This window comes from Sciurus vulgaris (genome assembly GCF_902686455.1).
Source record: "Sciurus vulgaris genome assembly, chromosome: 3".
NCBI lineage: Eukaryota > Metazoa > Chordata > Mammalia > Rodentia > Sciuridae > Sciurus > Sciurus vulgaris.
Genome location: NC_136463.1, coordinates 180,931,796 through 181,075,974, shown reverse-complemented (window position 1 = coordinate 181,075,974; position 144,179 = coordinate 180,931,796). Strand labels below are relative to the sequence as shown.

General features: G+C 42.6%; 2 protein-coding genes across 3 annotated transcripts in view; both read right to left on the bottom strand.

The window, feature by feature from the left end:
* The window catches only part of ITM2C (integral membrane protein 2C), a 13,273-nt gene extending 7,354 nt beyond the window's left edge, over positions 1 to 5,919 (bottom strand). The window contains exon 1 of the mRNA XM_079133169.1: positions 5,682 to 5,919. Coding sequence (XP_078989295.1) covers positions 5,682 to 5,819 — 138 coding nt within the window. The 5' untranslated portion in view covers positions 5,820 to 5,919. The remainder of the gene's footprint in view (positions 1 to 5,681) is intronic.
* A 29,969-nt stretch (positions 5,920 to 35,888) lies between these two features.
* CAB39 (calcium binding protein 39) lies at positions 35,889 to 118,621 on the bottom strand. 2 transcript variants are annotated; one of them, XM_079132648.1, is made up of 9 exons: positions 118,261 to 118,621; positions 84,680 to 84,836; positions 60,305 to 60,469; positions 58,150 to 58,268; positions 52,814 to 52,982; positions 45,453 to 45,512; positions 41,387 to 41,452; positions 39,028 to 39,171; positions 35,889 to 38,467 (listed from the first exon to the last, which is right to left on the bottom strand). In XM_079132648.1, the coding sequence occupies exons 2-9, from the start codon at positions 84,791 to 84,793 to the stop codon at positions 38,279 to 38,281; spliced, it is 1,026 nt and encodes a 341-aa protein (XP_078988774.1). In that variant the 5' UTR covers positions 84,794 to 84,836; positions 118,261 to 118,621; the 3' UTR covers positions 35,889 to 38,278. The 2 variants fall into 2 exon arrangements, with proteins under 2 accessions (XP_078988774.1, XP_078988775.1); XM_079132649.1 differs by lacking the exon at positions 118,261 to 118,621 and adding an exon at positions 108,995 to 109,310.
* Between the last annotated feature and the right edge of the window lie 25,558 nt (positions 118,622 to 144,179).

The following is a 144,179-nucleotide window of genomic DNA, read 5'->3' as shown; positions in this document are numbered from 1 at the left end:
CGCTGAGCATGGGGTCCACCATCTTACCTGGACGCTGCAGGTGAACCCCTCTGTATTACCAGGGGCAATGAGGGAACTCAAAATATCCCACCCCACATACATTTCTCTGGCATATTTCTAGCTGGTTACTCAGAGAAACTGCCACCTTTGCAGACCCGGGCTGGCCTCTGAAGAGCTGCCCTTTGTAAGAAATGTCCATCTGGCCACGTTAGTAACGTCAGCCTGGGATGCGCGCGAGCTTTCTCTCTCAGACCCAGGGCTGCCTAGGAGTGGGGCAGGGTCTGACTCAGAGCTCCCCACAAGTGGTCTGAGGGCTGGTGCCTGGGGGGCTTTCTCTGCCTGCTAAGACCACATTGTCCCAGTGTCCCCCCTCCACCACCCTTCTGTAACTTCCCTGGCTACCTCCCCAGCAGCCTCCACAGCTCATAGTACTATTTAGGCTTCTGGCCCTTTCTCTGAGTCTTGTACTTTGAATATGGCTCCCATGCCTATAATAAATTCTGGTTTTCCTGTTACTCTGTCTACTGGCAGTTAATTCCATGGGCTAAAGTGATCAAACTCCTCAGAGGGGAAAAAAAAGAAGACATTAATAAGTGGCTCTTTTGCTCCTTGCAAGGGACACCCTCAGGCACCACCTGGGTCTCAGGACCCACCTGAGACCCTCCAGCCCACAGAGCCAGACCCTCAGAAGCACGGTGACTGAGCAGTACAGCTGAAGGTGAAGTCAGGACCAGAAAGCTCAGGATGTCCCTGCTGGGGAACAAAAGGCTCGGCACTGATATGTCCGCTGGATCCCAAACTGCACAATCAGGGTCAAGGCTCAAATTCCAAAGCCCTGGAACCCTCCCCAGTCTCCCTAGGCCCTCACTGGAGCCATGACCTTTGGGTTATCAGACCCTGTCTGAGGATGGCGAGGCAGTAGTGTGCTGGCCAGCAGCCAGCCTTCCTGAGAACCCCTCAGCTGCTCCACCTGTCATGCCAATGGCCCAGAGAAATGCTGCTACCCACACGGAGCAGTAACAGTAACGGACAGCGAGGCCCTGGGGGGCTTCCATTTAGAAAGCTGGAAAATATCGCATACTGTTTCCAAGGCAACATGCTCTCACAGCGTGTGAGCCAGACATCCAGGGACTTGTGAGGGGCCTGGGCCGCAGCCCCAGGCTGCATGGACCGCAATGGCGCTCCCTGGCTCTCCTAAATCGTTTCGATTTAGGAGAGCCAGGGAGAAAAGGACCGGAAACTACCTAATGGAGCATCAACTCAGCAGACCCCAAAGCTCGCAGGGAGCACTCCCCAGCTACTGTTCCTCCTTAACAATGTCCATTAGCCACAGCAGATTAAACTACTTGCAGACTACTTGTGGAGGCTGGAAAGGCAGCCTGTCTGCACAGACAGGGGGCAGGGTTGGGGTCTAGTCCCACTCTCCCCCCAGTCCCATCCTTAGCATCTTTTCCTTCCCAGGCTGCAGGCTCCGAGCCAGAGGCAAGTGTGCCAAAGGCAGATGAGATGGGCTAGCTGTGAGCGGCTGGAGGAGTCAATGTCCACTGTCCCCCTGGGCACACAGAGCCCTGGGTACAGGCCACGTGCTGACAGGGCTCAAGGACTGGCGTTAGTGGAATCCCGCTCCTGTGGGAGGTGTACGTAAGCTGTGCAGCTGGGCTGGGTCCATGGATCCTCTCTCCCACTCCATCCCTGACAGCTAAGGTGGCCGAGGGCAAAGCTAAGGAAGCTCCAGGCAGAAGGGCCCAGGAGAGACCCTGGAGCGATGGGCGGGGAGGGAGGGGTGGCTGCGAACACCGTTGTCACCGGGAGAAACTCCTGGATGGCAGTGTACTGACAGCCTGGACCAGATAGAGCCTGGCGGAGAAAACCAGAAGAGGGAAACCGGGAGGGAAAGAAGAGCTGCCACCACCGTGGTGCCTGCCCAAATGCCAAAGCCCCCTGGCAGACCAGGAATGGACAACGTCCCTGAAAGTCCTTGTTCCGCCATGGAAAAGGAGGTGGGGCTGGGCAGCCTTCTCTAGAAGGTCCTTCTGGCCCCGCCCTCCCAGCCAGCGGGCACTGGGGCCTAGGGTAGGGTTCCAAGCCGGCCAGACCTGCCCTCCTAGCTGGCAGGGGACCCTCCCCCACTGCTCTGCTTGCCAAGGGCCAGAGGCTGGGACACACACAGAAAGTGAAATCTGATCCGCAGGTATGCAGGCTGGGGGATGGGGGCGACAGAGGGGCCATTAATCAAAGGCAAATGTCAAGGAGAAAATTAACAGGGCTGAGATGACTGGGGTGAACATGTTTTTCTCCCTTGCGGGGGCGCCTTGAGCCTATACACGTCCACACCCCCGCGTGTGTGTGCACGTGCGTGTGCGTGTGCATAGGCACTGGCAGAGTGCGGGGGAGAGGGGCGCTGCTGAGAGAGGCCAGCGGGGGGTGGCTGATGGGGGTGTGGGACTGGAGTGGGGAGCTGCCCTCAGTCCAGCCACTTGCGGAGCTGGCTCCTCATTATCTCAGAGTCCAAACACCATGGAGAGACCAGCAGCTGGAGGCCCAGCCGGCCAACCCGCCCCTTCCCCAGCCCACTGGGGCACTTCCTTCCAGCCTCAGGTCTGGAGACAGATCCTCCTTGTTTCACTGTTTGTCTAGAAGCAGGGGGAAGTCTCTGTGGACAGTGCCTCGGACAGTGCCTCGTCCCCCTTCCTCCCTAGGACGTAGGTTGCCTACTGCCCCAAAGCCCTGGCTTGCTCATCTGTTCATAAGTGGTCCTCTCAGAAATCACCAGTTGAAACCTTGGTTTTGAGCCCAGTTCAGACACCAAGGAGGGCTGTGTGTGGGGTTCACAACCAGTCAAAAGAGACCTTCTAATAAACTGTCCTGTGCATTGCCATCAGTGTGGAACAAAATCCACATGCCATCTTGACAAACAGCTCCGGGGCCTCCAGGTCTGTGGGCTCTCAGAACCCCAACAAGGCTCATGCTCTGTCTTAAACTGCAGCTGCTAAATGGCCTCCTGCCTGCTCTCTCTGCCGGGGTGGGCGAGGCCAGGCTCTGCCAGGCACAGGGCAAGGGGGGAATGTGCCTGGTAGCCAGGTGGGGCAAGAAGAGGCCTGCAGCAGAGAATCCTCCCAGGGCTCCAGGTCCAGCCGCAAAGGCCAGAGCCAACATGCAGCAACCAAAGCCCCTGTGCAGCAGCTCAGGGCCTCCGCAAGCAGGGTGAGCTTGCTAACACCCAGTTTCTGTCCTAAAGGTGCTGGGATTTTAATTCCTTCTTCTGACTGCCTTGGCCTCCCAAGCTCCCTATTGCCAATTAGAGGGAGGGGAGGTCACCCGGCAGGCTGCAGACCATCACTAACAGCAAGCAGGAGGTTGTTGATATTTCCATTTCATGCTGGGAGAGGGCAAGAGGCTGCTCAGCTTCAGAGCCCAATAAAAGCCAGACGCTGGATATCCATTACTGCTTGGGCCATGCTGGCGAGGGAGGTCAAAATAGCCCACCACCAAATATGCTTCTTTTGCAAATTACTGAGATTGCTCTTTAGAGGGACTGCAGAAATGGGACTATCTTTTAAAAACTGTCCTTTTGTGTGTGGGGGATTTGCATCTGTAAAGAAAGTCAGTCAAATGAACAGTGGATGCAAAAAGGCTACATCTTGAAATCCACCTCCCCATGTCTAGGAAAGACGTTTTTCACAGGACTAAGTCACCTACGGGTCTGACCCCAGACCCAGAGATAACCACAGGAGGTCTGCCTGGGGAGCCTCACCTGTGTTAAGACCACCTTTGTCTGTAGTGTTCTTTCTTCACCTTACCCTTCCATAGCTTGTGACAACCCCCCCCCCGCCCCCGTTCCAAGTCTCTCTTCCTGACACTACATAAACTTCAGCCCCAGACCCCTCCTTTGAGCCTCATCTCTGTTTTGGCTTCCTGCTTACAGGTCAATAATTTGTATGCTTTTTTCCTGATCATCTGTGCACTGTCAGTTTATTTTATAGACTAAAATTATTTTGCCTTCAGAAGTTAATGAGAAATTTGAAACTTCACCACACTAGGCTCTGCCATCCTGCCCAACACGGTCACCAAGGCTGCCATGAGAGATGTGCCACTCCTATAGAATTTGGTGGGCCTTGCTATGGAGCTGGAATTATATTGATGGAGCTGGAATTATACCCTCCCACTCAGTGTTTTCAGCAGGGTCCTGGTTCTTGGTCTTGGCTGGGGGTCTGTCCTTGGGATGTACATCTGGGAACAGATAAACTGCCCCTCCCCTGTTGCCAGGAGGGGCTGGCTCCCTCTGGTAAAAAAGGAGGCTTGCAAAGCCCTTGGCAAACTTTTAAAACTGAAGACCACCGTCTTCAAAGTTGGGACACTCCATCTGAGCTTCAGGAGGATGGCACTGCTCCCGTGGGGGTGCCCAGCAACCCCTCAACCTCGCCTGGGTGGGTGGACCTCCACACTAGGGCAGGGGGGTCAGCCAGGCCCCTGGCGTTCCTCACTCTGGGTCTCTGCTCAGGCTGACACCCACACCCACCTCTGAGGCTCCTCTCCAAGATTAACCTTCGCAGGTCCCCAAATACCAAGGGTAAGACTAAATGAGAGTCACAAAACTTGACTTGGAGAGGAGGAGGGAGTAGACAGGGGCTTTTTTCGTCCTTCCTAGATGATGGAGCTGGGGCTAAGTGCGCCGCCCTAAGACCGCTGAGGCCAGAGGCCGCGAAGACACCTTTGCTGGGTCACAATGAAGCCTGACAGGCCAGCTTCCCCTCTCTTCTCCTCCCTGCCCGCCACGCGACCTGCCCCCTCTGGCCCTTCCCCGGACACACTCCACGCAGCGCAGTTTTCCACGGCGGAAATGCCTTCTTCCCCCTAGGCCAGTGGGAAGGCGGGACGCACCGAGGCCCGCCCCCACAAAGCGGGCCAGAGACCCGGGATGCCGAGGGCACTGGGGCAGTGGGGGAGCCCTCCCGCCGCGGCGGGGTTGGGGGCAGCCCCGCAGGAGGGCGGAGAGGGGACAGGAAGACCCTGACCCAAGGGGTGAGGTGGAACCAGGGCGCTGCGCTCGGACCCGGTGTCCTCGGAGGCGCGGCGGGTCGGTTCTGGTTTTTTGCCATTTCACCACTTTCTGGTCCGCCAGTTCCAGTGCGGACTAGCAGCACATTCTGCAACCCCACCAGGCCGGCCTGTACTTGGGGACGAAATCAGGGGCCCCTCCTCCTCCGCTGGCACCAGACTTTCCCCCTCCACCAATTTCCCATCCAATCGGGTCCCACCGCCCTACTTTGGGGCAACTGCGTCCAGCCCTCGTCCCATCCCCCACCTGGGGACTTGGTTCGCGGCCCCTCCCCCTTGATTGGAAACAGACGCGAAGCCCCCGCCAACATTCCTCGAGCTTTGATGGAGCAGACCCCTTCCCCTATTCTGGAGTAAGGCGCAAGGCTCCCCTCCCTCCGGGGAGAGATCTGGAGCGCTTCCTCACTTCGAGTCCGGAGATTCCGACCACCTCTTCTGCTTTAGGCTGTCACTTGAGTGCAACACCCAAGCCCCTTCCCCAATTTGGGATGGAGCACCCATTCGAGAGCCCTATTCCCGCTCCGCTCGCAGCACCCGAGTCCCGCTGCGCCTCGGGCAGTCTCGGGGGCCAGCGGGGCGCGTCGGGATCCCACGCCCTCGCCGGAGCCCCTGGTCCCTCTCACCCTGGCCGGCGTCAGCAGGATCTCAGCGGCCGGCGCCGGCGCCGGGGCCGGGGCCGACGCCGACACCGATGCCGAAGCCTTATCGGCCTTGTCGCCCTTGATGCCGGCCACGGCGGGCTGGAAACTGATCTTCACCATGGCTGCGCCGGCCCGCGCGTCCGCCCTGCAACCTCCGCCCGGGCAGCCTCGGTCTGTGCAACCGCCGCTCGGTGCGCTGCAGGCACCGGAAGTTTGGATCCCGTTCGCGTCCGAGTCTCTAACCCCACCCCCCGCCCTCCCCGCCCCCCGCCCCCGCCCCCCGCGGGAGGGCCCGGGTGCGCGGCGCGCCTGCGCCCCCTGCCAGCCCGGGCCTGCCGCCGGGGACCCCGGCCCACTGGGGCGCTCTGCGTCGTGCTCCCTCGCTCTCCCGCATTCATTCATTCGACCATCACTCGCCGACCCGGTCCCCTTCCCACTCTCTCTCCACGATCAGCAGCCCGGCAGCACAAGTCTTTGTCAACTCGGCGTTGCCTGGCAAACCCAGCCTCTCCATAAGTTCCTCATCTCACATGCCACTTCATTTCCTTCTCTGGAGACGCCGAGCCTCCGCCGCCCCTGCTCGAACGGCCCCCTGCCTGGCGGGGAAGGGGACCGCAAGGCCAGGCGCACACCTGCCTGCTTCTATCCTGAGCTCTGAATGCACCCCACCTCCATTTTCCATCATGCTTCTTTCTGTATCCTTCATTTCTTCGAACCCTCCCGAGGACCCCTGGGGTGCACGCTGAAGCGGCCGGGAGTAGAGAAGTGAAGGGACGCCCTGCATTTTGACTCCCGGTGTAGCTGCGCCCTGTTATTGAGTGACGGGCCCTGTCCTGTCCTTTTCTCTCCATAAGGGAGGGTGGAGAAGAATGTAGTGGGAAGATGCTCAGGGCGGGGGAGTGGAGGCGGGTGTCCAAGTCGTGGGTTCCAGTCAAGACACTGCCCCTGCAAAGCATCATTGGTTTTGGGGAGGAGCCAGGACTTCTACTGCAGGGGCATCTCTTGGCACAGGGAGCCCTAGACCTTGCTTTCCCTGCTGTCCCTGGTCCAGGTATAGCAACTGGTAACCCCTGCTCAGTGTTGCTTCTGGAAGGCGGGGGGAGTCTGCCATCTTGTTGAAGACAGTCCACCTCCCTCTGCTAGTCTTTCCTCTACCTCTCAGGTCTTAGGCTGCTGCCTGGGATCCTTGTTGCCCATATCCAAGACTTGGATGTCTTGGTTCAGATCTTGGATGGACCCAGCAGCCTTGAGGACAGACAAGTCAAGCAGGAAAACTGTCTAACTGATGCTAAAGCCACCAGCTTGGGGAACTGTGAGAGGGAATGAATGGGGAAAGCGGAAGGAGATGTTTTGGAAGCGGAGGAGGAATTTGGTTTGGGCCAGAGCTGGAGAGGCTATTGTTAACCAGCAACTCAAACTCCAGTGCACACTTTCCTGTTCGGAGAAGCCAGGCTCCAGGCCTTGCTCGCACACGAGTAGTGTGCCTCAACGTTCATCCCTCCACTGGGTGTTTTCCAAGCACTCTGGTGTGTCCAACATTGTGTTCAACTCTGTAGAAGAAAACAGAAGTGCTCAGGACACAACCCAGCAACCAAGGATCTGATCATGTTAAACTTTCTATCTGCTGAATTCTTTGACATGTGTTAAATTATTTAATTTTCCATCACAACCTCTCGGACCTACCCATTAACCTCCCGTGATATAAGATAATATGGCTAAAACCTAGGGTTGCTGAGCTACTACAGGGCAGACGTCTGGTGGGCAAGTCAGGACCATCTGACTCAATCCTCTGTGGGCCTGAGATGGCAGTTGTATGCCCCATTCCTTCTGGAAGGCCTTCCCTGACTGGCCTGGGCTAAGCCCCTTTGCCTGAGCACCCTCAGCACTGTGTGCCTTTCCTCATGCCTTTCCTTATTCTGACCATGGGCCCTGCCAGCCAAGGGTTGGGCATAGTCCTAGTGCAGTGATTTCTAAAGGGTTTGGACTCACTACCCCCAAGAGATTTTGCTTATGTGGCTTATGTCTATCAGCATTTACTATTAGAAATTAAAAACTCAGAAATTTTAAAACATGAGACTCTACATATTCCATTGATCTTCAAAGCAATAGCACCACACATGTAGCCTAATGAGAGAATGAGAGTGCAAAGGGCAAATGGCATTTTAGTACTGCTGCAAAAATAGTTTTGACCATGAAACCCCCTGAATGGGACTTGGGGACCACTAGGGTCTTCAGATCACACTCAGGACTGATGCTCTGGTAGATGCTGAAGAATCCATATTTCATGGATTCTAAGCTATATTTTAACATCTCTGAAATTATCTTTTACCATTATAATGGGCAGTGTTTGTTCTTTTTAAATGTACCTAAAGAAAAGTTGTGTCTTACAAGTGACAGTATCTTAGATTTGATGGAATGCAGTATAACCAGTCAATTATCCCAGGGGCTCCAAGAGGAACCTGAGGTTCTTCGTGAAGCCTTGAACTTTGTGGGACAGGGTCTTGGTGAGCTGGGCTTGTGGTGCAGCTGAGGCTCCATGGAAGATCCCTCTGGGTGGGAACCAGATAGAGACAGGGCGTGGCTAGGGGGCAGGGAAGTGAGAAGGTTCACCGGGCAGGGAAGTGTGAAGCGGAGCCAGGAGCCCGAGTTCAGCATGACAGCTGCTCTCTCACCAGCTCTGTCCTTTCATCTCACCCAACAGGCAGAGCTTTTGCCACCTCTGCTTCCAGCGCCTGCTCAAGGGCTGCTGGAGAAAAAGACACCACCATGTTTACCATGGTTTGAATGACCATCTCGGAAAGGTGCGTGTGTCCAAGGCTTGGTCCCCAGGGCGATGCTGCTGGAAGGTGGTGGGACCTGTAGGAGGTGAGGCCTCATGGAGATCCTTAGGTCACTAGGGGCATGCCATTAAAGAGGATTGTGGGAACCCAGCCCTCCTTCCTTCCTCTCCTTTTTTGTGTCCTGGCTCCTGAGGTGAGCTGTTCTGCTCCACCGTGTACTCCCACCATGATGTGCTGCCTCAGCACAGCACCAAAGCAGTGGGGCCTGTGGATCATGGACTGGAACCATTTTTCTTAATAAATGAATTATCTCAGGTATTGCATTATAACAATGTAAAGATGACCATTTTGCCACATCACTGGCTAGGAATGGAATTTCTTTGGGACCATCATTCTTCCTCCTCTTTGGAGCCCCCATTACTGCTAAGCCATCCAATGGCGGCATGGGAAAGATGCTCCTGGGAGCTTTGCCTCCACCTCCCTCATCTCCAGTGCCCCTTCATTTACATTGAGGAGCCAGTTGGGAGCTGGGTGTTAGCGGTGAGGAGATTTTTAAAAATTAGGTAAAATTTAAAATAATTTTGATAAAGATATACATCTGTGTACCCAACATACCAGTCAAGATATGGAACATTCCCACAATCCTTGAAAGCTCCTTCCGAACTTTTTTAGTGAATCTATAGCTCTTCCTTCTATTGGCAACTGTGGTTCTGATTTCCATCGCTATGGATTAAGTTTTGTCTGTTCTTGAACTCGACATAAATAAAGCTGTACAATATGTACTCTTTTGTGTCTAGCTTCTTTTGCTCAACAGAATGCTTATGAGATTCACTTACAAGAGTTTGAATTTTTTTCTTGTTAGGTAATATATTTTGTTAATATATTACAATTTGTCTATGCCTTTTCCTAGTTGTGGACATTTGGGTTGCTTTCAGTCTTTGGCTATACAGAATAAAACAGTTGTGAACACTCCTGTACAGGTATTTTGGTTGACAGATTTTTTTTCTCTTGGGTAAAGAGCATCAGAGAATGAGGTGGAAATGGTTTATCCCAGAGTATAGGCATAGAATCCAAGGTGCGTGATGTAAAGTGAACAGTTTTTTAGTTGGTTTCCTCATTGTTTTTAAGTTATTTATGGAAATTCTGCCTGATCTGGCAGACCACCCACATGACTTCCAAAATGGCCCACTGCAGCCTAGGACTGGAATCCCTGATCACACAGTTCTCCAATGTGACTGGTGCACTCCCACCACCAATGAACGGGAGTTCTGTTTGCTCCACATCCTCACCGACATTCGGTGTTCTCAGTCATTCTGATTTGAGCAGTTCCAGTTGATAAAATGAGTTGTATTTTGTTGGAGCTTTAATTTGCACATCTCGGGTACCTAATGGGTCGAGTATCTTTTGATGTGTTGCTGGCCATTTGTGTATCTTCTTTGGTGAAGTGTCTGTTCATTTTGAAAATTGAATTATCTTTTCACATTTCATTTGTGGGAAATCATTGTATATTCTACATATAAGTCCTTTGATGGTGAACATTTCCTCCCAGACTGGCTAGCCTTTACATTTTCTTAATTTTGTCTTTTCATTAGAAGGTTATGATTCTATTAAGTTCAGTGTATACATTTAAAATTTTTAATTCATGATTATTGTTTTTAGTAACTTATCTAAAAAAAATCATTGCCCACCTACAAATTGGAGAAGATATTACCATTATCTTTTCTTCTAAAAGTATTGTAGTTTTAGATTTTATATACAGGTCTATGACCACCCCTGCTGGGTTATTAGTTTTTAAATTGATTTTTATTTATTTATTTATTTATTTATTTATTTATTTATTTATTTATTTATTTATTTATTTGTGCTGGGGATCAAACACAGGATCTTGCATTTGCTAGCAAGAGCTCTTTCTCTGAGACACCCCCTGTCAGCCCCTATGATACATTTTTAATTGATTTTTATGTGTGATGTGAGGTAAAGGTTGAAGTTTATTTCTTTACCTTATGTATTCCAGCAATGTTTGGGAAACTTCTCATTGAATGTTTTCACATTTTGGTCAAAATGTGGGTCAATTTTTGAATTCTTTTTTTTTTGCAGGGCAGAGATACAGGGAATTGAACTCAGGGGCACTCAACCACTGAGCCACATCCCCAGCCCTATTTTGTATTTTATTTAGAGACAGGGTCTCACTGAGTTGCTTAGCGCCTCGCTGTTACTGAGGCTGGCTTTGAACTTGTGATCTTCCTGCTTCAGCCTCTTGAGCTACTGGGATTACATGTGTGCGTCACTGTGCCGGCTTATTTCTAGATTCTTTGTTCTGTTATATTGATCTATTTTCTCTATCCTACCAATTTTACACTATCTCAATTACTGTAAAACTTACTTTTTCTTTTTCTTTCAACTATAAGATTTCTAGCAATTATTAAAATCAAGTAGTGTGAGTCCTGTGACTTTTTTCTTCTTTTTGAAGATTGTTTTGGTTTTCTAGATCCTTGGAATATCCAAATAACTTTTAGAATTGACTTGCCTGGGGGCTGGGGATATAGCTCAGTTGGTAGAGTGCCTCCCTCGCATGCACAAGGCCCTGGGTTCAATCCCCAGCACCAAAAAAAAAAAAAAAAAAAAAAAAAAAAAGAATTGACTTGCCAGTCTCTACAAAAGAAAACCTGTTGGATATTAATTGGGGTTGTATTAAATCTATACATCAATTTTGGGGAAAATGATAAGATTGATGTTCAAATCCACAAATGTGGTATATATTTCCATTTGATTAGATCACTATTTCCTCTCACTAATGTTTTGTAATTTTCAATGTAGAGGTCTTGAACATCTCCCCCCCACACACATTTTTTAATGGATGCATTATAGTACATAATGATGGGATTTTTACATATTTATCTTGTACACATTTTATTAAATTTGTGCCTAAGTGTTTTATGTTTTTGATGGTAGTTATATATTTATTTCATTTTCCAAGTCTTTACAGGTAATTTATAGAGATACACAGCTATTGGGAAAATTGACTTGTGTATTAGTCCATTTTATGTTGCCATAACATAATACCTAAGGCTGGGTACTATATAAAGAAAAGAGGTTATTTCACTGACAGTTCTGGATATTCAAGAGCATGGTGCTGTCATCTGCTCAGTTCTGGTGAGGGCCTTGTCGTGGCTGGCATTGCAATGACAGGAATGCATCTGAGAGAGATCCCACAGTGGAGAGAAGAAGCAGGAGACGGGAGGAGCAGCTTGCTCCCTTAACTGGCTTTCACCGTCTCTCGCATGAACTGATCCACTCCACAAGACCAGCATTAATCCCGTCCCAGCGTGGTGCTCCCATTCCCTCGTTAGCTGTACTATGCCCCGAATCTTTTCTTTTTTTCTCTTTCCTTTTTGTGGTACTGGGGATGGAACTCAGGACCTCAAACCACCTGACCCCTGGAATCAACCTTTCAGCACGTGACTCAGGGACAAACCGTATCCAAATCAAGGCACCTTCCCTGTATTCTGCAGTATTAATAATTCACGGGCTACTCATTCTCCTTTTATTAGACTCCCTTGGTTTTATACATAGATAATCGTGTCATCTGAGAACACAGTCTTTTCTTCTTTTTCTTCATCCTTGTGGTTTTCATTTCGTTTCCGGCTGGCTGGTTAGGGCTCCAGTATGTGGACCAGGGAGTGGAGACATGCGAACCTTGTTTCTGATGGTAGAAGTTCACCATTTCACCATGAATGTAATCAGTGGTAGGTCTTCACAGATGCCCTTCCTACAGGGTGTGCCATGGCAACAATGTTTCCGTCGATGACCAGCCAAATGTCACACTGCCCAGTGGCCGGCCATCGCCTTGATGAAGTGCACGTGCGGAGCTCGCTCACGGCTGAAATCCATCAAGTTGCATTCTCAGAATGAGAGGCTACATGGGTGACCTCGGGCTGATGCAGCCAGGTACCCAGGTGGAGAGGCCAAGTCAGCAGACCCCTGATGATCTCTTCTCTCCCGTCACTACTTCTGATCCGCGAGTGGCCGCTGCGCTCCTCTCCTGCGCGATGGAGAACTTCGCCTGTTTTTTCAAACCTGCCTGCGCGCGTCTCCTGCTGCATGCTGCGCTTGTGAGCGGCCCGGGGTGCGCATGGGCAGTGGGTTCCTTCTCACTCCATCCTCATCCATCCCGCTGCCAGGGGTATTTGGATCGCTTCCAGGATCGAGCTGTCACCCACAGTGCCGTTAGGGACATTCTGGTGCCGGTGCTCAGTGGCTGTGCACACAGCTTGCTGTGGGTCTGCACGTGGGAACCGGGTCTCACGTCTCAGTGTGTCACCTTCAGCTCACTGACAGGAGGTGAGACTTCTTAGCAGCAGGCTGTGTTCCTACAAAAGTCTCCCTGAGCTGATGGCTGAGGAACAAAGCCCCTGGTTTTCAGCCCAGAATCTTCTGCCAGCCCTTCGGTGGACCATCTTGTCGCTCAGCGGTCTCAGGTACCATCCACAGAGCTGGGTTAGTGCTGCTGGAAGATTTTGGGAGAAAGCGCTTTGGGGAGAGGGACTGTGGCGATTGGCTCTGGGATGTCTCCCTGGAGGTCAGTCTCCACCCCTGTCACTTCCTGACTCCAGGGACGAGGACGAGGAGGCGGCCTGCAGTCTGTACAATGAGGGCTGCTTGGCACAGTCGCTCCCACCCACCCCAGTCGAGTTGACGCAGACCATCGACAGTTTACAGTTGGAAATTCCGTGGGTGAAACCTGCCCTTCACAGTAGTGACCGCCAGGGTGGCATCCTGGGAGGAAATCTTATAAACTGTGTAAACGCAGCACCTGGGCGGGGATGCGGCTCCGTGGCAGAGCTTGTCCAGCCCGCTTGGGTGCCACCCCAGCACTGGAAAACGATCGCAAAAGAGGCACAGAATCCCCCCGAGGGCTGGAAGCGTGCGTGGAGCGAGACAAACCACGTCCTCGGAAGGGAAGCCTGAGAAAGTGTCAGTTTTAGCCCAAATCAAAGCAGATCCAACCTCAGCCCCAATGAGTGTTTGCAGATTGGAGAAAAGAATTCTAAAGTCTGTCTTGAAAAGCCAAGAAAGAGCTTTAAAAGGAGTAATGATGAGGAAAGCTTCGTGGGAACAGAAATGACAGGGCTGGAAGGCGGCGACGGGGATGGTGAGGTCTGAAGTGGGGACTTCGTAAGTGCACAGATGAGGAATACGGTGTATCTATGTGACTGCAAATACCTGGAAGGAAACAAAGATGGCACCCTGGAAAAAGTCCAGTGATTTCTGATGGAGACGGCAAAGACCGAGAAACGCAGTCTCTTTAACTAGGCAGTGATGAGCTTAGTTAAATGGTTTCCATTACTAAAGAAGAAAGGGAAATGGAAATGGGGAATCAGTTAGTGGTCCCCAGTCCCTGCAGTAAGAATCCATCATTTAAAAAATAAACATTTATAATTAAAACATAAAAGTAAATGACAAGTTTTGACACCAAGAACCTAGGGAGGAAAGAACAGGGCAAATCTGAAGAAAGCAGAATCAAGAAAATAAATCCATGAGAAAATGGATGCTGTGATTGGATATGGTTTAAGTGTGTCCCCCAGAGGTTCATGTGTTGGAAGCTTGGTCCTGCGTGTGGCCATGTTGGGAGGAGGGACCTTTAAGAGTGGAGCCTAGTGGGAGGCGTTTGGTCATGGGGACATGGCATTCAGAAGGAATTAAGGTACTTCTTGTAGGACCTTGGTTCGTTCTCAGGAGAAGGCAGTTGTAAGACCCGAGTCTGGTCCCACCCGTGATCTACTCCCATGATGATGTTGTACAGCCAAGCGAGCCATCGCCAGAGCTGAGCCAATGTCAGCACCAGGTCCTTGAGCCTCCAAAACTGACTCAAATAAACCTCTTCTACTTATAAAGTGAGCTTGCCTCAGGTATTTCATTATAGCAATGAAAATCAGATTAATACAGGTGAACAGTGGAGAACTGATTACTGTATTGAAGAGGTCGTTCTTTTGAAAGCAGTAAACAAAAAGAGAAAAATCTCTGGAAAATATAATTTACAAACAAAATACTGATACAATGAGAAAGGTAATATAGATACAGCAGATAGTACAAATTGTAAAATCTTTTTTTCACAAAATCCTAAGAAATATAAATATTCTGAAGTGGAAGATTTTATAGAACAGTACCAAATGGCCAAACTGGATTTGAGAAGTAGAAAATCATAATAGTCTATAATCAAGGAAACTATTGAAAAAAGTTTTCAGGCAATTGTCTCAAAAAGAAAAAAAAAAAGTTCTGAACAGCCAGACCATTTAACTGAATGGTTCTTTCATACGAAAGGAACAGCTAATTCTATTGATGCATCAATTAATTTTAGGCATAGATTACATATTCTGACACAAAAATCTGACAAATAAAAGAGAAAAACATCACTTTAGCTATGAATAGAGACCCAGAAAATCAATAGTACATCAGAAGAACAGTGACGTGCCATTCGGTAGAATGTCTCTGGAAAAAAGGACGTACATTGCTTTAGAAAATCTATTTGGGGAGAAATAACGCTTCAAAGTAATTGCTATTCAACTTGAAAGGCATAGAAAAGTAGAAAGGAAAAAAACACAACTATTATGACAAAACCCACGATAACCACTATTAATGCTTATTTTCCCTCCATATCTACATATATATGAGCATGTGTGTGTGTGTGTGTGTGTGCGCGTGTGTGTGCGTGTGTGTGTGTGTGTGTGTGTGTGCACGCATGCACTCACATGCCTCCAGCTAGGGACAATTTTGACCTCCCCCAAATAGGACGTTCAGTAGTGGTTAGAGCTAGGAGTGATGGAGGAGCCCGTGTTATACGACACCTTGATTTTGACCTTGAGAGGCCAGGGAGCAGAGCCCACCTGTACTGCGGACCTCCTGAACTCTGAAATAGTAAATCTGTGGTGTTTTAAGCCACTGAATTTGTGGTAACACGTTATAGCAGCAACAAAAATCTAGTATTTCTGGCATGATTAAAACTTCTCTTATACTCATGAATATCTCTGTGTTCCATCTCAAAGTCTCTTTAAAAACATCACCACGCTCCCCTCTAGAAAATCCTCTTTCCGGTTTATCATCACATTTGAGAGAACTGGCTACCACGTGCCCTCATCCACACGTCGTGAAGTCATTTAAAACACATTCTTTAATTTGATAAGTAAAAGCATATGCCTCATGCCGTAATATTTCATTAATTTTTTTATTGAAAAAATTAAAAGTGCCAGATATTTGCTAATTATATATATTTTTTTCCCAAAAAACGATTTATCGATTCTATTTTTTTCTACTTTCTAATTGCTTTGCTCCTGCCTTTAATATTTAATTTCCTTCTCTTTTGTAATGTTATTCTTTTCCTAAATTTAAAAAATTGCTAGTGAAGATGAACTTTTTAAAAAATCATGTTCATTATGTCTACAAATTGGAGGAAATATTACCTGTAGGCAATAACGATCAATAATATCAGGACCAAATGAGATAAGAAGCAGCATGGAACTTGGGAACACTATCACCCAAATGACCTTCTCCTGTGGGCAGGGGGCTTCTGGCTGCCAGTGTTGCAAGCCGCACGGCAGGGACACCCCCTATTCTTCACGGAGGACCCCCTCCGCCCTGCTAGCACTTACTTCTACTACTGCCAGGTCCTTTCTGCAGACTCCCCAGCAAGAGTGTGAAAAAAAAAAAACTTTTTTTCAAAATAAACATTTTTTTAAAAAAAAAAAGAATAATATTGTTTGATCTGAATTTTTCGGAATCCTGTTCAGAAAATCAAAATGCCATGATTAGGAATGTAAATTTGAATGACATTTTGAGGTGAGTTATTTTTGACTAGTGGAGTGATACCAGAAAATTGAACTTTGAATTGAAATGAAATACTTTGTTTTTCTGCAGATAGATTTCAGACACTGCAGAAAGCCAGCCCGAGTAGCTCACTGGGGCTCATACAACTAAGGGCCACACACGGAGTGGCTCAGACAGCAGGAATTTGCTGCCTCCCTGTTCTGGAGCCCTTCGGCCCTGTGGGTTCCTCCTGGGCCGAGAGGCAGGATGGTTCCAGGCCTTCGCCCAGCTTCTGGGCTGTATGGCAGGTTTCTGGGCTCCTTGGTGTAGTTTATATCTTGAATGTCCCCCAGAGACTCCTCAGTGTGGAAGGCCTGGTCCCCGGCTGGTGGCGCTGTTGAAAAGTGGTGGAAACTTTAGGAGGCACCTAGGAGGCTTGTCCTTGAAGGTCCTTTCTTGTCACTGGCCCTGCCCTCTCTCTGCCTCTCCTCTTTCTCTGCTTCCTGCTCTCATGAGGTGAGCAGCTGAGCTCCACCATGTTCTCCTGGCCATGGTGTTCTGTCTCACTAGGCCTGAAGCAGCGGCTAAGTGACCATAGACTGAACTCTGAAACCTTGAGCCAAACTAATTCTTCCCTCCTTAAAGTTGATTTTCTCAGGTATTTTGTCACAGTGACAGAAAGCTGACCAACTAACACACTTGGCTTATAGAAATATCACCTAACCTTGGTTTCATTTTTCCATAGTATTCTTCCTCTCTGTGTATCTATAGCCTCATTTCCCCTTTTCATAGGGACACTGGTGATATTGGATTAGGGCCCATTCTGGTGACCTCATCCAAGAACCCCATTTCCAGTATACACTGAGGTACTGGGTTTAGGACTTCAACATGAGAACTGGCAGGGAGGTGGGCAGGCAACATAATATCAGTTTTCTCTGGAATTACACTCCCCAGGACAACTGCTATTGTTAATCACAACATGCGGTTCCCCGTTGGTGTCCATTGTCCTGTACTTTCTTTACATGCACATGAACACCTACAGGGTGCATTGTTGTACAGAATGGGATTATGTAGTTCCTTGATCTGCTTTTTTAGTCAAAATGTTCTGAACGTCTTTCCATGTCATCAAACCCAGATTATATTTCAATTGGTGTATAGGCGTTTATCTTTTGATGCACGGCATTTTATGCTATTGAAGAATACTTAAGGTTTTTCCAAATGTTTGCTCTGAAAAGCCCAGCAACGGGGAAGAGTTTGTATGGCCAGGGTGCTTCCTTGTTTCCTGACTCACTGTTTCCCTAAGGCATCCAAATTGCTGTAAGTGGGTCAGCTGGTTGAGGTGGTCTGTGTTTTAATGGAGGAACCCTAAGATGAGAACAGTCCTTCGATACTAGAAGTGAACAAGGCGGACATGAAGATTTTATTTCTCACAGTTCCTGGGTGTCCACTGCCTACCGGAAGCCGCACACTGCTGAGGTGTTGGAGTCGTGGGGAATGGAGGCCGGACCGGAGGACATGCTTCGCTGGGGCCCAGGGTCGGTAACATCATGCGGGCAGTGACTGGGCAGTTTAAAGCAAGCAGGTGCAAAACCCTTTCCTGCAGGGAACTGAATGTAGAAGTCTGCTGGCGGCAGGCTGAGTGTGCAGCGAGAGCTCTGTGGCCTCCACCGCAGGCTGAAAACCGAGGGCATTCCAACTTCGAACACTGAGCAGGGGTCAAAGCAGGCTGTTCGTCACAGCCCGCACCTTGCACAATGTCTGTGGCCCTTTACACTCCCCAACTTGCTCCTGCGTTCTCGCTCTCTCCCAGCCTTCCCTGTTGCAGCCGCTGAGACCAAAACCTTGAGGTCATCCTTGTCGCCTCTTCGTCTCACATCCCCACCCCGCCAATCTCTCCGCATGTTCCCTGGGCTCTGCCTCCCAAGTCTGCCCAGGGCCGCCTGCTTCTCCCACCTGGGTCCGTCTCAGGCCTGGACCATCTCACCTGGTCTCGCCCGGTTCCTCGGAGACCTTCGCCCCCGCAACCGCCACCGTCGGGCGCACAGGAAGACGCAGATCCGCCGGGCCTCGCGGGTGCCTCACCCTCACTCCCCCAGCCCTGGCCGGGGCTCGGATGCGCCTCCGTCAGCCCCCGCCGGCCCGGGCCTCCGTTCCTGGCCTCGCGTCGGGGCACGCGGCCTGCGCCTGCGGGGCCTTCCCAGGCGTGGGCGACCCGGTCGCTGCTCCGGTGTCCCCTCGTCGTACCTGCCACTCCTGGCCGCCGAGTGGTCCCCGCCTCACTCTCTGGCGCCGAGGCGTGACTTGTCTTAGTGGTGCTCCTTGCTCCCGAGTGTGGCTGAGGCCCTCCTCCCGTCCCCGCTGTGCCCCGGGGTGTCTCGGCCTTGTCACCCCCGGAGCCCAGGGCGAGCCCGGTCTCCGCGGTGCTCAGCAGGCACCGGCCGGCTAGGGAGGCCCGGGGGGCGCTGGGCCATCACTTTTCTTTGGCATTTGCCTATCTGGGGGCAAAAGCAGCATATTCTACCTTGCAGTCCTCTGGACGTTGGGAGGTTGGGTGACTTATTTGCTGGTCGGTGTGTGTCTACGTCTCTGGTTCCTTCTGAGGAGCCTGCGGTGCCCAGATGTTCCATTTGTGCGCATAATCTCATAAAAAGCAGCAAGGACGCCTTCGTGTATTAGAACATTAGCTCTGTCCATCCCCGAGATCTTTCCACGTTGACGTCTGTTTCTTAATGCACCCATGGATTCTCTTGATATATAAACGTTTGCATTATTTTATTTCCACTGTGATTTCTTCCTAGAGTCTCTCTCTTTTATAAACTTAAAGTCAGATATTTTCTTCCGGCGCTACATATATCATACATATATAATCTACATACTGTATAATATATACTATTATATATATTATATACATATTGTAATGGCGACCAACAATTTCAAAAGCAGATTATTGGTCACCATTACCTTTAGTGTTTTAAAAACGTTCTTGACAATTGTAATGCATTGTCTTGTCAAGACAAGTTTAGATGGTTTTGCTCTTTGCCTGCAAACACCTGTTGGGATTTTAATTGGGTTTGATCTGAGTTGGGGAGAATCCATATTTTCAAAATCATCCCGGCCAGACAATGTGCACCTTTTATTTACTGTAGGCTCGATGCCCCCAGCATCGTCGTGCACCTTTGCTTACATAGGGCACCACCTAAGGCCGAGTCCTCCTCCTGCGGTCCCGGCTCCTAGAGGGCGCAGGCACGTTCGGGGACCGTGGACTGGGAGGAGGTGGCGGCAGCAGAGCGCTGGTCCAGCCTCTGGAAGCCCGTGGGTCGCGGCGCCTCTTTCGCCGGCTCCGGTGGCGCCCCTTGTGGCCACGTCTGGGGTCGCACGTCTGCTCAATTTGAATTCCACTGCTTTTGACATCACCTCCCCTGGATTTCCTCCAGCTAGACGTTGGAGTCACCTCCTGAGAAGGAAGGCTAACGGTTTTAAATATTTTAGTTTCAAAAAATAAAGCAAAAACAACTCGGAAGATGATGGACATGAAAAAAGTCACCTTGAAGCCAAATCTACTCTTTACTCATTCAATGCCTGTTGGTCGAGGGCGTCCCACGGGCTGGGCTGTCCGAGGCAGACGGACGAGAGCCCTCCTCCTCCCTGGCTTATGTTCTGCGAGAGGAGCCGGGAACAAACAAGTAAGGGGTGATTCTTAAGAGGGAAGGAAGTCGGGGAGGCCCTGGGACGGAGGGCGGCCGGGCTTGAGGACTTCTGCTGTCTTATTCTTCTCAGCACAGAAGAGCAAGTCCAGGACTTAGCAGCCTGTGGACTGAGTTGCACCCCCTCCACGCTTCACGTGTTGAAATCTCAACCCCCAGTACCTCAAATGGGGCTGTATTTGGAGATAGGGCCTTTGAAAGGGTAATTAAGTTAAAATGAAGTCGTCAGAGTAAGTCCCAATCCAACGCCACTGGTTCCTTAGAGGAAGAGGAGATTAGGACACAGACGCAGGCGGAGGGAGGCCCACCCAAGACACAGGGAGGGCTGCTGCTGTTTTCTTATCGTTCCCTCCTTTCTGCAGAGAGACACCCCCCCACCCCGGGGTGCAGAGCTTTTCAGCGTTTTCTTCCTATGCCTGAGCTGTTGCAACCTGCCACTCAGGAAAGTTGTTCAATACAACTGACTTAGAGAAGAGTTTTTAGTGCTTACTAGGGGCCTTCAAAGTGTTTGACATACATTGTTTCTCTTAATTTGCCCAAAGTGGTTGTGCAAAGACACCACCTTTATTTGGGTCTTACAGACAAAGAAACCAAGGTACAAAAAGGTGAAGGCCCTTGCTCAAGGTCACACATTTAGTAGATGCTAGGACCAGAGTTTGGATGGAGGTTGCCTAGATGTATAGCCTAGAGCACTTACCTGCTGTGCGATGAAGAGGAAGAGGCACCAGCTGTGGGAAAGGGGTCGGGAAAATCAGAGCCAAGGGCAAGTGCCAAGTTGGGCAGAGATGACTAAAAATCAAATATGAACCAGTCTTTAAAGAAAACTTGAGGGCTGGGGATGGAGCCCGGTGGTGGAGAATTAGTCTAGCATGCCTGAGGCCCTGGGTTCAACCCCTAGCACTGAAAATCAAACAAACAGACAAAAGAAACACAGAAAACTTGAAAAGAAAATTCTTTATTCTTTTTCAATTATCTTACACTTGTGTACAAACTGTCTTTATAACGAATGCTCATTTAAAAATATCTGTGATGGAACCCTTTGTCCTGTTTCCTAATAATTAAACCACAAAATGTGTAAACTTGGTATTATTTTCTCCTTTAATGTTTAATTCACCAGTGAAGCCTTTTGGATCTGGGATCTCGGTGGGAAGATCTTATAGTTGCAAATGTAGTTTTCTTAGCAGAGATGGCTTATTCAATTGTCTGTTTCATCTTATTTTTATTTTTATAAGTGTGTTTTTAAAAGGATTTGCCTATTTTATCTAGATTGTCAAATTTGTACAGATAAAAATAGCAGTCATTTCCTTATCTATGTTATGTCTGTAAGATCTGTAGTAATGCTTCCTCCCTCTTCTTCCCCTTCCTCCTCCTCTTGTTCCCCTTCCTCCTCCTCCTCCTCCTTCTCTACAAATGTCAGGGCAAGTTGGTTGATAATGTTGAAATCTCTTGTAACTTCATTGACTTTTTTTAAACTGTATTTTTTAGAGAAGTTTTATATTTACAGGAAAATCACAAATACGGTACAGAGAGCTTCCACATACCCATGCCCAGTTTCCCTTATTAACATCTTATATTAATAAGTACTTTTATTACAATTAATGGATCAATATTGATATCATTATTAACTAAAGTTCATGCCGTATTCAGACTTCCTTCATTGTTTCTCAATTCCTTTTTCTGTTACGAGATCTCATCTAGGTATTGGTACCAAAATAGACAGGTAGATCAATGGTACAGAATAGAGGACATGGACAAAAACCCAAATAAATATAATTTTCTCATACTAGACAAAGGTGCCAAAAATATGCAATGGAGAAAAAATAGTCTCTTCAACAAATGGTGCTGGGAAAACTGGAAATCCATATGCAGCAGAATGAAACTAAACCCCTATTTTTCACCCTGCACAAAAATCAACTCAAAGTGGATCAAGGACCTCAGAATCAGACCAGGGACCGTGCATCTTATAGAAGAAAGAGTAGGTCCAAATCTTCAACATGTCGGCTTAGGATCAGACTTCCTTAACAGGACTCCCATAGCACAAGAAATAAAAGCAAGAATCAACAACCAGGATAGATTCAAACTAAATAGCTTTCTCTCAGCAAAGGAAACTATCAGCAATGTGAAGAGAGAGCCTACAGAGTGGGAGAATATCTTTGCCACTCATACTTCAGATAGAGCACTAATTTCCAGAATATATAAAGAACTCAAAAAACTCTACACTAAGAATACAAATAACCCAATCAACAAATGGGCTAAGGAATCTGAACAGACGCTTCACAGAAAAAGATCTACAAGCAATCAACAAACATATGAAAAAATGTTCACCATCTTTAGTAATAGGAGAAATGCAAATCAAAACTACACTAAGATTCCATCTCACCCCAATTAGAATGGCGATTATCAAAAATACAAGCAACAATAGGTGTTGAAGAGGATGTGGGGAAAAAGGTACACTCATACATTGCTGGTGAGGCTGCAAATTAGTGCAGCCACTCTGGAAAGCAGTGTGGAGATTCCTTAGAAAATTTGGAATGGACCCAGCATTTGACCCAGCTATTCCACTCCTCGGCCTATACCCAAAGGACTTAAAATCAGCATACTACAGAGATACAGCCACATCAATGTTCATAGCTGCTCAATTCACAATAGCCAGACTATGGATCCAACCTAGATGTCCTTCAATTGATGAATGGATAAAGAAACTGTGGTATATATATATGCAATGGAATATTACTCAGCTATAAAGAATAATAAACTTATGACATTTGCAGGCAAATGGATGAAATTGGAGAATATCATGCTAAGTGAGATAAGCCAATCTCAAAAAACTAAAGGATGAATGATCTCACTGATAAGTAGATGATGACACATAATGGGGGGTGGGAGGGGGCCAAGAATGGAGGAAGGAGGGACTGTATAGAAGGATAAGAGGGGTGGGAGGGGTGGGGGGAAATAACAGAATGAATCAAACACCATTATCCTATGTAGATGTATGATTACACAAATGGTATGCCTCTACTTCATGTACAAACAGAAACAACATGTATTCCATTTGTTTACAATAAAAAAAAAAAGAAAAGAAAAAAAGATCTCATCCAGGATATCTCAGTCCATTTAGTCGTCTTGGATCCTTGGGTCCCTTGGCTCTGAAAGTTCATCAGCCTTTCCTGTTTTTGATGACCGTGGTAGTTGTAAGATTTTTTGTAGAATGTCCCTGCATTGGGGTTTGTCTGATGTTCTTCTCATGATTAGACTGGCGTTATGGGGAGGAAGACCACAGAGGTAAGAGCCATTTTTATCCTCACACATAAGAGGCATATATCATCAGCATGACATCCCTGTTGATGTTAATCCTGGCCACCTGGTTGAGGTGATCTGTGTGAGGTTTCTCCACTTTAAAATCACTCTTCGTTCCTTTGTTCCATGCCATATTCTTTGGGAGGAAGTTGCTGTGCCCCATCTCCTGGAGGACAGTACTTACAGGAATTATTTAGAATTCTGCGTGGGAGATTTGTCTGTTTTCCCCATTTATTTGTTTTTTTAATACTTTATTTGTGTCAGCGTGGCTGCGTGAATATTTATTTTATTCTTTGGATCATAGTCCCATACTTCTATACTTACTGGGTTTGCTCAAACTATTTTGGCATTGGCCACAGGAAACTCTTTCAGAGCAACAACAGAGTTATTATCCTAAACTTTCTAGAAATAGATAAAAAGGAAACAACTTTTTCATTTCATTTATAAATAAGCTACATTTATAAAAACATCCTAAGAATTATAGTTCTGTCAAGCTTTCATTTGAACAATTATATAACCACTTAATCATGGCACTGAAATTAAGCAAGAGAACATTGAAAATTGCCTTATATAAAAGAAAAAACTTGCTGAGATTTTTGATCAATAGAGGAGATGTGTTAACAATAACAAAAAATTACATTTATATGATTTGGAAATCAGATAAGATGGCAACAACTTCCTAATAAGATCCACATTTATAAGATGTACGCTTATCAAACACAATCTTAAGAGTTCTAGTTCTTTCAACCTTCCATTTGTCTTATCTCTCAAATAACAAAAGAGAGAAAATTTTAAAATGTTAAAAAAATTTTAGAAGAAACACAGGATCTTGTGTTTCTGCAGTATTTTAATGGATGTGTTAACAAGGACAAAAATGGGCTGCCTGCAAGTAGAACAAGATGGAAGTACTGTAAGATCCATTTAAGTGATACATGAAACAGCTTCAGAATGGCAATCCTAGCCAGCTCGCATCAAAGGTACTTAGTAGCAAACTCTCAGCTAAAAGAAGATACTAGAGAGAGAAGCCATTTTGTTATGATTCTGGGTCTTCAGACGCAGGTGCTTTGGAAGGTGGGCCGGTTTGGAAGGTGACCGCTTAGGTTCTGTGCCCGGTGCTTGGTGCAGGGACATTCTTGCTGACGGTGGAGGATGTGCGTTGGGGAGAATTCCAGAGGAGTCTGGTTCATCCTCACTTTCCAGAATTGGGGGAAAGACAGGGAGCCCTCTTCTCAGGAACCCTAGGCAGCACCTGACCTCTGATGAGGGAAGGCATGGAGGAACCCAGCCTGGGCTGGTGGTCTCCCACTCAGGTGGGTGAAACCTGAGTATTTGGCAGTGCCAGACAGGACAAGCTCTGTCCTGCTCTGGCCAAGAAGCTGCTGCTGTGTATGGGGCTGGCTGACGGGAGGGGTCCTGTCCCCATAGTCCTCACCCTGATGTGGGGCATCTAGTCCACACCAGGCACCAGGTCTAGGGTGCCCCCACTAGACCTGGGGGCATGTTCTTCCTTCCTCAGAGATCTGGATATCTGGCAGACAAGATAGATTTAACACACACACACACACACACACACACACACACACTTTACACAGGCACCCACACAATGCCTAGTTAGGTTTGAATTTCGGATAAACAACAAATAATTCTTGGTGTACACATGTCTGCTTTGACTGGGGATCCTGTATGTCACCTGTCTACCCCACCTGGCGATTCTTGTGGCTTCTGTCAAATGCCTGCCTGGAACTCAGGGATGCAAAGATACTCTTGAACACATTCAGCTCCTCAAGAAGTTTTTGCCTGCTGTATAACTTTTCTTACATTATCCAGGTTCTTGCAGCCACAGAGTGCTCAGCCCGTGATCACGAGATTTTCCTCTCTCAGGAAACAGGCCAGCTTCAGCAACAGCCCTGGTGCTTTGGATGCTCCTGGCAGAATGTCGGCTCGTTCTTCCCAAGGGTCCGCCTGGCTGGTGTCGCCATCTGCTCTGGAAGTGCTTGCTCTCTGACACGAAAGGGTAAATTCTGTCTAGCCCGAGTCCTTGGTGAACATTCCTTTCTTTCCCTTGCTGTAGTTCAGGAAGGTCTTGGAGTCCTGCAGGAGCTGTTCCCACGGCCCCCTGTCCCTTTCTGGGCTTCTCTGACTGGTGAACCTTCGCAGTCTGTGGACTTGGCCCAGGAGCGCTTGATCATTTCACCTCCCTCTGCTCAGTTCTTTCACAGTGCTGTCCCGGAACGCGGAGTTGTGTTTCCTCATTCACCCCCCAGGAAGTGCCCATTTTTGCCTGGGGTCCTGACCTTCAGTTCCAGCCTCCAGGAGTGCCAGTGCTGCCCGGAGGCCCAGCCGGCCTTGTGCAGGGCTTCCTGAGGTGTCACTGAGTGGGTGTTCACACACACTGTCTGCCCGCCTGTGGCTTCTCGTGAAAGCTGCTTCATGTGACCAGGAGGTCATGGCTTTTCACCCACAGCGTCCTTCAGTCCTCTCTAAAGGTGTCCTCGGTCCTTCTGATGCACTCTGCAGGCCGCTTGACCTGCGGGCTGGTGTGTCCACTGTATTTTCAGGCACCTTCTGAAGACTGTTTTGCAAAGCCAGCCATCAGTTTGACCTGTTCTGAAGGCGTAGGTTTCTCTTTATGTCCTTTCCTAAAAGCCTCTATTTTAAGCCCAGATAAAGACTTTGGTGATTTTCAGCTCTTTTTAATGGCCTTCTGCTTTTATATTTCCAATAATGCGTGTGTATGTGTGTGTGTGTGTGTGTTGAAGCCAGGGCCTTGCGCATGCTAAGCGGGCACTCTACCCCTGAGCTACACCCCCAGCCCTCTGATAACTGACCTTGCAGTCCATTAACGTAGATTCAAGGGCTTCTTAGTCATTCTCCATGAGACTGAGTTTCTAAAATTTGGTATCTTTTTCCTAGAAGGGCAGAAATTCCAATGGCCAGTTTGTCTCAACTCGCATGTCTTGCGCAGGTGTGGTTTAGCGTCACCTAACCACCGTCCGGCCCCACAGTCCTTGGGAATGCTGGTACCAGGCCCTTGTACAGAGCCATGTTGGGCTCTGTGTCTCTAGGATCAGCGTGACACAGCCATTGCAGACCCACCAGGCCCTGAGGACACTTTGGAGTCTCTTAGGTTGCCAGGGAGATGGCAGCCATAGCAGGTGGAGGAGAACCCAGGAGCCAAAGCCAGAGGCAGAGCAGACCCTGGAGGCGGGCCGGGCAGGTGCAGAACACCTGGCAACCTGGGAACCTTCTTTCTTCCCGTGAATCGATCCTCCTTCCGAAGCTCTGGGGCCTTCTCTTGCCCACAAAAGGTCACATAAACCTCCTGACGCTCAGTCCTCCTTGGCCTGGGTCTGGGCAGCCCTGAGTGTGTGCAGGGGGCACAGGAGGAGTTTTGGGGGTCCTGGCATGGGCTTTGCCCCACATCACACACTTTACCTTATTTATTCATTTTTTTCTCTTTAAATTCTTTATCTAAATAAACTTAGTCATGTTTCGTAAAGCTTATTACTTTCACTTGACGTTGTTTGGCGTATCTGCGTCTACCTTACTGTGCTCACCGACTTTGTCTCTCTGTTAATTACAACTTAACCTGTCGCCACATGAGACTGCATGGACATCTTTGTGCAATTTCCCAGCCATGTGTGCAAACGGTTTCTCAGGAAAAATTCCCAGTCAAGAGGTCATTAGGTCAAATAGTGCACACATCACACGTGAGAGGGGTTCCCCAGTATTCCTTACAGTGGATTTCACAATGGACGGCTGCCCAGGAAGGCCTGAGAATCCCTGCTGCTGCTTCCCAGCTTTGGATGTGATATCCATCCAAGTCTGACATTTCCACCCTCCTTGGGACACAGTGCTGGGTGTCTTTTCACATGTCTATTGAGTGTTTATAATTAGATGCACAAACGTCACCTTTAAGCACTGAGGAAAACTGAGGGGATGTCAAGCCCTGTATTTCAGGACACGCAGGCTGACGTGACCAAGGTGACAAGAGATTCAATCAGGTGCTGCCGTTGCCCAAAGTCGGTTTTCCTGAGGGTGACGTGGTTGCTCCAGCCTTCTTGTGTGATCTGTGCCTGTGTGTTTTTATTTAATCCTCTTACTTTTAACTTAGTTAAATCTTTATATCTAAAGTCCTGCTGTTGTTAACAGTATGTATTTGATCTTGATTTTTTTTTTTGTGGGGTAGGGAGGAACTCAGGGCCATTTGACCACTGAGCCAGGGCCACTCGACCACTGAGCCACATCCCCAGCCCTATTTTCTATTTTATTTAGAAATAGGGTCTCACTGAGTTGCTTAGTGCCTTGCTTTGGCTGACGCTGGCTTTGAACTCAGATCCTCCTGCCTCAGCCTCCCAAGCTGCTGGGATTACAGGTGCACCACCGCGCCCAGCTGGGTCTTGTTTTCTAAATGGGATGTTTACCCTGGTACATGGCTGTAGGTGTTGCTGTGGGAAGTCCATCATCAGCTGTCTGTTTTCTATTTATCCTCTTTGTTCTGTGGTCCTCATTTCTCTTTTTCTTTTTTGCATTAATTGGGTATGTTGTGGTCTACTATTTTATTTCTTCTGTTGGGTTTTTAACTATACGTCCTTGTCTTCTTTTGTTTGTGGTTTTTAGTGGTTGCTTCAGGGATGTAGGAGAGCATGTGTCCTTAATATATCACAGTCTACACTAAATTGATATTAAACCACACCTGTAAGACCAGAACCTTACAATAGTGTAATTACTCATCTCTTGTCTCTGCTGTTGTTTACTTTGCTTCCTTGTAGGTTATAAACACCAGGATATATTATTACTTTTGCTTTACATGGTCAATTGCCTTCTATAAAAATTAGGAAATGAGATAGAGCTGCCTCTTCTGTGTACTGGCACGCGTGCATCCCGGCGCCCCGTTCCTTTCTGTCTCCACCTGGACCCTTTCTCCTCGGTTCCTGGGCTCTCTGTGGCAGCTCTTGTATGGTGAGTCTGGGTTCCAAATTCTCTCAGCTGCCTTTTATTCAGAAATGTCTTTATTTTACCTTCATTAAATATTTTTCAGTATTTTAGAAATGAGAATATTCTTCTTCATTTCCACATCACAATGTTATTTTATCACCACATTGTGCTAGGAAACACGCATTAACAATCATCACTTTATTTCTTAATAGATTATAGTCAATAGAAAAAATATGAACTTCCTTTTTATACTGTTTCAAACTGTAAAATAGGTCGATAGAAGCAAATGATTCTGTCAAATACCATTTTGAAGGGATTAAATATATTATGATTTTCAATTCAGTGCTTTTTGGCAAATTTTTAGACTCAAGCAACTGTTTTACAATCAGTGTTAGAACATGTTAGTCACCCCAAATGTCCTTCTATGCCCGTTTACAATTAATTCTTGCTCCCATCCTCAGCTTTAAAGCTGCACAGATCTGTTTTCCATCTCACTAAGTATGAGACAGGTCATGCACCTGGAGACATAAGGTATACAGTCTTTGGTGTCTGGATTCCCAGTAGCACAGTGGTCCTCAGGTTCATGCAAGCTGCAGCACCTCTTGGTAGTTCTTTCCTTTTAATTACAGCATAGTATTCCAATATGTGGATTGTATTTTGTTCGTACGTTCGTTGGTTGTTGGGCATTTGAACTGCCTTGGGGTTTCGGTACTATGAACAATGGTGCTACGAGCATTCAGGCACATGGAATTGTGTGGCCCATGGATTCATTTTTCTTCAGAAGACTCCTTGAAATGGAATTGCTTGTCATATGGTAAGTTTGTGTTTCATTCTTTGTCTGGTTTTCTTTCTCCATCCAAGCCTCATGCATGCTAGGCCAGCCTCTACCACGGAGCTACTCACCCCCTGGCTTCCCATTTGTGTCTTGGAATCTATATGTATTTTGTGGATAGAATATGGCTTGATCTGGCTTGTTAGCCTGTTGGATGGTATCTGCCTTTATTTTTTTTTTAAATTTCGGTAATAGGGATCGAAATCAGGGGTGCTAACCACTGAGCTACACCCCCAGCTTTCTTATTATGTTTTATTCTTTTGAGACAGGGTCTCCATAAGTTGCCTAGGGCCTCAATAAATTGCTGAGGCTGGCCTTGAACTTGGGACCCTCCTGCTCAGCCTCAAGAGTTGCTGGGATTACAGGTGTGTGCCACCATGCCAGGTGGTATCTGCCTTTTGATTGGGATGTTTAGACTCTTCACAGTTAATGTCATTGTTTTGTTTGGATTTATATTTTGCTCTTTGTGTCCTATATTAGTTCCTGTCTCCCCCACCTTCTCATTACTGCCTTTTTCTGTGTTAAATACATATTTTAAGTATATCATTTTAAGTCTCTTGTTGGCCATTTTGAGTTTTTTCCCCTTTAGTGGTTGCTTTAGGCAGTATGTATCTTACCATGATTTACTGCAATCTGATACTAACTCAATTTTGGTAAAATACAGAAATTTTGCTTCAACATAAGTCGATTCCACCCCTTCCTTCTTTGGAGCAATTACTGTCATAGTAAATCTATATACTAACATAAAACTACAGTGCTAGCTAGAGCTTTATACAAACGGATGCCTTTTGGAAGTTAAAAGAAGAAATAAGAATAACAACAATAATCCGTCTGTTCTGTGAATTGACAGATGGACTGCTTCTGGGACTCTGTCCTGCGAATTCCACTCGAGCTCTGAGGTTCTTTCTTTCCCCTAAACCATTCCCCTAGTGTTCCTTTCGAGGCAGTTGTGTTAGCAATCGTGTCTTCAGGCTATTGATCTGAACATGTCCACTTCCTCCTCACTCAGAAGGACAGTCTTGCTGGATGCAGGATGCCCGTGCGGGGGCTGGCTCTTCCCGGTGGGTCTGCCTCTCCCTGCCTTCTGCAGCCCCATGGAGGCCACTGTGCCAGCCGCGTGCTACCATGACTCAATGCACCTATCTTCCCTGGGGTCGTGGGGTGACTTGGGCCTGATGACCCACATTGGGTCAGTGGGTGACCGTGACCGCTCTTACAGGCGGGGAGGGGTGCACAGTCCCTGGAGCCCTCCTGGGACAGAACGGCCTTCACCTGGACGGTGGTCTCCATGGTTAATCCTGATCTTGAGCTGCGGCCTTTGGATCTCCATTGAAGAGCCGACTGGCTTCTGTTTCAGCTGTTTTGGGGTCACCTTTGGATGGACTCTGGTAGGGCCCCAGGATCCAGTCCCCTCAAGAGTGCTCAGGACTGTGCACTTTCCCTCTCTTTTTCCCAACTGATTTGTGGGCAAAGCCCTGTGGAGGCTGTTTCTGGGTCAGGTGATCTGTTCTGGAGTTTGGGGCTCTTCCAGGCTCCAGTCTGTCACTTGAGCCCACTATCCCCAGGCCTGGCTGACCTCCCCTTGGCCAGCAGAGCCTCTCTGGATTCCTCTGGGGGTATTCTGTTCATCCTGGCACCTCGTGTCCACCCTTGTGCTACCTTCGTTTTGCTTGCTTCTTGTTGCCACAGGAGTGACGTCTCTGCTTCCTGCAGGGGCCGAGGGTAGGGCTGGAGCTTCTCGAGGTGGAAGTTCTAACTGTGGATCAGCTGTCCACCCTGCCCTGTTGCCTGCCCATCCCGACCTCCTCAGGGCTGATGTGAGGTCGAATGAGCTGACACACGTCCTTGCTAGTGCCCTGGTGGTTGTGATGGAGGTGACAAGGCATGGTGGCCCAGGCCCGGCACTTGGATATTTCCAGCGCGGTGAGGGAATTTGTGCTGATCCATCAGGCAGGCGACAACCCAGGTCAGGCTGTATTCTGGACACGGCTGAACAAGTGACACCAGACGGCCGTTCCCTGCCAGCAGCTGTTGAGGACCCACTATGTCCTGGAAACTTGGCACCCGGAAGGGCCCGTACTCCCTGCCCCCAGTGGGGTGAGGAAGGCAGGCTGGGGAGACAGGAATGGCGCGTCCAGCCGCTGTGCTTCACGAAAGCCCGAACTTGACTCTTGTCTCAGATGTTTTCTTTTTTTTTTTTTTTCTTTGATTCTTATTTATTTATTTATTTATTTATTTAGCTCAGATGTTTTCAAAACAGTCTTATTTAAATCAAATGATCCTTTTAGCAAGACAGTTCTTAAAAGCTGGTCCTTCCTGACAGCAGGTTCCGGCCAGAGTCCCTCAACTGACCCGCTGGCCTCTGTGATGCTCCCATTTGTGTCAGGGAGGAACTGGCCCACGGGACCCCTGGGCAGCCCACTGCCCTGCTCTTACACCCACGGTGGCTCTCGGCGCCCCCCCCACGGGGCCCTTTCCTCAGGGGCTGTATTCCGTCCGACGCCTGGGCGTGTTCTTTTCACCGTTCAGATACTCAGGCGGGGACTGGGGCCTGAGCCACGTCCCGGAGAGCATCGAGTTAGGATCCTTACTCTCTGGCCTGGCTGTGCCACGTCAAGAGCAGGTTCTCATCTGTGGGGTGGACCAGCAGGGGAGCCTCTGGCCATGCTTATCACCTCTTGGAGGGACACTTGGGCGGCCCACCTCCTGTCTGGCATGGGCAGCACAGGTTGCCCACTGATGGTTGTCCCCGTCCTTCTCTGAGGAGACACCCTCAGCCAGCAGCTGGCTCTGGCAGAAAGGCCTCTGCTTCCTGGGGCTCACGGGGGACCCTCAGCAGTTGTTTTGCTGTGCCCTGCACCCCAACAGAACGATGCTCAGAGCAAGAATCAGGCCTCAGGGAGCCATGCCTGTCTCCGCCCTCCTCTGCCTGCTTTAGTAAGGGAGGCAGAGGCCACTGTCAGGAGAGCCCACTCCAGCCCAGCCCACACCACCACCACGGATGCCTTGGAACATCCTCCTGGGCTCAATGGTGACCCTACGCTGTGCGTGGCTGCTCTCAGCGAAGCTGGAGTAAGGGCTTAGGCTGTAAAGGCGAGCGAGGACCGATTTGCTTGGGGTTGCTGGCAGGTGGGCCTCCACTGAGCTCTGCTTTGTGGGACACCCACGTGCTGGGGTTGCTGGTTGGGAGTGGATGCTGGGGACGGCGATGCTTTCCATGGTATCCTTCATCTCGTTCTGGGTGCCCTTGTCCTCCTCCCTGGTCATTTCTCTATCACTTTTTTATTTCCACCACTTTATTATGAGACATTGCAAGCACACAAAAGTGAATTGATTTTACAGGGAGATGCCACTTAACGGCGGCGAAGGGACAAATGTCCCACGCAGAGCCAGAAAGGATGCAGGAACTCCGTTCTCCTAGCTCCCTGCTCCCGAGGCTGTGCACGGTGGCTTCCTGAAAATGCAGAACTGTAAGGGGGAAGCTGCTCCCTAGCCAGTGGTCGAGCCACGGACTGGAGTAGTCCGCGTGTCTGCGAGGTCTTCCTCCCCACCCGCCACCTCGTCTCGACCACTGGGAAAACATCAGGTGGGGCCGGGGCCCAGACAGGACACCTCGCCACCCTTTCCACAGCTGTCATCGAAAATCAGGGGTCTGCGCAGCTCTCCCAGCCAAGCGGCACCTTGGGAGCTGCGACCGTCTCGGGGAGGACGAAGGCTCCCTGCAGAGGGCATGGACTCTGACGGTCCCCTCCTCGTAAGGACTGCATGGCGGTGAGTTGTGAGTTATGGGAAGCTGGGTGCGGAAACTGAAGACTTGTGCAGCATGTCGTTTAATGGACCACCACTGTACTGTGCGCCCCTCCAACCCACTCGCTCCTTTTGGATGAAAACAGCACCGAGGGAGCTCAGGGCAGCTGGGCACATGAGCGACACCGGAGTCTCTGTCCTTTGTCACACCCAGGTTCGCCGGAGAAGGCTTCATTGCCATAGGCTCAGCTGCTTCTAAACGAAGGGGCTCCACTGCCACCCAGTGGGCTTCTCAGAGTGACTGCAGGGGCAGCTGGTGGACCTGTAGGCAGAGGGACCCCGGCTGCCCGAGCAGCAGGGCCCCAAGGGGAGGGCTCAGACTCCAGAGCCTCATCCCCACCTGCTATCTCCCAGCTCGGGCCCTGGGTCCCAACTGCACCATAGGGACTTTCAATAAAGTCCCTTCTGGAAGAGGGCAGAGCGTGAGTCTCCTGGCATGTTGGCCAAGTATGATGAACAAGGAGAGCCGTGGTGTACCCTCCCCAGCTGCTTCTGAAAGATGAGCCTGGAGACTCTGGAAGCTGGGGGAGGGGGCAGTGGAGCCTGCTGAGCCCTGCCACTCACACCACCTGGTGGCAGGCTTTGATGCGCCCAGTGACCAGTCTCTCCTAAATACTGCACTGAGAGGGCCAGGAAGGAGGCTTCAGGAGGTCGGGCAGCCCTATTTTGCCACCCCAGCCTCTTCTCTTAGGAGGGAGGCCGCTTACCCGGCTGGCCTCAGGCTCAGTGGAAGGAACAGAACAAGCATTTACTTGGGACTTCACCCCAGGAAACACTGGTAGAGTAGGATGTGAGCCAGTGGAAGCCCTCCAGGAGCTGCTGCTTGCGGAGGTGGCCATCGGAGTGTTGTCTTGCTTGAGACTCGGAACGGAGGTGAGCACCCATCCTTGCCCATCCTTACCCAGCAGCCCTTGTCACTGTTGGCTGAGGGCTGCTTCTGCACGTGGCTCCAGGGAGGGAACCCAGCGGGTGTGGGAGTTCACACTCGGCAGCAGTAGGCCACAAGGGGATGATGCACTGATGGCCCTGTTGGCCTGTTTGGGTGACGGAGGTTGGCACCCAACCCCGCCCACCCAGGACCCTAAGGAGCCCAAGGCCACATAGTTTCCATCACACACAGGAGGAGCCACTTGACTTAGGGGCGGGGGCCTGACTTTCGCCACCTGTTTCGCCACACAGGGAGAACCTTCCAAGTCAGGTCTGGTGGCATGTGGTGAACACGTGAGCAGTTTCTGGGAAGGGGCCTTTGCTCCCAGGGACTGGGCAGCTTCAGCTCCAGCCCACCATGGAGAAGACGGCAGCTGGCGTGCACTCTCTGGAGGCTGGCCTCCTCCTGAGGCCACTGCTCACCACAGCCTCTCAACCAAATGCAAGGGCCAGCCCGCAACTAGAGCTGGCCTGTGTCAGTTCCATGGACCAAGGGTAAAGTGATAAAGATTTATTACCCAGAAGAGGGGTTCTGCTGAGCTGGGCCTGCTGGAAAACCTGTTGACCTTGTGGAGAAGGTTGACAACTCTGCATCTTCCCTAGAAATCACTGGGGTGTCTTACAGAAGAGCTGCCTAGAAAATAAATTAACAAATTGCAGAAAGACTACTTAATAGGCATCTTTGCACAGAAACCTAGTGGTCACCATTCTTGGGTTTTCTTTCCACAGGATGTGCCCTCATGTGCGATGCTTGGTTCACCTTCAGGCCCAGTGGGGATGGTTGCATGAGGAACCAGATGCTGGTAAGGCCTCAGAGGTCACTATGAGAGATGTGGCCTGGCAACCAGCCATCAGTCAACGCTGGGAGGCAGACTCCCTCCCCAAAGGGTCGGGGCTTAGTCCTCATTAAGAATTCCTCGGGTTGTGGTGCGTGGTGGAGGCAGGCAGGGTGACAGAAGTGAAATGATAGCAGGCCGAAGCTCGAATGGGACGAATTCAGACTGCTCCGGAGGTCTTTGTGCAAGGTCCACTTTTTGGCAGGCAGTAAGGCTTTGAGAACGCCCCGTGGGAGAATCTTACCTTGTCCTCGCCTTCTGGGACAGGATGGCCTGACCGGACATGAGGCTCTGAAAGATGCAGTAGGAACACAGAAAGGTCGGGTAGAAGTCCAGGCGCAGTCTGAGGACTGGGCCTGGGATGTGCTTGAGGACGTCTCTGGCACATTCTCCTGTGGGATTTCTCATGACCAGGGAGTGGCTCCAGCGTCCTTCCAGAATGGACTTGGTGTGGTGAACTGCAGCCCTGGGAGCCCTGCAGTCACGAGATCTGTTGGCCCCGGTATGTTGGGATGGCAGGGTCAGAACCCTGAGCAAACTGGGCTGGAAGCTTGTGGTCTAGTTGCAGAGGGCATCTGATTGGTGACTGGGAAGAAGTGGGTCCGAGTTGAAGTGCGCCTCCAGCTCTAAGGGTGGTCACCTTCAAGGCAGCAGTCACAGGTTGTGACTCACCAGTGCCCTGTGGTTTATGTGGAGTCACAACACTTAAGTAGATTGAACTACCCAGCAGCAACAATAGCAGGAAGGTGCTGTCATTCAGATGAGGGGTTTGGGGCAAGACAACGCACCTTGCCCTCCCCCAGAGCACGGAGAGTCCGTTTCCTGGTTGAATATGAGGGTTGAAAGCTGAGGGCAGGGTGTGCCCTGGGTTGTGAGGCTTCCTGGAAGACGACCACGGGTCGTGCAGGCCTGGCTGGGCATCTTGCTCCCAGTTCTCTGCCTGTCGTCTCCTTCCTCTGGCAACTGGTGAATGTCCTGCCAAGCAGCTATAAAAGGGTCAGAGCCAGAGACGATCTGCTCCCCAGATGTTATGGTCTGAAAAAAAGGTATAACTCTGAACTGTGGTGCCAGGGAAGCGCCATGACATGCAACGTGCTACCGCAGCGTGTGTGACAGGCAAGTGGAAACTGTATCGAGTCTTGCATAGGGACAGAAGGAGTGCTGTCTGCTCTTCAGTTTGTGACAAAATTTGGGCCTGTGTCCTGATGGGGGCTGTTTACAGAGACATGAGAGCAGCTGTCTAAAAGATACTATGAAGATGGACAAAGTTGTTTCTCCAAAATTTTATTTTAATTTAAATTACAGGGCCAGCCAGATATTCTGATAAGAAATTCACTTTTCCTTAGGGGAAAGGAAATGCTTTCATGGCATTAACAACTGTATACATCTCTACTTTTTCTTATAGGGTTAAAAATCACATTAAGTAACTGCTTAAGTAAAATTAAACCTTTATAACACAAAAAGAAACCACTTCCAGTATAATAATTTGGTAATATATTAAATGATCAAAACTTCAAATGCAACTTTTCAACTTTGAACGTTTTTACAATGTTTTGTTTAAAAACAAAAACCAGAAAGTCTTAACTATCTCCGGCATCCAATGCGTTAGTAACACACGTATGTTTTGACACACTACACCCCCATCCTCCACATGAAAGGCTCTAGTGCGACAACCGCGGACCTGCCCAAGTGGAAGCTGTTCTGTGTTTGGACTTCTAAGAACTAGCTTGGCAAGGAGACGCTTCTTCCACTTGGCATAGTGACTGCATTCACACCAACCGCTGACACGCGTCACTCGACCACAGGAACCAGAATGCTCTTCGCGGCTAGGCCTCCCTCCTCCATGGCGGGGGATTGGTTTTGAGGAAGTCAGAACACTTTCCCTACTTCTGGTAGAGAACATGAATCATTTCACACAAATTCTTGTAAAAGCAGCCTTGGAAAAACCAATTACTGTAGACTGCCATTTAAATTAAACAGAATAAAATATATCTATTTTCTAGAGCGGTTTTTCAAATTGGTGTCCCTTGGAGGAGATCTTAAAACCTGCTGAAACATCAGTTGGAAGGCTCGTTTTACTGGCTGATAAATAATTCAATTAGTTAAGAGGCTAGCAAAGAATAATCATACAATAAATTTCTTAATCAGCTACAGCCATGCTGAATTCAAACTGGCAAACTCTGATTCATAAGTTGTTAGTTGTGATCTTCGTATCACTAAGATGAACAGATACCATTCTAATAACTTTACACAGAGTCTAGAAGACATTGTTCTGCTGTGGTCACAGTAACAAAAAGTGGTGCAAAATCAGTTACTTTATAAATACTGATAATTTGCAGCATTAAGGAACAGGACATTAAAAAAAATAAATTTCCCCGTAGGACACCTATGGCTAGGAACTTTTCTTTTCCTAAGAGAAGCCAAAGTTTTAATTATTCAGTTTCACAACTATTGTACTGGATTACTTACTCTAAGAAAGAAAGGGTGCTCTACAGAGGTCCCCCCCACCCCCAACAAAGAATCAGCATTTATTTAGCATAATCTGTATCATTCATATATCGGGCAAACTTATGACTCATTTTAATGAATAAGGCCAATATTATGCAGGAAAATGTAGCGGACTGAGTTCCAGGGTTGTGGTTCCGCATATCATGGCACCCCATTAGGGAACTGAATACAAAGGATTGGTTTACTTTTTTCTTTTAATGCTGTGATCCTTAAATGTTAAATCAGCATTTTCATGTGATCTGAAGTATTTCAATTACATATGAGCATTCATTTTTTTTGCAAAAACTCAGTATTAGGTAATAGTTACATACTACTACAATAACATTCCTCTGCTGTACAAATTAAACCATTTAAAAGAAATGAGCATTCTAAGAATTATATACAAAGTAAACCTGTAAGCAGTGTTGAAATGAAATGCAAGGTGTTGACGCTAGCTCTACCGTTTTAAAATACCTTCAAAAAGTAAAATTAACAAATACCCTTCAACATATCCAGGTTTACAAGTTTTAGGAAAATCAAAATTCAGAAAGTCCTACAAAGCTGTGAAAAGCCTATATACATTTTCCTTATGACCTTACGAAACTTCACACTTTCAAGAAGTTGCTAAGTTTCAGTATCAATTTATTCGCACATCAGCTTTATCTGCCCCAAAAGCTCACATCTTGGATACAGTTCCCCTGATTTCCAAAAAAAAGCTCTGCATGCACGATCTTCCTTCAGCGAAGGCAGGTGTACAGTCTGATGCAAGGATGCCAGGTGTGCACATGCCACACTGCGCTCAGATCTTCCCCAAAGAGGAATGCAAACACACGGGTGTGCCTGGTGCTGTCAGGGCCTCTCCCCACACCACTCTCATCCACACGTTTGCCCTCACAAACCCAGCCACGCTCAGAACTCCTACAGCAAACGCAGTCTCTGAATTCTGAAATGACACAAAGATCAAGAAAAAGCCCACGTGCGCTCTAGTGTGCAAGCAGCAGCAGCTACGTTCTCCAACCTGGACTGAAAAACAAAAAGGTAAAATGAAAAACCGTTCACTTAACAGCAGATTAGCAGTAATGTTCCTCATGAATCGATAAGAGTGCCTGATGCTGAATAGCTAACAGCAAATGCTGAATTTGGATTTAATATTTTAGATGTTTATTGGAAATTAGGCTTCTTGCTGAGCGGGTCTCTTCAAATCCCTGATCTGTTTAACTAAATAGGTCTTCTCATCGTTGAACTGCTCGTCCTCGGTCCTATCATTTTGAAACTTGCTGAGGAACTCGATGAGTTTGGTCTGGTTCTTGAGGAGGATGTCCAGGATGGGCTGTGTCTTGTTAGGATTGGCCACAAACACCTGCACACAGAGAAGCCCACATCAGCTAGAGAAAGAACATGGTCCCTGGTGTGCTGCTGGGCAGGCAATGAAGTCAGGGTCATTAGTTTTTGCTTTAGGGGAGCTTATTTTTCATAATAGGAGGAAAAGTAATAGTAGTTTCACATCTTAGCACAAAGAGGATTGCCAAGCTCATTTTGCCTACCCTGAAACACAGTGGGTAATACAAAATACAGACTTTGATTTTAGAATAAAATGAACAGAAATTATTTCTGGGACTACCTAGGAGGTCAGATAAATTTTAAGAATCAAAACCTTCATGAAAAGCATTAAGAAATGCTTTTGCTCTGTAATGAATAATCCAGTATGAATAATCTATGCCAGAGATTGACGACACTCCTCTATAAATACACTTTCTTTATCCCCAATACAGTTTCTAGGTCTTTCTGTTTAAATGTTGTACTGCACAAATATTAAAATTGAACTGTATCACTTACTACCAAAATGAAGTCAACAATACTTCAGTAACTTGCAAATGGAAAGAGATAAACAATTCTGGAGAAAAATATTATTTACTCCACCTTGAAAACGTGAAAGGCCTCAAACTGGATGTTACGACTTTTGTCTCGTAGAAGGTTCATCATTAACTTGAGGTTCTCAGGTTTACTGATGTATTTTGTCATAATTGTGAAGTTGTGTCGATCTAACAGTAGTTCACCGAGAAGCTGAGAAGACATTAAAACAATTATTCTTACATTTTTGAGATTTAAACCAAACCCAAAGTTTTAAAAATAACTCATTCTGTAATCACTATTACTAAATAAAAAAAAAATGTGAAGTCTTGCACAAGAAAAATGAATTTGCTGGCAAAATAAATATAGGAAAAAATAAATACCAATGTGGCTATAAAAAAGATAGTATCAATTAAACTTCATCATTAAAGTACCACATGTTCTAAAGCTGTCCCATGTGTTCATGATATTTTCAGTGTGGTCTACCACTAAATAAACTGTAAGAACAAATGATTTGCTTCGTTCACATCCATCAAACTTGCAAATGCCAGTCTCCCTATAGTACTGCAAAAACTGAAAACAAAAATACAACGAAAACACTTACAAAACCCAAAACAAAACAAAACAAAACAAACAAACCCCCAAAATGAATGCGTCTCAAGTTTCCTTTTCATATTGGTTAATTGGGGATGACAGAGGGGCCTTAAAAACCTTTTTTCTTATTCAAGCAGTTCAAGAACCCCAAATTTGTTTGAAGGTTATTGATTTGCCAATAAATCCCCCCTTCTCCAGTGAAGAGGAACTAGCCCTGGCAGTTGGTGTCTGAGGCCCCCCTGTCTGGCCTCTGACTCTTCTGAGCTGTACTGCTGTGTAACTGAGCGGAAGAGCAGGATGCTTTGGCCCTTCAAGGATTACAGCAGAGAAGGAACCTCTAAGCTAACCTGCAGGGAGGGGAAGTGCCTCCAAAAGCTGCCAGAATTCCCCACAACCCCCTGAGGAAGTTATTCTCATCAGTCGGGAGGATGCCAGATGATCATCTCTTCAAAACACCTGGAGGTGGGGACCAGGGTAAGTTAAAGATCCCCAACACCAGGCTGAGAGGATGGCTGGGAGGCTAGGCCCCCACCATGGCAACTGACGGAAAGCATGGACTGTGCCTATTTTGGTAGTGATACATTTCCAAGCGGGGGCTGTTATCGATCCCTGACTGCAGAGTTATGGCCTTAAGAGAAAAGAAGGAAGTTGCTGGTCAGATGGAAAGGATTCCACTGGAAATGTGCATGGCAGAGTACTCTTATTGAAGGACACAAAGTGTTACAGAGCTCTTCGAGTCCTTTAGTGTCTTTCCACAGAAAGATAAGGTCTTTAAGGGCAATTTCCCTGTGGCTGGAAGGGGAAGAAGGAACAGAGTCCTGGTCAATATGAATTCAGACAACTCAGAGGGGACGAATTCTGGGTAGAGTCAAATTTAAAATGAATCTGGCAAAACATGTAAACAGAATTACAAATTTTTCTCCTTCAATCCTCTGTGATTCTATCTATAGTTCCCACCAGGACCATTTACTGACAGAATGATGGTGGTGGTTATGTATTTATTAACCACCCTAAGAATTTTCTAGAACAAGGGCCAGCAAAATTTTTCTGTAAAGGGCTAGACACTAGCCTTCGCAGGTCCTATGGTCTCTGGGCCAACTATTTAAAACTGCTGTGGTAGCGTGAAACAGTCTTAACGATATGTAAATAAACGCATGCATGTGATCCTCTAAAACTTCATTTACAGTAACAGGCAGTTGGCTAGATTTGGTCCGTGGACTATCATTTTGCCAACCTCTGTTAGAGTTTAAATCTTAAACTGAACATTTTTTAGTTTCAACTGGAATTGTCCATATTTTGTTTTGATTAGCAACAGCCAAGGGGGCTGGGGATTTAGCTCAGTTGGTAGAGTGCTTGCCTCACAAGCGTAAGGCCCTGGGTTCAACCCCCGGCACTCCAAAGGAGAAAAAGAAAAAGAAAGAAAGAAAAAAAAAGAATAAAAGCCGTCGAAGTTGTGGCAGGTCAGAGCTTCCAGCTTGCACCACTGTCCCCTCCCCTCAGGGTGCGTGGCACCTACAATCCTTCACCTAGCTGGCATGATTCTAAGTTTTAAAGATATGGTTCAAAACTTAAATACAGCATTGTTAAGAAACGAAGTCCTCTGCAAATTTCTGCCCGTTCCTCTTTGGTGTCTCTAGCTCACAAGGGCACAGGCAGAGGCACTGCAGGGACCACTACCAAGCCCTGTTCCTTTCTGCAAAAATTCTCACCATGGATTAACATTATGTCCCTACGAGGTCTACAACCCACACCAGGCATGTCTCCCTTTTCCCAAATCCAAACTTCAAAAACAGCAGAGAGAAACAAGTGACATGAAATCATGAGTATGTCATACCTTCAGTGACTGTCTCTTGGTCACATAATTTTCTGAATGAAGTAGCTTCTCATATTCACTGAAAAACTACGAGACAAGAACACACATTAGGGTTATTTAAGAAAAAGACTGGCAGCAAACATAAAGCTCAAGGACAAACTCTTGACACCACCATGGTCAGCAGCCGCCCACACTCTTGTGCTGCCACTGGTTCCGCACCTTCCTCTGAAGCCTGCTCAACACCTCCATGAACAGGGCTCCTGCCAGGCCCAGATACTTCTCAGATCAAGTCCTCTGGGTCACCCCAGATTCCATGGGCACAGAACGGAATATTCTCCCCTGCAATAGTTTTCCCATGATTAAGTCAGTGGTCATTTCTTGGTGTCAGCCCACAAAATTCTATTTTATTTCTTTTTGGCTACCAGGGATTGAACTCAGGGGTGTTCGACCACTGAACCACATCCTCGGCCCTATTTTGTGTTTTATTTAGAGACAGGGTCTCACTGAGTTGCTTGGTGCCTTGCTTTTGCTGAGGCTGGCTTTGAACTCTCCATCCTGCCTCAGTCTCCTAAGCTGGTGGGATTATAGGTGTGCACCACCATGCCTGGCCCTATTTTATTTTTTTAAAATGAGAGCTCAATATATCTGAAGCACAACCACAAAGAGAAAAGTTATATGTTCTGTGTATCAAGCAAGGACAGCAAATAGAGAAGCTAAGAGAGAAGAAACTCAGCACTGTGTTAAATAGAGAAGGTGAGACTCGGGCTCAAGCCTGAAAGAAGGGAGAGACTTCATTTAGAAACAGGAGAAAACATATTCCTGGAGCATAAAAAAATAAGGGCACAGCTTGAGGGAAGATCTGGAGAAGACAGGATGCTACATATCTAAGAATTGACAAGAATCCACAAGATCTTCAAAGTGGCAGCACTAAGAAGAAGCATCACTAGAATGGCGAGGAGTGGGAGTCACTACAGCAGGCAAGTAGGAAATGAAAAGGACGGACAGAAGGGCCAAGGCTGTCCTTGAAACACTTAGTAGAGAAGGTCAGTTAGCTTTAAGGCAATATATAGTCTGCTTGTTTTTACTATGGATAGGTTTAAAATGTTGCAAGTTTGCAGAATCAGTATGACTCTGTTGGGTATTCAAGCTTTCCTGAGACTTTTCACTGGGTGTGGTGGCTGCTAGATAATGCTTGTTTTGTCACTCTTCCTTCTGTGCTTTGCCTTAGGAAGAGTTCTCATTAGCCATTCATCTGTGGTGTAGAGAGGGGGTTGGCAAACTAAGGCCCACAGGCTGAATCCAGCCCTCTGCTTTTACAGAATTTGCTGAAATCCAACTACTACACTCGTTTATTTACTGTAAATAAATTCATTTTTGTACGAATGAATTGGATTGTTTATGGTGCCATTTGTAGTGTCACAGACAGGAGAGTGGACAGAGGCCACAGGGCTCATAAAACCTCAAATATTTACCTATCTGGCACTTCTGGCTTGTGGCTAACTTTGAGGCAGAGGTAGACAGTTAACTAATTTGTATGCAAGTAAGTTAAGACTGCTTTTTTCAAATAACTGTCACAATGATGATTTAAGGAGCTAGATCTACCTTTTATCAGTAACAAGAAATACATACACCTCAAGTTCTTGACAGAAGGTGCAAGTTAAGATTTTCTGCTGCATATGTATTAGGATAAGTTCGGTTGTAAGAAATCACTTTCATGGGGAACAGCTCGGAGAGTATGTTTGTAGTCCATGCTTTCCTCCAGATAGGTCAGATTTTTTCTAGGATTAGGACAGTCAGAGGACAGGTAACAAACCTGGGCACTTGCCCCCACCTGTGGGCCCCTCAAATACTTGCATTCCGGGAACTATACTTCAGCTGAGTACCGTATGTGCTGCAGAGTGGCCTGCAATGACTGCTATTCACAGCGTGACACTGTGAATCTGACTCCCCTTTAAGGTCAGCGGGAAAAGTCTGTTTCTGGTCCTGGTGCTAGGGAAGGCTACATTTCTTCTGAGCAACCAGCACATAGTTTACCTTAAAATATTATGATGGGGGCTGGGGAGATAGCTCAGCTGCCAGAATGCTTGCCTTGCAAGCAAGCACGAGGCCCTGAGTCCGATCCACAGTACCGCCAAAAAAAAAAAAAAAAAAAAAAAAAAAAAAAATTATGATGCTTTGGTTATTAGAAAATTCAGCAAAGTGTTTAGATTTGAGAGCATTTCTGTGTGACAGCTTCACCTCTGACCTGTTTAGCTTACTCACATCTCCCACCTTTTTTTCCCTCCCTCAGATCTTACTGCACTGGACACATTTCTGTTAGTTTCCTCACATACATAAAATCCTGTTAAATGATGCATGTACTAATAACATGTAGAAAATGATTTTACTGCAAAATTGAACAGATCTCACTGCTTATAGTAAATTTCTTGGAAATTAGCTAGTCTGTATTCTTTGGTAGACTTTAAATTAAAATACTCTGGCATGTTAAAAAGATGTTTGAGACCAGGTATGGTGGTACACACCTGTAATCCCAATGACTTGGGAGACTGAGGCAGAAGGATCATAAATTTGAGGTCAGTCTCAGCAACCCAGCTAGACACTTGTCTCAAAAGAGTGAAAAAGACTGGACTGTGGCTCAATCCCCAATACCAAAAACAAAAAAAAAAAAAGCTTGAGACCATGTGGCAATTACAAAGCAGCTAACATTTACTAAATGCTTGTTATGTTTCAGCAATATCTCATGGGTGTAGCACCAAAGAACCAGGTGCTTCCTTGTGTGCACCCTTATCTAATCCTCACACACCCCAGTAGGCAAGGACTTCTTTCAGGCTAAAGATCCTGAAGACACAGAGGGCAGCTGCCTAAGGTCCTGTTAGCACATGGTGAAGACAGACCTAGGTGGTCTGACACTAAAGCCCACGTATCCAACTACTGTTAGAAACCCTGATGAAATGATAGTGCTGCCAGTTTAGATCAACCACATACAAAAAGAAACATACCGATATTCAAATACCCATGGTCAGAAAAAAAAAAAAGGACTGGCAGTATTGGAGCCACTTAAGAGGCTGTTTATGAAGGATTTAGTATGTACTTAGCATGGTGTTTTGAGCTACTGGGAGTTGTAGGGGAAAATGGGAAGACAAAGACTGAGAAAGCAAGGATTTTGCTTCCAAGAATCTTATTATGTAGTTGAACAGCAAAAGGAAAAATGAAGTGTTAATAATACTTAAGAGTTCAAAGATTCACAGGACTAGTGGAAGAATTAGCCAAATCTTGTGGAATAGATATGAATTTTAAGTGGATTGTTACATTATTCTGATTTCTCTAAGAGTATCTATAAGATCTCAGACAATGTGTAAACTACTATTACATAAGAAAGTGTTGTGGGTATTGTGGGACACCCTCAGAGGAAAGCAGAACTGGTGGAAGAGAACAAACAGTCCTAGGGGTGGTTGTGTGGATCAAAGGGAATCAAGTCAGCGAAGCACACAGAGCATTTACAAATCTCGGGGGGGGGGGGGGGGGGAGGGTCACTGTTACCAGGGACATCTGACATTGACTCAGAGCTGGAAGGGACCTTACCGATGGGCTAGTCCAATGTCCTCATTTTACAAATAAGGGAGGACTTCTAAGTCCTCAAGCAAGTGCCTTGGCCATGGCCACAAAGGAGTTAGCAGTGAAGCCGGAGCAGAGTGGGGTCCTGCCCCGCTAGGCCAGCGCTGCTCTCATCCTATCAGCTGCTGCCTCCCTTTCTCTCTATGTATATGCAGCAACTGATGGAAAAGGAAGGAAAAGTTAACAAGTCAGATAATAATTCTCCTCTTAACTGTATTTTCATTCAGCAGCAAAATGCCTATTTTCCTTTTCTAAACTAAGAAAAATACAAAGGGCAGTGTATCAATCAAAAAGATTAGGTTCTGATTCTGACCAGGTAACACTCTACACTGTTTTAGTAGAGAAATGATTATAGCACCATTTAAAAATACTATACATGCAAAATAATATTCTGGGACAAAATGCAATTTAATCTTTCATTGCTGATAACAGAAGTTTCAATTTATTTTTAAAAAATATTTCGTATACTTACTCTATCATAATGCTGTTCCAAAAATTCTGCACTGAGCAATTTATGTCTTGTAAGTAAATCCTAGAAAAAGAAAATGTGTATTTTTACAGTTGCTCTCCATTAAAGATCTTTCAGAAAAGAGAATCCTAAAACATTCCATGCCATTTTATCTGATAAAAACTGTTTTTATGTATTATTGTTCAGTATTTAAAATGTGAGCATGAATTATACTGAAAATACTGATTATATATAAAAGGGAATAAAATCATTAATAATAGGAAATTGCAATTTTAATGATCATGAAATGAACATAGATCTATAATTCTTAAAAGAAAAAAACCATAAAAGGCAATGAACATATATACTATAAAACAAACAGAGTAAGGAAGTGAAATACAAGTTAACAGTTGTAGAATGTCAAACAATGCTGAGCCCGCTTAGTGTTCCTAGTGGAGAAAGAGGAAATGGCTTTTATTTCAAGACATATCAGAAGGTTCTATTATCTTCCTCTTAAATTCAATCACAGTTTCAAATCTAATAGGTCTTTTTTCAGAGGTCCAATGTTTTCTAAAAGCCCCATCATATCATAAACATTAGCTCCTAAGTAAGCAGAATACGGCAAAAAATGTGGAATTAATAATTAATTTGACCTATAGTTCTATTTGGTATTACTACGAAATAAAGCTCATGCCTCACCCCAGAAAAGCAACTCAAGTATCATTTGGTCAGAAATAATCCTGAGCTAGGAAAAATTCTAGGTGCTAGGCCTCAGACAATAAAATGAGACCTTTGTCTCAGGGACCTGTGAGCTGACCATGGACTAGCCTTGGTCTCCCCAGGTGGGAAAGAGAAGGGAGCATGTGGCAGCAGGAATGCCCAGGTAATGTTTGGTGAACTAAAGAGCCAAGTTTCTTCAGTGCCACCTCTAGAGAAGCCAGTGCCAGCAATCCCCTTTCTCCGACTGAACTTTCCTTAACTAGTTCTCTTTCCCATTCACAGCTGAAGGCTAGCGTTTCCTGAACTTGCTGATGTGGTGACTGTCCCTGAGAAAGGCTCTAAGCAGTGTCAGGTATGTGGGAAGAGCCACAGCTCAACTTTCCTTGTAGGGACATCAGATCTCAGGGATTCTGCAGGGAGTTATTTTGTCACCTCCTTCCTGTTACCATCCTTTCCAAAAGGTCTTCATTCAGGCCTTCCCTCTGCCTAGTACCTACCACCCAGCCTCAGCTCTTAACGGGGCACCCTTTCCTCAGAAAACCCTTCCTGACTGGTCACCGCATGGGGGCGCTGGTCACAACTGTAACTTCACATCTGCTTGTGGGATTATTTGATTACAGTCTCTCCTGTACACAAAAATAGATAAGGGTCGTGTCTATTTTAACTAACCTTTAAGTCACCAGCACTTATGCAGTGCTCCATACTAGAAAGAGATTAATAGTCAGTAAATGAATGACTGAATCAAGAAAATCAGAAAACATGTTTGGAAAAACATCGTATTAAGCAATCTTCAGAAGTGTGCTTTTCAGAAGGTTTTTAACCCCATCCCAAAGATTCCTTGTTCAAACTTCTGGGCAGGGTCAGTACCAAATTTCCTGATTTTAACAAGGTTGCCCAGGAAAGACCTACCCAATTTTTTTCTGAATCCTCCATGAGGATTAAACAGGCAAAATTAAGAAACCTGGAGTTTATTTTTGTATCCTTCAGGAGGAATCTGCTGCCTAACAAGGCTATTTGGAGGACCCTGACCTGGTAGAGTGCTGCAAAATGTCCCCTCATGGGAACAGAGGAAAGTTCTAGGAGAGTCTCCACCAGTGCATCTCAATGCATTGGTCCACGGAGTCAGGTGCAAAGAGGGGGCATGTGAGGATGTCAACAGAAGGCACTGAGTCCACACCTGCTAGAAGCACTCTTCATCCTGTCAAACATGCCCACAAGGGCAGTGTTTGTAGGTATGCGTTTCTGCCAAGCCCCAGCTCTGAGGCCGACACAGGGCAGGCAGTCAGGGATTTCATGAAGGAACAAATGAATAAGTGAATTAAGGGATGTGTCAGGTTCATGCAAGACTGTCACTTCTATGGTTTTGTGGCTGAATATTCTGGAAGCCAATACGAGGAAGAACAATCAAAAGAGCTCATAGCTCATTGTTCTGCCACAGTCTGATGCAAGAGAATGTCAGGGGAGAGAGAACTTAAGAGATGCTGGCTCTCAACTGAGATTGAGGCCTTAGGAATGGGTACGTGGGAAGTACCAAATGCTTTCTCTACCAAGCAAAGGTCCTCTAGGTGTAACCATGTTGGGCAACACACTTTTACTGAAGGGTTGAGTAAAGTGAGTTATTTCCTCTAAAGGGTATAAGTCAAGCAGAGGCAGGAGGCTCTCAACTGAGCCATACCTAAAAAGGAGGACTTCCAACATCTCCCATCTATTTGTTGTTCTTTAGGAACTCAGGATATTGTGGTCAATGTGGCAATCAGATCTCAATGGCTCCAGGGTTGAAAGGATTGAAAAAGTTGTCAGACTGCTAAAGTTTGGGCCCTAATGCACAATAGGATGAAAGCCCTATGTTAAGAAGGGCATTCTTAGGGCCTGGAATGGAGGAGAATTTTTGTAGGAAAGGAGCAACTGTTAAGAGCCAGCACCAAGGAAAAAGGCTAACACTAAGCTAGGAAAGGAGACAGGACTTTGGGAAGTGCCTCCATCTACTCAAGAGATGAGAAGGAACCTTAACTTAGCAAATATCATTAAAAGCTCTGGAGAGCTCAAACCATGTGTAGGGGAGGGGACAGAAACCAACATAAAAGAAAACGAAGTTGGGCACAGTGGCAGACACCTATAATCTCAGCTACATGGGAGGCTGAGGCAGGAGGATCTTCAGTTTGAGGCCCCAGTCTGGGTATCTTAGTAGATCCTGTCTCAAAAATAAAAGGGCTGAGGACGAGGTCTGTGGAAGAACACCTGCCTAGAGTGTGCACCATCCTGGGTTTGGTCCCCAGAACTGTGTGAGAAGGGGGGGGGGGGGGAGGGAGGAGAACATGAATATGAATAAATGAAAGGCAAAAGGGCAGGTGGTCATATCTGGTCAGCGACTCACCAAATTTACATGGTACGGGTGATGCCATACCAGTAGCAGAGTATTCAGAAGGACGACCTTTCTGAATTTCAGTATATCCACTTTCAGTATATCCTTTCTTGAAGAAAGGCCAGGGATTAAGTCCCAAGTCCAGGAGACTGAGTAGCCAATTTCTAGGATGGGTTGAATCAGAAAGCTTTTTTGAATTTGGTGCTTGCCTTGCATGCACAAGGCCCTGGGTTCAATCTCCAGCACCGCAAAAAAAAAAAAAAAAAAAAAAAAAAAAAAAGTTTGAATTTGGGCACAAAACAGCAGATGACAGAGAGCCCTGGAATCGCTGAAAAAATACTGCTACCTGGGGGGTGGGGCTTATTTTTACAGTATCTTAGCAAGTCTTTTGTCCCCATTTCCTACCTGATGTAACTATGTCCAGGGACAAGGAACTCAATTCTTTCACTTATGTGGTTCATCTTTGGGCTCTAATTAAAAAGTTCTTTCTGTGCTAGAGTCAAAACCCTATTTTTGACTTATAGCTATATATACCTATATTCCTCCAAGTTATTTCCAGATACTGCTAAGGCTGGCAGAATGGCTACAATCTATTTTCCAGAGGTTCCTACTTTGAATACAAGTAGTATCTTATGCCAAAGTTTAACCTCGTCTTCTCTTCTCCAGGTTAAACATGCCCAGGTCCTTTAACCTCTCCTTGAATGATGGGTTCTGAGTCCTGAGCACAACCTACTGTCTTCTGGAAGTTACTTACTTGCTTATAAGCCTCTTAAGTGGGGCACCTGGAATGGAGCACAGCTACATGCCCACCTGAGGGGCTCAGGAGGGAGGGAGAAGGCTGATTCCTTAGGTTACACTCATGGTCACACGGAGCTCTGGGGACTGCATTTATCACGCTGCTTAATTTTCTGGACACGTTCAGAATTTTATTTACTCAGCGTGGGCTTTGGGTCAAGTCAGTTAGCCTGGGTTCAAATATGGTTTCCCCACTTGCTGTCTGACTTCATTCAACATCTCTAGGTTGTTTCATCACATGTGAAGGTGATAATAACAGTATTTTCTTTATAAGGTTCTTTGGAGTATCATATTAATTGTATTCTAGTAATTATTATACTTAGTAATTGCTTAATTTACTATTTTTATTATTTATGCCTTATCCCCCTATTCTATATCTGTACAGTGAGGTCCTTAAGTAGGAGGCTTCATATTTGCATTTAGTTTCATCCTGTTCTGGCTCCTCTGGATCTTCATGAATTCTAGGATCTACTGCTCTATGTCTTTTTCCCTCCTTGACTAGCACCTACACATTAGATAAATATGCCTTTCACCCTTTGGTCATTAATAAATGATAAAAATGTTCAGCTAGGCCAGGTGGGATAAAGCTCAGTGGAGATCTGCTAGGAAATGCATCCAGTTGACAACAATGAATGGATATGGCAGCTTTGATTAGTTGTGAATCACTATGATAAAACTCCATCTAGTTCATCTTTATTATTTACTGTTTCCATGAGAAGAGATGTGTAGAATTATTCAGTATCTAGCACATCCTCATTGTAATGAAGGAATCATCTAACAATGACATCTACTGTGCACAGACTGTTCAGAGGTACAAAACCCCTCAGATGCTTGTTTTATCACCTACATTTTTAACAGATGGAGAGATGCAGGTTAAATCAGGAGTAGAGCTGGTTTGAAACAGGCAGCCACATCCTTAACCCCCCTGACCTGCTGGCATCTATGAGATTAGTATGGCTGAACTTACTCTTAGCGAATCCATGGTAGCTGTGGGCACACGGTTTCCTTTCCAAAATGCTCAGAAATCATCTCTTTAGAAATACTTTCTAGAACCTTACACAGGTAAAACATCAAGCTCCAAGCTCCACCAGCCTCTCTGGGAAATCTACCTTCTTTTATTCTGGAAAATTGGAAATATATTTGTTGGCCTTCTAATTCTCCTCCCCATCTCCTTAATTCCTCAAAAACAAAAGAAAAATCACTAACAAATATTTTGCCGTCTGGCTTACTACTTCAGTATCCATTCATTCAAGCTATGAATCTTGGACATATTCAGAGAAGATATTTTAAATTTCCTTTTAAGACCCAGCACCTGTTCCATGGGCTCTAAACCTAGTGTTTTTGGACAAGCTGCACTTGTTCAAAAATTGTTATGTGTAGGGGTGCATTTCCCTGTGGGCAGAGCTGCTGTGCATTCTCAAAGGAGAACATGGAACACAGATCCATTCCCTTTTTTTCTTAGAAAACTGTGCCCCTGGCAAAGGGCCATCAGCAAAGGGGATGGGGAGCCCTTCTCCTTCACTCCTTGTGAAGACTGTTGCTGCTGGTCCAGTCATCCAGTTGCTTTCAGGGAGGAGTGGAAGAGAGTTTCGGTTTGTTTGGCATTTAGCCCCCCTGAGATTAAGTAGTAGATCTGTCTCTCTCTCACATCCTGTCTTGGCAAAAGGCCCTGCTGTGCCTTTCTTGGAGAGGCCTCTGATCGGGGACTTTAGTGAGTCCTCCCTCTTGTGTAACCAGGAGCACCTAAGTTACAGAAGCCAGGATAACTTCTCAACCCTCTCTTCTAGAGCTCACCCTGGAACCCTAAAATGTTTTTTGATGGTTCCTTTCTTCAAGTGGAGGCCACGTACCTGACTCTGCCCAATCTTTCCCTCTGTGGCTACCAAGACAGTACTGCGTTACCCATATTTTCTCCTTGGAGAGAATTCACTCAAAGAAAGCAACTCTAACTGAAATGAAATCATCAGCAAGGCTGGTCAAGACTGTCCAATATCATATTTTTGGCATGTAGCCAGTACATCTCTCTCACCTCTGAGCCAATTTGGTCATCTGTGCCAGGAGTATGTCCTCCACGTGGTCAGGGGTCTGGCTGCATTCTCCCACACCACTGCTGCTCCTCAATCCGCTTCCCTCACCCTCACGTGCCCAGAGTGCTGCCACTCTCGGGATCCTGGCTGTCCTTCCACACAGGGGACTCTCTCCTTGACACAAGGTGCTACTACACACCTCCCTTCAGGCCGGGCTGCTGCTCCTGAATGGGGCACTCCCTTCCGTCGATGCATTCTAATCATGAGTCCTATCCCACCACTGCGGTGACACCTAAGACATCATAGTGACCACTCTATGTTATCATCTCAAACTCAATTTGTTTTGCTTTGTACATTGACGTTTAAGGATCTGAGGTCTTACCTAAGGCTTCTGATGCCCTCTTTAATGTTTTTGGGAAATAAATTCCTGGGCACCTCTCACACCATGACCTTATACTCATTTAGTAAAACCCTAATGACCAGTTCCAGGCCCCTGGTCTTTGTCCTATCCTAAGGGTATTCATTCACTGTCAGGTACAAATTTTACCAAAAGCCCAAGGTGTGTGCTCACTATGTCATGGGCTCTTTATTATCATAAAACTGAACCTTCAGAAGATAAGAGGACATTTCTTATTATAATGAGTCCATGATTTCTGAGCATGGTAGTCTACGTGTAAACATATGAAACAGTGCTAAACATTTACTTATAAGATCACACATTTTATATAAGGGAATTATAATATGTAAAGGCTTTTACTGGGGAAAAATTCAAGATTTATTTATATATAAATATAAATGTTTATTTATATTTATATATATTAAATAGCATAGAACCTTGCAACTCAAAAATCTTCATATGGTATCATGTATACTTAATTCATACAAATCCACAACAAGGGAGATAAGTAGATGAGGGGAGGGAGGAAGCAATGACTGGAATAGTACAGGTGATTTTGTCCCTCTCTGCATTTAATAGACATGCTTTGGTATGAGAGGACACAGGGAAGGTGAATCCACTGTTCCCTTGGGCCTATCAACAATGTGGCTATCTCTGTCAAGAATGTGTTTCTAGCATTTAATGACAAGTATATTCCAAATCAACATGTCCCCTGAAAAGAAGCCAACAACTTCATCTGGTGCTTAACCAAAGAAATTGCTATGGAATGTCCTAACACACAAGACCTGGTAGTTAGACCTACTGTATATTTGTTTTTCATATTTAGTGGATAATTTAACAAGAAAGTGCAATTTTGACCATAGAGGACTTTTGCCTTCTTGACAAACTTTAGAATCTAACTTTTCTACCTTTTGTAAACTATGACTTGCAAATACTTAAAATCACAACAAATATAAAATTCATCTTCTCTCGTCCCACTAGAGGGCAGTAGTGTGTAGACTAGGAGGACAGAGATGATTTAGGAAAAAACAGCACTTTATGATCTGATTTGCAAGTGTACTTAGAATTCTAGTTTTTATGTTACCTTGAATGTGGCAAATGCATCTGAAGCTATGTCAAATGTTGACATTTCAACATATCTGAAGAAATCATAAAATTGTTCCGACCACAATATGATTTTTGCAAGTGGCTCATGTCTGATGCATTCTCTTAACATTATTCCACAATTTAGAGCTATTTCTGGAGATTCATACCTGAAAAATAAACAAACAAAAAAACCAAACATGATTGTTCTCTCAAAACTCTTAGAATGACTACTTGAAATTTTTAGAACAGGAAGTTCCAGACGTGTCCTAACCAAGTGACCACAGGTTACAAAAGGTGTTTGTTTCTCTGAGGAAAGCCTGGGCTCAGGAGCTTCCTCTAGAGCCCACCTGCACTGGCTGCCTTTAGCCAAAAAGCAGCAGCTACAAGAATGACTGTGTGAACAGAAGTTCACTATTCAAGCTTTCAACAAGATCTGGAACTCAGTATTTAGGACCACACCATTCCATTTGGGCTTAGCTTTATAGCTGTGGTCCTCTCGACACCTAGAAGAACCAAAGGTTGAATCAAAAACAATACAAAACATTTTCCCAAATTCAGATATTCATAATATCTAAATATGTTTATCAAATACACAGCATTTATACCTTGATGTTTCAACACTCAAAACAGTACTCAAGTCTCTTGGTGACACAAACACTGAGAAGTTGAGAGCCTAGTCCTAAGGATTTCATGGAGATCTAGGGGCCACTAAGCAAGCAGGCAGTGGACACCCAGACAGGTGCCTCCTCACCAGCTCTGCACACACAGACTCCTTTTATCTCAGTTCAGGTCTCTCACCACTTTCTTCCCTGACACAGAAAGAAAACCTCTTAGTCACGCAGGGACCTTTCCTTCCCATGTGCACCAAGCCCTCTGCCCGGACTCAGCTACCTGTTCAGACACATTATTCTCTTTTCTTTCACTTCCTTTCAAGCTGTATGCATTGGTTTAATTTCTTTCCCACTCACATGCTCTTGTAGTTTCTTGCAGTCGAATTCCATTTCTTAACACTCCTGTGAAATAATTAATTGGCCAGCAAAGGCTTCCTCTTGGCTAAAATAAGCAATCCTTTCTTATAACAAAAGATCCTTCTACTTCAGTGTTCTGACAGTGCCAATGTTTGCATTGCTCTCTTGGGGAGTGGAGGCAATGGGAGAAGAAGGGAAAAAAGAAGAAATCCTTCCAGTCCTCCTTTCTACCCCTGTTCCTTCCAGTCCTCCTTTCTACCCCTCTGTTCCTTCCGGCCCTCCTTTCTACCCCTCTGTTCCTTCCAGTCCTCCTTTCTACCCCTCTGTTCCTATTCTGTGCCTCTGGCCCACAGGGAAGACCTACACCATATCTCAGGGTTCCCACCACTACTGAATTCCCCCTGCTGGAGTCTAATCCAGAACCACGGGATGTGCTTCTGGACAAATTCAGTTAGAAGTGTACTGTAAACTCAGCACATCTAAAATACCATCTCATCTTCCTCCGCAAAATAGCCCTCCAACTCCCCTGCCTCATTTCTATAACTTGGCATTGTTTCTGTTTTGGTTACCCAGGTCTAAACCAGGCCTAATAGAAATTTCTGAGATGTTGGAAATGTTATCTGCTTTGTCCATAATGGTAGCTCCTAGGACATGTGGCTAATAAGCATTTGAAATTAGACCAGTGTTACTGAGGGACTGTATTTCAAATGTTATTTAATTTAAATTAATTGAAAATTAAACATTACATCTGGTTAGTCAGCTACAGTACTGCACAGCACAGTTCTAACCCTTCCCTTCTTCACTTCAGCTCTTCTCATCTTCGGTGCTGTCAGGCCTTTACAACATTTCTTTGAGGCACATTAGTTTCATTTCCTCTTATTCCTTCCCACTACTGCATTAACTCATGCTGCTAGGGAGAACTGCAAATGCCTCCTAACCCGCGTTTTTGTTCAAGCTCTATGATAACCAATCTACCCAACACACAAACTTATCCACAGCATTTCCAGTGTAGGAACCTAAAATTATTTCTTCCCAACCAAATAACAACAAACTTCTGGGCTTAATGTCTAGTCTTCCCCTCACTTAATCCATTACTCTGGTAAAATGCCATCTTCTGCTTCTGCCATAAAATGCTCAGATTTTACTGCTTATTGATTATTCTTCATTGCTGTCAATCACATGGTATTTGTCCCTGAACCTTTGGTCTTGGTCCCAGAAGTACACCATTAGGATGCTGTCTCTATTTTTTCAGCCTATGCAAATTCTAAGCCATCTGGAATTCCAATCTTAAGTCTTATTCCTTTTATCAACCTCTGCCTGTCTCTCACAAAATGGCTGATCACACAATTCATCTTCATCTTTTTGTGTGTGTGTGGTGCTGGGGACTAAACCCAGGACCTTGCACAAGCTAGGTAAGTGCTTTGACATTGAACTAGATCCTCAACACCATCTCTGCTTATCTTTAATAAGGAGACTTAGAAGGACAGGGCAAAACAATTTTGTAAAATAAGCTGGGCATGTTTTGACAGGAAGTTTGTCAAGCTTGTCTACTTGAGTAAATCATAAACCAATGAGTACAAGGCAAATAGTTATGCTGTATAACCTGTTAGCACTAGACTGGAGAGTAAAATAACTTTTAAATGTCCTATAGAAAAATAATTACCTCCAAATTCAGTCCAACACTAGCAATAAGACCTCAAATGTACACTAGTATTAGCAGCATAATCCCCTAAAATAGCTAACACCAAAGTACTTAGAGCCTAAGAAGACAATCTCATTGTATGTAAGTAGTCTAAACTAATTAATCAACCAAGTACAAAAATCTTTAAAAGGCAATTCACAGGACTCCTTAAAGAAATAGTTGTTTCCAGATCTGGCAGGATCCATACAAAATGAGTAAGGTGGTCATCTTGTGCCAGAAAGCAAGGAAGCTATCAGACCAATGGGAGTCTTGCCAAAAGGACATGGGAGCCAATCTGAAGGAGCCCCCAATGGCTGAAGAGATGACAACTTGGCCATAAAAAAGAAATGACTGCAATACTTTTGAAAACAAAGAACTGAGTTAATAACAATGTTTAAACAATAAACTCAATGCTCACCCAAAAGTGGCCAGAGGCACCAGCTAATTATACTAAAATAATGACATCAGTCTTTCCCAAGATTGTATTTTGATATAACTAAGTTATGGTTAGGAGAGGCTGTTCTTTATAGAAGAAACATAGCTATATGGAAAAGAAATAACAGAAACAGGAAACTGCCATTTTTAATCTAGATAAGATTCTCAATGGATATTAAAACCTTCAGGTGTAAGGTCAATGGAGGATTTTATAATGGACAGATTATAAACTATACCCAGAGGTCAATCTAAACACCACCGTGAGATAACCAGTGCTACATAATAGAAAATACATGGCACCATCCATGTATACATGCCCCACTCAAAGTGAATCTGAATCTAACCAACCCCTAGATCTAACCACCAATTTTAAAGAAACAGGAGACAGTGAAACATGTTGAACAGAACCATAGGAAAGAGAATCTAAAATATATGATTTATCTACAAACAATGTTCCAACAAACAAATGGCATGAGTACACTAGAAAAAAAAAGAAGAAAGAAAAGAAAAAGAGGGGATTCATTAACTATTATAGATTTACAGAAGGTTAAGAGTCATAGCAATCAAATTAAGTTTGGGGAACTTATTTAGAATCCAATATAAAAGAAAATAACTGTAATATGCCATGTTTTATAACAATCAAAAAATATGAAACTAGGTTTTTAAATGGTATTGTGACTAAGTTAAACTATTGCTGCACATTTTATTTTGTCAGGCATTATGTGCCAGGGATGCACCACGGAAGTTATGTGCGAGGAAAGGAGGCAAGGACTAGAGCAAGAATGACAGAACATTATTGGCTGCTGAGGCGGGTTATGGGTGGGAGGGGTTTTGCTGTGTTACTCCTTGCAGTTGAATGCACAGTGCCCACAAGGGTGAGGGCTGGGGATCCGCCTGTCTCATGCCACCTGGCCCAATCTCCACGCTTCTCTCTGGCTGCGGTTTCTGCTCAGGTCAGCTCAGAGAAGAGTTTTAGACTTTATTGTACCTTGAAAGTCGTACCGTATGCAACATCTAACAATGGTTATATCATATCTCTGGCTACTGTAAAGTGAAATCATAGGCAGAGTTAACTAATTTATGGATCTTAATAACCACTAGTTTCTATGAAAAAGGAAATACTGGCTTTAAAAATATACAGAGGCACCTGGAAGTTGCTCTAAGAGCACCAAAATTCCAGGCTACTCTCTAACATGTTCACACAGCAACTATGGAGTAATACAACAAAAAATTAATTTTAAGATGCCAAAAGTTCTGTATGGCAACATCTGAAGAAGCAACAGAGATAGTTAGAAACAGAAAGGAGGAAACAGAATGCTGGCATGCAACACATGCACTGACTCATGCTTCATCTAGACAAGTCTGAACTTGGGGGAAGTGTTAAACCACAGAGACGGGAATCAGAATGAGGCAAGCTGTAAAGCTAGGGGCAGGAGAGCAAGCTGATTCACACCACCAGACATGCCAGTAACGTGCTTGCCCTCCAGTGTAACAGAACAGTGCCAGTGCTGAGACAGAAAGAGGCACAGCATACCCACAGCTGGTAAACAACTCTGGTGCTCAAAGACAGGAGGTTACCTTTTCAGTCAGGGCGGCTCAGTACTGAGGGAGAAGAGGATTTCTTTTTTTTAAAAGTATCAGATTTTAGGGTTTTTTTGCTTTGCTTTTTAAACTGACAGACTACACAAACGCCTATTTCATCTAGTAGTGATTCAGAAGATGCACCGTGAATTACCTAATTAAGCGGATTAGTGAGTGAACACACAGAGGTGAAACTCAAGGGGTGTCACATCACAACACCACGAACTCTGACGACCAAGCAGAGTGGCTCCACGCGCCCATCTGAGGCTGCATTCCTGGCCTTCCAGTGTGCAGACCAGGTGCAAAGGAGACGTCTTTAAATGCATGACTTAGCTGATATTTCAACACAACTCAACTTTTTAAATCTTAGGAAACAGAAATAAGACCACAAAAGATTTCTTTCCTTTAGTCATGTTTGATTTGTGAATTTAAAGCCTCACAATTTGCCTAATTTTAAACTCATGTCTACGAGGTATTTCTATATTCAATTTAGCTCACAGGTTGAATTTTAAGGAGGGAAATATTTTCAAGATATATGGAACAAAAAGCTCACTAAACTAAAGAGAAAATGCTTCCCATATTCACCATCCTGGTGTTCTTTTTTCTCCCAAGGCAGTCTTTCCTTTTTATTTTCAACTAAGAATATAAATTTTATTGCATTGTACATACCCTTTCAATAACATGAACAAAATATTCTGTTGGGTGCAGATGTATTCAACAGTAGGAGTTCTTGTACCAATTTGTCTTCTGAGAATATTGTTGAAAATTTGAGCCACGTCTTTTTTGCCCTATTAGGAATACAATTATAAACATCAAATGCCCATATACCCTCCCAAATAAACTCAAAGAAAACTACTGTATATTTATAGTTAAGGCCAAACACCTGACTTTAAAACATTCACAGGCACTTTATTTTTTTATTTTATCTCTTTATTTATAACTCCAATTTCTAAGTTTTAATAGTGTTCTAATTTAACATGAACAATGTGTTGACAAAGTGAAATCTCACTACATTCCATATGTAATTTCAACCATTTCTAACTCTCAAATTATGCTTACTCAGATATAGAAAACAAAATGTTGCTGTATGCTTACAATCTACAGGGATCTGAATCCCACCCAAGTGGAATAAGCGCTTCAAGCAGGATGCTTGTGTGTGAACAACATATATACTTTTGTTTTATAGTGGTGGAAGAAGGGGAAATTGTACTTTGCCAGCATAGTAAATTGAAAGAATTTTGTAAGAAGTTGAGCTTTAGTGGCAAGTAGGCATATCCCCCTATAAAAATTAGTTCTGTTTTGGAAAGATGTCATAAAGATTAATAATGAAGGCACTAAGTATCACATAATATACTGTACAAAAAGATGGACTTTACTACCAGATATCTTTATAATCAAAGTTACACAGAAATTAACAAATAGAAAAATGTACCCTAATAAATGCTTTAGGTTGGCTATTTGTGCCATTAGAGTGAAATGCTAGCTTTCAGCACCTTACCTAAAGCACACACAGAGATCATCCTGGGGCCCACACTAGCTCAGGTGCAGTAATGGCAGTCTCTGTGAACCAGTCCCAAGGAACATACTTTTTAAAATTAATGTCTCTAAAATGAATATTCAATTTTGTGCCCAGGTTGGGGAATAAGATAAGTGGAGGCAGACAAAGGGGAAGAACTATATTTTCCAGTATATCCCTACCTTTGTGGAGGAAATAAAAATTATTGTTGGAATTTGATATACTATTAAAAACACATGAGATCAGCTACATACATGAAAATGTCTTATATCTGTTCTATAGTAGGATAAAAATAAATTTTTATTTTCTCTTATTATCAAGTGACCTACGAGCCACACCCTCTCATCATCTTTTTCTAAAATTTAATCTGGCTGTCATTTCTCCCTGGAACATGTAGCTATCTTTTAAGTACATGCACAGACATCTCATCACTTAGGCTGATAGACGCTGGGGCTGAAAACAAAGCACATTCATGACAGAGTCAAAAAAGAAACTGCCTGTGACATGCCACAGAAATTCATCAATGTATGTGCTTCTCAATAATTTACTCAGACTGGTATCAAGAACTATTATTCTCACTGTTAAGTTTGCTAAATATTTAATACAACATGATCCAGCTGCATAAGCTTGGGTGACAATCTCAAGTGCCTACAAAGGTCAGGAAGGTGATGTGCATAGGTAAAGCAGGCCCTGAGATGGAAAAGTAAATTGTGCTGTCCACAGTAAACCCAGATGTGGATGGCCTGGGTTGTTGCTCTGCTCCAGCTGAAGGGCCAAGCAGGACTACTGGCCCAGTACTGCCAGAAGCAAATTCCACAGAAGCCAGAAATTCAGAATTGAGAATAAAATCTGCTAAACACTATAATAATTAAAAAATTTAAAAGCAGTGTCAAAACACATATGATCTCTGTGGTAATGGATATTCTTTAGAATCTTACCTACCTTTAAAATTCTAACATTCTATAGTTGTCTTTAGATTTTTATTGGGAGCCCAAGATGAGTGGATTATGTAATTTACTATGGTGCTCTGAAGAGCAGTTCTTTGTGAAAAACAAACTAAATGAAAGAAAATAAGGAATACCTAAGAAACTATGTACAATGTTGTGAAAAAGAGGGGAAAATCCTGGCCTGGGCCTGAGATGCCCTTGGGTTCCTGCCCTGGCTCTGCTAATGAGGTAGACAGCCTGGGCTTGCTCTCAGAGGTCAGGAAACCCCGTGCCAAGAGCCCAGCAGGGATCTTAAGATGTTCTAAAAGAGAGAACATATGGAAAAGGACTGCTGTTGAAATGAAAGAAACTGATTTCTTACCTCAAAGTCAATGAGTTGCAGATCAGCCACCAGGGTGCTAAGGAGCCCACTATTATATAGTTCTTGAGCAAGTTGAGCCACTGCTTCTGTCTGAGGCTCTTTTTCATTTGTGCCATAAAGAATTTCTTTCATGGCAACCAGATTTTTGGAAACTTCTTCGGTAGCCTGATTTTGGGGAAGAGGTTGAAGAAGAGGAGAAAAACAATTCATTTCACCAAAATGCAACAAAGCTGTTTGTTAAATGTCTTCTCTCTACATCTAACACACTCAGACCTATGTGCAGGTTCCATCCTTGCCCTCAGGAGCCGAACACTATACACGTGTATCCAGGTATCAAAATGCACATTACTCAGGAAGGTCAGCATGTGTATAATACATATATACTTGAACACTGAAATCCAGTTCACATATGGTAGAAACAGAACAGGGAGAAAAGAAAAGGTTCAGTGCCTCCTCAAGAGGGGGAAATATCAGGGAGGGGGTACCTGAACTGACCCTGAGATGGAGGAAACTCTGAAAAATAAGTGTTAGGGAAGAGAAGCAGTATGAACTAGGGATGAGGGAGAGGGAAAACTATAGGGCCTGTGACAGGAAAGATGTGAGGAAAGGAGAGAGCAGGAAATGAAGTTGCAAAACAGACTAAATGCAAAGGTAAAGTGTTAGAGGAAAATAGAAAGTCACTAATGAGCTTCCACTTCTGGCCAAGATGGACAGGGTCAGATTTATCTACCCCCATGATAAAGATGAGCAAATAAGATAAGACATATGAAACAACATCTTTCAAATACTGGACTTCAGGCAGCATGGGACAGTGATCCCTAGAGAAGGGAAACAAGCAAAGAGCACCTTACAAATACCCTATCTTACTGCCAGGCTGTAGCACAGGGATAGGAAGCCAGGTAAAACAGGTCATCTCTGTGAGGTGAGGAGGCCAGCTGGGAATCAGGAAGGCCAAGGAGACTAGAATTTGCAGGGAAGAGTACCAAGGAAGGAGAGCAGGCACAGAAAAAGTGTGTAAGAGATCTGCTGAAACCTACTTATCTTAAGATGAGCTATAAGATAAGTCACCATGGACAGGGAATAGAACAACTGAGCTCAGCTGGGGTTGGAGAGTTCTGGTTCCCATAGGCCTGAATGGAAAACCTCATAGTTATAGGGCATCAAGCAGAATGCTCAAGATGATTTTTGCCTCAGTAGTTGCACAAAATTAGTTCTGGTCCCACCCAAAAAAGCTTAACAGCAAGTCTGGAGAGGATTGTAACTGGAAAACACAACTAATAATCAGGAGACCAACTTAAAGAACAGTCCAGAAATGACAAAGATGGCAGAATAAACAAGAGTGTTAAAGCAGTTACTACAACTATATTCAAAACGTTCAAGAAAACTCGAGTACACTAAATAGAGAAAGAGAAGACACAAAAACACTTGAGGAATTAAAACTACAATGTCTGAGATAAAACATCACACTGGATGGGATTAACAGCAGACACTGTAGATGAGAAGTTTGGTAAACATAAAAACAGCAGTAAAAACTCTGAAATGAGACACAGGGTGGGAGCAGATATGGGATGACTTCAAGCAATTAAATATATACATGAAACTGCAATTCCCAAAGCAGGGGAAAGGGCAGACAAAGTATGTGAAAAAATAATGAATGAAAAATTTTTGAATTTGATAAGAATTATAATATTCCTAAAAAACTGAAAATCCCAAGTGCAAGAAACAGGAAGATTATAACAAAGAACAGAACAAATTGCTTAAATTTAGTGATAAAAAGAAAATCTTAGAAGGGGCTGGAGGGGACAAAACAAGCAAACAAATAAAAAACAAAACCCACTGTGGACAAAGAACCAAAGAATAACATACTTCTTGACAGAAATGATGCAAATGAAAATATAGGAGAGTAACAACTGCTGAAAAAAAATACACAACCAAAATGCCACCCTAGAACCTCACACCCAGTGAAAATATCTTCCAAAAACAAAGGCTATGAAATAAGAGCTTTTGAGACATATAGAAGCTGAAAGATTTCATTAGTAGTAGACTTGTACTAGGTATACACAAAAGAAGGAAGAACACTAGTAATGTGAGTAAATGTAAAAGATTTTCCCCTATTATTTAAAACAAGGTCTCCGAAAGAGAACTGGCTGTTTAAAGCAAAAAATAACAATGTATTCTGTGGTTATGACTTATGCAGAAAATAATATATGGTACTTATACTAAAAGGGTTGGGGGAATGGAAGTATATAGTGTTGTAAGGTGCTTACAGTAACTAATCAGTACAACAGTTTCTGTGATTAGACTGCAATAAATTAGTGGTGTATATTATAAGCCCTAAAGCTACAACTAAAAAAACCCCACACAAAATACATGAAAAAAGTTATAGGTAATAAACCAACAAAGGGGATTTGGGTGAAATATTAAAGATACACGAAAAAAACAATGGCTGTAAAAATCTATTTAAAATGAAGCATTTAGACGGGCACATTGGTGCATACCTAAAATCCCAGCGGTTCTGGAGGCTGAGGCAGGAGAATTGTAAATTCAAGGCTGGCCTAAGCAACTCAGTGAGACCCTGTCTTAAAATAAAAAACCAAATGGGCTTGGGATGTGGATCAGTGGCAAAGTGTCCCTTGGTTCAATCCCCAGTACAAATAAAATGTATCATTTATGACCAGAAATATACCTTAGGGAGGCAATTTAGCCAGAATCAGAACATCAGCATGTAACAGTACTTAAAGAATCATCTCGTCCCATGGTACTCCCTTTTACAACTTCCTAATCTTCTTACCAAATGATCATGTTGCTTCACCTTGAATATTTCCAGTGTCCAGTAATGCAGCATTGGCAGATTTCAGAATTAGATAGCTGACAGACAATTTTATAAGGAGACAAACATTGCCTTACTACACTGTCTGCTGGCTCTCAGTCTGCCCTGCAAATCTGGCAGTATTCTAATTTCTCTTCCACAAAAAGGTTCTTATTTGAAGGGAGCTTCCTGTCTTTCCTAAATAGTCATCTTCTCCAGAAAACTCTCTCTCAACTTCTTTAATAATCTTTCTAAGAAAGGGGGGACTAGTATTCTAACTGTAGCTCAAAAGGAATGACACAGAAGACATCAGACTACCAATTTTCCATTACAGATGGTAACACAGCCCAGTACCTTCAAGTAATTTGGCAATTAAATCAGAGAGCTTTGAGTGAACTAACCTCTCTGGCTTTCACAGACACTGTTGTTCTTAAAACTGGAGCAAATGACCCCACAATGAACGCTTTAAATCTTCTCACCGTTTAATCCCAGTTGTGGGGAGCCATCCGTATCTAGCAGAATCACAGGAACTGACAGGAACTGACAGCCATAAGAGACTGTTCCAGACCTCCTGGGAGTAGGTGGCCCTGTGTGGGAGTGGTTCAGCGTCTGGGGATAGGTTAGTTTCCCTGAGCAAATGGCTCCTCTGACTCCACCCCATCCTGTTCATCACAGAAGAAGCCCCTCTGGGTTTGGCCTCCTTTACCTGTGTGACTATAAAATAAAGGAGAGATGGACTACTCCATCTTGTTAGAGGCCAGATCTGGTATGGCCCAATCCGTCATGCCCACGTCCATCTGAAAGGAGTGCTGGCTCTAGTATGTTTATTGATTAGATAAGTCTATGGGTAATTAATTGATTTATAGCCAGCATCATTCTCTGGCAGTTAACCTTTCCCTCATCCACACAGGATGAGGCTGAAATCCCCACACCCATATCATCACTCACTCAAGACTGGGTGGGTATTTTTGTATTCTGAAAGATATCCAATGCATCCACCCATCTATTGCTCTCCCCTTTGTATCACCTAAAAAAATCTCAAGTGGAGGCCACCATGTGGCTCTAGCTCATCATGCTTTCTTCAGTTATGTTCCAATAATTTTTGGTTACTCAGCCACTCTATATGCACCTATTTCCAAATCATATTCAAAAACTTTTTGTTAAGTATTTTGATAAAATAAAAACATGCTATTTCTTCCATACTTCCTGACTCTAACAAACTGAAATAAAATTCATTTGGTACAATCTTTGATGATTTCTCCAACCTTGATGATTTCTCCAATTTTCTTTTCTAAATGCTTATAAAGCATCCTTCAGTAATCATATTATGAAATCTTATTCAGTATTGGTTTTAAGCAGAGTTTACCTTTTCTAGTCCACTGTTACCACTTCATTCTCTATAACACCTCAGAGATTTCAGACAGCAGTTTATCATCCCATATGCATGTTTTAAATAACCTAAAATACAATTTTCTGAGTCAAGAGAAAATCATTTGTAACAGTGTTCTCTTATAATCTACTCACAGATGCTGTTTTTTCAAAATAATTTCATTAATTTCTATTCTTCACATTATTCTCTCTGACAGGAAAGAATCTGACAATTAATAGGTTTTTAGAGTTGTCATCTCTTGGTTTTAACACCAGTGACCCTAAATTGCAGGCTTCAGCCTCCTTTGCTTTTCTGCTTAGACCAAAAGTTTAAAGTTCTTCAGTTTATATTCTTTTAAGTCATCATGTAATTTTTAAACTTGAATTCAGACTATACTCCATGCTATTTTCTGACAACAGGTGGCTGAGAAAGAAGGGGGATGACAGTGAAAGGGCCCAGGTTTCTTTTTGAGGTGATGAAAAAAACTGTGGTTATAACTGCACATATCTGTGAATAAACTAAAAGACACTGAATTGTACATTTCAAATGGGTACATGAATTACATCTCAATAAGGCTGTTGTTTAAAAAAGGGAGGAGAGAGGTAAGGACATAATTAGAAAGCTATTTATTGTACTTCTGAGTTAAATGGCAGCCTAGACTCACAGATAAAGCCCCCTTCCCTTTCAGAAGATGGCACTTACACCCACATTATGGATGGGGATGAAATGCTAAATAAAATCATACTCTCTCTCTTACCTACATTACTGCTCATCTGCTTTTGGATCCTGTCCTCTTCTCCTCATACCACCAATTCTTTGATGATTTCTCCAACCTTGATGATTTCTCCAATTTTCTTTTCTAAATGCTTATAAAGCATCCTTTATCTGATTTTTCCCTATCAGTTTATAAACATGATCAAGACTCCCCTTAGCAAAGTCAAATAAGCTCTCCTTGGACTCCATAACCCTCCTCCCAGACACTATTCACTCATAATTAAACCTCTCAAAACATCTGCCACAGTCCAATTCTCTTTCCTTGTTCACTCCTCAGATCAACCCCATGTGGCTTCTACACCTAGTACTTTACAGCTCTGGCTAGTCACCAGTGATTTATATGCTACTATATGCAATTTTGCCTCTTCACTATGCCTGAGCTTCCCGCAGCATTTGGAGTTGTTGATTACCCCCTCCTTTTTAAAAGTTTCTCCCTTGTCCTCTGTGACTCATCGTCATCCTAATTTTCCTTCCTATGTTGCTCCTTTTTGGTTCATCCTCCGTGGGCAGGCCATTTTAATAGTAACATTCCTCAAGGCAGGGTACATTCTGCTTTAATTAACTCCCTAATGCAAAGGCCTCAGCTTCCTGCCTTTAATTCAGTTCTCTTCTCTAGGCCCTACCAGTACATTCAGCACTCTGCTCTCAATGTCTCTACTAGGATGTTTCATGGTACTTCAAACCTAAGGCATCCAAAACAACTCGTGATCTTGCCCAGTGCCTGGTATTCTCCCCTCATTCCTTATTCCAAGTAATGGAACCACTGATGCTATTGTCCATGCCAGAAACTTACCAGCCACCCTCAACTATTCCTTCTTCTTCACGCTGCCCCAAAGCGAAGTCATTACCAGCATTCCCCAATTTTTCCACCTATGGAAAAATACCCCCTCTACCATTGCCACCTAAATCAAAGTTTTCATAACATAAATGATGATTTAGACATTTTCCTCTGTTTAAAATGTTCCAGTGGCTACCTACTGTTCCTAAAATGGAGCAAATGCTTTTTCAGCATGGCCTGTAAAATGTAAAGACCTGCAAGATCTGGCCTACTGCTTAACTGCACTCTGTACTATAATTTCTCCCTGACTATCTATTCACCAATGCTCTGGCCACACTGGACTTTGTTCAGCCTTTGCATGTGTGGTTTCCTATGCCTGAAATGTTCTTTGCATCTGCCTCCTGGCCAAGTCCCATTCTTCCTTCACTGCTCAGCTCAATGTTCACTTCCTTATAAGTCTTTCTAGGTAAATTCTATCACATACTCTATACCACCCCATCTTTCTTCACATTGTTTCTCACGGTTTTAAGTAATTTTACTTTCCATTGTGATTTCTAAGTTACAATTTGTTTCCTTCTGCTCCATTAAGAGACCAATGCCTACAGGTGCTCCATACATGCTCAATGAATAGCTGAACATCAGAATACCTGATATAAATCCAGATTAAAGCTAGATATAGGGAAATGTGGTACTATCACACTATAAAACATGTGGCTCCTTAAAACTGCAGTAGTGCAGGAAGGATGTTCTAGCAATATCTGACCAAGAATGGGAATAGTCCATAGTGTTTAGCAGAATCCCCCAAGAGACACTGTTACACCAAACAGAGATTGTTCTAGCTAGAAAAACAGGGGACAGCATACTTGGTTTACTCCTAGAAACAAAACATGTAGGGAAGAAATACACCCAAGGTAGACTCCTATTTCTTAACCTTCTCTAGGGTTGCAGGATCATTGAACGAGCAAAGCAAGATTACAATTGTTAACCTTTTAGCTATTGGTAATGGAAAAAATTATTAGAATTAGGAATCAAAAGTTCTGTCTAGTACTGGACAAGAACAGATTTTCCTCTATTAATGGGCAAAGAAACAAATCCCCTTAAATGTGAAAACAATAACTGTAGTACAGAGGAAGGGAGCTGTTATGGTTTAGATATGAGGAAACCCCCAGAAGCTCATGTATGAGACAATACAAGAAAGTTTAGAGATGAAATGATTATTAGGTTCTGAGTCCTAACCTAATCAGTGTATCAATCCTCTGATAGGGATTAACTAGGTAACTGTAAGACAGGTAGAGTATGACTGGAAGAGGTGGATCACTGGGGGCATGCCTCTGGTGTACATATTTTGTACCTGATGAAAGGAGATTACTCTTTTTCTCTGCTTCTTGGTGGCCATGTCCTGAATTGCCTGCTCCTCTACTATACTCTTCTGCCATGATCTTCTGCCTCACCTCCAGCCCAGAATGATGAAGCTGGATGTCTATGAACCTATGAAACTATGAGCACCAAATAAACTTTTCCTCCTCTAAAAATTATTCTCGTCAGGTCTTTTGGTCACAACAACAAAAAACAGGAGCCAAAGAATGAGTTACCCCAAATGTCAGTACCTGACAGTTACAGAGGTGACTGGTAGGGGAAGAGACTGGTTGATCAAGTCAATAATGCTGGCCATTTTACTTAATGACCAAGTGCCCTAAGCTTGGGTCTCATTGTGCATTTTCAGTTTCAAGTGTGGACATCTTCCAAAGCTGAATTTAATGAAAGCCAACTCCTGCATCTGGTACTCAACAGAAGAAAGAGAAGTCTGTTTCTATGCTGGAGGAAATACCTGCTGTGTTGGAAATCCTGAATCAAAGCACACCCACTGTAAATTGTTCTGTATAGGCAAGTGGTAAGTTCAAACGTAAACTGAGTTATAATTTGCCTTGTGTTAAATTTACAAGCTAACTCCTTGTATCTCAGGGAAAGCACTCTGGAAGAACACACACCAAACTAAGTAATGTCCACCCCTTTGGGGAGGTGAAAAAGGAAAAGTTTTACTTTTCACTTGCTCTACTTCAGACTTGTTTAAATGTTTTAAAATTCACATTTTCCCTTGGCTCTGGGGACTGAACCCAGGGGGTTCTCTTCCACTGTGCTATACCCCCAGCTCTTTTTATTTTTTGAGACAGAGTCTCACTAAATTGCTGAGACTGGTCTTGAACTTGTGTTCTTTCTGCCTTAGCCTCTTGAGTCACTGAGATTACCCGTGTGCACCATTGTGCTGACTCACATTTTACTTTTTTAATGGCAAAATGAGAAAGGGGACAGATAGATAAATAGATTGAAAAGTTCATTATGCTGGTACTAACTGGTTTTTCTTCTTATTTCTTTAATTTTTCCTTTTACATCCTCCCTATAAGATATCCTCCCAAATTTTAAAGATTTCTAAAAAAAAAAAAAAAACTAAGTATGTAGGTTTACATATGTAAGTAGGTTTACCAACTATTTTTTAAATAGTGTCACAAATAATGACAAATATACACCTAAAGACTAGAATTGGATTTAGCAGAAAGTGATCAACTATTCAGAAGAGGATGAACAGTGGACTTCCAATATTGGGCATTTCCATGGCTAGTTACCATCTATATAGGTGAATCAGCAACATGACATGAGATAAAAGCTAAAAATTACTCAACTTATTATTTATTAGCAAAATTTAATGAATTTTAATATATTCAATAATAGATATTTAATGAATTTTAATTATATATGTATATAGTTATATGTGTTTGTATATATACATTTTTTTTCCAGCAATTTGTGTGGCTTCTGTTCCCCATCACACAGTTTTATCAGCTGATTAAACAAAAAGGTTAAAAAAAAGTTCAAGTATTACCAATTAGTAAAAGATGATCAGAAAAGCTTAAGAATTAGGGCTGGGGTTGTGGTTCAGTGGAAGAGCACTTGCCTAGCATGTCCGAGGCACTAGTCTTGATCCTCTGCACCACATAGAAAATAAATAAAATAAATAAAGGCCCATCGACAACAACAAAAAATTAAAAAAACAAAACAAAACAGAACTATTACACAAGAAAAGGCAATCCAGCAAGCATTTACTGACTTAAGATGCCACACACAGAATGAACTTGGCTCTCCTTGGTAGATATGACTTGGTTCCCTTCATCAGTGTTTTAAGTTAGTGATCATGCCCAGTCCCCCATCTCTGGCCTGTCTGCATATGTCAATATGTTCTCTCCCTCTCTAACCACATCCTCCTTATCTGCACCTCCCTGTCTCCTCACACCTGCTGAGTAAGCTATTCACACTCAGAGTACCTCCAAACACTGTGCCATTTACAAGCTGCTGAAATCATCAGTATGCCACATGATCTACTGACTCCTTAATGACCAAGTTATGTGTTCTGCTAGTTTCAGTGTTGTGTGTGCTAGGAGCTTAGTCTCTGGCTCCCTTAGAGTCCTGGACATGCTTTACTGAAAATTTCTCTACTCTAGCTCCTAGAGATTTATAGAAAAAGTGATGGAACTGGTGCACACTTAGTTCACCAATAATTCAGTTCAGAAAAACTGCTTTCGATTAGCTTGATTTCCAACCAGTAACTCTTACTAGTGCATATTTCAAAATTATTTCCTCCAGGGAAAGAAACTTCTCTACTTCATAAATGAAATCTAGCTTTGCTCCTTCTGTATTATGACAAGACTTTCTAATTAAAATATTCTTAGCTTCCTAGCTCCATTTTGATGTATTTCTGCCATCCTCTGGCACAACCCTGGCAACACACTTAGAATCACTTAAAGAACTTTCAGAAAAGATGACCAATTACCCCAGGTACTTATTAATGATAGAAATAAAGGTAGTAACTTTACAGTGGAGATATTACCTCAAACAAGTGATCAAAAAGAACATCACCAGTAATGAGACTGTTAACAAAGTGTCACCTACTAGGATGCCTTGAAGAAGGTGCATCATCATTTTTGTGGTACTCCTGCCCAAAATGTATAACCAACATCAAATCATGAGGAAACATCTAGCCAAACCCAAATCAAGGAACATTCTACAAAATTTTCAAGTGTCCAGATCAAAAAAGGTAAAGATTAAGGAACTGTTCCAGATTAAAGTAGACCAAGGAAAACAACTAAATGCAATGTATGATCCTGAACTGGACGCTGGTCAAGAAAAAGGTCACTAGTAACACAACTGATAGAATTTGAAAAATGGGTATTAATAGTACTACATCAACGTTACTTTCCTGATTTTGATCACTGTTTTATGGATATGTAAGATGTACATCTGGGGAAGCTGGGTGAAGACTACTCTTTCTGCAACCATTTAAAATTTTTTTCATTTCTCAAGACCTCAAATTCCCAATAAAAGCTTTCAGTTTTTTGCTGTCATCCACCTTTACTCTCTTGCCCTGGACATCTCTCTCTGTTCCAACTGAAAGCCTGAATGCTCACACTCCTCTGCTCCACTCTTGGCCCGAGGCCCTGAGCACCAGCCCCCTTCTCTGAGGCTTGCAGCAGCTGACCTTGCAGTCCTCTTAACATCTCTTATGGATCTTCCATTTCCTAGTATTGGCAAGAGCTCTGGAAAGGGCTGGTTTTCACTCTTTGTTATTCCCTGTCCTTGCTCCAATGTCTAAGACGCAATTTGCACATGGAATGACCTCATGATTTTGCTAATTGACTGAACTGTCTGCAATATCTGTCAGTTGAACATGGTGTCCCAAGACACAGATGCTACTCTTCTATAGGCCAAGGAGACTCATATTAGGTTTCATGGCTGCTTTATTAACAGCAGCCAACTGCTTTATAAATACGTGGTCAAGAAGAAAAACATGTGAGAGAACAGTCCCCCTTGTGACAAGTCCACTCATTTGACTGGAAAATGATGTAGCTTGTCTTTTAACTGCTCACTCTTTTAGGTGAGAAAAACAAAATTTTGTTTAAGTTCTTTAGTTGTCAGTGGGGTTCTTGAGAAGTGATTTACCCTGCGTCACTCTACAAAGCAGCTACAGGGAACTGAGTCTGGAAACACCTGTGATGACCAAACTGCAGAGGAGAGTCTGGGGCTTAGCAGAGTTTCTCAAAATCAAAGTTTTGAGTTAAGAAGTTTAGTTCCTAAGTTCCTTAGGGGCCAGGCATGTTAATCCCAAACTAGGAACACTAATAACTTTAACCTATCTTCAGGATCAACTAAAGCATTAACCAGTACTTAGGATCCACATCTAATGCTTACTTTACTACTAACAGTATTAGAACTAAACTTCTTCCCCACTCTGTTCAAGAAGCATGAGACAGTGAGATTTTCCACAGCCTGTTTTCCCATTTAAAAAAAAAAAAAAGATGAGCCAGATGTGGTCATGTGATCCTATAGTTACAGCTATTTGGGGCCTAGGCAGATACAAAGTAGTGAGGTAAAAAAGGATTTTTAGACACTAGAGAAGATACCCATTAGTGCTTCCAGACCACGTCCTTGAAGTACTCATAGACTTTACCACCTCACCCACTCCTCCTCTGGAACCACTTCCTCAGTAGACCCAAACTGGCCTCAGGTCAGGAAAGGAAAGGTAACAAGGTGGCTATTCACAGTTGAAGGGGCTAGGTTGTGTCTAGTGGGATATAAGACAAGGGCTAACTTCCCCCTTGCTTCTAATTTTTAATAGTTACTAAAAAAGTACACAAAATATAAGTATGAGCAGAGTCTTTTACATTAGCAAATAATTAAAAATAAAATGTTCTCCCACTAAGTTAAATTGTAATGTTCTCATAAGATGGAAGAACATGGCAAGCTTTAAAAATAACTGAGATCTATGTTGACATGAAAGATATTAACATTAAAAAAAACCAGGTTACAAAAGAGCAGGACTTACCTGCTCTTATCTGCTCCAGAGGGGGTGAGTACTAGAATATGAGTAAGAGTCTGTAAGGATGCTCCCCTCCCCATGTTAATGGCAATCAACTCATGTAGTAGTGAATTATAGATGAATTTCAGTTTTTCTTTAAACTCTTTGGTATTTTCTTAATTTTTAAAACAAGGATATATCAGAACTTATTGCTTTGTATAGACAAACAATATAAATATAGAAAATTAAAACTCTTAGGCTTAATATACACATATACACATATGCTTATGGAAAGAGAGGAAGAAATTACAAATTTGTGTCCCACTCCTCTGCCGGTGATTTAAGATGAACAGGACTTTGGAGAGCAGAAGCTTAAGTAAGGAGAAAGAATCTGATGCTCCTAAGGTTTTGTGACCAGGATACAAAGGTAGCATTTCTTAAAGAACGCAGTCAGGTAGAAAGCCCAGTTCTGGGAAGGAGAAAATGAATTTCAAGTTGAACAAGTTCAGTATGAAGTGATGCTGTTCAAATGGCAGCATCTTAAGTATTGACAGAAATATCATCTCAATTAGCAGATTTCAGACCTTTTTGGGGCCACTGATACCCTAATTCTCTACACTTGGGTACTGCCACTTTTCAAACTAATCATCTATGTAGGCTTCCAATGTATACATTAGAATAGAGTAAAACTTTAAAAGTAGATAAAGGGAGAAAAAGCACCTAAAGCCACAGCCAGCCTGCTTCTCCAGAGCACCCTCGGCACATACGTGGAACATCAAGTTTAAAAGCAAAATAATTACACACGTGAAACACAAGCTCCCCTTGCCCCAATTTCTAACCAAAATAATACCTGCTACAATCTATCTCATCAGAAGCATGCATCAAGCTTCTCTAGATAAGTAGGTGCCAAATTTCTTGTGGGTTATGCAGTTTTTGTCACAACTCGTCAACTCTGCTGCTGGAGTGGGACAGCATCCACAGACCACATACAGACGAGCAGGCCTGGCTTGTGCCAATGCAGCTTGGTTTAGAAAACCAGGTAGTGTGCAACTAACTGGGGCTGCAGTTTGGTGACTTGGACTCTGGAAAGTATCGGTGAGTACATACAAAGGGTATGTGAACCTGAAGTTGAGTGTAGATGATCATTAAACTCTCTCAGAAACCCTAGTTTCATTTCTTAATTCTCTTTTCCCCAAATTTTTCCTTGCCATCAGAATTCCCTTACCAATGCTGTCTTCTGCAATTATGTCTATCTTTCCAAATGCATATTCACTCTTACCCTATCTCTGACTCTGAAATGTTGCTCGGGCCCAGCAATTTTGGAAGAAATCTTGGCAGTTTCTTATAAAACTAAATATATGGTTACCACATGACCCAGGAGTTGGACTCTTGAGCATTTATTCCAAAGAATAATAATATATACTCACACAAGAAGCTATACTGAATTATGTAGAGCAGTTTTAATTGCCCAAAACTGTAAACAGCCCAGATGTTCTTCTACAGGCCAGTGGTTAAACAATAGCATGTACATCCACAGAATGGAATAATCTCAGCAATCAAAAGCAACGAACTGCTGACAAAACCAGTGGCACAGATCTCATGGGAAAAATGATGAGTGGAAAAAAATTCACATATTGTATAAGTCCACAAAACATTCTTGAAATGACACTTTATAGATTAGCAGAACAGATTACCAATTGCTGGCAGAAATTAGGGGTGGGGGAGTAATGGGTGTGGCTATACTGGTATAGCAAGAGAGGGTTGTGATGACGGAGATCTATACTGTGAATGTAATAATGGTTATGGAATAATCACATGGCTGCACAAATGATAAAACTGCACAGAGCTACACCCATATAAGTTGTAAAGATGGTGAGCACTGAGGTAGGCCTGTGAACTGTACCAATGTCAATTTCCTGGTTTTAATATTTAATATAGTTAGGTAAGATATAAACATCAGGGGAAAGTAGGGGAAGGGCACATGGGATCTCACTGTGTGCGTTTTTTTACAACTTACTATGAATTAAAATAAAGTAAAACAACAAGAGACCCCTTTAGCTTTCTTAGTATATCCTTAGGTTGTATATGAGACCCCCCACCCCCTTTTTTTGGGTACTGGGGATTGAGCCCAGGGGTGCTTTGCCACTGAGCTACATCACCAACAGTCCCCTCTCTTTTTGAGATAGGGTCTTCCTCAGTTGCTGAGGGTCTTGCTCAGTTGCCAAGGTAGCCTCAAACTTGCGATCCTTTTGCCTTAGCCTCCCAAATTGTTGGGATTACAGGCATGAATCACTGTGCCCAGCTGTAAGACCCTTTTCAAGCCACCAAAATTTACATGTCTAGCCTTAACTCCCATCATTTCACTCTATCTCTATTCCTATACAGTCACACTGAACAGGGTTGCTCTGGTGTTTTTGTTAACTGTTTTTTTTTGAGTTTCTCTAAATTCACTCTTTGCAAAAACATAATTTTAAATAAAAATCTTTTAAATACATACCAACCTATATTTACTGCCTTAAATACCAATTCATTTTCAAAAAAGGGTTTAAATGACCTCATTGAAAAAAGAGAGCTCTTATATCAAAGTTAATATGAAGACAAAGATGTGAGATGAAATCTAAAAGTAAAATGACAAATACTACTGGTGCCAAATATTTGATTATGAGAAAAAGTCCATATGACATTAATTCCTGTGCTAAATGCTTTTTAAAATCCCAGTGTCTCAAGCTCTTTACTAAAGGTGTTACTTAAAATATTGGGTATTCTAAGCCGAAAGATTGTGGACTAGGAAAAACCTATTAATAAACTTCTGGTGTCAAAGATTACTCTACACAAGTTTAGTAACCATGAGTCACTGTTAAATGGCCATGCTATGAAAGGGCTACTCCCTCTTATATTTGTCAGCAAACCCATTCCTCTTACAGAATGAATGAATACAGCTATTTAATCCAGTGAACACGTGCGTTCATGGTGAGGAAGGGAACCAAGTATAAGCTGAGCAAAGCAGCCATACCTTCTTTATATGGCATGTAGGGCAAAGTGTATAAACAGTCATTACATATGCCACATCTGTTTGGCTCTTGGCAGTGAAAGAAGAAGTCCCATCCCAACCCCATTTGCCAGTTACCTAAAAATAGGGATGGTGAAATCAACCATTTAAAAAAAAGGTATAAGGAAATTAGTTTTGTACAAATTCTTTAAAAAGCTGTGGCAAAGTTATTAAGGTACCAGCATTGACATCACACACAATTCTTAATATAACTGTGTACCACATAGAACAAGTAAAAAATAACAGTACATTACAAATAAAGGAATAAACACTCAAATATATTCATCATTTGGTCCCAGGGATCGTAAGAAATGAATGGGAAAATGCCAGAAGCACACTTTTACTATGGGTTTGGCATAGGTAGGTATGACTCTTAATAATGGGTTACCTAGGAAACAGTAGTTTGAACAGTTGGATCATGAGAATAACAACAGGAAACCATTGTACCTCAAAATAAGATGAAGACTGCACTACAAAGCACCAGGCAAAGGATGATGCTCTATCAGTGTACAGATGTGCCAATGACGCAAAGCTAAAATTTCTCATATAGCATATAAGAAAGTGGTCACCTGGCCTGTGCCAATACAGCTCCCAAGGAAGCCAACTTCGTTTCTCCTATCATTTTACCCAGTATCAAGACAAAATTGGACTTGAACTCAGTCTGAAACACATCTAACCCCTGCCTTAGAGTAGGTGGTCCCCCAAAATACTTTACTAGGAGCTATAGTGATTCCCTCCATCCTTTAAAGTCCCTCTGCTCAAATCTTTTTTCTTTTCACATGAAGTCTTGTCTCTCCAATTCATTCAGCTGTTCCTTATGGCAGAGTTTTGAATTTCCATGCCAGTCTAATTACTCCTCCCTTAATACACTCTAGTTTTTTTATGTCCTTGAGTGAGGATCTGCCCACACAGAGTAGAATTTAAATAGTATATTTCTATTACAGCAATCTAGTCTTTCAACAGCCTTTCTGGATGTTTTATTATACTATCTATTCTCAGGGCATACATCTGTGGTTTCTAAGCCACATCTGTCACAGCTGTTATATGGACAATCTTATTCTCTATTGCATTACAGTGGGAAATACAGCACACTGCACATATTTTTTTAAATTAATTAATTTGATTCATTCTGTTATTTTTTCCTACCTCCCACCCCTCCTTCCCCTCTATACAGTCCCTCCTTCCTCCATTCTTGTCCCCCTCCCACTCCCCATTATGTGTCATCATCCGCTTATCAGTGAGATCATTCAACTTTTGGATTTTTGAGATTGGCTTATCTCACTTAACACGTTATTCTCCAATTTCATCCATTTGCCTGCAAATGCCATAATTTTATTATTCTTTATAGCTGAGTAATATTCCATTGTATATATATACCACAGTTTCTTTATCCATTCATCAACTGAAGGGCATCTAGGTTGGTTCCACAATCTGGCTATTGTGAATTGAGCAGCTATGAACATTGATATGCCTGTATCTCTATAGTATGCTGATTTTAAGTCCTTTGGGTATAGGCCGAGGAGTGGGATAGCTGGGTCAAATGCTGGGTCCATTCCAAGTTTTCTAAGGAATCTCCACATTGCTTTCCAGAGTGGCTGCACTAATTTGCAGCCTCACCAGCAATGTATGAGTGTACCTTTTTCCCCACATCCTCTCCAACACCTATTGTTGCTTGTATTTTTGATAATCGCCATTCTAATTGGGGTGAGATGGAATCTTAGTGTAGTTCTGATTTGCATTTCTCTTATTACTAAAGATGGTGAACATTTTTTCATATGATTGTTGATTGCTTGTAGATCTTTTTCTGTGAAGTGTCTGTTCAGATTCCTCAGCCCATTTGTTGATTGGGTTATTTGTATTCTTAGTGTAGAGTTTTTTGAATTCTTTATATATTCTGGAAATTAGAGCTATATCTGAAGTATGAGTGGCAAAGATATTCTCCCATTCTGTAGGCTCTCTCTTCACATTGCTGATAGTTTCCTTTGCTGAGAGAAAGCTTTTTAGTTTGAATCTATCCCAGTTATTGATTCTTGCTTTTATTTCTTGTGCTATGGGAGTCCTGTTAAGGAAGTCTGATCCTAAGCCAACAAGTTGAAGATTTGGACCTATTTTTTCTTCTATAAGATGCAGGGTCTCTGGTCTGATTTCAAGGTCATTGATCCATTTTGAGTTGATTTTTGTGCAGGGTGAGAGATAGGGGTTTAGTTTCATTCTGTTGCATATGGATTTCCAGTTTTCCCAGCACCATTTGTTGAACAGGCTATTTTTTCTCCATTGCATATTTTTGGCACCTTTGTCTAGTATGAGAAAATTATATTTATTTGGATTTGTGTCCGTGTTCTCTATTCTGTACCATTGATCTACCTGTCTATTTTGGTGCCAATACCATGCCATTTTTGTTACTATTGCTTTGTAGTATAGTTGAAGTTCTGGTATTGCGATACCCCATTTCATTCTTCCTGCTAAGGATTGCTTTAGCTATTCTGGGTTTCTTATTCTTCCAGATGAATTTCATGGTTGCTTGCTCTATTTCTGTAAGGTACATCATTGGGATTTTAATTGGAATTGCATTGAATCTGTATAGCACTTTTGGTAGTATGGCCATTTTGACAATATTAATTCTACCTATCTAAGAACATGGGAGATCTTTCCATCTTCTAAGGTCTTCCTCAATTTCTTTCTTCAATGTTTTGTAGTTTTCATTTTCATTGTAGAGATTTTTTACCTCTTTGGTTAGATTGATTCCCAAGTATTTTATTTTTTTTTGAGGCTATCACTGCACATATTTGAAGTGCATACTTGGTTGAGTTTTGACTTATGTATACATCCATGAAACTGTCAAGATGGTGAACAGACCCATCACCACAAAAATTTTCTTATGCTTCTTTATAGTACCCTCCTCTGACTGACCCACTCTACTTTACAGGTCCCAGCCAATCCCAAAGCAATCACTGACCTACATTTTAAAATTATGGATTAGTTTTATTTTCTAGAGCTTTAAATACATAGAATCACACAAAATGTACTGTTTACAGTTTTGGCTTCTTCCACTCAACATAATTATTTTGAGATTCATAAATCTTATCCACAGCCACAGACATTCTTTTTTATTACTGAGTAGGATTTCATTATATCAGAGTACTCCTCCAACTGGCTTCTTCATGTACCTGGCTACTTTCTGTTTTGGGCTATGACAATTAAAGCTGCTATGAAAATGTATACAGACAAGTCTTTGTGTGGACCTATATTATTTCTTCTTCTTTTTCTTTGGTACTAGGGATTGAACCTAGGTCTCTCTATCACTGAGTTACATCCTTAGTCCTTTATGTATTTTATTTTATTTTTTGAGAACCTCCTGCCTCAGTCTTCTAATGGACCTACATATCTTGTTATCTTAGGAGTGGAGTAGCTACATCTTATGGTTGGTTTAAACTTAACTTTTTAGGAAACTGCTTATTTTCCAAAGTGGTGGTACCATCTCATATTCTTGCCAGCAGTTCCAACACTGTCAACATTTGGTATAGTATTTTCAATTTTAACCATTTTAACAGCTGTGCAATGATATCTCATCAAGGTTTTACTTTGCAATTTCTTAATGATTAACATCTTTTCAAATGCTTGTCTGCCATCTGTATACCTGTATATCTGTATATTCATATCTCTTGTAACTTTTACTGTTTTCTATTCTTTTCGAGAATTCTCTATATATTCTGAATGCAATCTTTCATCAGATATATGCATTGGATTTTCTCCCAGTCTGAGGCTGGCTTGTCTTTTCATTCCTTTAACAGTGCCCATGAACAATAGATATCTTCTATTCATTTAGCTTTTTAATTTCTCTTAACAATGCTTTGTACTTTCAGTCTTTTGCTTTCTTTGTCAGAATTATTCCCAAGTATGTCATATTTTTTGATGCTATTCTAAATATTTTAAAATTTCAATCTAAGATTATTCAATGCTACTAATCAGAAATACAACAGATTTTTGTATAATAACCTATGGCCCTTACTAAACTCATTTACTACTTTTATTAGTTGTAGATTTCTTCAGGTTTTTTAAAAAAATAATCATGTTTCTACAAATAAAAGGTTTTACTTCTTTCTGATCTTCAAGCCTTCAATAACTTGTTTGCACAGGCAAGAACTTCTAAATACAAAGATAAACAGAAGTGGTGAAAGTGGACATCCCTCTCAATCTTAATCTTAAGAGAGAAAATGAACTAGCCTTTTACCATGTTATTAAGCTAGCTATGGGGTTTTTGTGTACATGCCCTTTTCTCAGGATGAGGAATTTCCTTCCTTCCTGTTTTTGTTTTTAAATTAGAAATCAATGCTTTTTTTCCTTTTCATCTACTGATATGTTCTTTGTCAATAAGAGACATAACGATTTTTGAATGCTGAATAAGCCCTGCATTCTAGGAAAACACCCCACTTGGTAATGATGTATTATCCTATTGTTATCTGACAGATATTATTATCCTACAGTTAGATTTGATTTGCTAAAATTTGGTATTTTTGCACCCACCTTCACAAATGATATTAATTTGTAATTCTGTTATAATGTCTGGTTTTGGTATCAGGATAATGCTAACCTGATAGATCGAGTTAAGAGCAATTCTTTCCACTTTAATTTTCAGGAAAAGTTAGCAATTCTATTATTTTGTTCTTAAACATTTGGCAATCTCCAGTGAAATCCTCTAGGCCCAGAGTTTTCTTGACAGTACCATTATTAGTTAAATTTTCAACTATTTTTACGTAGGTTCAGGTTATCTGCTGCTTCTTGAGTGACTCTGAGCAATTTGTGGTTTTCAAGGAATTCGTCCATTTCACCTAATCGGTCAAATTTATTGACATCAAATTGTTTATTATACTATTACCCTTTCAATATCTGTAGAATCTGGAGTGATGTTAACTCAATATAATTCAATATATAAGTAGCTTCTGTCTTCTTTTTCCCTGACCAGACTTAGAGTTTATTTATGAATTCTTATGTTTCTTTCTGTTTTATAAATTAACTGATTTCAGTGTTGACAGTTATCTCCTTTTGCCTACTTTATGTATAATTAACCCATCTTTTTCTACTTCTCTAAGGTGGAAGCTCAGACTTGTCTTCCTTTCTAACACTCAGTGCTATAAGTTCCCTAAGTAATGGTTTAGCAGCTATCCACTAATTCTGAATTGTGTTTTCACTTTTATTCCATTTAAACCACTTTCTTACTTCTTTGCCCCCCGCCCCCTTTTTGATACTGGGGGTTACACCCAGGGGCATTTAACCATGGAGCCACATCCCCAGCCCTTTTTATGTTTTATTTTAAGAAAGGGTCTTGCTAAATTCCTCAGGGCCTCGCTATGTTAATGAGGCTAGCTTTGAACTCACATCCTCATGCCTCCCAGATTGCTGGGATTTCAGGCATGCACCACCAAGCTTGGCTTCAAATCACTTTCTAATACCTTCTTTGATCCATGAGTTACTTCATCTAAACATTTTGGAATTCCAAGGATCTTTCTACTACTGATATTTAATTCCATTATAGCCATGGAACAAACTGCACATAATTTCTTCCTCCGAAATGTACTGAGTTATTTTTATGGCCCAAAATATGGGTAATGTTGGTAAATGTTCCACCTGCACTTCAAAAGAATGTGTAGGTTGGTTCTGCTATTGTTGAGTGGAGTGTTCTAAAACTTACTCAGATAAAATCAGATGACAGCATCATTGTGGTCCACAAGAAAATCCTTGCTGATTTTCTGTTTATTTATTCTATTAATGAAAGTGAGGTAACAGATTGTAACTGTGGATTTGATTACTACTTCTTTCAGGTCTATCAGTTTGGGATATGTCAAAGCTCTGTTTTTAAGAATTTAAGTGTTCAGTACTGTTATAGTCATGGATTAAATGATCCCTACACTTTATCATGAAATGGCTTTTCCCTGTGAATATTCTTTGCTCAGAAATCTATTTGTCTGGTTTTAACAAAGCCATTCCAGCTTTCTTTTTTAATTTTAATTTTATTTGTTCTAATTAGTTGTACATGACAGTAGAATACATTTATACATTTTGATAGATCGTACATAAATAGAGTGTAATCTCTCATTTTTCTGATTGTACATATTGCAGGATTCACATTGGTCATGCAGTCATACATGTATACAAGGTAATGTCTGTTTCACTCTACTATCATTCCTTCCCCCATACCCCTTCCCTTCTCTTCACTCCCCTCTACCGAATATAAAGTAACTCAATTCTTCCCTATCCCCACCCCCACTTATTGTGAATTAGCTTCGGCGAATCAGAGAAAACATTTGGTCTTTGGTTTTTTGGATTTGGCTTATTTCACTTAGCATGATATTCTCTAACTCCATCCATTTAAATGTACATTTTCCCACCTTTTTAATCTATTTTTTACCTGTGTATTTCTTATAGGCAGCATTTATTTGGAATTTTTTTCATCCAATCTCTCCCTTTTAACAGGAGTTTAAACCATTTATATTTAATGTGATTGTTTATACACACTGGACTCTATCATCTTACTATTTGTCCCATCTATTATTTAATCCCCCTTTCCTTTTTTTTTTTTTGGGGGGGGGGGTCTTCTTTTAGATTAATCATGTATTTCCAATGATTGTGTTGTTTTATTTTTCTTTGTTGGCATTTTGTATTTTTTTTAAAGATTAAGCACAAAGTCATACTTTTATTCATTTTACATTTTATAAGTTAAGATGACATATCACTGCCAGCTAACTGGCCCTTCTTTGGTGCCTGATTCAGTCACCCACAGAATTTTCTATCCTGACTTTTATCATTTACAACCTGTTAACTAAGTCCTTTAATTTTTGTCTTTAGCAGTCATGAAGAGTTCAAAAGAGAATAATGTGACAGTGGTTCATGTTAACTCTGCTTTCTATTCCATTTTTAACCAATACAAATATTCACTGAGCTGTGTCTTTGGAAGGCTTATTTTTTAAAGTGGCAAGCAAACATCACTATGTTACAAAGGAAAAGAGAATATGAACGCAATAGGGCAGGCTTGCATTTTAAATAGGGGACTGGTTAAAAAGTGGCATTTCAGCAAAGACTTGAAAAAGGGTGTAAGCAAAGGAGATAGCTGGTAAAGAACATCTAAGGCAAAGGGAAAAGCCAAATGTAAAGGCCTATAGAACAGAGTGTTACTGAAGCACACAAGGAAAGATGGCCAACGGGGAGAAAAGTAGAAGGCGGCACCACTAAGGTCATGGATCTGATTGTCTAGGCTGGGGGTTAGAATTTGTTTTTATGTAAATGGGCAGACAGTAAGTATTTTAGTCTTTGATAAGGTCTGTATCACATGATTCTTTGCTTTAAACCAACCCTTTAAAAAATATAAAAACCATTTCTTAGCTCGAGTCTTACAAAAATAGGCCTAGGCATGATTTGAAAGCAGACTATGTAAGGACTTTGACTCCTACTCTAAGGAAATTATTATTTGACTCATGTTTTGAAAGAACTATCATGGTTATAGAGAGGCAAGGGAGACCAGTTAAGAGGACAACACGGTAATACAAAGCAGAGATAATGACAGTTCACGCCAGGGTGGTAACAATGAAACAGGGAGATGTGATTAAATGCTGGATTAAAAAATTTTTTTTTTCCTTCAGATAATGTAGGTGGATTTGAGGAGTGAAAAAGGAATCACGGATGCCATTTTGGCCTGAAAAACTAGCAGGATGGAATTTTGTACACTGTGATTGTGAAGACTATGAACAGATTAGATTTAAGTATGTTTTGATTCAAAATAGTATGAATTTCTATTGGTCAAATTCCAAAAATGTCCTACTGTGATCTGAATGGAATTGCTTTAAGCTTAAAAAATTAAGTTGGAAAGAAATGGCATCTTAACTATTTTCCATATTTCTATCTGATAACAGACCAAGTAGTCTTCCATGCCTCCAAATAAGGTTCTATTATTTTCTTCATATGGAGAATTTAAAAGAGCAGTATTAGGACTGTCATCCCCAGTGCTTTAAATGACACCCAGCACAAGACAGGTGTTCAATATAGTTTGATGAGGGCTGGGGCTATAGTTTAGTGGTATAGCACTTGTCTAGGACACATGAGGCCTGGGTTCAATCCCCAGCAGCACAAAAATAAAACAAAAATATTCAATATTAGTTTGATGAACAGAATATACCTAAAAGAGTGGACAGCATATTTAGGCACTACAAAAGATGATGAATCATTTTAAATTTATGGAACACACCCATTAGCCTGTCAACAATTAGCAGTTTCAGGATAAGGATGAAGGAGCAGCCATTGTGGGCAGTTCCGCAGACAGGCAGTGTGTCTGCTCTGTAGGGTTTGCTCTCCTGCCCACCTCCTCTCTTCAGCTCTACTGGTGTCCCAGGTCCCATCCATGAGTGCCACCCTTGCTTCTTGCTAGCTGTGGTTTCCTCTACTCTGTAAACCCGCACGCAGACTACCAGGACTGCTGGGTTTTGCAGTAGATGTCTAGCAGTGAGAAGGAAGCCAGGTGATGTACTCTTACCCACTGAGGTAGAGATGTTGCTATGATTCTGCCAAATGTCTCCTCTACTTTCCTGACACAATGTTTCTAGTTGCTGGAGCTACACTTTTCATGTTTTTATATCCTAACTGACGACCTTCAGTAAGATGGGAAGAGATATTGAATTCTGTTTCTTATCACTTACTTTACCTAGAAGGTCTGTTGGAATATCTCTCTCTCTCTCTCTCTCTTCTCTCTCTCTCTCTTTCAATTAGCCTGGTTCCCCAGTTCAAAGAGCATTAGAAATAACAGCATGCACATAGCCCGTGAGAATCAGGTACTGTGGAGGGCGCAGGTGATCCAGAAATGACATAGTGGCCAAAGAGTTTGCATTCAAGTAAATAAGACAAAAATACAGTACGAACATAATTAGGCTGAAGATGGTGGTACTTCTGACATTTCAAAGACAGGTGCCCAAATGGTGGGGATTTGTTTTAGTGGGCAGGGCTGAGACAGGAGAGGGAGTATTCTGGTAAGCAATCTAGGAAAAACAAAAAACAAAAAATAAAAAACCTGTAAGGGTAGTTTTGATTGATAAATGGGGGGCTTTGGAGGAAATCAGGCACGAGGGAACATGATTCCAGGCAGACACAAGAAGACAAAAGCATTAAAAACAATGCATTTAATTATATGACTTAGAGTAGGTTGCTAAAGCCTACAGAATATGGGAGAAAGAAGATAGCATTCACCTACAGAAGAGATCATATCATAAAGTGTATGGTGTGTCTATAATGAATATTTAAAGCATAGAGCACATTTTAGAAAGTACAGTAAGGTGACTACTAAGGCCTAAAAGAAAGATTATAAGAATCTGTTTCAAGCAGGAATACAACTCAGATTCTATTCATAAACCCTTTAGGAAGCAGAATATACAATATTGAGTGGAAATGAGGTGGCAGGACATGATTGGGATGAGGTAAGTTTGGGCTGTGGCAGCTGGACAAGAGAAGGTGGGTATGGACATTGAGAACACGGAAATAAAATTAGGAGCAGTATCCTCTCAGGAAGATTTTGGTGGAAATACTTCTTTCAAGAATCAAAGAAAACATTTCGAGAATGAAATAAACACTCTTGAAATAAACTTGGAAATTTCAACTAAAAAAGAAAAAGGTGAGATATATGCACAGCTGAAAACTTGTTTCAGTAGCAGCAACAGCAAATGCCACATTAAAGGACTAGATCTTAAAAATTCCGAATCACCTATATCCATACCTTCTCTGCTTTTTTGTCAGAAATGTCCTGCTTTTCCAGAACAGCCATGCTCTCCTTCAGGTTCTTCACGATGTCTGCTGGAGATTTGTGAGACTTCCCAAATGGGAACGGCATGACGGCAGCAACAGAGGCCTCCGCTGCACTCTGCCTGCTTGACCTGCAACAAGCACAAGGCTCACGTGAGAAAACATGAGTCAACAGAGGACATTCTTACTAAATCCTAATCCGGGGATAAAACTGTTTAAGAAAGTCATTTTACATGACTTTCATAATCAGTAGAAATTGGGAGACTCACTAATATATGGAAGAAATGATAATACAGAGATACCTTGGGACTTGTAGAACATCGTATTTTTCAAAATGCTATTTTCTTTCTTTTCAAATACTCTGTCTCTTAAGCACCCACCTACGGAAGAACATGCAGATGCTACTGTTCTAGGCAGGAACAGTTACTGGTATCACTCACAGAGCAAGTACTACTTTCGAACCCAATGCTAAGTATTTAATACGTTGTCTCACTGAATCCTATCAAACAAGTCCCGGAAGGACATTAATGGTATCATTTACAGGCCAAGTTTAGTAAGGTTGAGAATCTGGCTCAAGGTGCTAAGTGGTTAAATAAAACCCTCATGTCTGCCTTAATCCAGTATTCTTAATCAGCATACTATACCTCTAATTAATAGTTCTCTACTGAGGTAAAAAGCCAGAAGGAGCTTTAGTCACACAGCATCAACGAAACAGGCCTTTTATCTAGGTTTCTCCAGATGCTCCTGTTCTTGTCCTTGCTGCTCCTCCCAAACACCCCAGTGGGCTGCACTGTGTGCACGTTTGCACGCACACCCACACACACACATACACACACACACACTCTCACACACTCTCTCTTCTTCCTCAACATGCCCAACCTTGTATTCAATCACAGTGTCTCAGAGTTGAGAGAACCTTGGATGGCACCTTGGACAAATCTCCCAGCAGATCTTCAAGGCTCTCACGTGACACTTTCAATATAAACTCATTAGGACTGGATGGGAAAGAACTCACTTAATAAAACCCTGGAGATAGCAAACGTCTCAAAATTCTTAATATTTTGGATATTATTACATTATTTAAAGAAGGACATACAACTACTCCAAGAAGCCATCATGAAAAAAGAAAGTTAACAGAACAATGAAAGTGACTTGAGAACATGTTGGAAGTTATTAAATAAAGAAGTTAAACTCATAGGCAGTAGACATCCTCATATCAAATACCAAAAGATAACACTTTTCAGAAGAAACTAAGGGATCACATAATGGTTTCAAACTATGAATTCCAACTTCATATTTAATTGCCCCAGGTGTCTCCCTACCTCCTACCCCTGCACCAAAGTAGGAAAATACAGGTCTTAGCTACTCCAACCCCACTCTGCCCTGCCCCCGAGTAAACACAGTATCTCTGTTGCACAGCATCACACTTCTTTTGAACTTTCCCTATGATTTTTTTTTTTTTTTTAAGGAGAATTTGAATTTTTTTCCCCTCAAGTTTGAGACATGGTAACATACATATTTGTTTACAAAGAACAAAGACTTAGGGGAAAAAGCATGCAAATGAATGCTAATGTTAATAAGACTACAATTAAATCACAAACAAGTATGCCATTTCTCAAAGGTTTTGATATGATGTGTTTTGACCAATCTGGCCCCAAATATCACCTATCATGATTTCTGTCAGCTTATAAATCCTTTTTTTTTTTTTTTAAATCTAATTAAAAACACACCTTCGTTAACCAAAGAGATACAACCTAACATGGGTCTTCCAAAACGTTCTTAAAATTAAAAGATAAACTAAGTCCATTTCTAAGTATCTTTCTATAAGAAGTTTGGATGGACTTTAGGAGAACCACTTCCAACCAGCTGTTAAATTATCTATGATTATCTGGCTACATGGTACACAAATCCTGGATTACTCTTTCCCAAACTGTTTTTGGGAAGGGGAGCATGCAGGTTGCTTCTACATAAATATACCAGTTCACACACACAATAAATTATCTTAAAATAATATCTTTCCTATCTATAACTCTGCAAACTATAGCAGTGATGCTAGGTGGAGAGTGAGAATGTTTAATGCAATATTTTGCAGGAAGTGTTACAGTTATGTGAAGCGATATTTACAGCTCTGGCTCAAGGGTGGAAGAGGTGATTTTCCAGGGTAAAGGAGGCTTAAAGAGTTCTATAAAAGCCAAAATATGGAAAAACTTAAATTTTAAGAATACCCACATGGAATGATCAAGTAGACAGATAATCCATGTGCCTACAACACTGCTAAGAGTAGGCAAGAAAAGTAATGCTTTAAGAAATAAAGGTTCTTGTCAGGTAACAGAGGCACCTGCCTGTAATCACCAATGACCTGGGAGGCTGAGGGAGGTAGAATTCAAGTTTGAGGTCAGCCTAGGCAATGTAGCAAGACTTTCTCAAAATAACAATTAAATAGGGGTTGGGGATGGGTTCCCCAGTACTGTAGGAGAGGGGAAAGAGAGAAGGAGAAATGAGAATAAAAGTTCTTAAACATGTCAGATTAACACGCACAGTACTATGTATTGATTTTGTGTTGCTATATTTGCAATGAATATAATAAAGAAAGCTAAAGCAACTACTGAAGCAGAAATATCTGTCTCATAAGCAACAAAGTGAAATCATGGATGTGTCACCCAGGCATGTTCATTAAAGATGTGGAAGCAGATGACAAAACAATCAGTCAAGAGAGTTGAAAGGTGTTACCTTTGGGGGCAGGAAAAGGTTGAGAATCTGGAATTTTTCTTTCTTTTTTTTTAATTTAAATATTTTAATTTTTAGTTGTAAATGGACACAATACCTTTATATATGTGATGATGAGGATCAAACCCAGTGCCCCATGCATGCAAGGTAAGTGTTCCACCACTAAGCTACAACCCCAGCCCCTGGTATTCTTTTCTTAGGCACCTTTTTTGTAACTATCTGACTCCTTTAATTATACACATTTCCACTGATAAACATAAAGCCTAAACTTACAGAAAATAAAACAATCCATCCTTAATACTTAAAAAATACTGTACGTAAAACATTGAATGAAAGGCAGAATAAAAGAGGAAAGTAGGGGCTGGGGATTCAACTCAGTGGCAGAGCACTTGCCTGGTAAGCACCAGGCCCTGGGTTCAATTCCTGGCACTGCAAAAACAAACAAAAAACAAAAACAGGGAAAGTAAACTGCCAACTTCTCAATCTTTGAAGTTAGAGGGAGTCAACAGAAGCAACAGTGCTCTTCCAACTTTGATATGTAGAGAGACTCTGGTCAGTACTGCCTCCTCCATGCAGTGGAGACAGAGCCTTCCAAAAAGCCTAGTCTGCCATGCTAGTGGTATCCTTCAGAGCACTCCAAGATCTACAAACACACCGGTACAAGTCTCTGTTTCTGACTGCCATTCTCATTTATCCTTCTATATCATCATTATTTCCTTAGGTAAGAAACTGGAGGGATTTTAGAAAACAACAAGAACCCATTGAGTAAGGCCCTTCTTCAATAACTTTTCACTGCCCTTAGACTAAAATTTAAATTCCTGATCATGGCCTTCTAAGGCTTCACCCATCTCAAACTCACAGCATGGCCCTCTAGTCTCTACCACAGAGGTCCAGTGACACTGATGTCCATTTTGTCCTCTGAATATGCCAACTGCTTCTAAGCCAGAATTTTAACTGCAAATACAGTAAAACTGTAATTTAGAAATCTAGATGGTGGGTATATGGGTTTTCATAGTTATTCAACTTCCCTGCATGTTCAAAATTTTTCTTAATATTGTTGTAAAACAATTTAAGTTGTGTTTTGAACATAACTGGAATTCAAGAAGGAAATAGGCAAAATTACATACTTTTACAATTGAATAAATTAATTTGGCTTTCATATAGAACTGTTATCCTCTAGTTTCTTCAAAATAAACTGGTTCATAACAAACCTCAGCAGGATATCTTGAACTGAGCCAAAATTATTAATGTAGTTGGGACAAAGCCATTTACCATTAGGATCCTTAAGTGGACTGTGGAAACCCACATCTTACATTTTCCACACTAAAGTATGCTTGTTCCTGATGGAAATCAGTGCTTGAATCCCAAAGATAAAGAAGCCTTGGGAGGGAGATTTAACTTGAAAATGGGAAGGGATAATTTAACATTATTACTCATATGTTAAAATGAGCACTTACGGCACTCTATACTGAATCTGAATCTGTGTGAAAGGAATTTGCTAGACATTTGCTTTACTCCAATGTTTAGGCACTGCTCTCTACTAGGTGCTTTTCCTTTTTTCAAAACAAACAAAAAACAAAAACAAAAATCCAAGAAACTTTATCCATTTATTTACTTATCTTTCTGTGTTTAATGCAATGGGCTCATCCATCCTTCAAAGTTCCACCCTTGGCAGTCTCCTTACCCTATGTTCCGTCTGGGTGATTTCACCTATGGTTGCGACAATCTGAAATCTATTTCTGGCCCCAACCAATTAGACTATTATTTCCAGCTGCTGCTCCCTATAGATGCTATCCTAGCACCTCAAACCTCACCCAAGCCCTGCTTCTTTTTTCTACATCCCTGGTCAGAGTGCACAGATCCACTGTTCATCCACTCACAACACTTGGCCGTCAGAGATTCCACTGGCTTAACTCTGCCATACATAATCAGTCCCAAATTTCAGTCCATTCTATTTTCTAAGCCTCTCCTTACAGACACCAACTGTAGACTCACTGTTCTCCACACGGGCCAGGTATCGTCCATGTGGACAATATCACTCTAGAGGCTCACTAGAGTCTGAACTCACCACCCTCAATTCATATGTTGGAAACTTAATCCCAATGCACATGTTGGGAGATAGGATTTAATGGGAGGTGTTTAGGTCATGATGGTGGAGCCCTCACAAACTGATTAGTAACACTATAAAATGGGTTTTACTTTTTGGGATACTAGCAATAGAACCTGGGGCACTCTACCACTGAGTTACACCCCCAGCCCCACCGTCCATTTAAAAAAAATATTTAAAAAATTTTTGGGATAGTGTCTTGCAAAGTTGCCAAATCTGGCCTTAAACTTGTGATCCTTCTGCCTTAGCTTCCTGACTTGCAGGAACTATAGGCCTGTGCCACCACACTCACTCTCCTCTTTCATGTGAGGACACGGGGTTTATCTCTCCCCTTTTTTCCCTAACCCTACGACCCCAGGTTTATCCCTTTTTGACCTTCTATCTTCACCATGTGAGGATGCAGACCTCATCAGACACTAGATGCTAACATTTTGGATTTACCCCCTAGAACCGTGAGATATAAATTTCTGTTCTTTACATATTACCCAGTCTCAGGTCATTTTGTTACAGCAGCATGAATGAATAAGGCAGGATGTTCCGGAAAATTTGGTTGTCACAATGACTGGGGCACTTACTGACCAATGACATCATCATCATCATTGAAAAAAAAGCACTGTTTTTCATGCTGGTCATATATGCATATTCTTATGCTAGTTTCTATATCCTTGGGTGTATGGTGGGGGTCACAATAATCAATTTTTCTATCAGCTTTTGCATCTAGGTCTATCACTGAGAGTTAAACTTCTAGCTTAAAAAAAAATTACACTCTACATTTTGCAAAATTCAAACATTAAAGGATTACATAAGAAAGTAAAAATCACCTACAAAGCCTACAGAGACAGCCATTATTAAGGGATTAGCATATTCTCCTTTTACTTCTTGCTTTATATATGTAGTTTTTTGTATTGGAAGTCTACTCTTATATCCAAAACAGAGACCAGATGATGCTAGATATAATGGCTTCTAGCTTACAAAGAACAAAAACTTCAAATCACTACTCTGTTCCATTGATATTCCTAAGAGCAGAAAGTTCAGCACCCCAAGAAACTGATGGAGAATATACAGAAGAGCCACTGGGGAAATTCCACACCATTAAAGTTAGGACTGTTAGATACTGCCCATCTTTGGCAATGTGACTACTTCCACATTCTTATTTACCAGTTTACTGACAAATACTGAAGGGTAGTCAAATGACCCATAAACCAGTCACCAGGATACATTCATTCATTCATTCAAATACTAACAGTGTATTCACTATCTGCCATAAAGTTAAGGCATTAAGTGCCTGCTCTCAAGACAACATTCTGGTGTGTATGGATGTGGGTGTAAGTGTTTAGAGAGAACAATGAAAAGCTGCTGAATGACAACACATTCCTAGACAGCTGAGTTCATAAGACTTTACATGAACATATTTGTTAGGTCTGACTCATAAACTTGGTGGTCAAAGGCAAAAAATTGCAAACAAAGTCCTCCCTCTCATAAGACCTCCACATAGGGACTATTAAGGAACTTAATTAAGCAGTTGTGTAAAAGTGTGAAATGTAGTACGCACGAACCCATATTTTTAGAATATTAGCTCTAAAACCTAATCTGCTTCCAGAGTTAATGTTACTTAATTCACACAATTATTGAATATGTACAGATACTGTGTTAGGTGCTAGACTATCCAGTAGTGCAATTACAGAAAGCATAGCATACAGCAGTTAATTACATGGGCTTTAAAAACCTGGGTTCAAATCTTGATTTTTACCAGGTCTTAACTGATTAAAGACATTTCTAAGCCCTCTGACCTCATATGTGAAAGGCAAAAAACAATAGCTATCTCACAATGTGGTGTAAGAATTAAATTACACATGTTTAAAGTATTTACCACTGCATTCACATATAGTAAAATTTGAAATAAACAGGAGTAGAGGATAGTTTTTTCCCTGTGTTATCTCTAAAATCTGATTCCTATTATTTCCAGAACTAAAATGGGTAGATACAATTTTTATCATATAGGCTAGACAATACTATATAAAACACTAAAATGAGTGAACTTATCCTCTTTTTAAGTTTGTACCTAGAAGTCCTGACCCAGCTTTTGGATGGATGGGAGGTTTGCCCTTCTTAGCTACAAATAAGATGTGATGACTCAGCTCCATTAAAATAAACCATGAGTAACTCTAAGGAGCAGGTGGATCTTTGGTTAATTACCGAAGCTACCAAAATACATAGGTCTAAATCAACTATTTTAAAACCAAAATCGAGTGATCAAGAACATACACGACATTGGAGTGTGTTTTGCAATTAACAAATTTTAACCAGATTTTCAGGGGTCAATAATATACAACAGAAATCATACTGAAAATTCTTTTATATACTAGACAGTAAATAATAGCAATGGCAATAGTACCAGCAATATTTAAAACAATGTAAGATCTCTCGCATACAGTTTAAGAGCGTTGCCACGTCTCTGCTCAATGACTTACTTCACTCAACAAAATTCATACTCCTGACCAAACCTACAACATACCTTGTGATCTGCTCCTCTCTCATCTCACTCTAGGCTTCTGCTACATTTTCTGCTCTGACATTTCTGGCTAAGATCTAAGCATAATCCCCACATTGTTCATGGGGAGCAGTTAGCCCAAATAACCACAGCTCTCCTCTCATTTACAATTCTGCTCAAATGACAATCAATAAGGCCTTCCTTGCCATTGTTTCTAAAACGGTGTCTCCTCCCCACTCTTCTTATCCTACACTTCATTTTCATCCAGTCCTTACTACCACAGCTGATATACATTTCTTTCTCTTTATTAAATCCCATGAAAACAAGAACTTTATCAATATCATTCCTTCACTGCACATTGTGTGGCATACACTTACAGGATATTTATAAAATGCTTATTTGATCTTCAAAGGAACAAATAGGATTCTTTTGACCCTTCCTTCCTAAGAAGTTCTATCATTTCTCCTCTATAGATGAATAAAATAAAGCTCAAAAACACTGGTGATATGTTCAAATATCATGATGCTAGTTAGTAGAAGAACTAGGACTTCAAATCAGGTTCTAATCAACTTTTATACAGTGTTTATTAGGTTATCTAGTACCTTTCGCATTACAATGAACACATTCACTATAGATAAGTAGTCTTAAAAATGTCCCTCCCTTAAATCTTTAATTGCATGTCTACAAATGTATTCTAGTAATTGCTTCTCAAAGATTTATGTACAAAGATGGCTACTAAACCATTCTGTAAAATAGCAGAAAAAGGAAAAACCAAATCTTCAGAAACTATAGTTGAGAACTGCAAAGTAATTTAAAATGAATTCTTCTGAAGATTTCTACTGCTATAAAAAAGTCTGCAATTTCTTTTAAATGAAAACACTTTATGTATGAAGTTGCATATATTTTATAATCTCACCTGTGATCTTTATGTACACAGGCATTGCTAAGAGAAAAAATATTAAAGGTTAATAATGGGTAATGAAAATGTGACTTGTATATCTGTTTTTCTTAAAGGTTAAGTATTTACAATATACATGCAACATTTTTCCTAACTATACAAATATTATTTTACAAAATTAATTCAATACCATTTTCTACTAAAAGGTATGAAAGCTCTGTGAAAGAGCAAGAAATATACAAGATGAGCCTGGGAAACCCTACTCCAGAAAACAAATATTAACTAGTCATGGCAAAAAAAGGAGGATGCAAACTGAAAAGGTACCCACAGGCCTAAGATGGTACAATTTAAACATTAAAAAAAAGTTTTAATGCATTGTCATGCAAATTAAGCATATGCATACAAAAAGTATCATATATTTAAAAGCAATATTAGTAAAACATAAAAATTCATGAAAATTAACACTAAAATATTTATTGGTCATCCTAGAGGTTGTGAAAGCAACAATTCAACACTCTAAAAAATTGGTAAATATAATGAACCAAGCAGACATGCTCAAGTCCTAATGACACTTATGGTTTAGGAGTGCACACAAGCTATCTTGTTCAAGAGAACGCACACAAACAAATGATGTGGGCTATAATGCTATTCAGTGAACATACAGGGGCATATTCAAGTCATGCCTGGGAATTGGAGAATTCTAGGTCTACAATGTACAATAGCCCACACAATGATATATTTTGATTCTAGAAGATTTTTGTGTATTTATTATTAACACATGTATAAAGTTCATTTTATGTCATATTTTAATAATAATTATTATTTCCAAAATAATTTCTTTAGCCTATAATTCTTAATTAAAATTATGCCATTGACTTTAAAAAAATTGGTAAATAAAAGGAAAGAATGGCACATTTTAGACTACCTTTTTTCTGTACACTGTTTCTCAGGGTAACTGAATAGTTGACAAGGGAAAGTTCTTTGTAGAAGATTCATAGCTAATGCTTACTGAAAGAACACCAGAAAACTGACATTATGTAATCCTTGATGAAATAATGGATCTTGCAACAATCATCAATGGCTGTTAAAACTACTAAAGCTAATAGGTGAATAGTAGTTAGGGAATTTCACTATGGTACAAGGACTGGTAACAGGGAACACACTGACAAGACTAAAAGCAGTATAACCAGACCCAATGTCTCATGATACAACATAAAAGGAAGTAAAAGCATCATCTATAAAAAGATCTGACCCCTTGTTACCCCCCAAAATACAAATCAAAATCCAATCAAGCTTCAAGATCTACCTAAAAATCTATGGGAAACAGAGGAATAATTCCACAAGTTAAACACCACTGCAAAGAAGCGGTTATAATATGGGACATGGGACAGGACAAATGGTTTCTCCAACAAGTCAAACAACATGAGCGGGGAAAATGAAGGCAGTAGAGGATGATACATAGGTAAAAGAGACTCCCAGATCTTCTCTGGACCCTGTTTTGAATAAAACAACTGAAGAAAAGCTATGGTGGCAACCAGAAAAATTATTCACTGTGTATGAGGAATTATTGTTAGTTTTGTTAGGTATTATAATGGAGTACAACAGATACATGAAAAATGTCATCAGACACATACCAAATTATGAAATATGAGTGATCTGGATTTTGCTTTAATATACTTCAGTATCACCCCTTCCAAAAAGCAAAGTAGAGGGACAGATAACCTTCTTGGAAAAGCCCCCTGCCCCTCAAAAAATGTTAAAAAAAAAAATTTTTTTTTTTAAAGTTTGGCCCATATCTTTGCTTTCAGGAGTACTTTTATTGCTCATCAGTGACAATGTAAATTCTTTTCCTATTAAGTCTCAGCTATGTACTGCATAGAGAACTAGGCAGTACAATAGTGTATACTACTTTTTGTTCCCAAACAAGTCTCTGGAGCATATGCATAGGTCTGAGTGGACATGAGTTCCTCCATACACTCATTCTTTAGGAAAATCTTGTCTTAACTAAAACCCAGTTTTATTAGGAGTATACCTATGTTTTTTCAGAAGATTTTTAAAAGAGACTTTCAAAGAGTTCAAATCTTTTTAACCTTTTCAGAATTTAGAGGTGCAAGTAGACCATTGTGAATGGAACATTTTCTGACTACAGAGTCACACGGACCAGTTAATTCTAGTTTTGTACACTAAAGTACTAAATTCTTAACCTATCTTTAGTACTTTCCCACAAGTTTAAGTGTTTCAATTTTCTGTTAATCCTTGAAATGTGTTTTACTTAGAAAGTAGGATATGCCTGCTTATAGGAGAGGGCTTTGCTGTAGTAACTGATTTTTAGAGAAAGGACCATTTAACAAGAAAATTTTAAAAACAACAGTGCTTGTAAAAAGCTATGTTAATTTTACATATAGGTACCTCATGTTAAACCTCAAATACTTTTTGAAAGAATCATACTTCTATTGTCAAGTTTTACTGCAGTAATTTCAGTGTAACATGCAGTCATTATGGATTTCTAAGACTAAAGTTATGATAATTAAGTACAAAAAATATATTTCAAGCTGTCTTAAATACTTTTCAGAACAAGGTAGGGCACATATTAACATTCACTTAATCCTAGAATTTACTGAAAGATATGGTTGCAAGTGATTAAACCAAACTGAACATAGCTAAGTAACTCTCAGGAGTTAAGAATGCATTATGTATTAAGAGCTCTGTGACTTTATTCTTCGAAGTTACAAGTCACACATACACAATTTCTGACTTCTGCTCTTTATATATTTCCTTTTTGCCCTACTTGAGTAAAGGCTTTTTACTTTTCCAATGTCTTCGGTTGTTTAAAAGAAAGGTAGTTTGCTCAGGAAGAAAAAAAGTTGCCATTAGGAAGAAAGTCCTCTTCTAAATGACTTTACCTAGCTGTAACAAAATGAATGTCAATTTCTAAATCAGATTTATTAAGTTGATCAAGATGAGTTTAAGAAATTAAGGTCTATGTTCTTATGTTTCAGTTTTTCTCCTGAACATAGTTTGCCAAAACTTTCAATATTTTTTATCAATAACCTCACATAAAAACACCCTTAATACTGTCTTTTAAATTAACGTAAAAGCAGATACGCTTTCCTCATAGTTGAAACTGTTGGAATAATACAGCTCTTTCCTGAGTCAGCAGGGAGGTCATTCATCTCTTATTTCTCCTAAGGACAGATTTTTTTTTTTTTTTTTAAACTATTTTAGCAAAAAGACTCAGTCACAGGCTCTGGGTCTTATTTCTAATGAGTCACTATGTATAGCCCTTCCATTATCTGCAACCTACCCAGTTTTACCTTGTCCTAAAGGACTGGTGTAGTTATCCTTGGAAGTCATATACAGTGAGGGAAAAGAACCTTCAATTCCTTATTTTCCTCTCTACTAACCAGACCTGTCTGACTCAATACAGTTACTGAACTGAACTGTCAGTTTCTTCATCTTTATAAAACTGAAAAATTGATCCCTGACCTGCCCAACCCAGAGAGCTATTTATTCATAAGGAAAGGCTTAACAAAGGGCCACTCTGGGCATACAAAGACCAATGTTTTTGCCAGTTCTATATATCAGACACCAGAGTAAAATGCATCTAAGGAAGATTATGAGAGTGACCTCTAAACTTATACCAAAAGCTTAAGCCAGTTCACAGTGAACTGTGCGAGAATGATAACTTTTTCAGAAATAGGTCATTCTAGTTGAATCTCATTTAACAAATCTCACTATACTACAGTTTGAAGAGTGGCTGCTTTCTTTAAAACACTGCTTAGTTGTGGGCAAAAAGTCAATCAGGAAATCCACTATGACACAAGAATTCATGGAGTTTTCTCCAGTTAACCACCAACTAATTAAGTTATTTTGGGGACACATAGTATATTCTTTATACATGGTAACTATATTTAAATAGATAATTAAATAAGACTGATGTTAAACTTACTTAAATTTCTATTTTGCAAAATTATAGGTCTATGACTTGAGAATATTTAAAAAGTTGAATTAACAGACATGCCTTTTAGAAATGAATTCCAACTATTAATGTGACAGAGTTCCCAGTCCTAGACCTCATCCCAGTCCAAGCCAAGGGTAAACACTAGAATTAGAAGTTGCCAAAATATACCATTAAACCTGGGCAGCCATTTTGGTGGGTATTAGGTATGACTATTTTGAGGTAAACCTGCACTTCATCTCCTAAGCATAAAGGCATCCAGAACTGGGATAAACAGAAAGAGGTGTCACAAAGGAAGGAAGGAAATGATTCTGAAGAGTCAGGTCATGAAATGCATTACCATGTCCACACTAGCCTGTGAGGTGTCTGGGAGACACAGCCATGTTCGCATTCAATCTGTATGACATTTAGCAGTGTTGGCAACCAAATTCCTATAAAGTGTATCCATCTCAGCAGCTTTTGTTACTGATGAAGATGATGAACCCTGAGAAGCTGACTCACTCAGGAGACTACTCATCTACTCTCCAGGAAGTGACAGTGTGTCACTGTTCCTTTCAAAGAATATGGCATTCCAAAGATTCCATGTGGAGTATGGAATCTGAACAGTCACTGTTACCTATTTCATTCACATTTCATAAATGTGATCCTAAACTCCATTAATAGGTGTTTTTTTTTTTTGGACTGAGAACTGAACCCAGGGGTGCTTTACCCTGAGCTACATCCCCCGTACTTTTTATTTTTTGTTTTGAGACAAGGTCTCATTAACTTGTTTAGAGCCATGTTAATTTGCTGAGGCTGGCCTTGAACTTGTGATCCTCCTGCTTTGGCCTCCCAAGTTGCTAGAATTACAGGTGTGCATTACCAAGTCCAGTTCATTAATAGTTTTAATAGTCATACTACACAGCTAAAAAACTTTCTAATAAGCAATTTAATTGACTTTGGTCTTGTAATACACGCTCTGTGGAGAGACACATCGTCACTCATGGTTTATTACTGCATTTTGGGACATGCCCGTACATTATTCCTGTTAAATTCCTTCTGATTTTGATTCAGTATACAATATGACATTTAAAATTTTTTTCCTGAAATCTCGATTCTGTTATCTAGTGTATTATTAACTTTCTTTACGCCTGTCAATCACAAATCTAGTCAGCAAGTCATACAGGTCTTCCTTTTACTCCCTGTAAAAAGTACAAATAGATCAAGGAAGACAGTGCTGGAACCTTCCAATTAAAGTCTGTCATCAACTTTTTTTGGTGGGGGGTGGCCACCAAGGATTGAACTCAGGGGCATTTGGCCACTGAGTCACATCACCAGTCCTATTTTGTATTTTATTTAGAGACAGAGTCTGAATTGCTTAGTGCCTCACTCTAGGCTAAGGCTGGCTTTGAACTCACAATCTTACTGTCTCAGCCTCCTGAGCCACTGGAATCACAGGTGTGCGCCACCACACCTGGCCATCAATTTATTTTGTGTACAGTTATTTCAACAACCACAAGGGCACAAGGGCACCTAACTGTATTAACCACCATCAATGATGATTTACAGATTTCCTGAGCTCATGATACACATTCATACAATAAAAAACAAGTATTGTCAGACAGCACTTATCTTTACTAGGTAAAATTACAGTAACTCTCTTTAATCTCTTTTGTTCCATCCTATTCTCCCACTCCCTCCCTCCTTTTAAATACTGGTCATAATCCACTAATTTGATTTTGTAACCCATTGATAGGTTGAGACCTGAAGTTAGTAAAACAAAGATTTAAAAATCAATCTTAGTAGCTCTTTTACAAATGACAGTTAATTTATTCATAATGTCAAAATTCTCAAATTGTCATAAAGCAGAAAGATTTTATCACAATTGAAGAAATTACAGCCACATATCACAAAGCATTTAGAAATGCTGTACTACATGACTGGTTTTTATGATCTTTTATCAATATAGATCTGCCATCTTTATTTCATCTACATGATTCATTCACAGTCTAAGAAGTTAAGAATTACATTTTTTTTTAAAGAATTAGTTTCAGAAAATGTGAACTTCCAACTATTTTAGACAAATTAGCACTGTATTTTAATGGTCAAACAATGTCCACATTTTTATAACAGTCAATCTTCAAGGATAAAATTATAATCTATTTTTATTCTAGTAAAATTTATTGCCACAGGGTTGTGCAAACATAGTCCATATGATCAAGGGTAAACATCATGGTCTTATCCACATTTCTGCAAATAAGAAAAGCAAATAGCCAATCCTGCCCTTTAAAAAAGATAATTCCTTGAAAAGGATGCTTAATTCAAAATATGAATTGTAAACAAATGAAGACTTTGAAATAAGATTCAAATATGGTAAAAAAAAAAAAAAAAAAACACCTTACAGAAAATTATTTTGGGGTCAAAGAATTAAAAATGCTATGATTCTAAAAAGTTATATTCAAGAAAGTGGTAAAACGATTTTTATTTTTTATTTTTTGCTTTTAGTCATTGCAATGAACTGTATTTTGGAAAAAAAAGATTTCTTTAAAAAATTTATAACCTTAAACTTACTTCTAGAGGATCAGATATAAACCTGGAAAAATCACTCTCCTTCAAGGTCCAAGCATTACTATTTCTGTTCTGGCCAAATGCCCATAAAAGCAGAAACATGCCACAAAACCAACCAGAGCTAAACCACCATAGTGGGAGATCTGAGGGTTTGTTTTCTTTTTTAACTGCTCAAAGGCTGCTGTATGGTGGTAGTTAGTGTAAGCAGACTGTGCAGCATTAGTATTGAGAGTCACAGAATGCACTACATGGCCCTTTAGAGAATTATGTAGAACATTCTACTAGGGATGATTTCTCTGAGAATTCTCCTAACCAGTCATATATGCTTCCCAACCTCCACAGCAATGTACCAGCTGACATATGAAGGCTTGCTCCTGGGTTAAGAGAAGAGCTCTCAATGAAATAATGAGGCTAAAAAACCATTTAACTTCAGAGGAAGTAACTGTACCTCAGTTGTCAACTGAGTAGTAGAATCAAATACAAAAGCTCTTGTTTCTGCTTTTGGAGGAAAAAAATTCCCAATCATACAACCAAAACTCAGCTCATGGACCAAAAGAGGAGAACTTAATGACATAAAGCCCAGCAAGTACACAGGTACACATAGAGCACTAAAAATCTATGCAACACTAATACACACCTCATTTACCAGACTCTGCATGAAAAAAGTGATATGAGTAGCAAGTTCAGAGCACAGACACACACTATGTGCTGAAGGTCATAGACACCAAGAGAGGAGATGCTTCCTGAACTGCCTCTTAAGAGACTGAAAACTTTGGATAAGAGCCAGAAAATGTATTACAATTGACTGTAGAGCTTAATGCAACCATCTGAACTATGATAAGGAAACGACAATTATTTTGTAATTTTGTCAAGTTCTGGTGGGCAATAAAGTATCGCGTGAAAAACTCACTGTAAGCCCAAGTGCTGTTTACAGAATAACCACATGCCTTCTTTAATTGCTCAAAGAACATTCCACTCTTTATGGAGTGGTGCTTTCCAGGTAAGTGCTGACATCATAATATAGTCAAACTGGAAAGTTTGCTTTTAAATCTTAAAGCTGTATCTAAAATGCACAACAAAAAGCATCTTATATCCAAGGGAGCATAAAAAGTTAAGTTCTAGTGAGAGGTCCCCAAACAGAATGGATAAATTTATTTACATTAAAAATTTATTTCCCTCTACAAATTTTGAACACAGGATTTCATCTTTACTATTTCAGCAGAGGAATGCTACCAAGTCAAGTGATTGTGATGACTAAATATTTGTGAAAGTTCTGTTATCTGCAAAAACCAAACAACCCAAACATAAATTATCATTCCTGTACAGACCCCAAAAATCTACCTTCTTGATTTTTAAGTTTCTCAAATGTTGGGGTTATTTATTAACCATATCATCAACTTGTCAGAATCACAGAGATTTGAACAGAAGTCATACTGATTAAAATTAGGTTTCTGGGAAGGAGGTGAATAGGGTGAGCTTGTTCCATAACAGTGGGACACTGGTGATCCAGGCTCTGAAACTTTTCCAGACTAAAATGGCATTAGTTGTGGTTCTGACAGCAGCTTTTAAATCTCGTCCTAGCTGGGAGCAGGGAAGGGTTTACGTACTGGGCTTCTGTATCATGGATTTAATATTTACCAGCCACCACTTTATGACATAAAACAACATCCACCGAACATGCCTATGTGATGGACGTAGTATTACTATCTGAGGAAAACAACGACCTGGCCTCCAAGTCAACACACATCACTAGATTTGAATCACGTCCAGGTTAAGCTCCTTGGTTTCAAAGGCAGCAATTAGTGTTGCCCATCAGCTGAGCTAATTATTAAGCCAGAGCAGTAACCAGAGATTAAAACGTTGGTCCTCTCTTGATACCCAATTTTAATAAAAAATTCACTGGCCTAAAGAGAGGGCCACCTCCATAGCTCCAGAGTCCTACAAAACAAATGACTTAGTTAAGCTGTACTTCAGACCAATACTATCTTTTATGTCTTATGATAAGATACCTTAAACTTGAACTCAGGTACTTCAGTTTTACAGACTTACTATAGAGATTTGAGAGAAGTATGCTAAGAATCTGGAGCCCAGATTAATAAAAGATCCACAGAGCCTCAATGCCTGGAAGAATTACATTTCTTTTAAGTGGTCAGTTTTGCCTTTTAATCTCACTAACAGTATTGGAATTGATCTTGTTTCCTTCTTGTTGCAGCTACTCAAATTCAAAGCCAAATGTATGGGTTCCATCTAGCGAGTGTAAAAGATACGCATTTGTTTGTGTATTAACTTTGCCCCAGGAATCATTTTATTTGTCCATCCTTATTTTTCTATTGATCCTTATCTAAGTATTTGGGGTGAGGAGGATAGAACAGAAGGGGGATGTAGAGTAAAAGAAGAAAAACCATTTCTAATTTTCTATAATTCCTTAAAATGGTAGCTAAATGTATTAGCTTTCTGTCACTATAATAAAATACCTGAGACAGGCTAACTATGAAGAAAGGATGTTTACTTAGCTCATAGTTTTGGAGGTTCAAAGGGCATGGCACCTGCATCAGCTCAGATCTGGTGAGGACCCCCTTGGCTGTGCTACTTTATGGTAAATAGCAATGGTAGGAACAAGTGATTTATTATCTCAAACAGGAAGCCAGAGAGAAATGGACAGGGCCCTTTCACAAGAACTACTGCTCTCTATTCATGGACATGCTTCCAGCGACCTAAGGAGCTCCCACTAGACCTCATTCTTAAAGGTCTCACCACTCAACATCACCTCCAATACATGGGCATTTAGGGGAAAAAAAGAAAAGAAAAATCTAATTTTAGCACGAGGGTATAGTTCTCCACCATAATAATTTTGTTAAATACTGAAAGCTCTAATGTTGTCAATTTTCTTGCTGAGGTAGAAACAGATAACAATGCTAAAGGGACATCCTGTTTAGGTGGGGGGGGGGCTCTAATGCAACCAACATGTATGGTCTACAGCAAAATAAGGGGGCTTTGATAATTTTTCTTAAGAGCCCAATAATTTCTATCTGTAACAGTGGTCTAGCCTCTTTTGTACTCAGATGTCTAAGGTTGGTCACGCTTATCACTCAAACAACCTCCACTGCAGTGTGCAATGCCTGTTCCCATCATTCTCTTTTCTGATAATTAAGAAAAAAATTTCCAAGCCTATTCAACACTACTGTTCAAGCCCTTTCTGTGTGTGAGGCACTATGGACATTAAGGTTTAAATGCTGCCTTTATAGAAAATTATTTTATTACCAGGTATACAAAATATATTCTATTCAACTAGGATAAAAAAAAAATCCCATTCATAAATTAAAATAATGGTTGGGCTGTACTTGTGAATCACTATATCCATATTCTATTCTCACCTCTCCAAGGAAACTTAGGAAAGCAACAAGAATACAAGTGAAAATGAAGGTGATAGGAAAGGGTGACAGGCAAAGAGCACATTGTAGATGAAAATTTAAGTTGTGAATAATGTCAAAATGTACCAAAATCAACAAATATCAGTGGTTTAGACCAAAAGATCAATAATGCTGAACCATGTCCCACCCTGGGGTAGCAAACATTTCAGTGCTTCCTACCATATTCTGGGGTGGGGGGTTGAGTGAGTATAAATGTGGTGGCTTTTTAGGCAGCGGTACAGTGCCTTTAGGATCACATGGCCTAGTCCTTTGACGACTACCCTGAGATCCCGAGGATATCTGTGACCAGAGGCTAATTCTGAGATAAAGGACAAAAGAAGAGTAGGAACAAATTTGTGGCCTGGGGCAGACAAATAACCAAGAATTACATTAAATTGTTATCCTAGACACCTAAACAAACTGGTAACAGGTTAAGATAACCCCAGGAATTCTTTCCTAGAAAGATCATGGAGTCACTCTATATTACCCCTGCCCCACCTGGCAACATCATCAGTCCACCAACCTCCTAGTCCACCGTGCACCACTCACATAGATCCAGTGGGTGGTGCTACAGTCTACACGAGCTAATCCCCTGCTGGTCCCAGAAAAGTACACTAAAGAGGAGCTAGACATTTAACCCAGGTCAGTCTCTATCCAGATACTGGAGTTCCATAATAGAACACATTGAAATGTTGGTGGTTTCTTTCTAACAGGTGGAGAGATCTGGTCTGCACAGAGAGGACAGGGTGAATGAGTAGAGAAATGCAGTTAAGAAATGGATCACTGCAATGATATTTGTGTTCCTGGTTTCAGCTGTTTGTGAGATCCACATTCATCTCTGCCTTTTCTCAAACCTTGAGTCTTTACTTTTCCTAAGATAAAATTCTACTAAGTCCCTGCTTTGTTGGAAGAAACAAAGAGTTCCAATTAACACAGGGGCCACTTCCTAGGCCTCACTCCTCCAGAGCTCTGAAGTAGTGGGAAGCTTTAAGTGCAGGGCTCAGGTATTTCTCCTCTTAAATTTTCAGAGAGCCAAACTGACCCAGTGGAAAATGAGAATGGCACTGTTTTTGATTCCGACCTATTCTGCATACCTACTTTTGAAGCTGGAGATCTGAAATACATCATTAAAGAACAGAAAAAAGGAAAAACATGAAAAAATAAAAGTGTGAAAACATGTAACTGTTTATTTAGCTAGAATATAGTTCAAGATTATATAAGGAAATGCAAATTAGATGCAATCCCTCTCCCCCACAATACTACACTGAACTCCCAAGATGATCTTGTTAAACTCTTTCCCTTGGATATGTGTGTTCACGAACTTGGAAGGCATATGAAAAAATCAACCCCAAACTACATAAATATAAAAGTATATGAATACTGACTCATTATCTCCTTTAACAGCCCTTTCAAGTGCTACATGGCAACAGCATCCATCATTTAAAAACTGGAACTCCCCAACTTTGTTTTCAGTAGTTTCTGAGAAGCTATGTATGCCAGAGAGGAGGAGGAACAATTTGTTTATATTGAGAATCTCAAGTTTCTGACTTGAAGTAAAACATTTTAAAGTTTGACATGCTATAATAGAGCTCTCATTCAGAGATAAATCAAGGCAATCTTCTATAAATCCTTTTGGTTCCAAGGAAGGACCAGTGAGTGATCCAGAATTAGTGCTCCAGAATCAAGCTATCCTAGGTAAAGACAACCGAGGACCTGATGGACGGCCCTGTATCTCAGTAGCAAACAACAACAACAACAGAGGAGCAGAAGCCGGTCAAGAGACAGTTTTGTAACTGCTAAATGATAAGACTGCAATGTATCCTCTAAACTTAAGCAATGTGGGGAACAAAGAGACAATGAATGGTTATATTAAGGACAACAGGCATAAATGTGTACTTTCCTTGGCAAATTATAACATTTGTTTACCCTTACCAAACTGTCACTATCTTGAGCAGCAGCCAACCTCTCAATTCTGTTCATATTAATGTCCCCATCTAACAAGGGCAAAACATTCCCCATTTACAGCAGGGCCTAGCAGGTTCACCTGCACATAAACTCTTGTTAGGGATGCTGAAAAGAAGTCTCTCTCAGCAGTTTGATACTCCAAACGGTCAACACCTACAATTTGGAAGGCATCTTATGAAGAATATGGCCATGTCATGAAATAACTCTTCAACCTCCAGTTAACCATGCTGATCTTGGCCAGGTGGCTTCAACTAGTTGCTACTTCTCCTATAGGCACACACACTTCATTATTATCATGATTTATCTCATCCTATTATCACTGCTGAAGAATCAGAATACACTGATTTAGTACATCAAATTCTATCAAAGTCCAGTGCTTCATATGAGTTCTTCCTCTTCCCCCAAATATTTGAGCTATTTTACCCTGGCTTATGCACCCTTTTATTTGAAAAATTTGTTAATACATTTTCATGTATACCCTAGATAGGAAGGGACATCTTATGTGCTTTCCACCATGTGAGACACTAACTGAAAATCAGAAGTGCACAGAGTATTTGTGTGCACACATTGAGTTTTGAATAAAGATGAGACAGAAGGAAGATATCACCTAAAGCTCAAGTATGTAAGACTGATTTTGAAACTGTAAAAATGAGTTCCCCTGTTCAAGAGATAACGTCACCATGGGCAGGAAGCTCTCTTTCTGTTGATCACTAAGATAGACACTCTCAGCACTAATTCCACTTTCTACACATATATGATACTGCATCGGATGGAGTGTGCCAATTATGTCAGTGAAGAATAAGCTGGAAAACTCCACTTGTCCAAACATTTTTAACAACCCAAAGATTCAGAGAAGCAAATTATTTTCTTCTTTTACTAACTAGCTAAAATAACTACTTCATTAAGATAAAATTAACATATAATTTGCCTATTTAAAATACAATTCAATACTCTTCAGTATATTCAGAGCTGAGCAACCACAACTACAATCAATAAAAGAGCTATATTTTTAAAGACACTTAAAATAACGATGAAAAATAAACCTTATTTTCCCCTAGTTTATATGAAATGAACATCTTAACAATCTGGATATGTACTGAACCAAACTATTTCTCAGAATAGTCCTACCTGCACTATATGAAATTGTTATGTCTTAAGATATCCCAACTAACATTTCATAGCACCACCTTTAAAAAATCTCTACTTAACATCCCCTGTATTATTTGTATTTAATTTATTTAACTACTTGAGCTGACAATTGATTTATCCAGTGTTTTAGATCTTGTTTGAAAGGCAGCACCTTGGGCTGGGGATATAGCTCAGTTGGTAGTAGAGTGTTTGCCTCACAAGCACAAGGTCCTGGGTTCAAATCCCCAGCACCACAAAAAAAAAAAAAAAAAAAAAAAGGCAGCACCTTTAAGGATTAATAGCATAAGTTCTTATCAGTCCCAAGTGTGAATCCCACCCAGCTCTGCTGTTGACTGGAGGTAGCACTAGAACCCTTGAGCAAAACATTCGCCTTCTGAGTCTCAATTATTTATAAAATGATAAAAAGATTGTTTTGGGCTTTTACCATAATGAGGTAAATATTAAACCTTCTTGCATCATCTTGCAAACTTTTTACACAGTTATCTAGTTTGTTTTTCCCCCCCTTTTGATCACTTCGCAACTAGAGAAAGAAGTTTGCTTCTTCAGCAAAGGTCTGATACACGTTCACAAAAATTTTAATTTATGTTTTTCATTCATTTTCCAGATATACTGCATATAAATTATCAAAGATAACCCATGTCTCTGGTCAACAAAGTATAATATCCCAGGACACTGAGAGAATTTTCACATTACTGAGTTGGGATTGGTTAGTATCAAAATTGATTTTCCCAGTCAGGCACAGTGGCACATGCCTGTAATCTGTTACATAGGAAGCTGAGGCAGAAAGGATTTCAAGTGTGAGGCCAGCCTGGGCAACCTGGTAAGACTTCATCTCAAAACAAATGTAGCTCAGTGGTAGGGTCTGGCATGCAAGAGGCCCTAGGTTCAATCCCCAGGATATTCCTAAATACCTTTATTATTTATTTATTTTTAAAATTGACTTAAAAAATCCGACAGTACCCTCTGGCCAATAACATATTGATTTGGGAAAATCTTCCTCAGTCTAATTCCCCCCTTTTTTTTTTTTTTTTTTTGGTGGTGCTGGGGATTTGAACCCAGGGCTTTGTGCTCGTGAGGCAAACACTACCAACCGAGCTATATCCCCAGCCCCTCAGTCTAATTCTTATGTAGGTCTTTTTTCACTTAAGTTTGATTTTCTTCATAGAAACCCCAAATGTTTCATATAGATCTCATCACCTTAAGCATTTCATTTTTTATTACCATAATGATATTTTTCTCCTATTTTTTTATAACCAGGCATTGTTAGCAACAAAAGTACTACCTATTATTAAATATCTTTATGTGGTAGGCATACAGCATTGAACTCTAAAGTTCTTCAGCTGATTGTCTTGATTTTTCTAGGTTTAAGATTGTGACCATATGCAAATATTGCTATTTTCTATCTTTTTCCCCAACAGATATACCTCGTTTGATGTATTCTTGTACTGGTCAGGATTATAGCAAGTATCAACAGTATTACTGGCATTGTTTTATTCTCTGATTTCAAGAGTTAAAAAATCAGGAAGACCTCCTTAGTTAACACCAATCTTGGCACATACTGGGAGGATATAGCTCAAGGGTTAAATATACATGAATGCCAGATCCATATGGCTCAAAACCAGGCTCTGTGGCTTACTTGGAATTAATCTTTGGGCAGACACTTCCTAAACTTCAGACGCTTCCTAAACTTCTTAGTATATAAAATGAGAATAATAATAAAAATGACCTCTTTCTTAGGTTGAGATAATACTGGTAAAGTGATTAGAACAGGACCTGGCACACAATAAATACCAACTGTTGCCTTCTTTGACAATTTTCTATCTAATTAAACTTGCTGGTGTTTTATTTAGAACTTCCATGGCTACTTTCCATAAGTAAAATTTGAATATAGGCTTTTGCCTTTGCAATGTCCTATCAGGTTGCTGTTCTTATTAAGTTCCTGAGAGTTTATGCTAGTTTCATAACACAAATTTGTTATTTTTGGGTGTTTATCTAGAATTCAGAATACATGGGATAGATTTAAGATTTTCAGTTTTTAAAAAGAACATGTAATGTCTATACTGTTTGGGTCTGGAGCTCCCATTTTGGTTTGGAGACCAATGTTAACAATCTATCTATGTGCTCTACTTCTTAAGAGAATTCCAAAAAGCTACCAGTTCCACCTCCATCTCTAGATCTTTCAAAGGTGTGTATGACAAACAAATTCAGACCCAGGGTCTCTCTGATAGCTTTCTTCTATGTCTTGTTCCTTTTCCCTATTTCTTCTTTCCTTTTCTCTACAACCATAACAAAAACCTAAAGACTAAAGATGGCTGACCTTTTCAAACACTTATAGGGTGTCCACATACAATATCCCATACTAAGCACACATATGCCTCTTTGGTCTTTCTTTTACTACATTTAATTTAAAAAGTAGAGGAGCTTCTATAAAATAAAAGGAAAAGCAAACATTCCCCATCCCTCTATAGCTTCTGTAAGGGAGTCCTCTTTTCATCAATTCAGCATCCAATCACTCACTTTATGTGAACAAGACCAAGACCAGCTCTTGTGTAAACAAATGGGTTGAATGATTTCAAATAACAGGGAAGAATGATATTAACAATATAAAACTAAGAAATATTTACTTTGCTGTGTGCACATACAGGAAGATGTAAATAGTTCCTCATTCCTTCTTGCCTACTTGTGAAGGTAATGTACAAGAATGCAGGCCACCCTATCTGTGACTAATCTACCACATACAGCTTGGGAAAAGCATTATTATCTAGCTATATTCTAACATGAACATAAATAAAATGATCTTATGTAAACACCAAAATAACTTTTAAGTTCTAGAAGATATTCCAATTTAAATTGTATGATTTAACCTTTTTTAGATAATCTCACTGAACAGAATCCTGTCAGGAAAGGAAATAACTAATAAGTGGATGGGAGCTTCTGGAAACCAACATTTAGCCAACGACTCTTCAAAAAAATCAATACTGAATTCAGTCTCCACGATTTATGTATTCTATCTTTTCCTTGTTTGGAAAAAGAGTACCTTAACTTCTTTAATCTTCCTGTAAGTCTCCTTTTCTTCTCAGCTCCTAAAAGATCACTGATGACAATTCAGTGATGTGAAAGTTCTCTCAGTGTCCTGGGACATTACATATTGATGACCAGAGACTTGAGTGATTTTTCTATCAGAAATTTTCTGTTCCAGGATGATTCTACATTCCATTATCTTGTGGCAGAGGCAGCAAAGTATGGTAGGTTACAAATTCAGGCTCCACAATGAGGGTTTCAAATCTAGAGCCTCTTTCTAGGTGCATAACTTCAGACCAATGACTTAGCTTCTTTTCCTTAATTACTTGTACCTGAAAATACGGAGAAACAAATAGCATTCTTATAGACTTAAATGAGATAAATATCTATAGAGGCCTTAAAACAACATACCAGCAGCTGAAATGTATGTGTATGTTGGCAATTATTTTATTCTTTTTGTTTCATTTTTCCTGCTAGCACAACTAACGAATCTTTAGGCTATTTTCATATTCAGTTGGCATATGTCAGTGATGCTGATTAGAATTTTTTATTTCAGCACCTCCAGGTCTTACTGAATACAAATACAAATAGGTAATAAAACAAACCAAGAAACATTTAATCCTGACCTAGAATACCCCAGCAGATGACAGAAAGATACAAAGTAGCAGCTATGTTTAAGACAAGAAGGGATTTGGCCCCCACCATTGTTACTCTCCTCTGAATATCTCTTTTCCTGTGTCAGGTCACAAAATTAACCCTAGTAACAGTAGAAAATACTGAGGATGAGGAACTTAAAAAAAAAAAAAAAACTGTAGAAATGGAGATAGAACAGGAAACAGCAACTTTTATCTCACTTTTTAGTGAACCAAAACTACAAGTATGGGTTCAAGCCCCAGCACAAGACTACAAGTATGCTAAATTAATCACTGATATACATATGTACATATTTATGTTTATATGCTTACTTTAAATTTAAGATATTGTTAAAAAAGAATAATTTTAAAACTTACATAATAATACAACATAAAGTTTAGTCACTATGAGGCAAAATAACTTAAAGTGGGCCCTTTTTGCTATTTTAAAACTTAGGGCTGATAATCACATCAAACTGATATAGCAAACTACACATCAGGAGTCCAGATTCACTTGCAGGCAACTTAATTTTAAAGTCACAAAAATATTTTTGAAAATACTTTTGGTACAACAGAAAGTTTGAGAGCGACAGTCTTCATGTAATGTGTACTAGGTACTCAGAGCACATCAGACACATTGCAGAGTTTTTCTTGCTAAATCCTCAAAAATTATTCATGTTTGTTCTATACTTGCTACTGTACAGAGGAGAAAGCTAAGGAAGAATGAACACTAAACATCCTGCCCAGCAATGCACAGTTGGGACTTAAATCCAGACTCCTAAGGTCAAAGATTCTTCTTGTCTTATCAACACTGAGCTTTAGATTTTTTTCTCTTATAAAAGTCTCTATATTTTCATTCTACCATCCTGTGAGTTTGTAAATTCATGTAACTTCACGTGGTTTCTCAAATTGCATAGTGAGTTATTTTTAGCAGCTCATAACAAGCATTAACAAATAGAATAGACATAGTAAGGCCTAAAAATTGTTTCATGAAATTTCTATGAGTTTTGAGAGTATGTGTGTGTGTTAGCTCACTGATCAAAAATGTAACTTCTTACTATGGGTTGAAGTTTAAAAAAAGAAAAAGATCTATATCCTTCCTACCCTCATAACCCCTTCCCTCCCCTTCCCTCACCTCGGGGTATGGGGGTAGGAAGGATAGGAGAGTGAAAAAGACATTATGACCTCATGTACATACATGAGTATATGACCCATGTGATCCTACAACATGTACAATCAGAAAAATGAGAAATTATACTCCCTTTATGTATGATTTATCAAAAGGTATAAATGCATTTTCTGTTATATATAACTAATTAGAACAAATAAAATATAATTAAAAAAGAAAAAGGTGCTTGAAGAGCCACTGATCTAAAGTGTTCATTCTTTTCCTTAACTGAAAATACATTATTCCAACCTTACTTGAATTCCAATTCTTATAAAAGTTATCAACCCAATTAGAAAGTAAATGCTTTGAATGCTATACTAAAAAGAGTGCAAATAATAGCATTTCCCAAAATCTGTCAGACTAGAATCTTCCTTTGGCATGTTTGTGGGTATTTTACTAGGGAAGCGGGTGTCATGACTACACCTGGCAAACTGGGAAACACTTTGCAAACAGTCACAATGCATACTATTAAAAATTCTGATCAGTTCTGCAAAAACACATTAACACACAAATATCATCAAAAATAAAAATCTGGAACTGGGGATGCAGCTCAGTGGTAGAATGCTTACCTTGCATGTGTGAGGCCCCAAACTAGATTCCTAGCAATATACCCACACACAAAAATATAGAATAATCTGAGCTGGTCATGATGGTTTGCATCTGAAATCCTATAGTCCCAGCTACTTGGGATCCTGAAGCAGGACTGCTTGAGTTCAGGAGTTCAAGGTCAGCCTGGGCAACACTGCAAGAACTCATCTCAATGACAACAATAAAAACCAAAATAAAAATGTGAGTAACTGTTTTAATTCAGGTTTTCTTCAAGCTAAAATTTTATGCTGGAATCTCGCCTACCAACGATTACTGAAAAATACTGTATTATGAGGAACTTACCTAGCAAACGGGGAATCCTCATAAGCATGTTATTATTGATTATAGTATGTAAATCACTTTCAAAAAAGCATAAATATAGCAGAGATAAATAAACTATATTTTGGTTAAACATTTCATTTCTGCTAACTAAAAGAGAAGTTTCATCATTTTATCACATGGTTGTATCACTTAACAGTTACAGAAACAATGTATTAAACCCTGAAAACACAACATGGGGGAAGTGAGAGAAGTGAGAAAAAGGTGCGTGTTTAAACCCTTAATACATATAACTCACACACAAAGACTGAATGGAGGAAAAACCCGTAAGTAAAAGAAGTGGAGCCAAAAGATGATTTATACGGGTTCATGTTAGTGACCTGAGTTTCTGTCTTCCCTGTTAGAGAATCTAGAAGTAAATGAACTGGTCAATAATACGCCATCAAAGCAGGAAAGAGTTATTTAGACAGACGGAGAACTCCTTGAAGATAGGAACTTAGAATAATAACGAGCAAAACAAGCAAAAAAACCAACTGTGTACAGACCAAGCTAATTAATAGTTATCTGAGGAGCTATGAATACTCATGGTGGTCAGTATCACCCTCATTTCTTATACGCGGTAAAACCCTGGGTTGGCAAAGACCTGAGATTTATGCTAGCATTCCATCTTACACAGGTAAAGGATCAATAGCAATTACAACCAAAGAATATTTAGGACTGTTCTTTACATCTCCAATCTGACTGTACATCTTTGGTTCTTTCGTTTCCATTCTCATTGCCCATGGTTAATGTTTTTCCTTTTCCCAAAACAGCTCATAGAACTCCACTACACAATTGTGACAATGAAACTCGTGGGCTGGAGGATTTGTTAATCATTACCTGACTAAGTTTGCACTTTACAACCATATAACATTTAATTCTTAACTACTTATTTCATAAGTACAAAGGTAGAAAATTGGAAAATACACATTTTGATGTTGTTCACATTTACCCCAAGCAAAGAACTTCAGAACTGTGAAATAACTCCAGGCATCTGACCAACTGGGAGGAAAAAAAAATGTGAAAGCACGGTCACATGTCATAAAGTTCTCATAAAGAAATAGACTTCAAGACCACAGCAAAATCAGAGATTACCTAGAATAGGAGAAAAAGGCAGATCTTAAGCCTATACACATGATCATGGAAAATAAGAGCAAGAAAGATTTGAGGGGTATTGAACCTAGGCCCCTTTGCATAATAATGAGATGACTGAAGCCCAGAGAGGTGGAGTTACTTGTCTAGAGTGACAACATGATTAGTCATTGAGTCAGGACCCAGCCCTCTAGCCCCTTCCACTGTAACACAGACCTCCCATTCGCACTACAAGACTAACATGAAAAATAAATACTACCTTCTGGTCTAACTAAACTATAAACCACTTATCAAATTATGACTCTATACAACTAAAGCATTTAGAACACACCATCTCGTTTGGGATTATAATGTGTGGTTACTGTTTGGAAACCTATTAAAATCCTCAATAGCCTCTATTTATAATCTTCATGCTAAATAAAAAATGCTCAGCAGGAAACCAAGACCCTATGGAGGAAAATAAAACTATTTCAGATGAGGAATTCATGCCCTATTGCAGGCAGTCCACATTTTGAGATGAGGGAGATCCAAGGTCCAATCCTAATTCAACTGTGTAATATTTGTGGAAGGTCCCACACTTTAGTTTCCCATCTGTAATGATGCTGGGGTCCAATACAATTTATCTAATAATTTTTGTCATCTCCTTTGATCCTTTGTCCATTTCAACTTTTAACTTAATGTAGCTGCCCCTAAAACTTGCCAACTACATCAGAATTATGAGCATCAGTGTATTAAGCCATAAAAAATTATGTGCCAGAGTATTTAGCATATTGTGAATACAATCTTTGTAAATGTGAATGAAAAAGTTCAAAGACTCTGCATAACAAATAAAATTTTTTTCAAGCAAACTACATGAAAATAGAGGGATCTGGCTCTAGATCCAGTCCTGTGGCTACTAAGGGGTACAACCCTAGGAAACTGACTTCAGTTGGTAAAAATTCCTCCTGCAAAGTTAATCGAACATTGTTCTAGTTACAGGGGGTCTCAGTATTCCCACATGCCGGAAGAACCATTCCAGGTAGTTTTGAGGTTCTAAAGTTTCTTCCACCTGGAATAGTCCATTATTAGCATAACAAAACTTTAGATGTCTGGGCATTTAATGTTCTAAGTATATTAGATGTAGTAACTCATTTAATCTTCTTACAACCCTTTTTAGATGTCTGTCATTTATTATTTTTCCCGTGCAAGGAATCTAAGCTAAAGAGATGTTAAGAAATTTGTCTAACATTATAGAACTCATAGAAGGAGGGGTGAGGGTTCAAATCCAGATGGTCTGCCTGCACCTATGATTTTTAACCTCTAGAGTTAATATTGCACCTTCAAATTCTATGAATCCAAGAGTGGGCCTTATAGACATGTAAACAAAAACCTGTTCATGCTATTTGCTTCTGCGTGCGTAATTACAGCTGATAAATAATCTGTGGAGGGAAAGAACAGTGACTAACATGTTAACAGTACCTTGTAAAAGAGCAAGCTACAGTTCATTAGAAAAGGTTATAAAGTAGCAATTTAATTAAGATCAAGCTACAAAATGTATGTTTTGTTTCTCAGACAAACATTTTATCAAAATTCATCAAAGTGTTGTGATGTTTTAACATCATCCTACTTCCCTGGTCCTCAACATTTATCTGGTGGATAATGCAATAAAACCATACAAATCTGACTGCCACGAAACATTAACTAGATTTTCTGCCTTTGTAACATGTATTTGAAAATGCATACATACACATAAACAAGCAAATATAAAACTACAAGTTAAAACACTACGTAGAATCTCTGTACCAAAATCTCAAGTCAGTCACAATCTATTCAGGATTATATAAATAGGTATGTGGCAGACATGATCAACATAAATGGCCAGGGCAGGCTTTACCTCCCTTTTTTGGGGCCACTTCATACCTGACTGACCTCTTCTAATTCTCTGCATGCCATTCTCCCTTTCTCTGCCAGCTTAACTTCACAGCTGCTATAAACCACAATTCTGTCCTCCCCTTGCCCCTTTCATTTCAAGAGAAAAGTTAAAAGCACGATCAGACTAGGAAGCTCTTTGAGACAGAAATGGCACAATGGAGGACTGCATACACACACAATAAAATGCTGATGGAGACAAGCTATTAACTTTCAACCTATGTTCTGCCACCCAGTACCTCAATAATAATTCTCACAATCCTTGGAGGGTCTAAGAAACAGAAGTAGAACAGCCATCATTTTATTCCCAATCTACTCTACAAATAAAAGTGGTGAGAACATTCACCTATTTTTGCTCTCCCCTCATATTCCAGACAGGCAAGTGGTTGGGGTCTGGTTCCATAGTCATTAAGAGCACACAAAGTAAGAAAGCTCACACAGTTCAATCTCTTTAAAGAAGATTCCATTACCAGTCTTCTCGCCATAAAAGCCAAAAGAGACTGATGACTAAATCCTTAGGCAATTTTTAGGTTATTTGGCTTGATCTGCATTCATACAGATTCAAGATCTTTGCTCCTCAATAATTAAATAACAACACAAGTCACAAGCAATCTAGCCCAGAGATTCACAGAAAATTTGTATATTTCCCTACAATTTTATCACATGAAGACGTTTTATGTTTGTAAAAAACCAAAGTTTTACAACCAAAGATTTGTCATTATCCATACTAGTCAAATGATCACATTCCTCTGTTAACACCCAAGGACAGCCATAAAATCAAACTCCTAATTAAAATGAGCCATGGAAAAGAGGCAAATGGACTTTTAAAACAGAGTTGAAAAAGAAACACCAACAAAGGTATCCAAAAGACATTACCTGAAGTAAAATTTTGTCTCACAATTGGATTTTATTTTTTCATGGCAGAGGAGTGGGATCTGAAGTGTGTATGTCTATATTTTTTTGGCAGATAAAAAGTTGTGCATTAGCAGTGATCAATCTGGAAAAAAGGCTCTAGGGAAAGTATGAAAGTAACTACAGATATGTATAATCCCCCAAAAAGTTGACTGAAAGAATAGCCTTCAGTAAATATTCCAAAGTAATGCTGTAAAAAGATTTAATACAAGGACCTACAGTCTAAAATGCTAATGAACCTGAGCTGCCTTGAAATAAAAAAACAAAAAGCTATGTAACTGTAAAAATTCATTTCATAACATATTCTATATTTTGTTAAAGAAATGACAATAGAAAAACAATGCACCTAGTCTGAGTCTTTGTGATGTCATTATCAAAAAGTGAACCTACAGAGGCTGTTTCAGAGGCAGAAATGGAGGTGAAAAGGGGCATTATACCCCAGTACATGGGAGAGCATGCCAGCCATGGGGAGTCATCTTTTCATAATGCCCTTCTAGAAGTACATCTGCTCATATGTGGCAGAGATCTGTGTGATCTCTTCCATACCTCATGATCACATGCCTCCCACCGAATGATAAAAAGTTTATTCAACAAGCAATAGGATGCAAATCTTAAACAGAAGTTAGTAAACATACTTCAAACAAAAAGCCTTTAGAAAAAGTTCTGTGCGCAGTAGCAGGTACTTAGCATGACCATTTCATTTCATGATGGAACCTTGTCAGGAAAAAGAAAATTTTAAAATTTAAAAACACTTCCCTTGTTTGGGGAAAAAATTCTTTAAAAAATATTTACGAAGATATTTAATGATAAAGGAATATTTAATAAAACATGCATAAATACACAATATATTTCTTTGTACAAAGAAAAAGACTGGAAAGGAAATAAGCAAAAATGTTAACAGTGGCCAAATTTAAGTGGTAAAATTAAGATAAATTTTTTTAAAAAATTAAGTATTTCTGCATTCCACAAACTTTTTACAAAGATCATACTTTACTTTGATAAGCAAAATTTTAAAACTGAAAAAAGTTGGCATTCATTTGTCACCCACACAAATAAGTGCTTGCAAAACCTAGAAGCTACTTCTACGGGTCATATATTACAGACTTCAAAGACAATTAATTACCTGCCAGTAATTAAAACACACACACACACACACACACACACACACACAAACACAGAACTAAAAAATTTCACTCGGTAATTTCATAACTAAAAACAGAGAAATTTTTACTTTCTAGAAAAAGGTCTATCTCCCAACACTGGTTAACATTGACTTTTTAAAAATCATCAAATAGATTATTTTTTATAAATGCCATCTTAAAGAAACAATTTAGGTTTATCTCAGGGTAGACACCCACTACACAGTGCAAGGAGTTTTGATGCATTTTGGGGAACTCGACAACAGAAATGCTTATTGTGCAGATGAGCTTATTTGAATAGACATCTTTCCATTACCTCTTAAGAGCCTAACGTCTAATGAAGGTTTCTGCAAAAGGTGCTTTGCTTGGCCTGGACATGGCTTTACTTAAATATCCGGGAACCTGACAAAAATCGATCTCAAATTGCATTGTATTCAGTGGACAGAATGTCAACTCCTGACTGGGGCCTCCTCCTCTCCTTTCTTTCACAAGAGCGCCTTTAATATGCCCTAGCCTACATTTCCGGGCTCATGAGTCACTGAGACATGGGCTCTAAGTTTCCCTTAGAACGTCCCTCTAACAGCCACTCTCCGGCATTCAAGGATCTGGCCCCAAAATCCCTCTCTGGCCCACCCCACCCCACCTCACCACAACAAACTTGAATTATCTCCGATTTCGAAAACTACGCCTGTGTACCTTTGTCCTCTAGCTCTGCCGCCCCGGCACGCACATCTCTCCCGCAACCCTCCCCAACCCCCTCCAAATCCCACCCGACTGTCCAGACCCCGGGTGGCGCCGCCTCGCCCAGGAAGCCCTCCTAATTTATGCGAAGGCGGAAGCGACCGAGGGGTCCGGTCTCCCGGCACCTTGCTCGCACCGTGCACAGTTCTTCACAGCACTTATCGCCTCCTTCCTGGAACCGTGGTTATTTGTGTTCCCGTCTTATCTCCCACACCAGAGCGTGAGCTCCTCGGGGGAGGGGACCGCGGGACCCGGTTCACCTTTGCGTCCCTCGGCTCCGACCCACCGCGGCGCCCGCCCGCAGGCAGCGCTCCGGTGGCTTCAACCGAACTCAGGAACGCGCCGACCGCACAATTCCTAACCAGAAATCAGTTGGACATGTTCCCGAATGACGGCCGCGAAGCTACCATCTGCCCCCAGGAACAGGAAGCCTGCGCGGGGCGGCGAGCGGGGCCCGGGCGCAGTGGGAGTGACAGTTGGCCCGGGCCGCACTTCCCTGCGCTCCCGACACCGGCCGCGGTCGCCCCGCCGCCAGCCCGCGGGACAGCGGCCGAGGGGAAGGCAGCGGACCCGCGGCTCCCGGAGCCCGGCCCCAGGCCCTGGGTGCCCCGCGCCGGCGAGGGCAGCGCGAAGGCGCCGAGAAGGGCCGGGCCCGGCCGCTCCCGCCGCCGCCAACCGAGAAAATGGAGGCGGCCGGGCTGGGGCTGGGGCTGGGGCCGGGGCCGGGGCCGGGGCCGGGGCCGGCGTCAGCGCCGAGAGCAGGGCCAGGCCGGGGGTCACTCACGGGGCTGGGCCGGGCCGGGTGGCTCCCTCTCCGCCTCCGCGTCGTCGCCGTCCCCGTCCTCGGCCGCCGCCGCCGCCTCGGGCTGCTCGCTCGGTCCCCGCGGCGCGGCTCGGGCGCTCGGCCCCTCCGTTGTCTTCCGCCCGCTGCTACTCCCGGCGACAGGCTCCCGCGGCGGCGGCGGCGACGGCGCGGGCGGACGGCGGCCCAGGGGTTCTCGCGGTGGCCGCCGCGCTGCTGCGCTCGCTCGGGCTGCTGCTGCTGCTGCTGAGGAGCCCGACGCCGCCTTTGCCTTCGCCTCCGCCCAGCTCCTGAAGGCTCAGTCTCTCAGGCCGCGCCGCTCCCGGCGCCCCGCGCCCCGTTCCCGGCCTGAGCCCGGCTTTGACGTGCGCACTGCGCAGCCGCCGAGGGCGCGACGTCGGGTGGCGCCGCAACGCCCCCTTCTGCCTCTGGCGCCCCCGGGCGACCCGGCGGACTCAGAACACCCAAATGGCGCGAGACTGGGGCAGAGTGGAGCAGAGAGAAGCAGAAGCCCAGCGCGAGTTCCTCTTCCTTCTGCCTTTTACTGCCTGGTGGTGCTCAGCTCCTGCTCTGCGTCTGAGCAGTCTTTCTGGCGACTACACGCCCACTTTCAGCGACCGCTTCCTCGACTTTTAAAAGCTTTAGTTCTGCGAAAGGCCTTGAGCCGACTTTGTGCAAAGATTCTTTTTTTGCTTGTAAGGAACGGATGACTTCATTTTAGCATCCCCGAAAGTGCAGAAAGTGGTAGGATGTAGAATTCAGCCTGCTGAGGCTGACCTCGAACTTGTGATCATCCTGGCTCAGCCTCCTGAGCAGCTGGGACTCCTAGCTGTTTCCTCATGCTAAAAAAAAAAAAAAAAAAAAAGACAAAAGTGTGATAACACAGTAGTACCTGCCATAGGTTCACGCTGATACACAGGATAATGTATTACAAATGTCTAATGGCAGAATCTGGTATATGAAAAAATATTTGTTTCAGTATTTTTAATTTGTAATCCAAGGAGATTTGCGAGTGCCTGATGTGTACTGGGCACTGTTCTAGGTGGTGAGTCAGTGAGCTAAAGAGTTCCAGTTTTTAAGAGAAACAGTAAACAAAGCAACACATAGACTACTGGACCGTCTGAATTGCTACGGAGAGAAACTGCGCTGGGAAACTGCACTGGGTGAGGCCGCAGACAGTGCTCCTCCAGGAACAGCTACAGACAGCAAGGGCTTGAGGTCCCCTGGTCTTTGTGGAAAGGTGGAACAGTAGGACCAAGGGCCTGAGGAGGGAATGTGCCTGGAGAGCTGAAGGGAAGGCAAGAAATTTGGGGAGGAAAAGTGGGGCCTCTAGACCCAAGTGAGAACTGTGATATTTACATGAGACAGGAAGCTATGTGGAGGGTTTTGAGCAGAGAAGGGACTTGGCATGACATTTTAGAAGGGTCACTGTGTCTGTGGTGTCAAGATCAGACTGAAAGGCCAGAAGGTTTCAGCAAGGACACTAGTTAGAGGCCATTGAAATAATCTAGCTGGCAAGCTGGTGGGGGAGGGGAAGTGAGGGCAGGGAGGGATATAGCTCAGGAGTAGAGCACTTGCCAAGCAAGCATGAGGCCCCAGGGTTTGATTCCTAGGACAGAGAGAGAGAGGGAGGGGGGGAGAGAGCGAGAGCGAGAGAGAGAGAGAGAGAGAGAGAGAGAGAGAGAGAGAGAGAGAGAGAGAGAGAGAGAGAAAGGAGGAGGAGGAGGAGGGGGAGGAGGAGGAGGAGGAGGAGAAGAAGAAGAGGAGGAGGAGGAGGAGGAGGAGGAGACGTCGACGACGACAGGGTTGGGTCCAGAGTGGTAGCAGTGGTAAGATAAAGAAATAAAGAAGTTCTAGACATACTTAAAAGGTAGACCTGCCAGGATTTTGCTGATTTCTATTTTTATTTTTCTCGAGAAACTTCAAGACAATTTGGTGACATGGGGAAGACTTCTGTAGAGACAGATGAAAAGGGAGGAAAACAAGATTCATCTGGTGGTGTATTAAGTTGCTTGATGGACGAGGAGGAGTTTGGATCTAGAAGTCTGGATTCTGGGGAGAGGTCCAGGCTGGAGATGTTATTTTGGGAGTCCTCAGAATAGGCTAAACCTCGGTATTCCATGAGATGGTTTAGGAAGTAAGTGTTAATAGAGGGCCAGGTCAAAGACTGACCTAGTCCCCCAACATCAAGATGTCAAGTCATGAAAAGGAACCAGCAAAGGATCCTGAGGAAGAGCCAGCGTGGCAGGGGGAGATCCAAAAGGATCATCTGCTGGAAGACCAAGGCACACTTTTTAGGGAGGGGCCCAGTGAGGCTGGTAGTTTGAGTAAGGTTGGTGTTGATGATAGGTCATTGGTCACAGTGCCATGGAGGTAACCAGTACTTCTGAAAGAACTATTTCAGTGGAGAACTGAGTGGGAAAGCCTCATTGAAGTGGTGTCTATAAAGAATGAGACCTAGAAAGATTTCTAGAAAGAGAGGGTTCTAGAGCGAGCACGAGTGAGACAACTTCATCGAATTTTGATTCTACTAAGCAGAGCAGTGGGGTGACAGCTGGAGGAAAGCGTGAGGTCAAAGCAGATTTTTGTCTTTATTTCCTTCGGCTCTGTTTTGTGTTCAGGACGGAAGCTATGCCAGCATCTTGAAATGCAGAAGGGAATGATCCAGTAGGGAGGGGAAATTTGGTGATGTGGAGACGGCAGGTTCTGGAATGCTGGGGGATAAAGAAGGGAAGGGTGAAGAACTCGGTGGAGCATCTGGCCTTGGACTTCTTGGACATGAGCAAGGAGGTGTTCACTCACACGACCAGGCAGCAGGGCAGAATGTGGGCACCAAGGCAGGGAGGTGCCAGACCATGTGGCCCTGGCTCCTCAGGGCTTCTGTTTTCTCAGTGAAACAGAAAGCAGGGTCATCATCGCTCTGAGTGTGGAGGGGGAGCAGGTGTTGGAACTTTGAGGGGAGAGGAGAAGGTGCGAAGGCCCAGTCAGCGGGGATATTCTATAAATTTATTTATTTTTTACCAGCCATATTTTGCTGGGAAGATGTAGGTGTAGGAAGGTGGGAAATTGGATTCTACCAGGATTATTTTTGCTGGGAAATTTCATGGAGGGAGTGGGAGAAAGGAAGGTAAAGGAGCATAGAGCGAAGTAGTAATACGGTGAACTGTTGACTCCAGGCCTGTGGAGGAGTGAGTGAGGAAGGGTGCAGGCAGGGGAAGAGAGGTGGTGCAAAGTAGTGGATCAGTGCCGGCCACAGTGAGTCCAAGGACCGTTGGAACCAGCCACACAGGGGAGTGAGCTGGAGGGACAAGGTGAGCTGGAGAGCAGGTAATTTGACTCTTGAGCTTTAGGAAGGGCCAGTTTTCAGGAATGACAAGATGGGAGTGGCCTTTCAAACTGTAATATGCACAGGCATTACCAGGGAGGGGATCCTGTGAAATGCATTGGTTCCAATGGCCAGGGGTGGGACACAGGATTCTGCATTTCTAATAAGCTGGGGGTGGGAGTGAGGAGCATGCTGGTCATTCTTATTTTTGGTATGATACCAAAACCTCAATAAATGCAACACACACACACACCCCATCTAGATTACTCTTGCTTGTGAACGTAGATGAAAAAAATAACTAAAAAATATAACTAAAATATCAGCATGTTAGCAGTAAATTGCATTCAACCAAGCACAATTTACCTCAAGCATTTTGGAAGCTATTGGAAAAATGAGACATCAGCTGGCAATAGCTCCCATTCAGCTCCTCTCTGCTCAGTGTGGAAGGATGGAAGGGAGGCTCCTGGCCCTTGCCCCTGGCATGTGAGACTCGAAGGATATTGCAAGTGCTATCTAATTTGAAACTTTGTTCATAAAGACTTTATCCCACAGTGGTTTTTTTTTCTTTTTTTTTTTTAAAGAAAGTTCATTTTAACCGTAGTCCCTAAGAGAGGCCTTCGTTATATTGACAATCCACAAAAAGAAGTCACGAACGAATTTCCCACAGAATAAAAGACTGCATGAAGGTGGGTAACCTCATATGCACGGCTTTGAGTCCTATGCTTTAAGGATCAGAACACATTCTAGATTAACCTCTTAACTGGAGTGAACCCACCACTACTGAGAATCATAGCAAAACAGGTAGAAATTTCTGGAGTATGGGGTTATAACAAATTCTGAAACCAACTTGGAAGGAGCCCTGTCACTTGACCACTGACACTTACACTGGAGAGACCTTCTACACTCTTCTGTTGGGTCCTATGGAAAGCTGTTTTCATTAAAATGGAACCACTTTCTGGAAAATTCCTCTACCTCTTCATTTTGAAACCCTCCTAAAGGCCCTTCGTCCCCCTGCCCATGACCACAGAGCTCAGGGTCCTAGGGCAGGGTCGTCATCTTCCTTGAGTTAGTGTTGGTCCTGTATGAATTTTCCGTCATCCAGTCACCCTTCCTCTGCCCTTCATGACTGAGCCATAGCGTGAGGGCACCTCCCTGCCTTGATCAGACCATCTATGGAAGGACTTTGGAGCCTGACTCATGACTTCCCTCCCACTCCACCTGGAGCTTGACTTTGCCTGGGCAGCACAAAGGCCACCCATCCCGGGTATTGGATTGCATTTCCCTCGTATTCCCTGTCCCAGTGACCTTCACTTCCACTCCACTTCAACAACCACTAGGCCAGCCCCACCCTGGACTCTGCAGTCACTGGAACTGCTCTGACTTTGAAGCTTGAACTCAGACTCTCCTGTTTGCTTCCTCTTCCTGTTCATCCACCTGCCCACACCCTCAGACTCACCAAACCAGCTCTAAATCGCATTAGAATTTTGTTTATTCAACAAATACTTATTGAGAGCAAATAATTACTGAGCACAGTGGGAAGGAGATATGGTCCCAGCTCTCAGTGAACTTGTAGTCCGGCAAAGACACACAGGGAACAGGGACTTATAGAAGAGTGAGATGTGAAGCTTGAGCAAGACAGTTGAAAATGGGGATGGGCTGGGGACATAGCTCAGTTGGTAGTGTGTTTGCCTTGCATGCACAGGGCCCTGGGTTCAATCCCTAGCACTGCAAAAAAAGACTAACAAAGAAAATGGGGGTAAATGTTCAAGGAAAGTCATGCAAATAGCACCAAAACATGGTGAACCTGGGGAAATGCTTGTGAGTTCGTTTATAGAGATCAGGGTTTGAGGAGGGGAATTAGGGACAGATAAGATTGGAGAGAGAAGCGAAGGCCCAAACGTGAAGAGCCATGTCATTCATGTTCACAAGACTGGGTTTCAATACGAATGCACGGGGCCGGGTTGGGTAGCTGGACATGGAAACTTTAACCCGTCAAGTGTCATGCTTGGACGTGTGCTTCCGGTTCACAAACACCTCTCTGATCCTGGGGTGTGTCCTGGGGATAGAAGGAGGGCCAGATTAGAGGCAGTGAGACGAGGGGGAGGCTATTCTCATTCTGGCAAGGGGGACGAGGGGCCATGAATTAGGGTTGGGGCAGAGGGCATGGTAAAAATGAGTCAGCTAGAAAGAAATTTTTAGAAGGTAGTTGTATTTAGATGTAAATAGTAAAGGCAAATGAGGAGGCTGGGAAGAAAACAGGGCAGCTGATTAGACAGTAGGCCTATTTTCATACCTATTTTCATAGATGGACACTGTCTAAGATGGAGGGAAACCAGGAGAGCATCATGTCCCACAGGCACATCTCCACAGGAAGAATAACCAGCCTTCCATTGTTGCAAGAGGGTCAAGTGATGTGAGGTGTGAAGGGAACCACTGGTGTGATGCCTGGAGGACCTTGGTGACCTTGGAGAGAGAGAGCTGTTTGGTGGAGTCATGAGTGAAGACACAGCCAGGTGGCAGTGAGTTCCAGGTGCGAATGGGACCTGTGGAAATGGAAATAATGAGGCTAGGTAGCACTTTCACAGTAGCAAAGTGAGGGGACATACTGGAGAGGGAGGTCTGGCCCAGAGAGGGTCCGGAAGAGGGCAGAGACTTGAGCTTGTTTAAATGGCGATGGGAAGGAGCAATCAAAGAGGTTGAAGATACAGCCAAGAGGAGGAATTACAGATGCCCAGAGGTCCCCAGGGAAGGAGGACACTCCACAGGAGTGTAGGAGAAGGGCAGGTTCCTCTTTTATTGGAATAGCCGAGAAGACAAGAACAGAGGTCCTAGGTAAAGGTGGCTGAGTGAGATAGAGGGGAGGGTCGTGGGAGCCACGGTTTCAGGAAAAAACTTTGTTCCTTTGTTTTTTTTTTCCTTTGCTAAAGAAAAAAAAAAAAAATAGATAGTTCTTTTGTCTTAGAGTAAAATGACTGGTTGTTCCAGAATGAGAAAGTGTGGGACACAACCTGATGGATGTGGAAAGTGATAGAAGGGTCTAGAAAAGGAAGTTTTGTCTTGGTCAAAACTGACTAAGGTTTGATGGACTTATTTATAAGATGTTAAAAAAGAGATTTAGTCTCAAATACGCTGATAAAAAACTAGAATTTAGTTTTTTCTCTGTTAAAATGAAACCTCCAAAGATGTCTATATTCTAATCCCTGGAACCTGAGCTTATGTCACCTTACATGGTAAAAGAAAGTTTACCAATGGAATTAAATTAAGGACCTTGAGGTGGGGAGATTATCTGGATCATCTGGGGGACTCAAAGTGACCTGAAGTCCAGAGGAAAGGCCAGAGAGTCTGAGTGGGGAAAGTGTGGGCTGAGAGCGGAAGGAGAGGGAAAGAGATTGAAGAGGCTTCAGTGCTGGCTTTGAGGTGGAGGAAGGGTCCACCAGCTACGGATGACAGGAGTCTCCAGGAACTGGAAAAGGCAAGGGCCTGGGATCTCTCCTAGAGCCCCTGCAAGGAAACGGTCTTGCGACACTTGACTTTAGCCCACTGGGGCTGACCTTGAGCTTCTGATCCCCAGAAATAGACAATACGTTTGTGCTGCATTACCCCCTTAAGGGTATGGTGATTTGTTAGGACAGCAAGAGGAAATGCATATGTTTGTGAAAGGTTGTTCTTTCTGTGTAGTTTGCCTAAAGAACAAAGATCCTGTGTTTTATCAGAATAGCTTCTCTGATTTATGTTGACTTTATAATGTACTTAATTATGTAAGAGAACAAAGTTTTCTCACTTAGGACAACCAAGAATCTTTATCATCATGTTACCTCCTATGTTTATTTAAAAATATTATATTATCACTTTAAGTAGTCAAGTATTCTTTCATCATAACTTATGATCCTTACTTGAATCAGTTTGTTCATATTACCTATTTTTGATATTTTGCCTTCCCCAAATTGGTCTTAAATAATATCTCTTGTGCCTAAAACTGTCTTTGAGATTTTCCAGAGGAAAAATCTATAAACGATTTCTTCTCTCACCTCGTAAAAAGATAAGTGCAAGCTGGATGTGTTGGTGCGTGCCTGTAATCCCAGTTACTTGGAAGGCTGAGGCAGGAGGATCACAAGTTCAAGGCTAGCCTGGGCAACTTAGTGAGACCCTGTCTCAAATAAAAAAAATTTAAAAGGGTTGGGGATGTAACTCAGTGGTAGAATACCCCTGGGTTCAATTGCCAATAACACCCCCCCCCCCCGACACACACACACACACACACACAATCACAAAGATAAGTTCTGGAAATAATTAGGTTTATTTGATATGTTACTATGGAGGAGTTGCGTGGAAAAAGTTGTCAAATCAGAAGGAATACTTAGCTTTCTCCAGGTTAAATTTGTATGGTAAAATGTCATTAAATGATATTTCAGGGATTGTATGCTGTATGAGAAATCTCCAGAGATTTGTAAACATCTTCATTATCCATGACAATTTTCCTGAAGCTGCTTTTCCTGATATTAGACAAGTACAACATAGTGTTACCGTCATCATTTTTGCTATTTTTTCAAATGGTAACTCAGTCACAATTTTAATTTAAATCTAGCATCTACTGGGCTAGAAGTTTTCAATTGAGGACTCACATTACTTACCCATGGGATCTTATTACTATATAGATGTTAGGCCCTATTCCAGATGTTCAGAATCCTTTTACTTCATGTTTGTTATATATCCTTAGCATATTCTAGTAAAATGTTTGGTATATTCATCATATGTTATATCAGTATTATTATATGTTATACAAGAGGATTTTTTCCTCTATAAAGTTCATGCTCCTACTTTTTATAAATTAGACATAACATCCACTCTTCTTTGGAAAAAGTATTACTTACTATGCGTATAGGTATTTTGCCTAAAGCGTTTTTAGATGGACTATTATTTTGGCGTGCATGCCACAGACAGTCAGATGTCCTCGTTGGTTGCGCTATTCTTGATATGAATTCCCAGAAGATCTTTCATGTTGGAAAATTGTAGTTAACAGGTTAACCACAGTCAATTATTTTGTCATCTACAGATAGTTTTTTTGTTTGTTTTGTTCTGATGCTTCTCTGAACACTCGGAATGAGCTTCCGACCACAGTACTTTATCTTCAGCAAAAAACAGCCGTCTCAGAGCCATGTGTTAAGAAACTATGCTTGATACTTTTGGGAGAAAGCTCTGATGCCATTAAATAACTTTGAGATTGCACTAGTGGATTAAGTCAGAATTTCTAAAACTTGGATTGAAACTCTGATGCATTTAAGAGACAATTAACCCCAGATCCAGTGGAACAAGAATTCATTATCTAAGACCAAATGAGCTAATGAGGCATGATGGTGGGTTTTATTTGGCATGTTAGCATTGTTTTTTAGTGTTCTATTTTCTGGGCATGTAAGGAATCCCATTTTCTTTTCTCTTGAAAAATCTATAATATATACAATCTGGTATACCATGTTTAAGTAACCACTAATTTGTGAATATCCTTTTCTCCCTTTTGACCCCTTTAAAATTTGGAAACTTGATACTTTTAATTACATGCAATGTAATTGTTTGGATAGGTTCTACTTCAGTCAACTTTGCACCGCTGTGACCAAAATACTGAAAAACAACTGAGAGGAGGAAAAGTGTATTTATTGAGATGTCACAGTTTCAGAAGTCTCAGCCCATGAATGGCTGACTTCATTATTTCAGACCCAAGGTGAGGCAGCACATCATGGAGGAGACACATAGTTGAGAAGCACAGGTGCATGCGTGGGAACAGAGAGAGGGAGGGCGGAAGGGGGCTGCAGGGAAGACGAGCCTTCTAGGGCACACCCCCAGTGACCCACCTTCATCCACACCCCACCTGCTTATGGTTACCACCTGGTCAGTCATTCAGTCATCTCACCTTTGGCTATTCCTGCATTAACACAAGAGCTTTTGGGAAATGCCTTGTATCCAAACCATAACATGTTCAATGAGAATCTGTCTTTTTTGCTAACAACATAATTGGACACATTGGTTATGTACCCAAGAATATCATCTGGAATATCACGTTTGAGAATGATGATTATTTAAGCAGAAGTGAACAACTACTAGCATTGACTTTACAAAGTCAATGCTTATAATTGCCTTGGGAAAACTGGCCTGGTACCTGGCTTACAGAGCTCCTGCCTCGCAGGTGAATAGGGAAGGTCAATTCCTGGTAAGCCCAGGAATTTTGGAATACTTGGGCAACTTCAAGAAGAGAGAATTTATAGGTTCTAGAAGTGAATTCGATGTCAATTTCTGGACTTGGTCTCCAAGCCTCAAGAGGACCCAAAGTCCAATTGGACCAAAAGTTCAATCTGAGATTTCTTATTGAAGTTTCCTGAAAGGCAAGCTAGAGAGAGACTATGGTAAATTACCATTCTTGCTGCTTCTGTGGAAATGATGATCAAATCTAATGAGGCCAACCTCATTTTGTAACCAAGAAAAATCTTTCAGATGATCTTTTTCAGAAGAGGGATGGCTAATGAGAAATTTTCCTGTTTCAGTATGTAGCAATCCTTACTGGTTATCAGGCACCAGCTCTGTTCCTTGCCTTTGACTTTTCTTTTGCACCTTTTTAAATATTGCAGATCGCTGATGACTGTGCAAACTCCGTCCTGTCTGATGAGATTTAATTGACTTCCTTCCCCCACTCCTTGTGGAAAAACCAGTTTGGGCACCTGCCTTTACATCTGACTGCATCCTGTTACCTCGGCCAGATTGTCAATCTGTACCAAATTTCCAATTCCTCCAGGTTTCTTCAATATCTTGCTGCAGTCCTCCAAACTGACTTTTCACATTTTTCTTCCTCCAGCCTGAACTGGTCTCACTGAGAATGAAAACCTGTCTGCCCAGATCCCTAGAAGGAGGCTAGGTTGCTTTGCAGGTGGCCTTGTCTCCCAGAACTGAAGCCCTTGAATTGGCATAAACCTTGAAGGACTCAGCACCCGGTAGGCCCTTCACAGGGGGGAATTCTCCCTGCACAAGCTACTATCTTCATCCCTAAAGAAGCCCAGGAAAACACTTAGGTTGAACTGTGATGGAGCTCATTGGTAGAGTGCTTGCCTTGAATGCATGACCCCCTGGATTTAATACTCAGCACCACCAAAGAAAACAAGAAATTCTTGGGTCATGAATGCCCTTATGTGAGAGGTAGCCAAGGCCATGGCCAGTCCACAACTCAGCTTCCGGAAACTCCAGCAGTGGTGCTAGTTCTTCTTCTGCTGACCTTATGGAATCCACCGAACTTCTAATTCTCAGGAGTCAACTACTGACTCTTTAATACAACTTTTATATTTTTATTGATCGACTTTAGGCATCCATCTTTTAAGATACCTGATCCCCAGAATCCTAAAACAAATTACCCTGCAGTAGATGGTTCAACTGGTTGTACAGGAGCAATGCCAACAGGAATCGTGGAGAGACTGTTTTTCAGGCCCTGCTTTAGTCCACTGGAGAGGCTTATGGTTCCTTGGAGTTGTGCAGTGATGGGTGACATTTGTCTTGAACAAAAGCTGGGACTGTCAGTGTTGAACCTCCTCTGAGCCCTGTGTGGCCTCAGCAGCAAAGGTCAAGAAATGCTGAGCCAGCCGGCTACAAAGGCGTTGCCCTCACGGTTTCTGACAGGAGGCCCGTTTCCACCCTTCTTCATGACTCCCATGTCTCAGGGATGACTCCCTTCTGAAACTTGCCTCTGTGAAGCCCCGGATCCCTTCTTTGAGAAGCTCTTCATTAAAGAATGTTCTCAGCTGAGCATGGTGGCACATACCTGTAATCCCAGCCACTCAGGAGGCTGAGGCAGGAGGAACCCAAGTTTGAGGCCAGTCTAGGCAATTTAGTAAGATGTTGTCTCAAAATAAAGAGGAAAAAAGGCTGGGGATGTAGCTCAGTGGTAGAGCACTTGCCTGGTAGGCATGAGGCCCAGGGTTCGATCCCCATTACCACTCCCCGCCCCCACATACACATACCAAAGAATGCTCTCCTTACTGCATTAGCCTGAGTAATATCACCTCCTTAATTACCGGGTGAGTTTTTGTCTGTCACAGTTCCAGGGAGGCCCTCCTTTCCTGGCAGTTAGCTGGAGTGACAACCGGCTATGCCCCCAGGCTCTTTTCAGACTTCCTGTGACTTAACCCTGTGGACAACCATCCTTTGAACATAGCAGGTCAGGAGAAACTAGGGAGGAAGGGGCCGCCCTAGGGTCCTCAGGTAGCAGTGCAATCATAGAAGTGAACTCCCACATTCTTTCTGGACTCGGAGATGCTTCTGAGCTGAGACGGTGGTAAAACATGCCCAGTTACGTCTTTATTAGAAGGGGGCAGTCATATCCAGGCAGCTGAGGTCCAGTCTGGACAGGCATTGGGTAGAAGGCAGGCCAAAGCAGAGCTGGATGCAGTGCTGGATGGGAGCAGGTGCTGTCCAAGCCTGGGGAGCTGGCTTAGTGACCTGTCTGAGGCCAAGAGTGAGCTTGCAGGTAGCCCTAAAGGTGAGGAGGCCCAAGAATAAAAGATGTGCATAACTAACCTGACCCCGTCTCATTCATCTTCCTGGCGTGAGAGTGGGGGCAGGAAGGGAAAGCTCCCCGGGGCATCAAAGGCAGCAAGCGATTGGATTCTCTGCAACTTTACAGGGATCAGAAAGCGGTCTTCCTGATTTCACAAGGGCATGTTAGAAGAAGGACTAGGAGATTCAGATTCAGATGATATCTTCATCCTGTTTTCATTAATTATCTTTCTTTCTTTCTCTGTTTTTTTGTTTTTTGTTTTTGTTTTTGTTTTTGTTTGCAGTGCTAGGAATTGAACCTGGGACCTCATACATCTCATCCATACTAGGCAAGTATTATTGTTTAGCTATGAGGTATCCCCCAAAAGCTCAACTGTGAGACAATACGAAAACTTTCAGAGATGAAATGATTAGATTAATTCACAGGTGGTAACTGTGGGGTGTGACTGGAGAAGGTGGGTCGCAGGGATGTCCCGGGGGCTTTATATTTTGCCCCTGGTGAGCAGTCCTCTCTCTGCTTCCTTGTTGTCATGTCCTGAGCTGCTTTTCTCTGCCAAGCCCTTCCACCGTGATGTTCTGCCTCACCCTTAGGCCCAGAGCAATGGACTCTATGGACTGAGGCCTCTGAAATTGTGAACATGAAACAAACTTTTCCTCTTCTAAGTTTTTCTTGTCAGGTCTTTTGGTCAAAGAAATGGCAAGACTGACTAAAACAGCAAGCATTATACCTCTGAGCTATAATCCCAGTTCTTTATTTTTATTTTGAGGTAGGGTCTTGCTAAGTTGCCCAGGCTGGCTGCAAACTTGCAGTTCTCCTACCTCAGTCTCCCAAGCAGCTGAGATTAAAGGTGTGCACCACTACCCCTAACTCTGTAACGATTTCTCCTATTATCCATAGCAGGTTGTCTTCTGATATGTCTAAAATCCATTTCCCCTGATGAAATAAGCATGTCTGGGCCGGCAGGGGTTAGTGATTATCAAGAAGCCCTGGAGAATTCCTCGAGCCCTTGGGTATTCTCTGTGGTGTCCTTGAGTCTAGCACAGTGTCCACAGGAGGTGTTTCATGGTGTTTGAGAATCTGTACTTACTATGTAAAGTGTGTTCCAGGTGATGTAAAGGATGACAAAGCAAGAAAACTGGCTAGAGGCAAGGCAGGGGAATGGGTCATGCTGACAGCATGCTGTATTACCAGGGGTGATATTAAAAATATTTAATAGCTGGAACAACACAAGAACCTACTGAACAGAATGGGTTCTGGCTAAAAATCAGTACTCTCTATAGCTATGATAAGATGCCTCTGGGATCTGGCTCATTTATTATTAAAAAAAAAAATGAGCAATAGAGGGCTGGGGTTGTGACTCAGTGGTAGAGCACTTGTGTAGCATGTGTGAGGTACTGGGTTCCATTCTCAGTACCACATAAAAATAAAGATATCGTGTCTACCTACAACTAAAAGTATTTTTTTAAACATGAGCAGTAGAAAGATGTGTTGGCTACATTAGGCTTTGAACTATGCCTCCAGAATGGGCTGCACACTGAGGTCACTGCATAGTCAGAGGCGTTAGAACGGGAACGTGATGAGCAGGTCTGTGACAGCTGGAGATGGGCTCTGCCACAGGCCATGGTGTGCATTGTCGCGCAGGACACTAACATTCCAAGGGGCTACAACCTGATAGATTCCCGTTTTCCAGGAGCATCTGGCATCAGAAATGGGCAAGAGAACCTTCAGCATCTTCATGGATCTCACCTGTGTCTTGCCACAGATGTGAAATCTGGGTTCTTTTGGGTTGAGATCCTGGCAGAATATGTACTTGTGTCCTGAATTTCCTGCAGACAATGCGCTGGAGGGTTATGGTGGCAGAACTAGCTTCCTCTGTTACCTGAACTTTGGTAGTCCTACAGAAAAGGTGCAGGACCTTGTTCTGAACAAGAGCTGAACATAGGCACTGGTCTGTGCCTGGTACATATTTATGCTCCCGGGTTCTGATGGAGGTTAGCTACATTTTTTTTTTTTTTTTTTTCTCAAAATGGAGGCTCTTTCTCAAGTTAGAGTGATCATGCCTGACTCCTGTTTGGAGATTTTAGCCAAGTGGTTGCCTAGAACCTAGTTGTTTGAAAATTTCAATCATCAGAAGTCAAGTGTTCGCCTAAGATGCCAAGGCCAACTTTTCCTGTCAGAGTTGTCTCAATCTACAGCGGTCAGCCCTCCAGGTCCTCTGCTGCAGGTTCCAGAGAGTTAATCTCTCCATGTCTTAAGGCCTATTTGAATCTCATTCATATGCTGGAAGCTGGCTTTGAACAGAACCAGATTCTTTGAAAAATAGGAAGAACAAAAGTCCACTAGCAACATGGTGGTCAGAAACATGATTGGGAGGCTTCCAAGTCAGGCAGAAATGGGCAGCTGAGGTAGGGTGGGCTTGAATGAGGGCAAAGGAGAGAAGATTCTTGGTTTCCTAGGAGTTTTTGCTCATTTTGGGGTCCAAAGAGTATTTCTTTTATTTTGAAGTGGCCCATTGACAAGGCGGTGATGGAGAAGTGAGTGCTTGAATACCTGTGGTAACCAGAGAATGTGACGTGGGGCTTGCTACTTGGCTGGAAATACCTGGCAACATCAACCTTTATATTTTGAATACGTATTTGGGGGAGGGGGCCCTGGCCAACACATGTGGTAAAGACAAGCCCAAGGAATCACTGTGAATCTGGACATCAGTCAAGAATGGCTTCACCTCTGGCCCAGGAGACCTTGGAGAATCACGTGGGATAGCTCAGGCCTCAGTATCATCAGATACATGGTCCAAGCACACCTGGAAGGCCTTCTTCTTGGCCTGCAGGCCCATACCTGAACTATTTGCTTTCAGGAAGTCCAGCTTTATTTTAAACAGGATCCTTCAAGTTAACTCTGTGGTTGAAAATGTGAGCAGTGGTCACTTACCATGATAGCCCTGATTAGGCAAGGCCCTAAGGCAAGGTTTGGGCCCTGGCTGAAAGTATTCACATAGCGGGTTCCTAGTTCCCCTTCCAAAGGTACTCCCTTATCTTGGTGACCCCCCACCTCCATTCTAGGCAGTTCTGCTTTAGCTGAAGTTCCTAGTTTTCTTTCTTTACTAAGACATCAGCCTCTAACGGTCATGATCAAGTACCATCTAACTCCCATGACACATTCAGATTGTCCTGGATGGAAGACTTGAACTTGAAAAGGTAAGTATGACCATCAAGCTGTGCTTATGGTAAAGCCTGGGTGGAGGATACCTACCTAGGATAGTGCGGGTTGCAAGAAACTGGCTGTCACTCCACAAGTGACATCTAAGTGAGGATGGCACACAGGCTTCCAGCCAGAGGGCCACTAGGAGCCAGGCGTCCAGCAGAGGGTCCTGCGGGTATGCTCTTGGCAGCGATGGGGCGCCTCAAAGCAGGCACTCGTCTGTGCTGTGTCTGTCCGTACGGTGTGGCCCCGAGTTCAGGAGTTTACCAGATATCCTGTCATCTGTTGTGACAAAGATCATAGTTACCTACAAGTGCACAGGTTCTTTCTGCTCTGGGTGTTAGGGTGGAGGGTTTTCTATTTTTTATAATAGGTTTTTTTTTTTTACTATTTTTTGATTCATTGTACACAGATGAGGTACCGCTTTCATTTCTCTGGTTGTACATGAAGTAGAGTCACGCCGTTTGTGTAATCACACATGTAAGAGGGTAATGATGTTTGTCTCATTCTCTTTCCTTCCCTCTGCCCCCGCCCCACCCCTCATTTCCCTCTACACAATCCATCCTTCCTCCATTCTTCCCTTACCCCCTCCCCCACACCATTATGTTTCCTCATCCACTTATCAGAGAAATCATTCGGCCTTTGGTGTTTCGGGATTAGCTTATTTCACTTAGCATGGTATTCTCCAACTCCATCTATTCACCTGCAAATGCCATAACTTTATTCTTCTTTATGGCTGAATAATATCCCATTGTCTATATATACAAGAGTTTCATTACCCATTCATTAGTTGAAGGGCATCTCAGTTGGTTCCACAAGCTAGTTATTAGGGTGGAGGGTCTTGATACCTGGAGAATAACATCATTCTTTTGGGTCTGGGAAGGATGAACTGGAAAGGAGCATCTCTGAAGCCATGGTTCCCTTGGATAGTTTGCCCATGTGGGTGGTCTGCCCATTGGGTTGGTTTGTGCATTTGGTGAGAGTGTGTGTTGGGGTTGTTTGGTGTGGGGGGGTGCGTGTAGATGAATAAGCGGGTGTGAAAGTGAGCCCGATGTGTATCCATGGGAGGAAGGTGCAGCAAGAGGCGGCCTGGAGCACTAACACAGGACTCTGACCCACCCAGGCAGTGCCCTCTGGGCTCTTCAGGAAGGGAAGAAGAGGTAGATTTTTTTTAACCAGCATCTTCCACCAAGTTCACTCCCTATTGGAAAAAAAAATGAGTTTTGTCTTCCAGGTGGGACAAGCCCCACTATGGGCACATCAGAGCACCCCCCCAAAGGGTGAAGAGTGACATATGGAAGCACTGGCTCATGTTCTAGAAGAAAAAAGGAGCCAGGGGTCAGGACCGTGCAGAGAATGGGATGGAGGCACCAGGCCCACATACCCACGCAGCAGCCGTGGCTGGAATCCAGCCTGCTCAAGATTCCGCTGCAGTGGAAGAGAGCCTGCGGAAGCTGCCGGCCCCTGTGGTTCAGTCCCACTGCTTCCAGAGGGAGTTTTCAGACCCCCCTGGAATGGTGCAGAAGACAGGCTCTTTCTAGTCCAGCCATGTTCCGAGTAACGGCACGCCGACTCATGCCCAGGCTGGTGCAGGGAGAATGCAGCTGATGAACGTGGCAACTGGCTTCCGTTTGCCAGCAGGGCCCTGAGGAGGAGCTGCAATACAGCCAGCTATTTTGGGACCAATGCAGAAGATATTATTCGTATTGTCACAGTGTCGGAGGAACGGTACTTAAGGGTACATGAGGTACTGAAGTGTGCTGGAGATGGCCTGGATCAAATACGTCGAACTGGACCTGGTTTCATCCAGGCCGAGGAGCCCGTGTACGGTCACGGTGTCAGCGCAGCTTCTGCAAACCCCGGTGTGCCCGGCCATGCCAATGCCACATCCCCTGCACATTCCACGAGCCAGCCCAGGAGCCAGAAAGACAATTCCAGCCATTTCTAGAACCAGCCCAGGGGTAGAGACTGATTACTGAGTAAACAAGTTGCAGATTAAGAGATAAAGATTACATTCACAATGGATAAAGTCCCAACAATGTAACATCTTCATTAAATGCATTTGTAGTCTTATTTCTAGATCTAAACTGATCTCTGGCATTCATTGACCCAGAACTACTTCAGTGTGATCACATCACAAACCACCCCAGACTATAAGGCAAGGTTATGAGTTGAATAAACACCTCAAAAACATAAAATCTCAATGAATTCACCAATAATCATTTGCATGCCCCTGGTTAAAATTACCAAGAAAATTAATCCTGGAATTAATTACTGTGGAATGTTTCTAATTAATACTACATTAAAACGACTCCATTTCTAACTCAGCCTTTCCAATTAAGTTCCATCACTGACTGCCTTAATGAAAATCATCTCTAAAGACATCTTGACTGAATTAAAGGACAGATTACATCATAGAAAATATTTATAAACATGTGGCTGTTTGCCAAGGTATCTTATGATTAAAAAAATCAGTTCTGGATTTTTATATTATCTGTATTTCTGAATATAAATCCGGCATACGACTTTATACTTTGTTTTACCAGAATTGACCACACGTACACAATCTTATGCTGAATCATATACAAAAATGTATCATTTTCATATTTGATTTATTCTGTCACAAAGATGACATGACAGTTAGTAATTCTACTCCTAAAGTAATTCATTGATAATTCCCTTCCTCTAAAATAATGAATGTCCTGAGTCACTACTTCCAGAATTTCTGCGTAAGCTTATTTTTCTTGATGTTTTTAATGCCCTTCCCGATCCTTATAATTGGACCCTGCAAAACCATAAACATTTAACATCCTGCAGAGCTTCTCTAGATCAATATTGGTCAGCCTTTGATTTCACTTTAAAGATTACCCCACTCCACCCAGTAATGTAATGAAATTTTTTTGTAGTAAAAAGCATTTCAAAACCCAAATGAAACTTTCATATATTAAATGCAAGTACATATACTAACAGAATTTTAACAAAACTAGTACAATTCAAACGGAACAAATCACTCAAGGTGGAGGCTGGGGAGATGCACTCAGGGGGAGGGGCCTGATTCTAAGCCCGAAGTTACATTCGGCATTATTCCAGCTCTACTCTCTCTCTTTCTTCCTTTAACAATCAATAGGGTGTTTTGCCTCGAACAACAGTCTCTGTCTTTCCAATTAAAAAGAAAAGAAAAAGTCATATTTATGACTTCAGCTTTAGAGAAATCAGGGTTCATGATTTTTCAGTTCTCTGAGTTTCGAGGCTAAGGAATAATTTTTCCTCTGGATGCTGTTCCTGCCCTTGGCTGAGTCATCCAAGGGTGGACCACTTCACTGGGGTTCACTTGCCCTTTACCCAGGCCCAGAACACGCATATCTGACATTTCCATCACCACAGTTAAGGTTCCAGTGAGGCAAGGGATACATATTCCACCTTTAATTTTTTTCTTCTGTGTCTGTTTCTTTCTCTCTCCCTCCCTCTCTCTCTCTCTCTCTCTCTCTCTCTCTCTCTCTCTCTCTCTCTCTCTCTCTCTCTCTCTCTCTCCTCCTTCTTCTGGCTTTTATTCCAGCCCCACCTGCCAAGTCAGCATACTTTGTCCAAGTCTTGGCAGGTCATCTCCTAGCCCCGGAATGACAGATGTCAGACACTGAGGGTAGAAATCAATTTATAATGACCCCGAAGATTGCTCTTTACATCTTGAAGTACTGAGGTCCAAACAGCCATTTGTTTCTGGGGGAATCTACTATGAGTGGGTCCTGTAAAACCCACCCATCTTTATTGTTTCTGGTCCTAAAACAGAAGGGAAATGTTTCATGGGATCGAACACCCCTTGGCTGTGAGACTCTCCAACACTTTCTATCACGTTAAGGGAAAAGCCCTACTGAGCCTGCTGGAGCGGGTCATGGACGGCTAACTGCATCCCGATTTCAGCAATGAAAACCTGTGTCTTAGAACTGATGATGAAGGATGTTACAGACGAGGAAGCTAGAGCTCGCCACGGCCGGGCAACGAGGCCAGGCCTACAGAGCTGGGACGCAGACTGCCTCGAGATTTGTCCCGCTCCCTGGCCGCACCGGAGGCTCAGGGGTTTTCCCCCAACTGGGTCTTCTCAGGACCCCGTTCAGTCTAAACCACTCGGGCTGCCACCAGAGCAAACAGCAGCCCTGGCCCTGCTTCCCCTCTCCGGGGATCCTAATTATAGAGACTGACCTTTCTGCTGAGGCTGCATTATTTTTGGCGGTGGTCGGGTCAGAGGGGAAGCAGTGGGTGTTGGGGGTGGCTACAGAGCCTTCCTCTTGTCCACACAGCTCTTTGCTTCTCCACTTCTTGTCCCTGAGGCAGCCCAGGCACAGTGCTGACCCTGGCCGGTGGCTTAATGAAAGCTGACTTAGGGAGTTGGGTCCATCCAGGAAATCTACTGCCTTTATTTGTTGCATCTCAGCTGCTCCCTGTTGAAATGAGCTGCCTCTGACGCCTAGCTTAGTTTCACTCCCTCAGTCTTGGAAATCTTGTCCCCCCTGAAACGATGCTGTGTGTCTCCTGGAGGAGCAGCCGCGAGCCACCCCACGCTGTTCCTGCCTCACAGACACACAGCGTCATCCATGACACTCACAAATAGATGTAAAATGACAACAGTGGTAAGAGGCTCTGTGACAGGCAGGCCCCTAAACACTGTATCCCCCACATTTCCACCCCCTGTACAGTTTGGGTCGGGACCATGTGACCAAATCTGGCTGAGGACACTGAGTGGGTGTGGTGTGTCACCTCCACAGATAGTTGTTCAGAACCCACATCCCTCGCAACCTCTACCACCTGCTTTGGTGACCTTGGGGGTCATGCGTGTTCCTGATGGCATTACTGCAAGATGAGGGAGGGTAAATAACTAGGCTGAGATGTAATCTAAGGGGAAATAAACCTCCACTGTGCTTGCTACCGAGAGCTTGGGGGTTGACTCAGTAATTAGTACAACTACCTTAACTAATAGACAGCCATTAGTTCTTATGAGAGAGACCAGGAAATGAACTAACCAGGCAAAAGGATAAGAAAGGCATCCACAGGGAAGTGATGTCTAAGCCAGGGTCCAAAGGAAGAGGGGAATTAACTTGGAGAACTCTGGAGAAGCATGCCAGGCAGGCCGACAGCACAAGCAAAGGCCCTGTGGTTAGAGGCTGCAGGACATTTCTAATGGAATGGACAAAGGGCAGAGAGTCAGGAGGACTACTTCCTGCCTTACTGATCTCACACCCAGGTTATGTGCTGGGACACCACTGTTGCCTACCAGGTTTCCATAGGCTGTTGGAATGGTCACCCAGGCTTGGCCAGGGAAGCCAGCTTTGCCCTCCCCTTCTTCAGCTTCTTATTATTTTTTATCTATAAATTTATTCTATTTAACCCAAATGCTATAGATAGCTTTAGTTTTTTTCTTTTTCTTTTCTTTTTTCTTTTTTTTTTTTTTTAGAAAACAGAACAAGCCACTACTTTAAAGTTGAAGTCCTTCTTGCCTTCCAACGAGAGCTCTGGAAGTTACATATGCCGACTGGAGCAAGAAGACAAAATCATGACTGGAACTCTGACAGTTCATAAAACAGCATTTTATAAGACCGAAGGGTCCTTCCTGGGACTAGGGATTGCCTCTACAAAAGAAAGACCAAACAAAAGCAAAAACCCACACGCAGAAACGAAAGCAATTTGAAACCAACCTGTTCTACATCGACACACGCCCCTGGTGTCCTGGCACACAACTTGCTTTATTTTCCTGTCTTTTCAAGCTCAAATCCCAACTCATTATCAGTGACTCTACAGAAGGATGATGACTTTAAGATATGAATTCAAACTTCTGTGGTTACGCAACCGTGGTCTTACTTCTGGGCAGGTTTTCAAACCGTCCGGGGCGGGAAGCATAACTTGAGTGGATGCTAAGATTCAAATGAGAGAGAATTAAGGAGAAAGGAAAAAGGAAAACAAAACTTTTCTTCCTCAACCTCTTGCCACTGATCAGCAGGCGCTTGGGCAGTGCCTTGCCCCTAACGTGTCCCTCTAGGTTGCTGTTGCGGTTTGGGTATGAGGTGTCCAAAGCCCTGAGTCCATGCAGGATTGCCCAGGGGTGAAGTCCACCCTAGTTTGGATGAACCAGCTTGGTGTTCCCTGTAGGCAGCTGGGGCATGGCTGGGGGAGGGGGAGGCGGGGTGTGTCTGGGCCACAGTTCCCTGTGGCCACTTTACCTCCGTCTCTGCTTCCTGGCTGCCGTTGGCTGAGCAGCTCTCCTCCGCCACCCCCTTCCGCCATGAATCGCTGCCTCATCTTGGGTCCAGAGCAATGGATTCCACTGACTATGGACTAAACTTCTGAAACCGTGAGCCAAAATGAACTCTTCCTCCTCTAGGTTGTTTTCTCTAGGTTGCTCTCGTCAGGTATTTTGGTCACAAAAGCTGGCGGACTCAGTTGCCCTCTCCAGTCAGAGGGCCCAGGGGAGGGGCAGGAGCAGGAGGCCTGGAGGCCTCGGCAGCACTGGAGGCAGACCCAGCACCATGAAGGAGCCGGAAGAGAGCTGGGCAGGAGGACCTGCGTCAAATGAGGGCACCCCGGTGAGGACCACAGGGCACGGGAAGGGGCTTCGGCAGAGGGACGCTGGGGGCTGTGGAGGACTCTGACCCAAGACCCCCTCACAGGACCCACGGGCCGTGCTTTACTGGTATAAACGGAGCAGGGAAGCAGCAGCCCGGGGAGCCAGTTCACACCTCTGGAGTCCCAAGGGACTTGAAGTGGATGCCAGGAGCAGGGCAGCCACTTGTCCCACTCAAAATGCTGCCGAGGTGCTCGCCTGTCACCCAGTCGGAGCGAGGCTGCTCTTCCACCTCCCTGCACACAGCTCTACCTGTCTCTCACCTGCTCAAAAGGCTGCTCAGGACGCCCCTCTGAGCACAGAGAAAGCCGAGCCTGGGGTCCAAGGGCCTCCACGCTCTGGCCTCCAGCTTCCTCCCCGTCACAGTCCTCCCTGGGGCTCGGCAGGGGCTGGACGCGCAAGTCCTCATACGAAAAGGTGTAGTATCTGCACAGAACCTTCGCGTCCTCCTGCGCACTTCACGCCATCTCTAGGTGACATATAGCACCTACCACCGTGCTGGGCGTAGGCTGGGAACAATGGCAAGAACAAAAGCTGCACGTGTTCAACGCTCGCAAACACTATTTAAAAAAAGTAGTTTGGATCCGAGGCTGGTCAACTCTACTCTTTTTTCTAGTCCTGTCCTCGACTGGACCTAACAGCTGTCCTCGTCCCTCACCAGTCCAAGTCTCAATCATCTGGGGCAGCTCCAGATTTCATTCCCACAGAGGACCCATTGCTGCAGATCTCATCTTTGCCTCATCAATACCCAGAACCCACTCTTGCCCTCCTACAAGGACTCTGATTTAGTACCTTGCAATGGCGTGCCCAGCTGCAGCGGGGGACATGGTCTATCATGGCAGACCTAATTCCAGTTCTCTTGCTTCCAGGGAAGGTCAAGTGTCTGGATTCTCTTCAATCCCAGTGACCCTTACCTTTGCTCCACTTCAGAACTATACCAGGTCCAAAGAATGGGCTCCGTCATGACCTAGAACTGCCCCATTCCTGAAATATTGAATACGGACAGCCCATTTTCTCATCCAAACTCTGATCCTTCCTTATTCCTGCAAGAGGGTGGTATTCTTTTGGAACTGGAAAGCTATTCTCTCTCCCCACTTAATCTCTATCTATGAACGTGCTCAAGTCTCTTCCCTGCCAGACACCTTCCTTTGATCCTGACACTCCTCTTGTCCTCTCTTTCTTTTTGCCTCGACCTTATTAAGAGAGTCATCATTGTTGGGTAATTCCACCCTCACCGTCGATCACTCCCCACCGCATGGCACTCTGGTCTGTCCCTTCCAGGCCACTCTGTTTTCCAAAGTCTCCGGTGGCTTCCAGATTATCAAGCCCACTGGATACATTTCAACGCTTATCTTTCTGGGCCTCTTTGTTGCATGCGACCTGGCTACCACACTCATCATTCCCGAATGTCCCATTTCCTTGGCTTCCAAAACAGCCTCTCTGGGGCTGGGGATATAGCTCAGTTGGTAGAGTGCTTGCTTTGTAAGCACAAGGCCCTGGGTTCAATCCCCAGCACCGCAAAAAAAAAAAAAAAAAAAAAAAAAAAAAAAACAGCCTTTCACTCTTCCTACTCTTCAGCAAGTTCTTACGAGACATTCTGATGGAGGCCCAGGGTCTTTCTTGCTCCTTGGGCCTCTGTGCTCAGCCCTTCTCTCTCTCTCTCTTTCTCTCCCTTTCTCTGCCTATCATATCCTCTCCGTGTGAGAATTTCTCTCACCTCTCTGCCGTCAGCCCTTGAGTATCCCTCCTCACTCCTGCCGCCCCACCTAAGTTTAGCTGCGCATCCTGTAACCGACTGGCTGCCTCTCCAGCGGCTCTGTGAACACTGCAGACAGCCAAGCCCAAGCTCCTCAGGATGACACGACGCCTCGGGCCTTTGTTCTTGCTCCCTGTCTAGTCATTCCAGATGGGCAGGCTGTGCTCTGAGACCTGCCGTGCTCGGCCTGAACCTGCCTCTGCGCCTGCCTCCTCCGCCTCATCCTTACTCATGCTCAGTTCCCACCAGCGGCATCGCCTCTGCCAGGAAGCCTCCCCTGCCTGGTGTCCTCAGGTGAGCCACGTGCCCCGCTTCTGGTGGTGCCTCCGTCGTGGCAGGTGTCACGGCCCCTTATCTTGAAGGCACCTGTTCAAGTTTCTCTCCGTGGTTGTCCTTGAGGACGGGAACCACGTACAGGCATCTCGCGTCCCTGGACACGTGATTGGAGCAGAAGATGCACGGAGTCAGGGGGCAGCTCCTGTGTCGAGCCAGTTTGGGGGAAGTTTTCTGTTGCTCACAACTAAAGAATCCTAACTGATTTAATAAATGTTTAATAAATGTGTTTAAACCAAATTGAGCTCCCCATCATTTAAGATATTTGGAGATTTCTGAGTTTCTATTCCTCCATGTAGAAATTCCCATCCTCCCCCTTCTTCTGCACTAATTGGTTTTTATTCAACTAAACAAATGAATGTTGGTCAAGTTGTATCGATTCTGTGGGTGCTTTTAGAATCACCTGGATGCTTTTAAAAGCACAGGAGCCCCTGGTGAGAAGCTCTGGGATCCAGGTCTAGCACTCTGCATGTTCATGCGAGCCCTAGAGAATCTGGAGAACACTCAAGTCTTAGAACCACTGTGGACAGAAGTAAGGGTGAAGCCCTCGTGTCTCTGACTGTGCACCCTGGGGCTCCCACCTGACGTCATATCCTATCATGATCATAATACTGGAAACTCCTTCCTTCTGAGGTTCAAGTGGGATAACATGAAGGCACTTTACAAAGTACCAACTCCTCTTTGCATGCCTTCTGTCTGTCGCTGTCAGTCTGGGGTAAGCCCTGTTTATACTGGTCTGCTTTTGTTCACTGATACACTGACCGGGAGCCTCCGACTCTTCCTAAGACATGGTAGGTGCTTGATAGATATTTGTTGGTTGAATTCCTCCTTCCTCTGCATTCCCAGCACTTAAAACAATGTCAGGCACATGGTAGGGATTAAAAAATATCCCTGGAAAGGATGCCCCTCAGACCCAAGCATCTGGCTGTAGTTCCCCTAATACTGGAGACTGATTCTTGGCTCAGTACACCTTGGGCTAAACTGTTTCTCTTGCCATTTAAGTTCTAGGTTACCTTAGGGTCATATCTGCAGGACAAATGTTACCTTTAGCGTATTTGCTGACAGGGAATAATGTGTTTCCTCAGAACTTCTTGTTATAGCAGCAGAAAATGGTTATAAAGGACTGACTTTCAGCTTGTCTGCATTCTCTCTCTGACTTGTCTCACATGCTGCTCTGATAAAGCAAGGGCTAGAGATGCATGTGACAAAGAGCTGGGGCCCTTGGTCCAACAGCTGGGTCAACAACCCCATGGGAGAACCTGGGCGTGGCTCCTTTCCAGCCGAGTCTTCAGAAGGACTCAGGGTCTCAGCGGACACCTTGATTCCAGCCTTGTGAGAGACCCTGGAGCCAAGGACCAGCTAAACTATGGGTGATCTTCTGACCCACAGAGATTGTGAGACAAAAACTGGGTGTTGCTTCAAGTTGCTAAATTTTGGGGTGATGTGTCATTATGGTTTGAAGATGTGCTGTCCCCCAAAAGTTCATATGTGAGAAAACACAAGCACCTTCAGAGGTGAATGATTAGGTTAAGAGAGTCGTGACCTGGTTGCAGTTAACACACTGGTATGGATTAGCTGGGTGGTACTTGAAGGCAGGTAGGGTGTGGCTGGAGCAGGTAGGTCACCGGGGCGTGCCTCTGGGGTGTATATTTTGTCCCTGATGAATGGAGCTCTTTCTGCTTCCTGTTGCTATGTCCTGAGCTGCTCTTCTCTTCTGCCATGATGTTTTGCCTCACTTCAGGCCCAGAATCATGGAGTCGGCTGCCTATAGACTGAGACTCTGAAAAGATGAGCCAAAATAAGCTCTTCCTCCTCTTATGTTGTGCTTATGTTGGTCTTTTGGTCACGGCAGCAAAAAGCCGACTAAAACATTTGTTATGCAACAGTAGGTAATCAACTCAAAAGGTTACCAGCTTGGGGTGTGCAGATACTAGGATTTTGCAAAGACGGGAGACCCGAAGTGATTTTGGCCTGCGACTGGGTCCCACAGGGAGCAATGCTTCAAGTGGTAATATTTAGAGCAATAAAAGTTATGGCTGCATCCATTTGGAACATGGTGGCCTTTATTTTTGGCTGCAGGAAAAAGTCAGGGGAAGTTTCTGTGCACTGGTGACAAAAAGGGACGTGAAAGATGACGGCCCGGACT

What these genes read in the sequence shown, in the direction of transcription:
- CAB39 (XM_079132648.1), bottom strand. Translation starts at nt 84,793, where the DNA reads ATGCCGTTCCCATTTGGGAAGTCTCACAAATCTCCAGCAGACATCGTG. An exon ending in TTGTTCATGTTATTGAAAGG is followed by an intron (nt 52,983 to 58,149) that starts GTATGTACAATG and finishes TTTATTTTTCAG; the next exon opens with GTATGAATCTCCAGAAATAG. An exon ending in CCAAGAGACAGTCACTGAAG is followed by an intron (nt 39,172 to 41,386) that starts GTATGACATACT and finishes ATGTCTTCTCAG; the next exon opens with CTTCTCGGTGAACTACTGTT.